Raw genomic sequence first — 134,979 nt, 5'->3', positions numbered from 1 at the left:
TGGCCTCAATACCAGGAAATATTCTGGAAAAGATAATCAAGCAACGAATTAGTGAACACGTTAGAAGTAAACAAAGTAATAGCCAAAAGCCAACATGGGTTTGTCAAAAACAGATCATGCCAGATTAATCTTATTGCATTCTTTGACAAAGTGACAAATTAGTGGACCAGAGGAATGCCGTATATAGTTTACTTGGACTTCAGTAAAGCATTTGATAAGGTAGACCATAACCTACTACTAGATAAAGTAGAAGAATGTGGGTTAGACAGCATCACCACCAGATGGATTTGTAACTGGCTGACCAACAGCACTCAACATGTAATCCTCAATGGAACTGCATCTATATGAAGGGAAGTATGCAGCGGAGTATCCCAAGCCTCTGTTTTAGGCCCAGTACTCTTCAACATCTTCATCAATGATTTGAATGAGAGAATAAATGGGGAACTTATCCAATTTGCAGATGACATCAAGCTGGCAGGAATAATCAACACTTCAGAAGATAGGCTTAAGATACAGAAGGATCTTGACAAACTTGAACATAGGGCACTATCTAATAAAATAAAATTCAATGGTGAGAAGAGTAAGGTTCTACATTTAGACAAGAAAAACGAAATACACAGGTATGGTATAGGTGGTACCTTGCTCAATAGTAGTAACTGTGAGAGGGATCTTGGAGTCCTAGTGGACAACCATTTAAATATGAGCCAGCAGTGTGCAGCAGCTGCCAACAAAGCCAACACAGTTCTAGGCTACATAAACAGAGCGATAGAATCAAGATCACGTGGAGTGTTAGTACCACTTTATAAGGCCACGCTTGGAATACTGCATTCAGTTTTGATCGCCACGATGTAGAAAAGATGTGGAGACTCTAGAAAGAGTGCAGAGAAGAACAACAAAGATGATTAAAAGACTGACTAAAACATATGAAGAACTGTTGCAGGAACTGGGTATGTCTAGTTTAATGAAAAGAAGGACTAGGGGAGACATGATAGCAGGGGTTGCCACAAAGAAGAGAGAGTCAGCTATTCTCCAAGGCACCTGAGGGTAGAACACAAAGCAATGGGTGGAATTAAAGAGAGAAGCAATTTAGAACTGAGGAGAAATTTCCTAACAGTTAGAACAATTAATCAGTGGAACAGCTTGCCTCCAGAAATTGTGAATGCCCCAACACTGGAAGTCTTTAAGAAGATGTTGGATAGCCATTTATCTGAAACGGTATAGGGTTTCCTGCCTAGGCAGGGGATTGGCTAGAAGACCTCCAAGGTCCCTTCCAATTCTGCTATTGTATTGTATTAATGCTGTCTCCACCTTTTCTTGCAACTGTTCTGTTACTTCTTTTGCTTGTTCTGTTAATGTTACATTTGTCATGCCTTGCTGTTAACTCTACAGTCTTATGGTCGGTGAAGCCTAGTCCATTTGGGATTGATTTTGCATCAAGTATTCTGAATCTTCTTTTTATTCTTATTAGTATGAAATTAATTTCAATTTTAATGGTGATGTTTACATTATGCATAGCATTGTGTGTTCAAAAATGTGTTAGTAATAAAAAGATAGTGCTGGCTATATAAATCCAGTATCCTCTGCCCATTCTAGTATCCTTTCACCATTCTTAGTGGCATGTAGAGCAATAAACTTCCCTCTTCTGTTACTACCCAATCTACTATTGTAATCTCCCATTATGTACAGCATACTATTAACTTCAACTTCTCTATCTGTTGTATAGTTTGTCGAAGAGCTCATCTTTTTGCTCTTCTGTGTAGCTATGATTGCATGGGCATATATTGTACATACCATTTGCTCTCGTCTCTTTATTTTTAGTGTTAGAATTTTGTCAGAATAATTGTTGATACCTAATGTACTTTCTGCTATGTCTGGATGTATGAAGAAGTCAATTCCATTCTTTGTTGTGTCCCCTCCTCAGTAAATAAACAAGTATCCTTTGTGAACTTTAATATCCTTTACTTCTTAAATTAATTAGTCCCATTATCTTGATCTCTCATCTTTTCATTATTACTAAAAATTTAGTATTTATTTATTTCCTTAATTGATTATGTACTTCGTTGCTCTGTCCCTTTGTCCCTTAGCATTGCCATAGGTCCTTTCCCCTTGGCTCAATCCATTTGTATCTCTTTGTATTTTCTATAGCAATATATTATGCATTGCAAGCTTGCAACTTCACCCAAGTCCCTTTAGCCAGGCTGTTTCAGGGTGACCCAGGATGGCCTTCATGGCTGCCGTAACAGTCCAGTGGCACAAGGCCATGCCATAGTTCACCCACTCCTAGAAATCTCTCATTTTCTCCTGTTACCACCTTTCATGCATGGACATCTAGTTAGACTTTGAGAGCCTCTTTGGGCAGAGATATCAAGACAATATCTATTGAAACGTTTTATTTTTAGAATTGTTAATGGTTGTTTCCTCAACTGGTTACATGTGGAAGAAAGGTGAAGAAAAGGAAGGACAGTTCACTGAATTAGGAAGATTTTAACTTTCCAGCTTTATTTGAAAGAAAGTCTACTAGGAGCCTTTCTTTGATGCACTATTCTTAGCAGAATCTTATTGGATGAGAAAATAACTCCTAGACAATTTATTGTCATACTTTGTCCTTTGTTTACTTGTTTTATGTAGATGTTTTCAGAATATAAAATATACAGTAAAGCATGGCCCATGAATGAGGGAGACAGGATAGGATTCAGGTTTCTTTTCTTCAGCAAATTTTGGCCATGAAAATAACCTAGCACATTATATACACTATGTGATTGATGCTACAGTTACTGGGATCTGACTAATTCCTACCAGTATTTTAAAGCTGCTGCAAGCATGACCTTAGTGAGTGCCCATGGCCATTTTGGCTTTGATGCAGAATAAATTGGACAGACTTGGCTTCCCCATTGGCATCCGTGGCACAGAATATATAGGTCTAAACTTTCCTTTTTAAGGAACACTACACCTGTGTTTTAAAGAACAGAACTATCATCAGTCTTGTACTGCACAGAAGGGCCACAGTCTCAATCACAGTGTGAAAATGAGGACTATACAGAGACAACTATTGAGGTTTCTTACCAGTGGTGGGTTGCAGGCGGTACGCCCCAGTACAGGCGTACCGGTGCCTTCCAGGAGCACCGGGTACCGTTCTGGTACGGTGCTGCGGAGAACCCACCAGCCCGCCCGTCCTCCTTACCTTGAGCTCTTCGGTGCTTCCACACACGCACGCGGAGCATACGGCAGCTGTGCAATGCTCCACTGAGCAGCTGGAGCATCGCAGAGGCATCGCAGAGTGTTGCAGAAGGTAGGGATGCATGCGCATGCTGCACACATTCATGTGGTGGACGCCAGGTGCCATTGCACTGTACTGGTTGCAATGGGATCCGGAACCCACCACTGTTTCTTACTATCCCAAATCTTGGTATTTTCTCTGATTTCTCCACTCCATCTGTTCTGAAAGGGGGACAAAATCTGGAGTTGGGGAAATGGAATGTGGCTTGTGAAGAGAAGGCATCATGGATAGTCACTTTGTGTGGTGACAGTTACTTGTAAGCATTTATTCATTCATTCATTTCTTTACTTTTTGCAGTGCAATTTGGGACTGAGGCAACAACAGAGCAACATCCTAACTTGAGAGGAGAGGGGGGGGGAGGGAGAGAGAGAGAGAGACATTTGAAATTTGATGAAAAATGAAAATTGGTTTTCTTCAGTCCTCCTGTGAGTGGAAGAGGTGTGTGATCATAAAGGAGAGAACAGCTGATGAGGTACAATGCAGAAAGGAAGTCCATAATGGATTTCATTGGAACTGGTATTAGTATTAGTATTTATTAAACTTGTATGCTGCCCTATTCCCAGGGGGACTCAGGGCAGCGAACAAACATATGGGGAAGGGGCAATACAAAAATGAACAAGACAAACAGAATATAAAGACAGATTAAAAATACAACAAACGCAGCAATTCAAGTGGGGCCGGGAACTCAACAGCCCCAGGCCTGCTGGAACAGCCAGATCTTGACGGCTGTGCGGAAAGCCTGAAGGGTGGTGAGGGTCCGAATCTCCATGGGGAGATCGTTCCAGAGGGCCGGAGCAGCCACAGAAAAGGCCCTCCCCGGGTGGTCGACAGTCGACACTGGCTAGCTGATGGTATACGGAGGAGGCCTAATCCGTGGGATCTAATTGGTCGTAGGGAGGTAATTGGCAGGAGGCGGTCTCTCAAGTACCCAGGTCCGATACCATGTAGGGCTTTAAAAGTAATGACTAGCACCTTGAAACGCATCCGGAGTCCAATAGGCAGCCAGTGCAGCTCGCAGAGGATAGGTGTAACGTGGGTGTACCGAGGTACACCCACAATCGCTCGCGTGGCTGCATTCTGGACAAGCTGAAGTCTCCGAATGCTCTTCAAGGGCTGCCCCATGTAGAGCGCATTACAGTAGTCCAGTCTTGAGGTCACAAGCGCGTGAGTGACTGTCCTGAGAGCTTCCCGGTTCAGGTAGGGCCGCAATTGGTGCACCAGGCGAACCTGGGCAAATGTCCCCCTGGTCACAGCCGACAAATGGTGTTCTAGAGTCAGCTGTGGGTCCAGGAGGACTCCCAAATTGTGAACCCTGTCTGAGGGGCGTATAATTTCAACCCCCAGCCTAAGAGGTGGAAAACAAGGCCAATCTTTGGGAGGGAAAAACACAAGCCACTCGGTCTTGTTGGGATTGAGTGCAAGCTTGTTCACACCCATCCAGACCCTAACAGCCTCCAGACACTGACACATCACGTCAACTGCTTCACTGAGTTGGCACAGGGCGGACAGATACAACTGTGTATCGTCCGCATATTGATGGTATTTTATCCCATGGCGCCGAATGATCTCGCCCAGTGGCTTCATGTAGATGTTAAACAGGAAGGGGGACAGGACCAAACCCTGCGGCACCCCATACTTAAGGGGCCTAGGGGTTGACCTCTGCCCTCCAACCAACACCGACTGCGACCTGTCCGAGAGGTAGGAGGAGAACCACCAAAGAACGGTGCCTCCCACTCCCACCTCCCACAACCGCTGCAGAAGGATACCATGGTCGATGGTATCGAAGGCTGCTAAGAGGTCAAGGAGCACTAGGACGGAGGCATGACCCCCATCCCTGGCTCTCCAGAGATCATCAATCAGTGTGACCAAAGCAGTTTGCGTGCTGTAGCCAGGCCTGAATCCAGACTGAAAGGAATCCAGATAATCGGTTTCATCCAAGGACCGCCAGAGCTGAGAGGCCATCACTTTCTCAACAACCTTCCCAACGAAAGGGAGGTTGGAGACTGGACAATAGTTACTCAAAATGGCTGGATCCAAGGACGACTTCTTCAGGAGGGGGTCTCACCACCACCACCTTTAGGAGGGGCTGGAAGGATCCCTCCTGAAGAGAGGTGGCAACTATCGTCTGGATCCAGCTACGTGTCACCTCCCTGCTGTTCGCAACCAGCCAGGAGGGGCACGGGTCCAGCACACAAGTGGAGGCACTCACCACTCCGATGGCCTTGTCCACTTCCCCAACTACTCCATTGACTGTTGAGGAATTGCAAGTGACTGACCTCAAGGCTAGAAATCCACATTTCAGGTAAACTCCGCCCAAGATCCTAGAAATATGCAATTGAATTTTGTCTCTCCATTCCCTTCCAGCCAAGCTGTTTGCCTCCAGTACAGCTGAGACAATAATAACTTCTTTCCATATTATATTTCCCATTATTATTGCAGGCTATGAGATAGTGGGAACTATAGTCCAGCAGTTCTCAAGGACATAATATTGATGAAGTATTGAGCCGAACCTTTTTAATATGCCTAGAGGAGTGACTGAATCCAGGAGAGATCCAAACTTGGAAACTAAAATAGTTCTGAGTCATTATTGTCATTTATGAAACATTAGAAACTCTGGTGGAGTTGTGATTAAAGCTGTAAATGGTTAGTCAACCAATACCCACACCCACATATTGTGTGTTGTTTGTGGGTCCTTCCACAGCTCCTTCCCATCTTTCTGCAGGCGCAAATAACCAAAAGAAAGAGGCTTATATTTCCCTGATTTTCTTTTTAAAAGGGTCCTTCAATTTGAAATGCAATCTGTCTGCAGGCTTGCCTGCTTTGAAAAGTGAGAGCAGAGAGGGTGGGACAGTAGAGATTTTTATAATTTCCCCAGGGTATCCTAAATGGACAAATCAGAAGCACATGTTCAATTATTTGTTTATGGAAAACATCAAGTGAACTGGTAGCTCAAAAGAAATGGTAACAAAAATTCCACACGTTAATATTCCCAGCACTAAAACACTCTATCAGAAGCATGGATGGGTTGTTTTTTTTTACACCTTTAAAGGCAAATTGTTTAGTTTTGTTGTTGTTGTCTCACAATAATTATCTTGGAAGGCAGCTGACTAATCATGATGCCTTTTACTTTATATGTGGGGATAGGGTTAAAATATGTTCTAAGCCAGGGGTGTCAAACTGTCGGCCATAGGCCAGATGCATCATGTGCCGGCCACCCCCCAACTCCGTTTTAGCAAAGAGGAAAAAGTTGTGATATGTCACATGATGATGTGACGCCACAAGTTTGACACCCCTGCTCTAATCCCTGCCATCAAGGGACAGATGGAAAATGTCACTTAAGAGTGACACAAGTCTACCTAACTCACAAGAAAAATACCCACTCAAGCATTTGTGGTTTAGGGTGTGATGAGAACCAACTAAATTGTGGAACAACTAGTAAGGGAGAAGTTCTTGTTTTTCTTCAAGCTTCTTTTGCTGCAGGATGTGTTTCTTAGAAGAATTGTACATTCAGCAATAATTACAGCTGAGCTAAATGGGACTGACTTTCAGGTATGAATACAGAGGATGTGTCTGCTCCAGGAGTGGGTTCCTGCCAGTTGTAACCTCTTCTATAGAAGAGGTTCCACAAATCTACAGTGCCGTTTAGAACCAGTTCCACTCCCTCCCCCCACCCATCCGCACATCATCAAGATGAAGAGCAAGAGGAGAAATTCTGAGAGTTGAAATCCACAAGTCTTAAAGCTGTCAAGTCTGAACACCCCTGGTTTTTTTTTCTAAAGGGTTAGGGGTGCAAGGGTCTTGTAACTTGACAGCTTTAACACTTGCACACTTCAATACCAGAGTTCCTGAGCCAACATGACTGGAGGAGGAATTCTGGGAGTTGACGTCCACAAGTCTTAAAGCTGTCAAGTCTGAACACCCCTGGGTTTTTTTTTCTAAAGGGTTAGGGGTGCAAGGGTCTTGTAACTTGACAGCTTTAACACTTGCACACTTCAATGCCAGAGTTCCTGAGCCAACATGACTGGAGGAGGAATTCTGGGAGTTGAAGTCCACAAGTCTTAAAGCTGCCAAGTCTGAACACCCCTGGGTTTTTTTCTAAAGGGTTAGGGGTGCAAGGGTCTTGTAATTTGACAGCTTTAAGACTTGCTTGCTTCAAATGCCAGAGTTTCTGAGCCAACGTTTTGGTTGCTAAGCAAGAGCGTTGTTAAGTGAGTTTCATCACATTTTACAAGTTGGTCATACCCACCCAGTCACATGGCTGGTAAGCCACTCCCACCCAGTCACATGGCTGGCAAGCCACTCCCACAAAGCAGGCCACACCTACAGAAGAGGTTCTAAAAAAAAATTGAAACCCACCACTGGTCTGCTCCCTCTTTTGCCTTACTGTTAAATGAGGCCAGTCAATTACATAGGTCCAAGTGCACATATTTTGTCCTTTATGGCATTGAAAGCTTTTTTCCTGTCAGACCTTACAGAGGCCATCCCAATTTATCAAAACTGCATATTCATGTTTATTGACTGCAATACAAAAGTGGACTTGTGTTGTTTTCTCACCTTTTCAGTCTTCTGTTCTGGGTTTTCATGGAGGTCTACTAGCCAGGTTCAAACTTGCTTCAATTTTTCAAGCTGAGCCAAGATCAATTAAGTCATCTGTTATAATTCCTACTGAAATATTATCTCCCATTGGGAAGAAGTTTACACAGTCGGCTGTGATTTTTCTGAATTGTGAATAATTGTGGGGATGAACAGGCTTGGTAGATGGTTTGGTATATTAAAGAAATACCAACTGATTGTAAATGGTTTAATTTGATCTAGGTTATTCATCATACCCAGTTGTCCATCCTGAAGAGTTCCCCCTCTCCAAAAAAAATTGAAATGGTACACTGCACTGCTATTTTATTACCTTAGGGCAGCCTTCTTCAGTCTGAAGACCTCCATTTATGTTCAGATTACAAATCTGATCATTCCTACAGCCTGAGGGCAGAAGTTCCCAGTGCACTACCTAACTTATTTGATACATACAACTCTCTGAATTCAGGAGAGTTTGCTTTTCAGACTGCAGCAATTTCTCATCTTGGAAAACATATTAAGATTTAACAAACTACTTTGATCAGCAGAAATCCTGAGCTTATCTTTTAATTACAAATGCAAATGCAGTTGCAAACACAGCTGCAGCCATTTCATTATTAGCCTGACCTAGACACCGTAAAGTAGTAGTCAATCTTAGCTTGATTCTACTCCAACTTTAGCTCTAGCTTTCTGTATACAGTAATAGTGTTTCTCAAACTTGGCAACTGTAAGTTGGGTGGACTTCAAGTTCCAGAATTCCGCATCCAGCTTCTTGGGCATTGTGGGAGTCTTCATCATAAAGTTGCCAATTTTGGGAAATACTGTTGTATCTTTTATGATAATAAAAGGACTCCAAAAAGACAAAATGACTGCATGATGAAAGCTCCACCCCTGATTCAACCAAGATATGTGAAAAGGGGGACAGGTCACAATTGAGACTTTGGAGCCAACATCTTGACTTTCCCCCCACTTGTTTACATACACCCTCTATTACTATTGTCTCAGTTACAGTGGCCTCTGGGGAAGCATTGCCATTATTTCTGGTGGAGGTGGGGGAGGGTGGTGGTGACAGGGAGAAAATGCCCCCCACCCACCCATGTAATAATTAGCTCTTCAAAGAAATCCCAGGAGCTCCATCTTCAGGTCCAATCTCTCAAGCAACAGCCCTTGCCTAGCAGAATGGAAAGCCCTTTTGTGCCTGTCTTTTCAGCTAGCTGAAAAATAAACAAATCGGAAATATCAAAGAGGGAGCCATCCGGAAAGGGATGCATGAAGAGGCCGGCATTTGGAAAATAATACGTTGAGGAAATGCCAGCTATTAAATACAGAAGGAAATGTGCTTTCCAAGCCTCTTACACATCGTTGTAAAGCTCCAATGTGACTAGGAAGAAATTGAAGTCTGAAAGTGTAAGATATTTATAATGTAGGGACAGAGTTCTTTTTTTTCTGAGGATGTCTGTTGTTTTCTTTATCCCTTTGTGGAAAAAAGCAAACTGTTTAATTGGCGAAAGGATTGCTCACTTCTTATGCTCTATCATTGTCCTGACCAAATCTTTCTGCCTGTCAATGGCAGCACAACCATCTCCTTTTTTCCAACCAATCCTACCTTTATTTACTGCTTGCGCCTGTTTCCAGGGTCCAAGGAATCAACAGAGATTTGTAGTACCTGGTTGCTTCCTATTGGTTTTCAGATAGTTCCTACTATTTCCATTGTTCTTATTCATTTTAGAATCTCCCACTGCATCACCACATTATTCTTCCAAGTGCTCTCCTGGAATTCTTGCAGGCTTGCAGCAGTTATGGAGCATGGATATCTACTAGGGAGGGGCAAAAGATGCTATGTGCATCACAACCTTATTGTAAATGTTACAAATTAAAGTTTATGTCATTTTCATACTGATGTCATGATGCATGTCAGTGTGGTTCATGCTAAGCATTTAGAAGGGGGAGTGAACTTCAGAGGTGGTATTCAGCAGGTTCTGACCCGTTCTGGAAGTAGCAGAAATTTTGAATAGTTCAGAGAACTGGTAAATACCACCTCTGATTGGCCCTGCCCCCATCTATTCTCTTCCTCTCGAGTCCCAGCTGATTGGGAGGGAATGTGGATTTGGCAGTAATCTTCCCCTGGAGTGGGGAGGGAATGGAGATTTTACAGTATCCTTCTCCTGCCACCAAGTCTTCTCCACTGAACAATATCAGTTATACTTAAATAAATTTTGTTGACTAAGCAATGATTTGCAAGATAAGAGAATATTTTTTATTCTTTTGGGACTATATCATCTGTGTGCATTTGTGCAATCAGAAATAAATTTTGTAAAGAATGAATGCTGTTATTTTGAAGGAAAGCATTTAAAAAATGCTTAACAAGCCATTTATCCTGTTTACTTAATAAGATTTTTTCTACAAATAATCTGTGAATTGGATGTGCATAATGGGGTGGGGGGAGGCAGTGAACAGACAACATTGATGAGTATAATGTAGAAAATGAATGGAAATCTCAGCACCTAAAAATGAAAAGCTTTGATGATCAGCTACTTTTTGGAGGGGTTTCTGCCTGCTAAAGAAGCTACCCCTTTCATTCCTCTTATTTTCTTTTGTTCTGATGTACTTGACAATAATGTAAGGAGTTCGTATTTGTTGTGTTCTTAGAGAAAAAGCTACTGAAGTTCACCTTGCCATCAGGGTTGGTGACTGATTGCTTTCCAAGTGTCACTCAATTTCATTTCCCAACAACCCTGCCAGGGTGTCCAATAGTGAAAGATTCGAGGCATCATAATTCAAGAGCTGGAGGATTGGAAGTACCCCATTGTTAACATGCAACTTAAACTGCTTATGATCCAAAAACAACGGTGGGTATTTAAATAGTTTTACAAGAAATTCATTTTTGATCCTTCATTTTATTCAACTGAATATTATTTATATACACAGGTGTGTGGTGTTTGGTCTGTATGTGTGTTTCAAAGCCAAACTCACTGGCTAGGCAATATAACACAGTGTTTTGTATGTGTGTATGTGTAAATATAGTGATAGAGATAGAAATATGTGTTTTTAAGTCAATCTTGGCAACTGCCTGGACAAATCCCTGGCATTTTCTTGGCAAGATTTCAGAAGGGTTTGCTGTCCTAGATTTGAGGTATGTAATTGATCCAAGATCACCCAGTTGCCTTTATGCCTAGGGATTAACTGGAACTCATCTCCCAGGCATACACACACACACACACACACACACACACACACACACGTGCAATATTTGATTTTGAAAAACCTGTGAGCTAATTTGATGCATGCAATGTTGCTTTTATTGTTAAGTCAAAGCCCCCTCAATATTATTTAAGGGCCTAATTCACATGGTAGTTATTTCTCTCCAGAAGACTTTGACTTCATCCACTTGAGGTCATTCAACTTATATATCTAATCTCCCATATTCTTCATTATTTCATAACTAGTCTGAAATCAATTCTATACTTTAGTATGGTAGGCTGTTCTCTTACATATTTCTAAATCGTTTTTTAAAACTATAAGCAGATATGTGCATTTGTGTGCACAGGGACATTTGACAAAATAAGTAATAATGTCAAATTTTGCTGGACACTTGTAAAGTGTCACCATAGAAAGCTCTATACCAAAAAACTTGAAGTATCCCCTTTAGCAGCCTCTAGGTGAAATGGGACGTGTCGTCGTGTAAAAATTTAATAGATTATCTGGTGGTTTTCATATAAGAGAACAGGCTGATATCTTATTCATTTCTGAAAACTGCTTGCTTCTGTTTTGTGTGTGCATATGGGCCAAGTAAGAGCAATCAAAATTGGCAATAAGCATCTCTGACTTAATTACATTTGGTATGCTCATTTATATTTTAAAAATGAATGCCACAAAATGCCTTCTGTTTGTTACATATCGTAGTTTTGAAAAGTCTTTTTGGCAATTATTCAAGTTCTTAACAAGTATGGGTGCTCTGAAATTGATTGCCTAATTTGAAGAGTGACAGTGATGAAAAAAGAGAAGTGCATTTCTGTATACTGAGATGTTTACTTCAGTGAACCAAATCATTGGAAATCGCCATGTGCACTTAACAATGCAAAATCAGTGCATGATTACTCAATAAGTTTTAAGAATGAATAGAGCCAGCATGTGCTTTAAATATATTAACTGTAATACAGTTGGCCCATACTGTGTTAAGAATTCTAGCATATTTGTCTGTAAAGGACCAATGAGTTATAGCACAATTTAGGAAGAACACTAAATTACAAGTTTCAACAAACTGAGAATGTTACGTCCATTAGTGACTTCTTCACAACCAGGAATTGAGTCTCTTTCCATAAAGCTACTACTGTAGATAATCACCTTATGAGAGGAACAAACTTAACTTCTTCCTACAGGCTTCTGGTTAGCCATTCTGTTACATAGAATCTTAAGCTACTATAGAAAAGTCTATGATTTGATGCAGCTGAACTCTTTGATGCAGAAGAAAAATGTGAATCTCTTCTTCAAACAGACTAACATTGTTTTATGACTAACATTGTGTTACTAAATGCTGTTCTAGGAGATAAAAAGGTAAAAATGTTCACTATATAATCATTTTACTATATTCTGCATTTCATTAACCTCATTTTGTAAACCAATAGTTGGAGAGCAGAATTATGTAAATTATAGCATGTTTATGCTATATATATATTTAGACTAGTGTATTGAGCAAAGTAACTTAGCTAGCAAAAGATGCCAGGTCAGACTATGTTTAGACCAGGATATCACTAGTTAAGGGGAATAATCACAGAAAATTGGGCGCATTCATTTCTCTCAAGGATATGTTTTACTCCTTTCATGAATCCCCTAATTTGTTTCTTTCCTAAGCATACACAAATGTTGCACAATACTAATAGCCTAATTGGCATTCACAGTAACCCAAATTATAGGGCTGAATGAAGCACATAGCATGTGTTTCATTTTGCCAAGACCAATATTATTTCTGTATTATTTAAAAGAAATATATGAAACCATTATTATATATAATACAGTGAATTTTGGCAATATGGCTAAGATTCATGGTTAAGCTTCCTTGATTTATAAAAATAAAACAAAGAATGCAAGCTTACTAAAAAAATTGCACAAGAAAATAACATTTAATCCAGTAAAATAAAAAAATTAATGCTACATAGATCCGGTAGTAATATGGTGATGATGCTGAATTGCACCAGCCTAACATTTTGGGTTCATGTTTTTTTCAGGATCTGATGACTTTCAGGATTTGATGGCTTTAAAGGTAAGGTGATATAGAACAAGTACATTTAATACTTACTTTGTAAAAAAAAACAATAGCAAAAATATACTGAGAGAAAGGAAGTGAAATTTCTCTGGAGGGTGAGGCTATACCTATCTCATGGCCTACAGTTATCTGCAGAGTCCATAGCACAATTCTTAGAGGTTTTGGTGACATTTCTGTAAAGGAGAGGTGCACACAGTCTATGCACTGATTATGTTTTCTTTTTCAGTATGTTGAAGAACTACTGGTAAAATATATTGATGTGAAATAGCCACACACCTCAAAAGCAATTAAGCCATAGAACAATGTAATCAAATCTTGGAGCAGTTTCATAATGCTCATTAGTAGTCACTACAACTCATTCATCAAGGTAGCTTTTTGCAAAAGTCAAAGTATAAGATGGTGTCCTGTGGAGGGAGATAAGGAGTCAATTGATAGTAAGGCCAGAAAATTTATTTTTATATTTTTCTGATGGGAGTTTAGTTTTTTGGTTCCTAGAATAATACTGAATATTTCCTTCCTCTTCCTCCTTTTCCCTTGTAATCTTTCCAACTATCAGGCATTTATTAACATACTAAGTTTTTATAAGATGGAATGTAATTGTCAGAAGGAAACAGAAGAGCTGAGATTATGATTGAGAGTGGAAAATTTAATTCTCCATCCACACAGGATTCTTAAAATATGAGGTCAGTGATAAATCCCTTAAACAGGATTCTTCTGATGTGATCCAACTCACATGGCTTTCTGTCATTAGAATCTCCCTGAGGCACTGTATTTTCTCAGAAGTAACAGAATATGTTGCTATTTGGGATGCTCTTCATTGCTTGAGTTTGTGTGTGTGTGTGTGTGTGTGTGTATGTGTGTGTATGTGTGTGTACACAGTGTATATATGTGTGTATATATATTAATATTATTTATATGCAGCCCCTGAAGAGCTAAGTTCTATTTCTTAAATACTGAACCTTCTTTAAACTTCTCAAATACTGAGCCTTTTAACCTTTATATATCATGAAAACTTAGGCCTGAGAAAAGACAAACGGAAAATAATGTTGCCTTCACAAAACAAGTCTTACTTGCATTTGACAATGAAAATTGAGTTCTATTTTTCTGATGCTATGTTGTTTAATGGAGAGGTTGTCAAAGTGTGTTGAAAGGGAGGGACGACTATCCTGCCTTATAAATGCTGAGAAAAGGTGTGTATTAATACATTTTAAAGCAATATTTGGTACTGTGCTTATCTTTTTTCCACTTCTACTTCACAACAGTTTTCCAACCTTTACAAATAGTTTGTTTCCTAAATACCAGTTCTCTTAAAAGCCACTCCTAGAAGTGATAAATGAAACAGTACAACAAAAGCTTGGTTCTTAAAAGGTCAAACATTCATTAGTTTACTGCAAGTACCAGGAGACAGACAATAGTGGTGAGATAATCAAGAAAGTGGAAGTACAAGAATAATAGGTAATTTCTGCTTAGACTGAACCACAAGCCTTAGCAAAAAGAGTAACAATCGTACAACTCTGGTGCTTACTGGATAATGTTGTAATTCTCCTTCAAAGAAGAATTTGATGGTACAAGCTGTTTAGCAAATTTCAGGTGCATTCAGAAAGAGACCTGGCCTCCCTGTACTTGGGACTTAAAAAGGTAGTGAGAAACACAGTTCTCTTAAAATAGGCATATGACAGTCTTTGTTCTTAGCATGAGTTCCAGAAGTCAACTGTAGATCAAAGGTGGAAAGGGTATGTCTTCCTGTTGTCATAATTGATTGCTAACATAACAGAAGGTTAAATATTTCCCACACCAGTCTTGGCCAAACTATATTTGCTTGCCACTCAAAACAAAGATAAGAAAAAGAGGGTTTGCTTCCTCTCTTTCTTATAGAGATGAAAAATTTATAGAACTGGGTGATAATTTTCTACCCTTTCCAAAAGTGCTTCAGAATATCCAGGGGAGTAATATCTGAAAGAGAAATAAAGGTTATTTTATTAAAAATTTATAATGTTAAATACTAAAGCTGCAATTCAGCGAAAAAGTAAGCATACTTAAAATCAGTAGAATTGTGTGTAATTCAGATTGCATTTAGGAAATAAAAATTAGGCTAGAAAGCTAGAATGCTTGTTCCATAAAAGGTGATTTCCCTCCAAATCCACAGTAGAAAAATGTGCATGCTCCATGTGTATTTGGTATCAGATTAGATTAGAAGTAAACCAAATATCAAAATATTTGTTCAACCTCTGCCCATTTTGTATAGTAGGCTTGGTGGTTGCAATTTAACAATTTAACAGCAGTACTTTGGAATAGGAATCACAGGAAAGGAGCTTTGCACTCTTAACATCTAACTGTATTTTAAACTGGACAGCACCAAAATCCTATTTCTATCCAAATTCTGTTTTTCCTGTTGTAATTTAACAAGAAAAAATGATTCAATTTAGGAAACCCAAATGGGAATATCTTATAACCTATAGTCTATGATTCTTAACAACCTCACTCATTTTTAAGATGTACTTTGTCATTTAATTAGAAATAAACATCCAGAAAGAAATCTTTGACCTTTGTTGTAAAACTCAGGTTTCTACATATTTGGTGGGGAGATTTTCCTTACTTTATTATAAGATTGCAAAATAAAACACTATTTTATTTTGCAAAGAATATTTCTTTAGCACTGACTGAACTCTTTCAAAATTTTATTGGAATGATTAACTGCTGTCTGTCTATAATGTCTTAGATAGGCAATCAAAAATAAAGGTCCCATCTTTCCTCAGATCTCAGTACAAAGGCCAGATTTAAAAGCAGCCTCCAGCTTTTAGGACCAAAAAAAAGAAAATGTCGGCAGACAGTAAAAAGTAAGGGAGTAACTAGTTCTTTTATCTTTCAAATCAGAGATGGTGCTTAAATCAAATAAATAAAATGTGCAAACTAGGCAGTAAATCCTTTTGGTGGGGAACGGAGTAGTTAAACCCAATACTAATGTGTAGATAAATAAAGTCTCCATTACTAAATGAAACTAAAATCAATTGGAAATATTAAACTAATAAAATAATCAGATCTACATCTGCTGATGTGGAATATGTACAGTTTACTATGACAGTGAGTGCTACAATGTTCTTTGGCACTATGAAAATTAGAGGACTTGAATAATTCTATTATATTAGAAACCTGACAATATCTGTTGCTTAAATAATTAGGATTACTTCTGATTAAAATCCATGAATTCAAATTGTAGATTTTTTTGAAAAAAGAAAAGCACCTGATGTATGTCAAGATAAATTCAATAATATGAAGCATACTGATACTCAGTCTAATATAGTCTTTCCCATCTTAGTCCTTCCAAATACATTAAAATTACCACACTTATGTTGATTGGAAATTTCTGGGGTTGTAATATTAATGAATCTACACTTCTTGCTCTCAAGTTTAGGTAACAAAATCTCTAACCATTGTATGTGTTTTCAAGGAGTAGCAACCAAGGAGCTTTTATGAGACATGCATTAAAAAAAATATTACAATTGAAATTAGAATGAATGATAGCATCACTTTATGGAAAATGAAGCTGACCAGTAGAGGGAGTACATATGTATGGCATAGAATTAGCAGTGTCTAACACACAACTATATTTTTTTAACTCAGTTACTATACAGAGCCCATTTACAAGCAATTCATTTCACTCTACCTGAAAGCAGAACTCAGAGGGCAGGGAGAAAGGATAGGGCTTAGATTTTGACAAACTAAGGTAAGCTATAGGACAATGCCACATACCTCCCTTAGACCAATAAAATCACACAGGATGGGCCTTCTCTGGGTACCTTCAGCAGGACAATGCCGGCTGCCGGCGCCTAGGAGTAGGGCCTTCTCTGTTGTCGCTCTGGCCATATGGAATGAGCTGCCCCCCAGAGATCCAGGCCATCCCCACTCTCATGGCGTTTCACAAAGCCATTAAAACCTGGCTTTTCCGGCAGGCCTTCTGATTGGTGTTTGTTGCGTTCTTTTTTAACTTTGTGTGTCCTATTGTTTTTAAGTTCTTTTAATTTCTTTTTTATTCTGTAAGCCGCCCGGAGTCCTTCGGTATTGAGCGGCATAGAAACCTAATAAATTCAATTCAATTCAATTCAATACAAAGACAAGATTTATCCTCTTAATGGATTTATCCAAAATCATTTTGATAGTCGGAGGCCACATTGAGATCACTAGCTGGCCAGCTACCGTCTAGAACAGGGATGTCAAACTCATGTTGTCACATTGTCATCATGTGATACATCAGGACTTTTCCCTCCTTTACTAAACTGTGAGGGGGTGGTGCCAACATATGACATATCTAGCCTGCAGGCTGCGAGTTTGGTACCCCTGGTCTAGAAGTTCTAAACCATTTCCTATATTATTTGTACGTTTCAAATAGATATATCAACAAATTTAGTATATTTATTGGGGCCAACCTCATGCTGTCTTCTAGTATGGAATTCTTGAATTTTTCTATTTTAATGGACACCAAACTAAAAATAGCATTTCAGCATTTCTTGTTAAGGATTGCTTTAGATTATATAACTATATGCTTATAGTGATACCATGTGACATACATACGGTACATAAAGTGCATTACCTAGATTGAACTGAATAGGTGGATGGTAATAAAGAAATGTTATATTGAATAGGTCAGTAATAAATGTGGTTAGTCCCCAAAGTTGCTGTTATGCAAATATCATATACTAATAACAGGTCTCATCTTCTCCCCTCATGTTTTAGCATATTTATTGTACTTTGTATTTTTGAAGAATTTTATTTATTTAATTTTATGTTTTTAATATTGTAAGCCATTCAGAGTTACTCTGTGGTAAGATGAGCAATCAATATGTTAAAAAAAGAAATACAAATGAATTAAAATTATTTTAAAAATTATTCTTTATATAAGACATTTTCTACTTCTTACTGAAGAACTACTTCTAAATATCCCCAGGGACAGAAGTGAAATCTGCCCATTGAAATTAATATATCCCTAATTTTGTAGATTCCAGAGTAAATAACAGTTCATAATCCCAGAACCACTGAATGTTTGTACTGTATTAACTATGCAACTGTTATGGTGATGCTTAATAAAATGTCATTATTCGAAAGTTAGCTAAATAAACTAAACTATAATTGTTTAAATATAGAATACGTGAAATTAATTATTTTCCAACCTCACCTGACTATTTCTTCTGGATAACAATTATTAATTGTATTGATATACTCTTGAAGTAGTGAGCCAGCTTCTGCTTTTATCTCCTGAACTTTTTTAAGACCACCACTTGTTACAAAAAGACGCCTGGCTTTGGAATCATGTGGCAAAACCTATTTAAAGAAAACAAAATCAAGAATTCAATTTTCTTACTCAAAAGTTCTTATTTCCTTTGAAGCTTAATATTAATGTGAAGCTAAGATGCAAAAGAGTGAGCATAATTTAGCAAATGTTATTCATTCAAGTCTCAATTAACAAATGAGGGTATGAGCATTATTGTCAAAAAAAGAATATACAAAGGAGAAAAATAAGTTGCTGATCTGCAATTGTGAGTTTTTTGACTAATCATCACTTCCTGAAAATGACATATGTCAAGAGGCAGTGCTCTATCTTTCAATTTCTTGAGCTCACACAACTGTCACTCACAAACACCAATAATGCTCATCAGATCTTGACTTGTTTAAGTCAGGTAATAAAAGTGCATAGATGACATTTCACAGAACTAGAGTTATAGGAAAACAACTTGTCCATCTTTTCTGTGCTCCACACAAAATGAGCAACCTAAGAACATCAAAAGTGGATCAGATGACCATGGAAAGCAACAGGTAAGATCATAATGGCTAAGGGACACATCTATTTGGGTATGAATATCTAATTCATAAACAAAGTTAAAAACTGAGACTATATTGCCGGTTCCACCACAAAACCGCGTTTGACTAAAGCGCGCTCGACAAAACCACGTAGCTGATGTCATCACAGCGCGACAACAGCGCGGAGAAAAAAGCACGCTGTAAACGCTAAAGCTAAAATTAACCCCTAAACCTAAACCTAACCCCCCTAAACCTAATCCTAAACCTAACCCTTAACCTAACCCTAAACCTAACCCTAACCCTTAACCTAACCCTAAACCTAACCCTAAACCTAACCCTTACCTTAACTTGAATCGGCTTGCTTTCAAAGCGCTATTTAAAGCGCCCTTTTTTCTCCGTGGTCGCTGTTGTCGCCCTGCTGATGGCGTCAGCGACGTGGTTTAATCGGGCGCGCTTTAGTCGAGCGCAGTTTTGTCGTGCCACGATATTGCCAACTCACCCACCTCTACAAAATAAATATCTCAAGAAGAGTCAAGGATGCAACCACAATTCATGTTGAGTGGAAGTACTGTGTCTGTCCCATCTGGCAATAAGAGCATGTTGCACTTTGCTGCAGGTCCCATCCATGAAGAAATGTCACTTAATAGCACCTATTTTATGCTGGGGCATCTTCCCTTTGGAACTTCATTCCCCTAGAGGTCAGACTGGCTCCTATCTTGCTGGCCTTTCAGAAGAGTTTGAAAACATTTTTGCTATCTGGCCTGAAGATCCTCTAATGTGGGTATTGCTAGGGAAGTTGAGTGTGCTCCTACTCACATTTTTAATAGATTGTATTTATTTATTTTTGTTATGTGTTCATTATCTTGTATTATAGCGTAGTGGTTAAACAGCAATATTGCCAACAAAACTCTGCCCTTAGCCTGGAATTCAGTCCTGATGGTGCTTTAGTCTGTCCTTTTGAGATTGGTAAAATGGGGACCCAGAGTGTTGGAGTCAACATGCAAATAATGCTTTTTCATTGTAAACCATCCAAAGAGTGTTCTAAAGCACCTGGGGGTGTATATAAGACTCAATGCTATTGTTATTGCTATTCTATGTTTTAAATTTTGTGTGTTACTCAGTCGTTATGTAAAATGGGCAGCCATATAAGTTTACCAGAAATGCAAGACACAACAGATAGAGTTACTGGGTGATACATATCTGAATGCATTGACCTGAAACAGATTGTCCTTCATATAATAATTCATAACAGTATAGGGGCTGTTCTGCAGAGCAACATTATAATGTTTTCTCTAAACAGAAGTCAGTTAAGATATGCTGACTTACAAGAATATTGACTATTCACCTTGGCAATTAAAGAGAACAGAGATTCACTTCACATAAGAGGCAGGATAGGAAGCAACCCTGAGCAACTGTGTTTGGGCTCCTAGGATGGAGAGGTTAGCCACTTTCACATTGTCCAAGCAGATCACAAGATTGGACGTGCTCCCCACTGATAACATGTCACTTTGCTATTTCTGAACAGGTCTGCTTATCTTTTGAAAGTTTATGTGAGAGAAATAACAGTAACTCTGCCTAAATTTTCTATAAGACCATTGTGAAACAGACATATTTGGGGTGAAGCTCCTACCAACTAAGTTACATTTGGACAGCATTTTATCAGTGTTGGAGAAGACTGATAGTATAGTAAAGAGGATTGACATTTTTATGTTTCTTGGGTTATGTGGGAAACTAGCATAACTCTTCCCACCAACTTCCACAAAAATGTTATAAGGAAATATTACCAGCAAGCAGTTGTAGAACCTGAAAGTATCCACATACTATGCAGAGTGGTATTAGAGTAGGCAAAATAGTCAATCTCACTGCAGCTTGTGGAAAAAAAAATTCTACGCCACAACAAGCATCTGAAAGCAACTATTACATTCGTGTTCATAACAACAGTAATTACTTAATTATTCAGTGTGTCTCTCACACACAAAATCCATGTGGAGCTTCAATCACAACATTTCAGCTGTACCTAACTTTTTTAAACTCTTTGAACATCCCTGAGTATAATAGTGCCGTCCTATCTAGAAACTGATCTACAAAGGTACCCAAACATGGGCGTTTGCAGAAAATTAAGGAGCCAATATTAAGCCTGAGATGTCCCTGACAAAGGAAAGTGCAATCTTGCTTTAAAGTAGCGACTACAGCTTTACAGAGGTAACATGGGACTGGTAACAGATAGTTCTAGAATCTGAGAAACAGGAACAAAGAATATGTGGGGAAAACTGAACTTGCTCAAAAGATCTGGCCTTATTATGAAATGTTTCACCATCTATAAGTATTTATACTTCAAATTCAGGGACAAGTTACAATTATCAGAAGACTGGGGAAGCCAAAAACATTGATACAATATAGCGGGAACCATTTTGGAGATAGTAGCTATGTCCAACTTCTAATCTTCAGTATAGATTTTGTGTCCAAATAGGAACCATAGTTGAAAATAAATGGGATGCAAGAGGAAGCTGGGAGCTTTGTCTGGAGGTCTTTAAAATCTGCTCTGACACAATAAATGGCTACAAATGGCAATAATGCCATTTGCCATGCTTGCTTAGAACAGGTGTGGAAACAAGTTCAATGTGCTGTTATCTGGTGTAAAGATTTCCAAAGACTATCTACTTGGTTTATCACTGCAGATGATGCAATAAGGAAAAGGCAACCTTGGTATCATAAAAATGAAGGTCAAATATAATAATGATAGATGGAAATGTAGGAAACATCCTTCCTAGAGAAATTTAAGGATACTACTTTCTATAATCCTCAAAAGGAACTGAGATGATGAGCAGCACCTTCCTGCATATATGGCCTATTTGATAGATGTTCTGCACTGATGCAGTACCCACTTGTTAAAGCACAACAGTCACAAATATCTATTTTGTATTCAGAAAGTATAAAGAAGAAGAAAATACATTACTGTACTCAAAAACCACTGTGGAGGAACTTATGGAACTTTAATCCAATTTGCAATATGAATATAAAACTTAAAGTGAATACTATAATAATAAGATGACCAATAACTCTTATCCGACAAATATTATGCTATATTCACATTTCTAGCAGTAAAGAAAGAGGGCTATTTCAGTTTTATACATTAAAATAGATTTTACCCAATTCAAAAGATTTTATTTTTGAACTTGGTATCATTTAAACTGAATCTAACAGCTTTGAAATACCAGGGATTAGGATTCCCTATTCATAAGTATTTATGTTTACTTAACATATATTATACATTAGTTTATTCACGATCTAATCATACCATAATTTTCTTGATAAAATCTTAAAAACATATGGGATATTTTTTAAAATAGGTTTTGCTCTCTATGATTATTTCTAACATTTGACATTCATTAAGCAGTGAACCTATAATGTTTAGCAGACAGGACCAATTCAGCTGAGAACCTTCCATCAAACTGTAACACAGACTGGTGAGTAGAATGAATTTTCTGCTGAATTAGAAACACACAAACTCAAATAAACCAATTAAATCCACCCATTTTAAGATATTCTGTAGTCAGAGTCAACACAGCTGGGAGATGCAATAGGATGACCTCTCCTTATAAAAACAGGTATGCATTATTCACAGACCAAAGTCAGGTTACTTTTCATATATTTTATTCTAAGCCATTGAGATACTATAGTGGAATATGGCTAATAAATAAATAAATGGAAACACTTCTCTTTAAAAGCATTGGCAATTCTTTATGATAAAAAGCAAAAAAGTAGCTTAGTTTCATGCTTTCTATTTTTTAAAAATGCTCTATTAAACACACTGAGAAGGTCAGAGTGGGATGGATTACAAGGCAAACAATCACGGAGCGATCAGAGTGGTCCTGTGTGATGAGATTTGCAATCTATCAGAAAGAGTGAGTCTGCTGGCATTCTATTCCTTCTTGGGTATAAAGGCATAGAGTCTAATTAACAAACTTGCTGATAAAACAAAGAGCTTTTTAGCAGGGATTCTGGCATCCATTAAAACCTTAACCCAAAACCTGGTCCTTGACAGCTATGTCTATTCAAGACAAATAGTTCTTTTGTGGCCCTTGAACTGTTGTTTTTGAGATTGTTAGGCCAATATAAATAGTATGGCTACTCTTGCTTAATCTACAAAACAGGATGCTTTAACTCTGCACTCTCTGATCTAGGGCAGACAGAGCCACTGAACTTAGGAAAAGCTAGTTAAACAGTTACTGAAACCTTCCCCCTTCCCCAAAACATCCCAAATAAAAAAGGGAAATGGAAAAAATTGAACCTTACAAACCAAATAGTCAAGGAAGTTTTCTTCTGACCGCTGCCACCATTCTTAAGAAGGAATATTGATCTTGGACTGATTCTTACCTTGCTGAACTGGCCAACTATATGTTTCAGGATATTGGGAGGAGCATCATGTAGCAAGGGCTCAAGAGCTGACAGATGAGTACACTTCTGTAAAATGTTCTTCAAGGCTTTCTTAGCCTATCAAAATACAAAATGTCCTCAGTAAGACATCAACAGACAATAGCTACTTACAGTGTAAAATTAAATTTGCATTATTTCTACAAGGCAAAAAGCTGATAACTATTTTCCAAGCACAATACCTGAAACATACTTCCTGCAAATGTTTAAAAATTATTTTGGAAAGTAGCATTATAATAAACCTATAAATGTACATTAATGGAATTTTTTAAAATGCCAATAATAATAACCCTATTTTTATTTTGGATTATGTGGGTTTCATTTTGTAGATCCAGTGAATTTAGAAGTTCAAATACTCATTCTATTGGTAAGCTAGGAACCATTTTTTTGATTCCTAGCATACCAATAGCAAAGAAAGACAGACTTACTCATGTTCTAACCCTAACTCTAATCCTTTTATGTAGTTTAAAAATATTTACCACTTGATTAAACTTGAAGGTTATATTTACTGAATTATTAAATCACATGGACATAAAGGACATAGACTGGCCAACATTTGAAATGATTTGACAAGTGCTATAATTTATGAGTACAGCATTCACTTAAACAAAAAAAAAGTTCCCAGTTGAGTCCTAGGTACGTAACTGCACAGCAGACCAATCTTAAAGATCTGATTGAACATTTGAGCTTTATAGATTCCTTTAGCAGTTGGTGCAAAACAACCTCTGGGCCATAATATAAGCAGCAGTCTGTGTGGTAAATGGAACAGGTTGATATCATTCTATTCCATATGCCTGCTACAAAAATTTAGAATGCCATGATGTACCCCTCCCTCCCTCCCTCTCTCTCTCTCTCTCCCCACCCCCTTCTTTTTTGGTGGAACACTGAAAGATGCACACATGGAATGTCTTAGGACCATCACTACAGTTTCCCGTTTAAAGACAGTTGTTCTTTGGAGATCAGAAATACTTTGTCACATTTAATGGCTAAACTTACACATTTGTTTAACTACATTCATCAAATAAACCATATTAGGCTAGTTTAAATAAGCCACAAATATGAATTGTAAAACATAACAGCTGGGTTCATATACCAAACTAAACCAAACTCCCCAAACTACATGAAGTTTATTGGTCCTAAAAAATTAAGGCAATATATGATAAACCATTTCCACCTTCTGCAAATATCTTGAATTACTGACATATTGCAGGACATTTACAGTTACTTCTCTATCAAATACTTTTCTCATATATAATGAAGCTACAAAAAAAAAACAAAAAACAAATACAGGGTCCAAGGAAGCAGCTTCATAAAGATACCAGCAATGAGCAACATATGGTAATAGGATTTGAATGGAGTATGACAAACACATTTCTATTTTCAGCTATGATATTTTGGCGGATATATATTCTCCCAGTGATAATCCATTAGTTCTAAGGGTTGACACCAGTTTACCAAAGCAAAGAGGGTTTAACCCATCATTGAAAAGTTTCTCTTTCCATTGTCTACTTCATGTGCTGCATTGAAGAGAAGCAGGGCAATGGTTTGTAAGGCAAATTATGCCAGTGGTACTAAGAGATCATTGGGAGAGGATCTCAGCATTTCTATGAGATTTCCATATGTTTCTGCAAATCACGTATTTAATCCTGAACTGATCTGGTCCCAAAGGCTCTAGCCCTCTCTGCCTTGAAATATACATTCTGAAGAGGGTTCTGAAGAGCATCTGGAGAAAAGTAGAATATCTGAACTGTACAACTTTAGCAGGTCGTATAACGCTATGCTATCTGTACCATGAGGACTGGGAAAACTTCCTCTATACTTCAGCTAACAAAGTTTGCTCACAGTCTACACCAAATGTCATCAGCTTGAGACTGCTCTCTACAGATACATCTCAAGGCACCACCTCTCAGCACGTCACAGACCATGAGAATAAAACATTGAAATAAATATTTTATGATTGGTTTCATTGATAACTTTAGCTGGATAACTGTGAGAAAAAGTATGTTCTGTAGCCTAGAAAATTAATAAATTCAACTCAGACAGAAACACCTTCATACATAGAGGGAGAGGAAATCAAACATATGGATTCTTAAAGTTTATGTAGCTTTGAATGTTTCTAAGGTGAGGGATATAATTTACATTTTTTTATTATTTTTCAAGTGTCAGTCTCTGACTTGCACACTTCTATATACATTGATTTGCATATTATATACTAGCTACTCTCGACAAAAGGAAGCAAAAGTCTGGAGAGGCCTCAAAACTTTCCATGACTCACTCAGTATGATGTCATATCCCTTGCAACAGAAATGGTAAATACCAACACTGATCTTAACTGTGTTTTTCTTGGAAAGAAGGCCCAATTGACAGGTCACTGAGCACTGGGGGGAGCTATTTCCATGTAGCTTCTTCCCTGGCTGTTTTGATTATGACTGATCCACACAAAAATCAGAATGAGATGATAGGATCCTTCATTTCAAATAAGATGAGGTGAGTATATTTGTGAAGTTTTTAACAAATTTAAAAAGAAATACCTGCAAGCAGAAAATTACTACAACTCAACTTACTGTTCACTCTAGTTTTTACTGAAAATAATTTATTCTTTCACACAAAAGCACTTGATTTCAACTAGAAGTCATCTCTACTAACTCAAGGTTCATCTCATTCTAAATTACATATCAACTCAACCAAAGTTTAGAATAAACCTCATAAATTGGAGGAAGATAGTTCATGTTTAAAAACCACATGTAGTTTTAAACCCATATTTTGTGCTCTACAAATATATGTCCTCAGTCTAAATGTAGAAATAACTTGTAGTAACATAGAAATTGGCCCCGAACCACAGATTTTTCAATAGGAGATACTGTTGCATAGTATTCCATAGGTGGTAAATTATACAAGATCCTGAAAAAAAGCTGCCAGTCAGAAAAGATAATGCTTGGTTAGATAACATATAAAAAGAATTCCAAGTCCAATGGGTCTTGCTTCTCTGTAACTCTAAAATAGAATATTATCATACTCCCCCAAAAAATTAAAATTAAGCACTGTGTGAAATGTACTTATAAAGTGCAGTTTGGTATCTATTTTATTTGCAAAAATGGCAAATAGCTTGTACTAATTATTTAACCTATGCAATTAACAGTAACATTCATTGTAGTTTTTAACTAACATCTTTTCTCCCATACTACAGGTAATTGTCTTAATTATCTTACCAATATTAAATGCAGGAAAATATAGAAGGGACATTTCCAATGAGTCAGGGACTACGGCTCATTCTCCTAATCTCCAGGAAGGTCATGGGACAGCAATGCAATGAGATCACCAGAACAATCATGATTAAAATATTATATCCCCTAGTTGGTATTTTAAAAAAATCTAAGAAAATGGGAACAGGAGAACCCTGGCAATGAGTCGTTACTATTCCATTATTAACTCTTCCTACATAATCATGAAGAAATGCCCCCAGATTGTGACATTCAGCCATTTAACTGTCAAAATTTTAGTGACATTTCCAAAGACTGGTACTACAAAAGAGTTGCATGGGGAGCTTGAAAACAACTATGGGGTATTCACATATTATTATTCAACCTATCTTTCCTCAAAGCTTAAAGAGAAGCAACAGCATTTCAGGTTTATAAAACTATGATTTTTTTAAAAGTGTAACATGTTCTGACATACATAATCAGATTAGCAAGATGCCTTAATAATTAAAAATATTAAACTTTCATAAAACTTACCATATATAAAATGTAACAAAATAGTGTTAAAACTTACTAAAATTGAATATTACATTTAAAAACTGAAATAAACAACAGCAACAATGTAATTCATACATAGGTCCTGCATAGAAATTCCCATAAAGCTCTGAGGCCTTTCAGAGGCACTTCTTCTCTTCCCAGGATTTAAAAGCCATGTCAGGAGGCAGGAAAAGAACTTGGTAAGGACTATGATTTAGCATTAGAGCACAAAGTTTTGGATACATTAGGTCCTAGAGGCCTGAAAAACTGTTGGCTTGCAATTCTGGAGACCAGTTGTCAGTAGCATCAGCAATACCACATTAAACAATCCAGTGAGTTCACTCAGTTTAAAGCAGAACTTATGGAATTAGATAGCAACATTGGGGTTTCTGAGCCTCCCATTGTTTAATGTGAATACAGGTATTGTGGCATAATTAGAACATAGGTTCTCCTCTAATACTCTCTCCAATTCTATATGAAGTATGCATGCATAATTTATCATTAATTCCATAGTCATTAATATCCTCATTCATACACACATATTTATATCTAGCTAAATAAAGCCAACTCAGTGTCAAGGTTCCAAGTAACACCCCTAATGAAAGAAGACTCTGAGGCTTGAAGTTCCTCAAAGTTCCATTTTATTAGAGATGTCTTATTGACACATCTGAGAAAACCCGAATCTGAGAGTTCCAGATTTTTTCTACCCAAAAGAAACTCAAAGATCCATCCCCTGCACCTACAAGTCCATCACATGGTCCAATCAATTCACTGTCCCAACTGGAAACCCCACCCCATCACTCCCTTCCAGGTGCAGGCTGAATGCCCTTGACTCTCAGCGAAAGGAATGCTGTAATAGCTAATTCTCCACCAATCCTTGTTATTCCCTCTCCCGTTTTCCCAGGCGCTAAATGTGGCAATTCTGAAGCTCTAAGGAAAAAGATGGCTTCTAGGGCTGACACTTAGTTCATCAGTTAGGTTTTCATATATATGGCTCTAGTTTAAAGCTTCAAACAAGTATAGTGATAAAGCCAGATATTTTTTTTAAGATATAAAGTTAGATTTTCAAGTTGCATTCTTCCTGCTAGTCAAGAAGCATTATTCTCCAAATAATAAACCGGGTTTCTTGAAAGTGATTCCTCTAATACTCCCTAAAAAACATATTCAAACACTTACATATTCCAAAAGTTGTTCCACATTTCACTACACAGTAACCTCTAGGAAAATCTAGTTAGCCCACGCCTTCCAGTACAGGTATTATCATACTCAAAAATACTTCTGTATAACAACCTGGCATTAATATATTCAAAATATTTTACACTGATATATTGTTTATTTTAAATAATAATTGGTTTTAATTCTTGTAAGGATTGTTTTTCTTTATTTTATCTAATTATTAGCTAAATTATATCTGAAGGAACTGAAGAGCAAGTTATAATGTACAGAAATCAACACATCTAAAAATTATTCTACATTTCTAAATGAATCAATATATACATGCACCTTGGCAGCTACACCTTAATTGAATGGATCAGAGCCTCACTGCTTGATTAAATTTAACAACAGTAAAAATGATGGAGCTCATTTACTTTGACCTGAAGATCTTCTGAACTTTCAGATGCCATATACAGGGAAAGCAATACAGGTAAGACGCTGGCTACAGCAACAGCACGGGCATGTTCTGGAGTATGTCTTCCAATCTGTCCCAATGACCAAGCAGCTGCAGCCTTAATATGATCTTCTGGCTCTTCTGACAAGCAGATAGCTAGCTGTGGGACTCCCTGTGATATTAAACAAAAGTATAAAGCACTGTGAAACAAAAAAAAAGATATGGAGGAGTATTGTGTACAAATTGCAGGGTGCTGGGATAAGGCAGTGCTAATACAAAATATCCCATCTTGTTTGTTCATAACCATTCCCTCTATATACACATTACTCAGCCCAAAATATTAGAATAGTCTGCAATGCATATACTCTGCAGGTAAAAGTTCAAAACATTATGGTTCATCACATAGTCACCAAGATCTTTAGATTGAATTTGGCATTTTTATCCACCAATTGAATCCCAAAAACATAGGAGAAGCAGATGTTGTTTAAAGTGTTAAAGGTATCATCATCATCACAAGATGCAAACTATTCCTAGTGGAACTGCCTTTTGCAATTATATCATTTTAAATCAATGTGACATCACAGTTGTCACTTCTTTAACTTCTCTTGGTCTTCATACACATCAAATTCATCCCAAGAAACTAGCATATCATAATGTATTGCTCTGGTATATGTGTGTATCCAAGCAACATGGCCTTTTGCAATTGACATATGGAAATTTTTGTCAATGCACAGATTTTGTAAGTGTTAAGGGTTTTTGATATAGTATCCCATATGCTGATAACCATAGGGATCACCACAACCTATTTATTTGTTTGTTTGTTTTATATTGCCGCCTATTCGCCCATGGTGACTCAAGGCATCTTACAGAATATAAAACCACATTTATGCCATAATATTTCAATTTCAGCTTTCAGATCTTTATACTTTTCCAATTCTTTGTCTTATCTTTTACTATCCCCTGGTATTGCCACATTACTGTAATTATCCACTCTTTCTTCTTTACAACCACAGTTGTATCTGGAGTGTTATGAACTGAGACAGTCTGTCTTTGGAAATCCCATAATATTTTAACCTTTTGATTGTTTCAACTCTGTGTTCCATCAATTTTTCATTACTTACTAGTATGATAATTTTACAGATGCTCCAATAAATCATTTTTTGACTGTGTTAGGTCATTGTTTAGGATCAATTAGTGCAATCTTATCATTACTGAACACTACAAATGTAAGCTTCACTACAATACTAAATCTGCTAGCTTAATGAGACATGAATATTAAGAGCTGACACTTTTATTGTTTTCAAAAATGTTTCAGGGAGCAGATGCCACAAATGACACTCAAAGGAAAAATAATGCCAGCCTTTTTATCAGGGCTGAAAATCCTAAGTTTCCGATTTCCTTCCCAGGTTTTCTGGAGGGCAGCTAAGCTTCATCTTCTATTCATTTCAGTATGGCACTGTCTTGAGTCTCACTGAAAGGCATGTAAGGGTGTATACTTAATATATGAGATAGCTGCAAATTTCCTCTCATTTGCTTTTTCCTCCATCATGTAGGAATATATTATATATTTGATTCTTTATTTTTCCTTTTGTTCACTGCACACAATACATTTAAGTATCACTTAATAAGTTATTATTCACGTGCACGCTGACCCTTACGGAATAGATTGAAACTTTCATCATGTCAGATTGCCTTATAGTCCTGCCAATTTTATAATTACGATACTTTGTGCCTACACACATACTCATAAATTAACGCATTTTATGTCCACTAATAATCATTTTATGGATTAAGAGAGAGAAACAGTATTATCTATATCTGTAATGCACACAAAATATTTAAATTTTGTATTAGAACCTCTTGGAAGCTGAAAAAGCTCACATAAAAAACCTTCATTTAAATGTCTGCCCAAATAAACAAGCCTAAAAAAATCAAATGATATTTAAATTTTTTGGAGCCTATTTTATGGCTTATACATTCAAGAAGGTTTCAGAAGAGCATGTTCTTTTTTTCAGATGGACTAGGTTTGGGTTTCTTTTCTACTGAACCTAATTTTATATCTAAAAATATAATAGAAACAAAACCCACTCTCTGATGCAACAGAAGATAACTAATTTATATATTCTCATTTTAAAGGCAATTAAAGCTAGACATCAAATATTTATTTTAATAAAATATTGGTACTCTTCTTTTTCCTATTTAAAAAATGCAAGTCAATTAGCATCTCATGAAAATGCAGAAACTCTTGATAGCTAGCAAACTAATCCATATTTTTTAAAATGAACCAGGCCCAAAATTCTGCTATTTTCCTGCATTTCAAGAACAAGAAATAAGGCATCTAACTGAGGTGATTGTACCATTTTATAAAATAATTGGTATTTTTGTTTTGTTAATATAAAAAGCTACCTTGAATAAGACACGTATAAGCAATTTACATAGTTTCCTTATTTCCAATAATCTGTGTTCACTAAACATCTCTAGGTTTATACCGTATGTGGGATGTTTTAAAGAAAAATAACAGACTATTGATAAACAAACTAAACATAATATATTGTTGCTTTAATATCCCTTTGATTTCAGAGTCAGTATGAGAAATACATGTATGATTCATAGTACTGTTAATGGGATACAGATACATATGTTTAAATGTACCTGGGTTGTACTATTATGTCAATATTGTGGTGACTCAAATAATGGGATCAAAACTCTGTGTGCATGTGTGTTTATGTGTGTGTGTGTGTGTGTGTTTTATATACAGATAACTTTTTTCATACCAAAATATTTTAAACACTTTTAAACAGCTTACAAGCAAACAATACATGAAAAATCCAACATTTCAAAGTTCACTAAACTAAACAGCACACACTTTTGTCAGTATTTGTACAGCAAGTTATATGTATTTCCATATTTATTAAGTTATAAAAGCAAGTGGGTACACAAAAATATATTTAATGTTTATACTATTTATGGCCTACCTTCCCTTAAAAGGAAAATAACTTCCTTTGCCTTTTCAATTTATTCTCAAGGCAACCTTTAAGACAAGAAAGACTGAGCAATTGGCCCAAGGATGGCTGTTACATCACAAAAATCCTTCTTATAAACATATTTATTCTTTGCCTTTGGCTAATGTTTTGTCCCTGACCTGTAAAAATAATCATATGTACTCAAGCCAACTTCTATAAACAGCATTCTGATTGTAACATTGGAAGGCCCAGAAACTAACCTTAGAGATAATCACTGCCATGGCCAGGTTTTCCGAGTGAGCAGCTACATAGCCCAACATCATAATACCTGGGAGTCTAACATTTCCTTTGCAGCTACCAATGCAGTCAATGATGGCAGCTACTCCTCCAGCATTTACAATAAGTTGTGAAAGCTGAAAACAAATACAGTCAGGAGATTCTATCATTTCACATGACTACCAAACTATATCATTACATGTTTTTGTTTCTAAATTATTATATATTGAATAAATATTTAATGAGACACACAAATTAGAAAAAAGAATGTAATGCATACAGTTATCTACTTCATATGCCTTCAAGAGTTTAATATTTAATTTATTTTAATTATGTCCTCTTTATTTTTTTATCATTTGGAATGTTACTAACCATCTTGTTTGTTCTGGTGAGATGGAATGAGAGGTATAATTTAAATAAATTAAAATAAATAAGCACTACTAAGAAGTGGTACATATCAATTCTGTGCAAATAAATGACTGTTTTTAACTAAGAATTAACTGTCTTCTGCTATTTTAAAGTCTAAGAAAATTATTATGGCCTGCACTTTCTAAGTTGTCATGCTGAAGTTACAATGGATAATATCAAAAACCAATTAAACCCAGAATTTTGATCCACAGAGATTAAGCAAACTAGTGCAGTTGAATGGAGAAATTTTCTAATTTTCTGAAACTATTTGGGCCAAGAATTAATAGATCAGGACTTAGTTGAAGTATATCTGAAAAAAGCTGGAAACAATCAAAGGTTTTAGACAACTAACATGCTTCCATCATTCCCTAAAGCCAAGAAATAAAACTCATTAAAACATAGCTGTCATACTGCATTTTTTATAAAATGCTTAATATGATATTGTACATGTTCTATTGTGAGTATATATTATAGCATGGAGGAAAGTATCTGCTCTGTTTTTGGAAATATATGTAGCATTCAACATTGCATGTTAATGCTCTGATAATATATTTATATAGGCATCATTTTCTAGTGCTAGTATTGGTATGCATCTCTAAACAGGCCAATCTGTAAATTAAAGAGCTCATCAGAGGCCTGCCTCTGGATTACAAGATGTCATAGAAAAAGGCCTTCTTAAGGATAAGGTTGTAATTTAGACTTTTCACTCTAGGGAAGCCCTTTCTCTTGTCCCCTTGCCTTGGGGTAATTAGTATATAATATGCAGAATAACCACAAAAAAAGAAGCAGAAGTGGGCAGTGATGCATAGCCCAACACTCTTAAGTGGAATTTCAGTCAAGGAGTGGGATTCAAGGCATTTGATGAAAATAAAAAAGGCAGCTGTATCCAAATATCAAGCAATTATCTTCAGAGTGTGGCAGTTTGTTTAAACAATATGGAACATCATCAGCAATGAGGAATGTTCTAGAATACATCCTGCTGTGCCAGATGCTGGTCTCAAGACTCATTGCCTGTGGTCTGTCAAGGTGGTTTTGGCATCAAATTTTGTTTTTAAAAAATCCTCAAGCCTTGTACTAAAAGCCTTTTAGTACAATTTGATCAGTGTCACTTTGGCTGTTCTTATTTTTTTATAGCTATCCTAGTGAATTTATATTTCTGGAATGATTTATTGGGCACTTAAAAATAGGCTATTTTCTAGGCTAAACATCAACCAGACAAACAAATATTTTGGCTACATTTTGACCATATTATGGTCTGGCTACTTCATAATTCCTACCAATTAGCTGTCTTTGTAGAGACCTCTCTACTTTCCAATAACATCTGGCAAGTCAGTCACTGCAGAGCTGGGCAATTTATGCTGCACGTGACAGAAGTTTCGGCAGTTAACTGGCTTTAGGATGCCTGCCAAGTGCGTGCTGCGATCCTTTGACAAGCAAGTTATCAACAGGATTCCCTCAAGATCAAAATAGCGCCTCCCAGCAGAGGGCCGGTGAGAGCGAAAAAGTCTGGCATCGAAGCCCACGGCCAGAACCAGCGAGACTGACATTCGGCAGGCCCCTTCCCCCACCATTGCAGTTTCAAATGCCAGGGCTTTTAGACCCACAGCGAGGACTCCTGCAGAGACCGGGCTCTGCGGCACAAAGGAAGTTTAGACCGCAGCGGCGAGTCCCCAAATCTTTCTACCTCCTTCGCCTTTCATTCCCATTCGACTCGCAATATCTCCTCCAGAGATCGGGGGCGGCAAGGGATAGGGGACCTTTCACTCAAGCCCTGAAGCACCTGAGATAATGAGGATATTGAATTTCGGTGAGAGATTTTGAGGCTTAAATTAATAAAAAGCTCTTTATAAAGAGATCCTGGTGAGCTGTTAAGTGTCCCTGAGCCACGCGAAGGGGGAGGGGAGAATTTATACTCCCCAATACACTTCATTCTTTTAACCCAATATAAGCCCTTGGACTGACTTGGTTATTTCTGTGGTGCCTAACTCCTAGGAAGCTCTGTAGGGCTACTAAAGGTTTGTAGAGTATCTTCTCCTGATTTACTGGTACCAGGAAACCAGTTATTTCAGAGTTGGCAAGAAATAGTTATGGGATGCATAATTAACAAAATACATTTTGTGAAAATGGATGAGCCTCCTCTAATGATTTTTTTCTTTGTCAATCTTCTTTCTATTACTTCCTACTCAGCCAATCCTCACAGGTCCATAGGTTATGCCCTATTTGGATCTGCTCAGCAGCTGTATGGCCATTATTTAAATATTTCCAGTTCAGAACACAGGAGGCATTTTCTAGACCACCCAACAATCATCATCTTACTAAGGCAATTCCTTTTTTAAAAAAAAACTACCCAACACCTAGCATAACCACCCAACCACCCATCCTGCTAAATATACAGGAATTTTTTTTTTCATTTTGTTCACTGTACTCTGAATTACAGACTAGGGATGTTTTATACTTTATTATTACTTTGTACAGATCATCCCATATAACTGAATTTTTAAATATATCTGACATGTTAATATCCACCAATAAAAAGCTGAACTTGCCAATTTTGATTTTTTTTTTACATATTTGTATTCTATGCATGCCCCAAAACAGCAACAAACATTTCTTTTTTATTTATATCAAAAATAATAGATAATTTGCATAGTTATAGAACAATAATGAAGATCTTGTGCATATCTATATCTGTCATTTGTAGATGCATGATTGTATACTCATGGGCATGCACACATACACACTTAAACATATTCACTTATATACAAACATCATGACCTTGTGTTTATATTCACATGGTTTACCTCAGGAGTATGTCTTGCTATCTCTCTAATTAGAGTTGCAGCATTTTTCTTGACATATTCATCAGAATCCTTCAGGCACGTGAGTACAACAGGAAAAATTTCTGCTTCAACCACCATTTCTGCCAGATCCACAGAGTGCTTTGCTATCTGACTAAGAGCTGACAGCACCTGACGCTGGTAAACAGGAATGAGTATTTTATAAATGGTTATTGAGTATACAGACAAAGCAATCAAAAGGAGGCAGAAAACTCTCTTTCAAACTGTGAAGGCATGACCCCATCAAAATATATAATTTCAAAACAAAAAAAATGATAAAAATAAAAACATAATTTTCAATAGCGAATATATATATTCACCTGGAAGAAAACTTTTCTTAATTAAGTGAACCTATTTTAACTAGTTTTTGGGGTTTTTTTTTGTTTTATAGAATATAAATGGACAGCCACATAATTCTTTTAAAGAAATAAACTACCATAACTATAATTAGGAAATGGAATTTCCAGCAATTCAAAACGGAAGCCAACACATGCTATTTATTGCTTTCTTTTAAAATCCATACATATTAAACATTGTTTTTTATTAGGATAGACCATACAGCTCTTCATCAACTATTGGCAGTTAGCTTACAATGTTTGAAATAAATATGTTATAAACCTGTTGCGTTTGGTGGGGGGGGGGGAAATCACTCTATGTTAACAGTCCTCCCCCAAAAGAAAACTACCAGTATACATGGGACAAAGAGAATTTATTTAATTTTAGATACTAACCATTGTTATTGTGCATAATTTTCTATTAAGCCAAAGGTCCCCCCAGAGCATGTTAATAAAAATCTAGAGGCTTGTACCTACTGTATGACATTTACCTGACTTATTCAAAGATGCATGTCACTGAAGTAATTTAGTTTCCAAAACAAAATATTGTAGAGTATAGCATTATCATTTTAAAAGCACAAAAAATGGTAAACATATTTAATACTTTATAAATTACACATACTGAATTCATTAGAACCAGCAAGTTTTGTAGAATTCAGAAAAGCTCTTGAAGATAACTGCTACAAATCTATCTCTCATTGCTAAGAATCCAAATAATCACCATATTAAATGCCCTGTTTCTTATCCACCATAAATACTATAACAATCACATCAAGCAATCATATCCCCCCTTTGTTACCATGCCAATTTAGCATTGCATATTTTTGGAAAAAGTTCATTGAGGATTAACACAGCTTCTCCAATATAGAATCACACTCTCAGTTGGAAAAGAGCAAAATTAGTTTGGGAAGTACCTTTAATTTGGCATCAGGATTGAGGATCATCTGTGCCAAGTGAGCAATGGCCCCAGCATCAACGACCGTCTGCGCTAACTCTGGAGAATGCTTTGAAACATCACTCAATGCTGAAGCAGCAATCCTTCTCAAAGCAATCTCTGGCTCTTGGATACATAGGACTAAGAGTGGAATAGCTCCAGCATCCACCACAGCCTGTGACAGTTCTGTTGGTCCAATGAAAGTAATTAAGCGAATATGGGTGACTGACCCTTGTACAAGCCATTTTTCACCTTGACAGATACAGCAGGAGAGAGAGAGAGAAGGGAGGGTGGACTCTAGTCTTTGGACATCTGCATTTCAAATCAGCCCTTCAAGTTTCATAAACCATGTGGACCAGTCCTGAGCCGAAAAGAATACAGGTCAATAGATGGACCTCCACTTACGTGTACACATTTAAGGTACATTAGACTGAAATGGCTTGCTACCCTGTGTATGTGCACACGTGTGCATTTGTAAAAAGTAAGCAGATGTCAGCTGTTTAAGGTCCGACTGTTGTGCACTGATCAATAAGCAAGCAGTTTTCGCACTGCTAACAATAAAGAAAAGCCAAAATACCTAAATGTGTCCCCTTCTCTCACAAATCTGATTTAGACTGGAGATTCTTTGCCCTATTCATACAAGAAATAGAAAATAACAGGTCTATATTACATTTGATTTTTAATTTCATTAAAAGTGATATCACCATTCATTCAAAGATCTAACTTGCTAATTCTGAACACCAACATACATTTTAATGATATCTTTTTATCAGTAAACTAGATCTTTTCCTACATTAAATCACTGCAACAGACATTAAGCCACCATGGCCAATTAATTGTATCTTAACATAAAAATCCACAATAATTGATACAGACTCTATTATACCAAATATTCATTACCCTTCTTCCAACATATTTATCATTAAACTTCAGTAGTGAGGTAAAAAAATTACTGGATAGCAAACACAAGGATTAGAGCATGGGACATTTTTGCAGATGATGAAAAATGAGGACAAATCTCATTAATTTCAAATGGGCTATTATAAGTTCTTAAATAAGGTTTTGTTAGGTCTTCCCCTTGTTATGCACATAGTCTCTTATCTTTAACATTTAACCTGCCTTGCATTGCCATGGCAACAAATAGCTCTCGTAATTCAAGGGTCCAACTTTGATTTTGCATTTACAGTTCATCAATCAAAGCTTTCTGCAGAATTTTCTTAAGGGGGGGAATGCCCACAAACTGATTATCCACTTACCTACTTACTCATGTACTATATTGTATATATTTATTAATTTTCCTACAGTGCGCTAAGGTAAAAAAACTTTTTACTCGTGATAAAATTTGTTCAACTTATATAATTGAAATACAAATGTTGTTTTATTATATTTATAAATATTGTTATATTGTAATACATTTTTGTCATGATCTAAATCTCTGCTGCATTTACAACTTCACCCTACTTTATTCCCAATATGAAACTCTGTCACATATCTAAATAATATGCTATTTGTCATAAAAGCTGTTTGTGTACTGCAGGTACGTGTTTATAAAGTATTTCCCCTTGGTAAATGTGTATTACAGTAGCAATAGGCACATAATTTATTTAAAGTAGAAGCCTCATAAAAAGGAAATATATCTAAAATTCCTTTTATAATCCGTCTCAAAAATTAATACTGAAATACTATCCAAATGGGCTGAAAGAAATTTCAGCAAAATACTAAAACCATTTTAATAAAAGCTCCCCCCCAACAAGCTCTTAGCAACTAATCTCAAATTTTAAACAGTAGAAGATAAAATTATAACTGTAAAGTAACTATACTACTATAAAGAGGTTGAATAATCTTTTTTAAAAATCTAAAATAGGGGTGTCAAACACAAGGCCTGAGGGCGCGATCCAGCCTGTGGGGTGCTTAGATCTGCCCCATGGGGCTGCCCTGGAAACTGAGAAGGACTAGCCTGCAGTGCCCCTGCCAGTGAAAACAGAGCTTACGAGGGCCATGGGAGGCCCTTCTGAGCTCTGTTTTCACTGGAAGAGGGTTGCAGGAGGCTGTCACAGCTGAAAACTGACCTTGGGAACCCTTTTTCACTGGCAGAGTGCTCAGGCCACCACAGATACTCCTGACACGAGTGACGTTAAATGCTTAAATCAGGGAATCACATCCTCCTTCGCCTCAAAATTAAGTCTTCTGGTATTAGAACACATGACTGGACAAGACTGCATAGTAAAGTCTATCTCTGGTTTCTTAAACTGATTTTGTTTTTTCAGTCCCCAGATTCCTAAGTCTCTCGGGAATAGGGCAGCATACAAACTGAATAAATCTAAATTCTGCAGTAGCAAAACACCAAAACACAATTAATTTCCAAAATGATAGCAAATAAAAAAGCACAAATATTAGAATAAATCTAACACACCTTAACATATTTTATAACTCTTATTCCTCAAAAATCTTAGTTTCACCCATTCATTATCATTTTAATATATCATAGGTCATTAGACATTAAAATTTATATAAAAGAATATTAAAAGCTTCATAGTGGTGGGAATAAGAAATCTGTATTTTCTTTCTTCCTCAACATTAATTTGACCATGTTCAATCTCTGAATCACCTATTGTGACTTTTGTTCCAGGATGATTTATAGCCTTGATTAGAGACTGGAATACATGTTACATTTTGCTAATGTATCCTGCCTTGTTTTATTATATGGCCATCTTGAATTCAGTTTCCATATTGCCTGCTAAATCAAGATCAGATAGGTCAAGGAGTTAGGAATTACTCAGTTGGCCTAGAATCCAGATGTATATGGAAACTATTTAACCCCCATGGTGGCTGTTTTCCTTTGAACTTCAAGATGTGCCTTATTCCCTAAGAAGTTAACAATGATGGTAGATGTGCTAATTAGCTTTCAGTTATCTTTTTTATTAGTTACCTGTGTCATCTGCACACTAACTATCCATTGTTAATTGAGACACTTCAAGGAAATGTTTAGTGATTTGCTATGCCTCTTTTGATATAATTCAAAATCAAGGACTATTGTGATAGGGAGAGGAACTATTCCCCTGATCTGCTGTGTGGTCAATTTTGTGCACTTTGTATTACTGTTTCCATGGTCACAGGTTCTCTGCGTGTCTGAATCTACAATTGCTTCATGATGGGAGAAGAAACATTGCTCTCTAGAAGCATGTTCTGGTAATTTACAAATTCATTGTAACAAGTATTTTACTCTGTCTTCCACTCTTCGCCATTTATAAACTAGAATGATGTACAAGATAGAAATCTATTCCATATCTCTTTGGGGGGTTTTGTAAACAATATTTTCTTTGTCCTAAATAAATCCTCCCCCCCTTTTTTTTTACAAAAAGAAATTCATTATTTTGTTGCTAGTTTGTTTAAATATTTTTTACAAAGAAAAGCTTGTCATTAATAATATAGATGAGCTTAAAAGTATTATTTAAAATGTATCTTTTTTCCAAATTACATTATCATTCCTGATTTCTAAGTGTGTAAGTACACTTAACAAGAAAAACAGTAGTATTAAATAATTTAATCTAAGTCTCCTCGCAATGCTTTCCTTAAGAATATTTGATAACTGTTAGGAGTTGTGCTGTAGAGAATCTGTAATTTAAAATGCAGAATAAAAAATACATAATTACTCCTCCCTTAAAAATTAACCAGTTATTTTAATATCTGCATTACAGCAGTACTGGTCAAGAAATTATAATCCTAATTAGCATTTATATTGATGCTAGAATTACAAAGAAGAGAGGCAGTTCCAATTCTCATTCTTATGTCTTTGTTTACAGAAAGTAAAATGTATGAACATAACAAACAAAAGGATTAGAAGAAAGGGTGGAATTTCAACTGCATATTTTTTTTAATTGTGCCAGTAATCCAACATTATTTCATGCCACTTTTTATATATATATATATATATATATATATATATATATATATATATATATATATATGTGTGTGTGTGTGTGTGTGTGTGTGTGTGTGTGTGTGTGTGTGTGTGTGTGTGTGTGTGTGTGTGTGTGTGTGTGTGTGTGTGTGTGTGTGTGTGTGTGTGTTTATTTTGTGCTGATAAATATATATATATAGATATATATGTATTCTAGCAGTTTTTACAATATTGTTAAGCTTGCAGCATTATTCTCCTTTTTAGAAATAGGCTAAATTTGAACCAAGCACATCTTCCTACACAGTCATTGTGTTCCATTTACTTTTCTTAAATCTGATATATGCTATCCATGTCTACTTGCTCATATAGACGGCAAGACCCATTATCTGTTTTCTGTGTTGTTTTCATAATGTAAATACTTGATGCAACCTAAATATCTAAGAAATATCTTACCTGAATTATGTCTTGCTATATAACCAAGGGCCCAGGATGCAGCTTCCTTCACCCCAGGATCAAAATCTTCTAAGCAAATTACCAGTGTATCTAGAGCTCCACAATCCACTATTGCCTGGGCAAGCTGAGGAGAATGCTTTCCAACTGCACGTAATACAAATGCGGCCGCTTTCTTATAAAAACGCTACAAAAGTACAAAAAAGATTGGAATATTTAACCAGGGAGTCTCATCACTGAAAAGAAATGAATCAACTAAATCTATGTAAAAAGGGCAGTATCCAAATTTGAAAAATAAATACATAGATTTATTTAACCTACTTATATGCCATCTGTTATGCAATGCTTCCCCATGCTGTATAAAATTAAAAACACATTTGATATGAAAACAATCTAAGCTCAAAATATAAAAATCCAATTCAAATATTTAAAAAATCACCCTTTGATTTTTCACTATCAAACTAAGCAAAAATGATTTGTATAATGTGCCTAAATAGCAACAAAGTCAGCAGAGGGTTTTTTGTTGAAGGGGAGGGTGTCCCAGTGAATGAATCACAACAATAACAAAAGGCTTTCTATATAAAAAGAGTCTATAGAACAGATGTAATCAGGAAGGCCTCTGATATTTGCAATGATCAAGCAGATGTCCATGAAATAATGTCACTCTGTCAGGAATCCTGATCCAAAGTTATTTTTATAGAACAATAACAAAGCCTTAAACCTTTGGCAGAAAACTGCCAGTGCAATTATTTCAAAACTGGTATTATACATTTGTGCTACATAATAATTTTGCAACTACACTTTGCATAAACTGTAGCTTCTGTACAAAAGGACAGATCCTCATTGAATGATATAACCCAGCAATACAATATTCAACACATGAAGTTACTAATACATAAATCACTGTCTATCTGGTATACACACGCTAAAATAGAGAAGTATTTTGTCTCATTTACATTAAGTATTAAGGTTATAGGATCTTTTTTCCTCAATATGTGTTCTTAAAAGAGCAAGTATGTTTTGTGATAATACAGAAGGAAATTATCAAGACTAGGAATGAAATCTTACTCCTGCAGCATTTATATTTGAGTTCAGAGAATGGAACCACCACAATCAAGGTAAAGGAGGCTGTCTTCCACAGAAAAATCGTGGGAATTGGTCTTGTAGGAAAATAAATCTGGAGGGGTAACAGCCAAAAGACCAATTTCTGTTTGCTAACATCCAATAATGCATGATTTTGAATAATGCACTTCAATCAGAGGAAACAAAGTAGTCTGTTAAATGTTAGGAAAAACTTCCTAATACTAAGAAGAGTTGAAAAGTAGAAACAATCACCCAGAGAGGGCTCTCATTCACTGCATCAATAAAAAGTAATTTGTTGTGCTTGTTTTAATTTGGAATTCTGCATAGAGCAGGGGCTGGTTCAATGGTCTTAATGAATCTTTTCAACTTTTGTGTTCAAAAGTGATGGATGGACATCATCTAGTTTCCCATAACAGCCAAGTAAAACTTTTCTCATCCTTCACTCTTTGCTTTTATGTGCTGATAGTTTAAATACTGCAATTAATTTATCCAAGGAGAATCTTCTTTGATCATATCATACTTTCCTTAGTAGTTTCTGATGGATTTATAGAATGTGAAGTAAAGCGTAGATTATCAGAGGTCTGCCTTTCATGTGATGAAGGATTTCTAGCTAGAAAAATGCTGCAAAGAAACATAACAAAGCAAAAATAGAAAAATTCCCAGCTGATTATAAGGAAAAAATTAGTTACTTTCTTTTTGCAAACATAGTAGTAGCAGTGGAGTAGTAGCAGTGGAGTAAGTGAAAGTGTATTCAAATTTCTACATCTGCCATTGTATATGCACTTTTTCTTATACTGATGCTCATATAGTTTATATTCATTCAAAATTTCAGAAAGATGATGTGTTTAACTTTGTACCAACTTCTGTTCATTTAAAGTTCCACTAAAATATATAATTTGAATAGGGCTGCTTAACTTTTGCAAGCAACTGTATATGCATGGGGAGGGCATCAGCTTCACCATGCAAAAGGATAGGCCAGTGGACAAATAAGTGAATCAAAAAAATAGCTATCTCTGAATTAGATTGTAAATGTACGTGATAGATTTAAAATGTTGTGTCACCAAGATGCTGTATACCAAAAAGGTAAAGATAACAAAGGATTTACTTCACTAGTCTTTCCAGATCTAGTTGCTCTCAAATGTAATAATCCTCAAGTCTTCTAACTTTCAGTCAGCAAATCCCAAAATTATTCTGACTGAGAATTATGCAGGTGAAATTCAATACTGTACAATTGAGAGGTATTACGGTAGTCTTGGAAAAATTATAATCGTTATAACAGTTAAGATGAAACTAGGAAATGGCATTTGTTCATGACATAAATTTGATCTACTACACTTGATCTTAGCCAAAAGGCCGAGAAGTGATAAATAAATCTAAACAAACATCTAAATTTCAAACAATAATAGAAAAATCTTCAAAGAATGGTTTAAGAACTGGGGCTTAAAAGCAAAAAAATACAATAGTTGTATTTTTATTGTATTTGATTTCTGCTGAAAGAACAAATTACAAAGCAATAATAATGTGCTTTTATGTGTGCAAAAAGCATGTGAATTCTTACTTCCAGATAATTATGTTTTAAACAGGAGGTCATTTTTAAAAAAAAATATCGATGGGCGAAATCTGAAATGTTAGCCTATGTGGTCTTCATTCATTTAACTGGACACGAGAAGCTAAATTCCTAATAGATCATATTTATTATTCAAAATATTTAAAGTTTAAAATAAAATACACAAATAGTGACTTATACTTAAGTTGCTTCAGAACCAATGGCATGAATACAAACCAGTCCTGATTCTTTCAAAATTTCCACTACTTTGCTAGACTTTGCACTACTTTTCATACAAATACTGTTTCATACAAAATACTGTTTCCACCAGAACAGAAGCAGTTGGCTTAACATGAATTCTTAAATTTATGTTTTTGGTCTTAGTTATTATCATTCAACAGAATCTAAATAGCAAACTGAAGGCAGCAATTCAGAATTTTATAATAACCCAGGATAAGGATGAAAATTCTTAAACAAAGGAAAATGCAGAGATGGAAAACCCAAAATCAAACACCTGAATTATTATAAAAAACAGTACTAAAAATAGTAGTAGGAACAGGATTCATAGCATTCAAAAAAGGCATAGTTCTTTGTATTCTTAATTCCAAAAAGACAAAAGACATTATTTTTCCATTTTGAGCAATGCTACTCTACGCAAAGCATTTGCAATCAAGATTTGGAGCTGCTCCCATGATCTCATCATGGCTCTTTTTAGCAGTTCTGATATATGGAACTAGATTTTGCAGAATTAACTCTGAAGCTGGAAGGCAGGCAGTTTCCCATTGTTAGGTATTCTTACTTCATTCCATCTGCTTAATTCTTTCTGCTGAAATCACATACCACCACTTTATTTTAAATGATCCTTTTTTCCCTGAACATAAAAATAAAATCAACAAAGTAATAACAAATCCAGAAGATGGGTGTTTTCTGGACTCCAATGTTTGCATTTCTCCATTTGTCAGTTGGAAGTAATATTGGCTGGCTGGCTGGCTGAGGGGGAATACTGACTGTTGCAAGTGTGGTACAAAAAGGTTTCTGAGGAATGAACTGATGGCTACGTGGAAGTTATCTTAGAAAAAAAATGCCATAACTTTTGTCCCCCTGCACATCTCCTGCGAAAGAAAGAAAGGAAGGAAGGAAGGAAGGAAGGAAAGAAAGAAGGAAGGAAGGAAGGAAGGAAGGAAGGAAGGAAGGAAGGAAGAAAGAAAGAAAGAAAGAAAGAAAGAAAGAAAGAAAGAAAGAAAGAAAGAAAGAAAGAAAGAAAGAAAGAAAGAAAGAAAGGTAGCTTTCCACCTTTGTTGTATTTCAAGAAAGGCAGGATAGTCGATATGGGAAGAGAGTAGATGAATTGTTCATGAACTACATAGTAGAAAAATCCATGGCTCTTTCATATCCTTCTTTGAGGTAAAGCCCCTGGAGAAACAACTATTCACCAGAGGCCCTTAATGCCTTCCTTCTGCCAACTTACCCTTTACAAAGAAGACTTCCCAAATATGGCAATAGTAGGCAAAAGTAGGCCTAGGTAGATGAGTACCATGCAGGGTTTTATGGTATAAAGGAGCAGAAATTATTATATGTTACTTTACATAATAAGAATGTATTACATAAATATAACATATTCACTTGTTCAATCCCTTGTAGACTCATAATTTATAAGATGTTACTTATGTACGTAACATACTTATGTATGTTACAATGCAAGCTTTATACATGGTTTATAACTTATTGTAGCCAATTAATTACACAATATTTCTAATTTCATTAATACAGCAAAAATTTTCATATGTTACATATAATACGTAATAATGCAATAAATAAAATTTCCAATAACATGCTTTTATAATTAAGTAGACTTCTAAAATGATTTAACTCAATCATAATAATAACTACTTTCTATCAAGAAGCTACCTGTGGTGTGCAATAAGAACACATATATCTAAAGAATGATTAAAAAGCTAATCAGGACAGAAGATTTAACTCTGACAGAGAAAAAAATACTTAAGACTATGTTTATGCCTTACATTTTGTTCAGCCAGTGAATACACAAGCTGTGGAAGAATATCGCCTTTAACTACAGCTTCTGCTAGATCATCGTTGTAATTAGCAAGTCTCCCAAGGGCCAAAGCAGCTGTCTGTTGAATATTTGGAACCACATCCAATAGGAGTGGTCTCAACAAAGCCATTACACCTGAATAATAATTAAAAAAACATAATAATTAGTGGAAGAAGAAAAAAATGTTATTTTTGAAATACAAAACATACTCTTAAAATTAAGAGAACCTGAAAGTTGTATATTACCCATAACATAATTTATGGTCAATTGATGTTTTTTATCTCCAGGATAGTATTGGGACACTAATGCCAAAAATAAAATAAAAAGAACAAAGTGGTTCAATGGGACAAAGCAGATTTGAATTCAAAGCTTCAGAAAAACAGAAGTCTTTTTTTAAAATTGCCCTGTTCCAAATTCCAGAAGATACTCCTTGGAACAGGGACTCTCAGTGATGGACAAGCATGGGTTTCTAGCCCTCATGATTCTAAAAGACATTTGGAGCATCAATTCTATTTCTTAGAAGTCGGCCCACCTTCCTTAGATGATGGGTTTATTGCATTGTAAAATCATTTTACTCTCTTCGGGGTTATTAAAGATGTGGGAAAGAAAACAGTAATAACATAGCAGACATAATTTTTATACTTTTAAAAATATTAAACACACTTGCATTGATTTTATGTTAATCTTGTTCTCTAATCTTACAGTTAAACTGCATCTTCTTGTTATCCTATAAATAAAACTTCGCATTTTATGTTTATTTGCAGAAAGAGCATAGGACTGAAGGGAATTCCTGCTTCTATAGAATTTTACTCCAATAGAAACAAGTCAATCCTATTCCAATATAGTTTTTCTTAATGCTTTTCAATCTAAATATTTTGCTACTGAATTATAAACATCATTTTCTTTGGCGACAGCAGTTTATTAGTCCCACAAAGATTATACCTAATTATAATTTATATCTGTAAACTATACCAATGTATAGTTTATTGCTGTTTCTGTTCATTAAAACACTCTTAAGAAATATGAGGAAAACATACAAAAACATATACGCAACTGTATAAAGATCATAATTTTCTACATTTTCTTGCACAAATCTAAAGTACTTTGATATATTTTTTATTTTTTTAGCACTGAATACACACAGCCCAGAACAAACAATTAAAAATAAACATAGCCTATGTCAAGTTCTTCCAAGTTGATTAAACATTTACTCATTTTTAAACCAATAAAATACTTTTTCAATGAAAACATACTGCTTGCAATCTTTTAGTGGTCAGTGATTCATTTCTAAAAAGAAATGAGTTAAATCTAATCACTTCCTATGAATCACATTCTGAGCAACAATAACTAACTAGTCATTCTCCAGTAACTTGTAACAGGGTTGGAATTACTTGTGAAAAAGGAGGATGATTAGACTTGCTAATATATGCAATCTGTTACATGCAGAATCTCACTTTAATTGGATTTGTGGCATCCAGCACAGCACAGTCAGAAGCAGAATGTTTATTTCACTCACACCCAGCTTCTTCCAAGTTGTCTTTTGAGATTGCCCACTTTTAAGTACAGTTTTTGATTTTCAGCTTTTACATGTCATGGAATTAAAAAGCCAATGAGCAACAAATAAAAATGTATAGATCAACATTTCCAATGCAATGCAAAAGTAATAAAATTAAAAAACAATAGCAAAAAAATTAGTAAAATGAGGAAATGGTTAATCCTTAGAATTAGTTCATTTTTGTATTTTGAAAACAAAAATAACTGAAATCTGCAAAAAGAGTAAAGGTTTTTTTAAAAAAGTAACTGATAAAAACATCACATTTTTTATTATTCCCCCCCAAAAAATTATGACAGACGTCAATCTAGTTAGTTAATGAGAAATATATGCAAAAATGGTAACAAGGAATTTCAATTGGATTTAAAATATTACATATATGATATCTCTGAGGTATCATGAAATAGCTTTTGCAATCTAAATTTTGGGTAGCAACTATAGGAATTTTTTTGTTTATATTTATGAAGTGAAGTGATAGCTCTCTAAGGATAGTATATTTTACTCTATTTATGCTGAGTCAAAACTAGACAATGATAGACACTCTGCTTAAGAGTCAGAAATGTTTAGGCAACATGATCAGAAGCTAAGTGAAACTATTTAAATTACTCAGTGCAGTTTTCAGCTACTTTTGCTTACGTTTATAAAAAAAATCCTCTCAAACTGAGAAAATGATTTATATGTAGAGAAAGAACAAGTGTACAGGCTGAATGCTAGCTGTATAATGAAGCAATGTAACATTTATGAATAATACAAAATTGGCTGTAAATATTATTTTTCCACAGCAAAGCCAGGGCATTCTACAGGATGGATTTTTCTTCCATTCATTCAAGAAGAGGAGCTAGTTCCTACTTCTAGCCTTGCCTTATTCCAGACAGCAAAACCCCTGGGGCTGCCAACTGCCTTCAAAAGCAACACTCCCTTAAATGTTACCTTTATTTTTATTTACTTTATATTCTTCCTCCTTTCCCTTTGCTTTTACTCGGCTTTTAGACAATTTTTTTCTTCTGCCATAATATGAAAACTTGGGGAGGCAAAAAATAATGCTTAAATTTTTTAAAGATATTTTTATTTCACCTTTATTATTTTTATAAAAAACTTAATGCAGCAAACATACCCAATATTCCTTCCTCCTATTTTCTCCACAACAACCCTATAAGTTGAGTTAGGCTGAGAGTGTGCGACTGGCCCAAAGTTACCCAGCCAGCTTTCATGCCTAAGGTAGTACTAAAACTCATACACTCCTGATTTCTAGATTGGTCCCTTAGTCATTAGCTCAAACTGGCCCTTTAATGTTATTACTTATTATATATTATCAGAGTAATATTACTCTACCACCTGTCATATACACACACTTTAGCAATATATAATAATACAATAAAAATAAACTTGATAGATTCATCCATGCAACCTATTCAATCACCATAATTAAAATGCATCATAAATCACTATCAAGGAAAAAAAAATCCTTTCCAATATGCAGCTCTATTGTAAAAGTCACACATATGTTTTATTTGGAAATGTCTTTCAGAAAGAAAATGCCTTCTTTGGTGTTAATGTCAGAAGAAAACAACTATGTTCATTTGCAGGAGATTCAAGAAAAAGCACATACTTTCATAAAATATGTGAAATTCACTATTTTGCTATTTCTTAAAGTATCAAACACTTGGAGGTGAGATCTATCAAACTCAATAGCCATAAAAGCTAAATAAGGCTGTTTTATTTACCAAAGCAGATTCTTTTCTTTAATACTAGAAGCTGAAAACCATGACTCTTTTATCCAGAGTTTGTAAATACCTGGTGTCTTACTACCGGTATCAGAAACAAAACAGTGATATGTTTCACTTTTCAATCCTACGCATCAAGTAACATGGGATTTTTATATTGCAACTACAGCCTTAGATCACTGAAATCCCCATTGTCTAATTAACACTACTTATTTTGTGGTCATGAATGCATTTTAAAACTATGGTTATAATCCTCTGATTAGCCATTTCACATCCCTCCCGCTGATGACTTCTGAAAACCCTCTTGTAATATCCCAGTAATAATGCCCATTACTGTGTTTCAGATGTATTATGAAAGTTGTCAGATTTCCACAGGAAGGACATATCTGTCATTGAGGCTTGCCAACTCCACATCCTTTGAAATGATTGCACATATGTTAGATTTGACTATTGTATTATAAAGTGTAGCCACAAATTTGATTCATGTCATTTTGTGACCTACACATAGAGGGCCACATGATGTTCAAGCATCGGAGATGGGATATGCACACACAATTCTACTATTTTTTTAGTTCCTTTTATTAAGAATAGGTGCCAGTTTGGTGTAATGGTTAAAATTCTGTCTTAGAAACTAGAAGACTGTGAGTTCAAGTTCAACTTTAGGTATAAAAGTCAGCTGGATGATTTTGGGTCAGTCTCTCTCTCATAACCCAACCCATCTCACAGGGTTGTTGTGGGAAAAATAGGGGGAAGGAGTATTATGTTTGTTTGTCAATCTGAAATAATAAAGGTGAACTAAACATCTAATAAATAAATATGTAGCCTTCCTCCTTATTTCATGTTAGCAGAGCTTATTTCTGAAAATAATCCTAGGACACATCCCAGTTCATTTTTTGGTACTTACAATTTAACCAAAAATAAAATATTTTTAAAATGATAGCTAAAAAAGACTATGTTGATACGATACACCCACCCCTAATCTAAAGGGTTTTATTCAATTAACTATTACTTTTCTTTTTTAATATTTATTTTAATTGTTTTTATGATTGTTTGCCACTGAGAATCACTCGTTTGAGATGAGCAGCTATACAAATTGATTGATTGATTGAATGAATGAATGAATCAATCAATCAATCAATTCTATTTTTTGTCATTCCATGATATTCTGAATTATACAATACAGTACAAGTCACAAACAAAATGAGCATTGCCAAAAGGTTAACACATTATGCAAACACATTCTTAACTTCTAGTTGTAGATATTCTATACATTAAAAATTAAAACATCAAATCATAAAACTTCAATATAACAGTTATTTAGTAACAGAAGTGGTATATAAACTGATCGTTTCATATTTATATTCATTATTTTTAAGAAGTAGTGCAAAGTATAAAAGTCTACACACAAAGGACATTTTGGGGTTCTTATGTATTTATGGTCACTGAAATCATTATCACATAATATATAACACTCAAAAACCTGAGACGTATGAAAATGTATTTCAATTTTTTTATTGATCTTATCTGCATATGCTTGATAACTTGAAAAACCTTCCTTAAGTGTATGTTTTAAAGCATGGGTCCTCAAACTACGTCCTGTGGACTGCATGCAGCCCGCCGAAGCCATTAATCTGGCCCACACAGGGCCATGAGGCTGCCCTGCCCACCATTCAGCTGAATGCAGAACTTACCTTCGTGAGCCCTGTGGGCTGGAACTGAAAGGTGAGGTCGACAATTTTGGCCTGCAGAGACATTCTTGAAGCAGGGGAGGTGAAACACAGAGAGCACAGATGCCCTAGGAAGCCAAAAAATGGGTCAAAATGGGCCATTTTTGGCCAAAAATGAGCCATGTTTGCCTGTTCTTGGTCTTCAGAATGCTTCTGAAGGTGGGGAGGTGAAAAACGGGGAGCACAGATGCCCTAGGAGGCCAAAAATGGGTAGAAATGGCCTGTTTTTGACCAAAAAATGAACCATTTTTGCCTGGTTCTGGCCATACTTCTGGAGGTGGGTGGGGAACGGGGTGCACAGAAGTCCCAGGAGGCCAAAAAAGGCAAAAACAGCCTGTTTTTGTTCTGCAGAATGCTTCTGGAAGTGGGGTTGAAAAATGGGGTGCACAGATACCCCAGGAGGCCAAAAAACTGGCACAAATGGCCTGTTTTTCACCTCCCCCACCTCCAGAAGATAGATAAAAAGAGAGAGGGAGAGGGAGAGAGACAAAGACAGACAGAGATTTCTCAAGCTCCTTAAGGCTGAGAAGAATTGCTGCAAAACTGAGTTTCCTGAAGTGGACCACTAGACTCCTAAACAACTGAAAAAATGATCTAGTAAAAAAAAAAAGGCAACCAAAAGAGCAACTTGCAAACACAAGCAAATAAAACACCCCCAGGACCAAGCAAAGTTTAATTTGTGTGCATTGTTCAATGGACTGTTAAATTGGCCATGCCCGCATAGTCACCTGACCTAGCCAAGCCCATCCAGTCACATGACCACCTAGCCATGCCCACCCAGCCGGTTTGGCCCCCCAATAGTCTGAGGGACTGTAAATTGGCCCCGTTTAAAAAGTTTGAGGACCCCTGTTTTGAAGAAATTTAAGAGGTAAAACTTCCTTGTTACTGAGATGATAAAACTCTATTTTATTCCTAAAGATTAGAGCTGCTACCTATAGTGCTTTAGTTATTCCTTTTAATTGCAATTATAGAAACTCTGAAGTTAGTGATTTTGATCCTTAAGTTTTTATCTGAATCTTACAGAATAAAAAAAGATGAAAAATTGCTTCAGATCCTGAACTTCTCCGTTCCCAATGATAGATACCCTTGGTGGTTTAATTTTATTTTCTACCAAGTAAATATAAGTCTGCCATTTCTTCCTATGGCAGACAATACATTGCTGCATTTGAAAACAATGTAATAGCAAGGGCAAAACTTACCAAATTACCCTACCATTTGATAGCTCAAAATCTAGATTTAGGGTCATCTAGAGTTTTTAAAAAACCAACCTTGATCACAGATCAGTATAACTTACATAACCATAGTATAAGAATATGCTACAACTGCCTGGGCTCACATTCAAGATATGCCATGAGAGTCACACAACTATCAAAAATAAATAAAATGACTAATAGCTTAATGTGAAAACCCAATATATATCTTTTGAGGGGGGGGGGTTATCACAGCTTTGCTCCAAGTTTGGGGGAAAAAACTAATATTGGGCCTACAGATCACAATTAGTTTGAGTTGAAATGAAGAAGCAGAAAAGAGCAAAAATAATAAATATCTGGAGTGAGCTGAATTAAAAAGAGAGTAAGCCTCTCCATCCCAGCTATAGCCATCAAGCTCAATCTCCAGTGACCTTATGCCATCACGGTTTAATGTACAGTATCCCTCTGATACTGGGATTTCTACAGTTGGAGACTATCTTTCAGCACTGAAAGGCTATAAAAAGCCTGTGTTAATTGTATTGGGTCCTGAGACAAATTAATTATTGTTTTAATTAACAATTAATTAACAAATGCAAGCAAGAATATACCAACTGAACTGAATCATACTAGCAAAACAATGTTGAGCAGTTCACAAGGAATTCTTAACCTGTTCCCAAAAGCATTTTATCCAAAGTCTGGCCACCAGCTGTCCATAATCATACATACAGAGAGCAAACCACCAGGGTTGAACTATCACACAAAATACAGACATTCTTATGAGTCAAAGGTTAAAAAACAATAAATGCAACAACAGACTTAGTACATAAATCATAGCCAGGCAGAAATAAAAATGTGATGGAAAAAATCCCTGCTAAAATCTCGGAAATGCTTTCATCTATGAAAAAGCTTCCCCTGCCCCAACCTTTCCCCCACCCTTATATGGAGCTTAGATATGAATTCAGAGCCCTGCAGCTTTATTATTAAGATGGAAGGAAATAATATGGGATGGGGGTAATATTGTTTTTTATTGTTTGTATATTGGGTTTTTTTAAAAAAATTTGTAAGCTGCCCAGAGTCACTGACAGCGACAGAGGGGCCATATAAATTTTATTAAATAAATATGACTATGAAGAACAGCTTTCTTTCTTTCTGCCTACCTTTGAGATGGCAGGTAAGCATATTTATTGAAAAAGCAAACCCGCAAGCCTAAATTCACCCTAGCAAGGAGACTGGTGACATGGCTGCCACATAGAATGCAACCTGTGGTAATGTCAAGGTGGGAATTGGTGGCATAACGTATCCTCTTTCCTAAATGGAAAATCAAACACTAGTTTGTGCCATGAGCATGTGAGTGGGGCTGGGTAATTCCATGCATTTTCTACCTCTGCATCCACAAGACCACATATGCTCCAGCTAGTCAGCTGGAACATTCCTGTGTTTGTTTTATGACAGTTCAGGAGCAATATTTATTTACTGCCACAAAGATATCAATCAATCAGCCTCCTGAAAGACTGATAAGTTAATATTCCCTTTACATAAATAGCCTCTATTTGAAAAAGCTGCTATACTGAAAGCTCACACAAAGATGGCTTCAGTTCTTTCTTTTCTTTGCTTTGGTGCTGAATTATTTTAACAGCTTTATGGTTAACTTGGCCTGGCTCATCCCTATACAAATAGTTCTCATTTAGCAGCTGACTTATTTAATGACCATTTGGTAGTGAAAAATGTTACAACCAATCTATATATTTATGATCTTCACAGGCCTGTAAAGCAAAGGAAAACTGAAGTGAGATCATAAACATAGTCACAATTTCACTAAGTGACCACTTTCTTCAATGACCAAATTGCTAGTCCCAATTGTGGTAATTAAATAAGAACTACAGTACCTATACTTTAGCCATCCACCCTGATGTCCCTGAATTCCTGCACCATAAGCCTTATGGCCTCTCTAGAAGACCCTCTATAACCTGATGCCAATCCACCCAAGCCTTTTGCACTATCTAGTCTGACCTTAATGGCACCGCAACAGAGGGCCACTCACGATCAATTTTTATTTCTATTACCTCAAATTTATGGTCTGTTCTGTTCTAGTCAGTCTTGGTGTGGTGCTAGGTACTGTCAGGCAGAAAGAGACAGGACCATACATTAAGTTTCAATTAAGAAGATTTATTGCACAAGCCTAAACTGGGAATTTAGTTAATTAACAGTAACCACTAAATTGGCGCTAGATAAGAGTCGACAGAATTCAAAGAGGGTTGGATTTGGAGCATTTTCAGACACCTAATGATTCTGGTCAGAAGCCTCTTCAGACTCCTACTCCAGGATCTTTTTCTCCTATAGGTAGTCAACTATCCAAAACTGCAATTCTTCAATATTGAATCAGGGGCTGAAAATCATTATTACAATGATTTGTAGATTTTGATTATTACTTTCCAGTCATAAGGATGAGAAGTTAAAAAAAATATGCAATTTCCGGCCCCAGAAGAAAATAATTGCCACAATGGAAGTTATCACTTACACATAATGACGGAGGGCCATCATCTCTCAAGATCAACAGTGATAAAGTTTGCAATTTATTGAAATTTGTTTCCTGACAAAAAAAAATCCTATAGCATTGAACGGATTTATTGAATTCTTCACATACTTTCAACATACAGAACCTATGTGGCTTCATCCAATACAATTAAGAATGTATGCACGTGCACATGCATGCACGCACGCATACACACACACACACACGTGTGTGTGTGTGTGTGTGTGTGTAATGGATCATTGGAATTCTTTATTCCAGTTCAGTATACATTTCAAAAAAAAATCGTATAAAATTACTGATCAGTTACTATGGTTTATGAAGCGATGGAAGCAGTCTGGATAATAGATTTGTAGTGATTCAACTCAGATATATATAAGGCAATGAAAATTGATACTTTTTAATAGAAGCAGTAAAAGGATTAATATTCCTAATTCAATGTCTAAACCGATACTACTGTACCACAAGATCATAAGAATACACAGTACTAAATATTATAAATAAGGTTTATTGTGCTCTGGGATCCTTCGCCACTTACCTAAGAGTTTACCACATTGAAATCAGAAGGTTTTGCATCTGAGTAGACATGAACAGGCTTAGAACTAGATCAAACAGAAGTCAACATGAAAGTTTATCTATAAAGATTGAATTGCTTCTAATGCAACTCATATGCAATTTAGTCTGGTTCTAAACTTGCAATTTTATGGCAAATTCTGTTAATATGAACAAATACCTCCCCACCCCCCTGCTCATGAGCACTTTCTGATAGGAGAGAAATGTTGCTGCTTTAAGTATTTTATATCTTTCTTATATTGTTTAAAAAATTAAATTACCCATGTCTTGTTTCTGTAACTATAAGATTTTCGCTGTTACATCTTGCTGATAAGGTCTATATTTTTCTGGCTAAAAAATTAAATGCACAGGAGCTGCTTCAGGATAAGCTTGAAATGAAATTCCATATTAAAAGCTTTGTAATTAGGGTAAGTGATTTCTTTCTAGGAATAAATTAAAAAGTAATAATATACAACACTACTAAAAATACTGAAGAACTGATCATTAGGCCAATCTTGTATGCAATATTATTAAAATTAACTCAATTTTTTTCAAAGAACACCCTGCTATATTATTTCCATATTCAGACTCTCATTAAGTTTATTCTCTTAAGGAATAGGGCTTGATAAAATGAAATTATTATTCAATAGTTTTTTTAACAGAGCTGAATATGGTACAACACAACTTCACTTGCTAAGACTTATCTATCAGAAGGGATACAAAAATAATAATAAGGAAAAAAAATCAAAGTCCAAATTCATTTTCCAACTATCAGAAAATGTACTTTTGAAAATACAATATATGTATCTATTTGTTAATTATTATAAAATGTATTGTTTCCGAATTCAATGAAAATTATTTTTTCATATGTAAATATTTACAGGATTACCACCTAATCCTGCATATCCTTACCAAACTTATTCTTTAATATCTTCATGATTGAAATTGAGAATAGCAATATTACAATAAATCATCAATAGATTTTTCATACATTTTAAAAACAAAGGATAGGACTTACATCTAATACATATAATTAAAAACAATAACTTAATCATTTTTTAAAAAAATTACAACTTTGAAGAAAGTTCAATTTTTAATAATTATATTGTGTACTTGAGAGAATCCCTAAACAAATATGGTGTTAGGTGTTTCAAGATGATGCATGATTTCTGGGGCTAATAATTTCCCAGTTTGAATTTTTTTTACATTTAAATATAATGATAAAATGATTAAATATACCTAGAAATTATGTAAGGTACAATCAAAAATATAACATTGCTAATCTAATAAAAAAATATACAAAATAGCAATTGAGTAATTGACATTTAAAGAAACTACCGATAGAGATATATCAAAATGCTAATATAAAATTAGCTCAACCTTTAACATATTATTAAATCCAACCTGATTATATTTCTGCGCTTTCCAATGTCAGTTACTTCTGTCAGAAAGTCTGAGCACTAGACAGGGAATTGCTTCTCACTTCTATTCTGTCTTTCATTATCTAAAATTGATCCATATTATCTTTAATAATTTATTTGAGGAGTTTTAGAAAGTAAATATACAAGAGAATTTTAATGTATAAATATCTTATCTTTAGCCTTTTTGCCTAGATAGATAGATGATTGATAGACAGACAGACAGACAGACAGACAGAGGATTCAAAGTACTAAGCTGCTTCTAATGAAGATTTAAAAAAACATTTTGATAGTCTTGTTTCTATTTGTTTACCTGCATTCTGGAGAGTCTCTATATTTTGGGGCCTAGTAGCTAGTTCTGCAACTGTCTGGACAAATTGTGTTCGGGCTCTTTGATATTGCTCAAAGACTGCAAACAAAAAAGAAAGTAGAGTAAGTACATTTCAGCAAGACTGCTCTATACAAACAACTTTGGAAGCACATCCACAAAAAAAAGACATGTTATGTATCTTCCTTTGTTATGATCTTTGCATGAAAAACAATGATAAATTTTCAGAAATGTTACATGAAAAGGGAAGTGACACCTTAAAACTTAAAAATAAATGATGGCATGGAGATGGGCCAGAAGAAAAAAGATGCAGTATTTGCTTTATATAATTAAGTATTTGTTCTCTAAAATAATAAGATCCAGTAATGGAAGTCAAGGAGCACAGTAAAAACTGAGATTAAATATAATGAAGATCAAATCAGAGGCAAGAAGAATAACAGCTACTCAGAACTGACAATGAATTACTGAATAGCTTCTATCTTTTAGGATTTGTCAACAGTAAAGAAATCAGCAAACAAGAAATAACACTGTAGACTTGGTATGATTGCATTGGAGCTTTTAAAAAAGATATTCAGATGTCAGAGTATGTCAAAACCTACAAAGAGCAGAACCATGCAGGCAATAGTTTCCCTGTGACAATCAACTGAAGAAGTATCAGGGCAGAATATTAATATTTTGAACTTTTTTTGGAGAAACAAATCATCACATGACAAACAAAAGAACAAACAAATCATGACAACCAAAAGAACAAACAAATCAATCAATGAAAATTATGTCTCAATTTGTTCCATAAGTTTTCATTTATATCCATATGACTATGTTCCAATCATATCCTGGACTCATTATGCAGTATTTATTTCTCCTGAGAAGCCCATAATACTAAGAAAGATGGAAGGAAAGATAATAACCAGCAGCAAAGTAGACAGATTCAATTACAGCAGCAATGCGTTTACACTGTTGGAAGATCTATAGTACCAGGTTTGAATACAGAATAATAGAGTTGGAAGGGACCTAATCCTTTACCATTTCAGACAAGAGATTGTCCAGTGTCTTCTTAAAAGCCTCCAGTGATGAAGAGCCTACAACTTCTAAAGGCAAGCTGTTCCACTGGTTAATCGTTCTCAGTGATAGGAAGTTTCTCCTTGGTTTTAGGTTGTTCTCTCCTTGGTTAATTTCCATCCATTGTTTCTTGTCTTGCCTTCTGGTGCTTGGGAAAATAGGTTTTCTTTTGTGGCAGATCCTCAAATATTGGAATACTGCTATCAATGGACACAGATAATCCTAGAGCAGGCCTAACTATACAGTGGCTAGGAGTCAATGATGACACATAATAAATATATGTAAACATGTATTCACACATACATATATGAATATTATGAGATCATATATCATATCATATAACATATTCTATTTAAAACCTTTGGTGAGGACCATAAAATCTAGAAAAATGCCTCTTAGAGACCTCTATAATTTGCGCCCAAATTAGAATTTTTAATGTGCTAGAAGTGGAAGAGTGGCCCAAAAAAATCAATTCTTCACAAGTGAAAGATCATTGGAGAGTTATAATACTGAGTATAATTTGATAAATTCAAATTTAGCTTTTGTCTTCGTGATCTCTTTGAGAACCACCATACAGGACACAACCTGGCCTGGAAACAAATGGCATACCTCTGAAATATCTTACACTTATACACACCACACACAACACACGTACACATACACTTTTCAGGGTATTGTAACTCACTCGCTTAAAAAAAACCCAAAACCTAGTGAAATCAGGGAGTGCAGTCCACAAACGCTCCGTATTTAAATACCTTGCAAGACCTGTCTCTGACTCATCCTTCTGGCTGAGTCCCCTCAAGTATGGTTTGGTGTGCCGGCTTTCGCGGTGCTTTCAGGATCTTTCGCCGCGCTCTTTCCTTACGCCTCTTCCCTCTTGAGATGTGGGCAGCGCCCCCCCGGACCAAACTTCTACAAGGCTCCTGCAGTTTGCAGCGCTCTCCTTGTCCTCGGAGCCTTTTCAGTTTGGGCTGCGGTGTGTATCCTTCTCCTTGGTAACCAAACGGAAGCAGGCGCCATCAAAGGGGCGGGAGAGAGAGAGAGAGAGGCTGCGGCCTGCGCCTCATTGTGACATCGCGACACCGCGCACCGGTTCTGTTCGGCGGCTGCGCCGGGCCCCGTTCGAGAGGTGCACGCGGGGCGATGGAAATTGGATGCAACGGCAGCGGCTGCCCCGAATCTTCCGAGGCTGGTTGGAGGCGCCGCGTGCACGCCTTGCTTGCCGCGCTCCTTTCTTAAGACGAGGCTCAAGATAGGGGTGAGGGCAGCAGTAATTCTGCTCCTTGAACGTTCACCCATCTTCTTTCGGGGCAAGTCCCGGAGAATGCAAGCTTTATGCTGCTGAAACAATCAGCCCAAAAGGCTCCATTCCACTCAAAAGTGCGTCCAGCATTCCTCTGGTTGTGGTCTCGACTATTAAGTAGCTCTGTCTTCCAACTGATTCCAGTTCTCGCAAAGCAGACGTTTTAAAGGATAATATCTTGGGAAGTGTTTGGGCAAATAATTATTCTACGTGACAATTTGATTTAAAAAAATAGCGGTTTGCATCATCTGGTCGATGTTCTGTCTTCGCTTATATTAAAATGTTCCCTAAGACGGCCACGGTTCCCAAGACCAAGAGTGCTTGACCTGCGTTACTTCTAATAGACCGGGTTTGCACTCTATAATCGCTTTCAGCTCCGCTGAGATTTAACTACTCTTAAAATTTTAATTGTCAAGTTACATACAGTACAAACGTGCTTTTGTTCGTTAGATTTATACCTTCCCTTTCTTCCAGTAGCTGAAAAGAGCTGAAGTTACTCTCTTTCTCAGTGAAGTTCTCACAACAACCCAAAAGGTCACTGAGAATGACTGGACCAAATCACCCACTCCTATTCTGCCACTGTACCATGCTAGCTTAGCATGAGCCACCCAGCTTTAAGCTATTATTCTACAAAATAGCAGGATTTTTAAAAAGTGATTCTCTATGCCCCTCCTTCCTGCTAGTAATAAGAAATCCTTAATTCTCAGCATCCCTTCTAGTGCTTAGTGAATAATATTGTAATCAAGTTGAGTAGCATCTTTTGGTCAGATTTTGGTTACCACAAGCACATCTCTTTTGCTACACTCTTCCTAGTGAAGGAAAGTCAAATATCTTTCCCTATTTGTAGCATATATGGAGATAATTACAAATATATTTTGAATAGAGATAAATAGGCACTTGGACTTTTTCCAATGTTAGGTAGACTGTAGAAGAGGAGATTTCTCAAACTCTCACTTTCTCACCACATTGCCTTTGAAGCCAATAAACCCTAATAATAAATGAAGAAATTTTCCTTTTGCTTTAGTTAATAGCTGAAATCCTATAGCTTAGGTTTTTTTTCTGGTTTAGACTAAACAAAAACAAGTTTCCTTTTACATTGTGCACCAACACGTGTATATCTTGCAAATTATCTTGGTTCCTTACCATACACAAATCAGGAATCAGCCAAGAACCTCACCGCAGGTTTCAGAATTGCTGGTGTTTAGATAAAATGCTCAATGACCATAACTGTCCCACTGTAATGTGAACTTATTTCCCAGGTTAAAATTTCTGCTTATCAAGCAAGCTGTTCTCTAACAGGACAGGATCTGTTAGGTTCTTAACTCAAGACTCACAGGGCTGGGGAAATTGGTTGAGCAGGATTAAGATAGGACTCCTCAAGAAAGAATAGAAGAGGGTAATCCAAATTCCCTTCATCCTTAATTCCTCATCCTGAAGCTACTAAATGTCTTCAGGCTTCATCTGCAGGTCTGTGGGTTTTAATTCCCATTGCTAGCAAATGCCAGTTATACTGGTATAGGAAAGCAAGGCACTAGGTCAGAACACTCAGATAAATTAACATTTTTAAAACATGTGTTCAAAAACTGCTTCATTATTTCCCCAATTCTTCTATTATCTCCCAATTACTAATAGTATTAGTAAGGGTATTTTTCTTAGGGAAAGATCTAAAATTGTGGCTGAATTTAATTGGCCAACAACAACCCACAGGAAAGAGAGCCCCACAGGGTGATTTTTCATGCTTTGGGCTTAATTCCTGTAACATGTTACCATATGTCATGCCATGCATTTTTTTATCACAAGCAGAGGTCACATTATGTGCATGATGCAACTTCCAAAAGGACCTTCATAGATTCTTTGTGGCAACAACTGGATTTGGCAAAGCAGCTGAAAGAAAAGATCTCAAAGGCAGGTTAAATAGGCATGGCAGAAAGCAATTCATGCCTGAAACAAGCCTATCTAAACTAAGACTCAATCATGAAGCATTTATTAATGCTTGTTATCTGCTTCATAGACATCATTCCAGTCAAACTAATGGTCAAATGATGCTGCAGTTGAAGATGGACTAAGTATGGAGTTATGCACTTCCTCCACTTTGTCATTTGCTTATTCAAATTATTCATTATTGTGTGTTATACTTGCATCTTGGATGTAATGCACATAAAGATTCTACCCCTTTTTAAATCCTTTATACCAGTCTCTGAACGCATTGGTGAGATCCATTGGTAGAAGGCGGACTTGATCCTCAGTCTCTGGAAAAAGTTAAAGATTTTAACCACTTCATTACGCCAGTTCTTCCTTCTAATTATAAAAACAGTATAAGGATGAATTGAATAAGGCTCTTATCTATTTCATCTGGACTGTGGATTTATAATCCAATATATATGAAAGTGTTGAGGGTATTCTAATCTGACATCAGATACTACATAGGACTTCAGAGCTGGGAACTTTTATCAGTCTCAACTAAAAGAAAAATTAAATTGAGAGCTGCCTCTTGACAAGTAAACCACCAGCATATTTCACTCTTACTTAGTCCATGGGTTAGTAGGTTTTCACGAAGTTAAAATCCAGCAGTGGGAGATCCTGTGGTTGGAAGTAAGATCCATGTTGCCCATCAGAAAAGGAAAAAAAACTGGTCTCCTCTTTTTCCTTATGATACACACACAAATATCTAGTTAGCATTTCACATGTACATTAAGACTTCTTAAATATATTTAAAATGATGGGTCAACCTTTATTTCCATGCCCCCTGAATGTACAAAAATGAAAGGAATACTGATTGGGCTCACATGGCCTAGGCCTAGACCTAGAGCATCTTGGTTTCCTTAATGTTACATAAACCACACGGGCTGAATGCATAAGCCAAGTCAAATCAACTACCTTATGGCTCACTGCAATGTGCAAACCCAGCCCAGAGGAACTAGTGCAGATTGGAGGTATTTTCCATTCTTCTTTATAGAATACCTAGGAGTCTCTTTCCTTCTCGATCTCTTGGTACCGGTACTGATATTTTTTCCTCCTTAAAAAGAAGCATTGCGTCTTTGGAATTGTCACATGTCAGGGCCAAACTAAGGGTGAAATATTCCAAGGAAAAGGAGGACAAAGTGGAAAGTTTTTTTCTCAGTAATGATGCTGCTTTAAAGTACCCATCTTATACAGAGTTAACCAGATATAAGGCCCGTAACCCACCGGCACTCAGAGGGTCAGGCAAGGTTTTGCATGTGAGTAAAACTCAAGTATGCGCAGTAGCGCAACTTGCAGCTCTAAATCAACGCCCTTGACTTTTCCCAGCGCTGAACCTGTGTCCGAGGAACTGCCTATTCCAACTGAACTATAAAGCTCTCGGCCACCAGACTTTCCAAGCCACAGTCTCCGAACCACCTGTAATTTCCTGCCAAGCGGGCCGACATAAATCAAAACCGTCCTCTTAATATCGGGGCGGCCTACAGCACGGCGAGCGAAGTTTTCAGGAGGCTGGGACTTTCTGGGGAAGCGGCGAAAAGAGGCAGTGGGCGGCGTGGTGTCGCGTGGAAGATCTGCTTTCAGGCGATCGCTGAGGCTCAGGGCCTGAGAAAGAAGGAAAGAACCCCCCCTCCTCCAAAAAAGATCAAAGCATCACCCGGCCACTGTGTAGTTCGTGCGCACATCTAAATTCCAGTTCGGGGCTCCCTGGGAAATCTGCCTAGGATTTCGGAGGTAGCAATAAAAGTGCGCAATTTTTGTGCACGGTGCAGAGTTCCAGCTGTGCGCCGCGGACTCTCTCTGCTTCCTTAGAGACCAGAGAAAAGCGCCGTTCCCCGCCGTCCTCGACTCGAAATAGCCACAGAAAGGAGAACTTGAAGCAAGAAGCAGAACCAAATAACCTCCGCAACTGTCTCCTTCAAAGCCTTTTCTGTTCTGGGCTAATGACGCAGCGTAGTTACAATTTAAAGGCCCGCAGCCGCAAGGCTAGTGTATAACGTCACGCCTCAGTCTCTGTGACGGGGAGTGCGCGTGCGCAGCTTTGTGGTTAACTTCGCTTCCCTCAGAATACGGCTCTACAATGCTAAGTCCCGAGCTCCCGCCAATTTAGAGTGCTTTTAGTTATTTGTTGTTGTTATTGTTGTTAGTTGCGAAGTCGTGTCCGACCCATCGCGACCAACTTTACCATCCTCTGGAGTCTATTTAAGCTCACGCCTACTACTTCAGTGACACCATCCAGCCACCTCATTCTCTGTCGTCCCCTTCTTCTTTTGCCCTCAGTCTTTCCCAGCATTAGGCTCCTCTCCAGTGAGTCCCTCCTTCTCATTAGGTGACCAAAGTATTTGAGTTTCATCTTCAGGATCTGGCTTTCTAAAGAGCAGTCAGGGTTGATCTCCTCTAGGACTGACCAGTTTAATCACCTTGCAGTCCAAGGGATTCACGGGAGCCCTCCATCAGCACCATAGTTCAAAGGCCTCAATTCTTTGGTGCTCAGCCTTCCTTATGATCCAACTTTCACAGCCATACATTGCAACTGGGAAAACCATAGCTCTGACTATACACCCTTTTGTTGGCAGGGTGATGTCTCTGCTTTTTAGTATGCTGTCTAGTTTGCCAGTTTTCCTCCCCAGGAACAAGCATCTTTTAATTTCTAGGCTGCAATCCCCATCTGCAGTGATCTTGGAGCCCAGAAAAATAAAATCTGTCACTGCCTTCTTCCCCATCTATTTGCCAGAAAGTGAGAGGGCCAGATGCCATGATTTTAGTTTTCTTAAGGCTGAGTTTCAGACCAACTTGTATTTATTTTTACACTATGCCAAAGGACAAAGCCTCTCTGATTTCTTTTTTATGCATATTGCTTCCCCCCACCTTGCAGTTGAAAAGGCCATTTGCACCCACATTCTAACAGACTGGGTTAATATATTAAACTGTGTTGTATGTAGTTTACTTAATAAAGTACCAGTAACTGATTTCACTTTTCGCAAGCATGCACCCACATCTCCATCAGGCTACTTTGTACGTTACTGTGTTTTCTTTCTGGGAGAACAGTTATGCAGAACACTAAAACAATAAAAAATCATAAGCTGAAGAAATTAAAGGCATGGAAAGAAAATTAAATATCTCATTATTGCAATACATTGTAAAATACAATTTGTAAAAAATATTCATACAATAGACTGAACCAAAACAGAATAAGCAGCTTAGGGGAATGTTTGAACTCTATAGAAGTTCAATACTATAGAAGAACTTTTCTTCTGTACAGAAAGGCATTTCACAACATAACAGGCAGAATAGTATTAGTAGCAAACTGCTTTTCAGACAATCTGGTTGGAAATATTCTTACTTCTGTGTAATATCTCTAATTCTAAGTAATAACTCCAGCTGAGCATCAGTTACAAATACAAAGATCCCATAAAGATATACCTACAGCATGCTCCCCAAGGATAAATTATTTCAATAAGGTCACATGCCATTGTTTGAGAAATACTGTATAATTAAAAAGGAGGTTTCTTGCCTGCCTGGCTCCAATGGATCTAGCCAAGTTAGTCTCCAAATTAATGTGATCTGAGCTATGAGAAGTTCATTAATTTAAAATCCAAGAACAAGTGATCTAGCTGGTGCAATCTAATTTGTTGGCCATGCCCTATTTCTCCTGGAGGACTAGTTAAAACTGCACTTCATTCTGCGCTAAGATTGCTCATTGGGGACAATTACCAGTAAGTGAAGAACTCAAGGTCTTAGTAATTACCAAGAGGCCTCTTCCTAACATTCACTTTGCATCACCACCCAGACTCCCTCAAAACTCTGGTGTTCCCCTGCAATCATAGAATTGGTCCTGAAGCCAGAATTTCAATAATCTAATGCAGATCATCTTCTGGTTTGGCAAACAGCTCATTTTTTCCTGCTTAAGCCACTTGTTTCCAAGTGTATCACTAGATGCATGGGGTGGATGGATGCATGGCAAGGCTTTGGGCCCTTAGACATTCTTGCCCTCTTGTGAGAGGAATGAAAATATTTCCAGGCCTTGGTATTCTTAAAGAGAAGTTGCTTGGGTAGCTGTGTTAGATGAAAATAATTCTTATCTTCATTATTTCCATAAATTGAAGGTAAGCTGCTTTACATATATAGAAAAAGATTGCTACTGAATGAACCACTGGCAACAAAGAGCTGTTAATTCTGATGTATTTGGAAATAAATACTATTTATTGATAGAATGAAACATTTTCCTAGCATAGATCTGTTTGAAAGTAAGGTATCTATGCAACTGTCTTGAGAGACTTTGAAAATATTATCCCTAAAATAAGTTGCAGATTTTCAGATCATGGCCACACTAAATTCACAACTGCAGACACATATATAAGCATCCTTATGCCCATTACAATTCTTCATATCACAAATGGAAGTAAAATAATTGTAATCAATTGGAGAGCCCTTGAAGCAATGAAAAATTGACTGAATTTAATAATTCACTTCTCAGTTTTATCTGAAAGAGTTACAGCTTTGTCCTTGTTTGTTATGGAACAAATCTACCAGTAGAATTCCCGTAGTTTCACAATAGATTAGATTCTACAATTATTTTGAAAATCAGCAAAATAACTCTTCCCCCACTTCCCCAAATAAATGTTAAAATTGGGTATTATTGGATCAGAAGACTCTTAATGGCTATCTGAACACTTGTCTGTTCTGATTCTCGGGATACATCTTGTGACTCCAGAATTCCTTCATGTACAGTGCATGTTTTTTGTCTATCTGGCTTCTGGTGAGAAAAATTAAGGTTTTTATGAAATGCATAATAGATCTTCCCCAGGCTCAAACGTAAACCATTAATTTAAATGCAGTGAAATGAAAGGATTTATTAAGTTGCAACACTAAACTCAGTTTGCCTGTTTGAAAATAATGACACTCATCTATTAAATTAAAATGTTTTGTGTTTAGTAAAATGTTTGGTTGTTTTCCTATTGGAACACTGTATGCTGAGCCATTGACTAATCAGCCACATTTTAGTCTAACATAATTTTTGGCACAAATGTCTACAGTTATATTTACATTTGTTGTTGTCAATGAGACTTAATGTTTGGTAGACCTGACTATCCTCTGAGCATTACAGAAACAAGTTAAAAAGCATTTACATTCACACACATTTCCTAACATCAAAACTATAAGCTCTGATTTTTATAAATAAAAAGTTCATACAAGCTTGAGTATAAATTATGGAAGAAGGGAAGCGGTATATAAGTCTAACTGCTATTGCTATTGCTATTGCTAAACATTTCTAACAGCAGTATAAAAGAGATATCATTTCTGCATCCAGGCCATGATCTGTTAGTTGCAAATAAAACGTTCTGTGTTTTCAATTATACTTGTAAAGAGTGTTTAGGAAGAGAGTTGTGCAGTAGGATGCTTGGTCACTCTGATAAGATTCTTGGGTAGCCAAAGAGGGCAGTGATCCCTGGCAAATGCTTCTCTTTCTAGCAGTGAGGCACCCCTCTCTTTCCAAGATAAAAGTAAAACTGAAAAATATTTTTCCAACTTAAGGACATCAATTCCAGATATTCTCTTTGTGGAAAACATCAGGATTAAAAAGTGTGGCCAGCACAACCATGACTAATAGTCCTATCTGGAATCTATAGTTTAAAATGTCAGAAGGAAATCAGGTATTTAAGCGAGCTTACTTTTCAAATGTAAAAAAAAAAAAATCCAACAGGAATCATCTAGTGGGGGGAAATTCCAGAATCTATATTAAGACAAAATGTATTGGGCCTACAAAAGTTTATAAAGTTAGTGCAAGTTTCCAATTCTTAGAATTCTTCATGAGGCAAGAATGTAAAATCTGGGAGTCAGAAGCGGAGACAAAAAGAAAACTGTGGTTCTTGTTGAACATATTTTATGTGGTATTTTAACCTAATGGCAAGTGATTAAAGCAAATATTTCCAGGATTAACACTCCCAGAATAAAAGCATAAAGAGATGTGAATCAGGGAGGCCTTTCTTAGGCTTTGAGCTTATTCAATCCTCCTGAACTCCGGACGGACTGGTTTACATCCAAATCCGTCATCTTAACTGGGTTTTCGGTTTGCTGTTTAAGACCTTCGCCGACTGGCAATTCGTTTCCGGACCTGGCGGCGAGCCATCACTTTGGAAGGACTATTAGCAGTCTCAGAGGCTCCTCCTAAGAGCTCCGTTTAGGTCAGTGGCTGAATCTGGTTTTAATCTGGGATACCGCTTCAGTTCAGCAGCTCTTGAGATGCAGGGGAAGGACCAAGTACCATAAGCTTGGCCGGGCAGCAGCCTTTTCCGCCCAGCTTTACTTTCGGTTTCTGCCGCGATCAACCGCTTCTCCTCAGTTTTGACGAAAGCAGCGCGATCCCTGCCAGATACACGAATTCAATCGCTACCACTAATTAAAGATCAAAACACTGAATCAAAACCACATTTAAATATGAAACTCTGTTTCCTGGCGCAGATGATGAGCGGAGAGAAGCCGTCTGAGAGCGAATGGTTTGGTGCTTTTCCTTCTCTCCCGCGGCGTTTACAGAGTCTGCGCAGCAGTTTTGTAGCTTACCTTGTATGAACCCAGTTGTTTCGGTTTGTAATCAGCGGTTCGTAATTTATTCTCTTGAGCGGGCTGAGTTCATGACGGCTAATTAATAAAGCAAGATTAGGTAAGAATACCTTAATGTGTTATATGCCCCGAGACGCTTACTTGCACTAAACTTATCTGTGGATGTCAGGCTTCCTGAATTTAGCCATACATGTTAAATTTATAGATCCAGAGAGACTCATGCTCCGTATTGGTATGGTATCTGCATTCTAGCTAAGACTCCGCACAAGCCTTTTGGGAAACGCAGGAATTATCTTGGTGGTGAACCAAAGTATCTCAGAGTCTTCCAGGGGTTAGTTAGACAGTTGTCTTTGTCACGCGCTACTGAGATACGGCTCAGCTATGATGTCCCTACATCGTATCGAAATGCAATAGGTAAAATAGGGTCCCGGGAGTTCAACGTCTACTTGGCGCCCTGCTGGGCCAGCCTTAAGCCTGTTTTTCTCCTAAAAAAGTCCCTCTGACGTCGGGGCGTTTTGCTCGGCAGCGCAGGGAGAAGATCCCCCAACCAATTGCCAAGGGTTGGCCCGAGACTTCTCCGACAAATTTAGAAACAGGAAGGGCTTTTTTACTCTTTGCTTCAGCTGCAGCTTTGAGACAGCCAAGGAACCTTCACGTTTGGAAGTTCGCATAACTTTTCCCCACGCAAATTCAGTCAGGAGCAGCTGTCCGGTGAGGCGAGACAGAAATACGTTTTTTCCTCCCCGCCCCTTTTCCTTTTCATTAGAACTTGTATCTCTGCTGCCAATCCTTCCTTCCTTCCTTACACAAACCGCTGAAGGGCTGCACTCCCAGAGCTGTCCCATGTTCTAAAATGAAGTGGGAGGGAAAGTGAATTAGCTAGAGTCAAGAGTAAACCATTTGAAGCAGATCTGTCTCGTCTGAAATGTTTGAAAAACGCAGGTCTCTCTGGTGGAACCGACATCTTTACCTTTCAGTACATTGGCATCCAAATATCATTTCCAACACTGGGAAAATGCTCATGTCTGTCTATCTCATATCAAGTCCAATTCAAAGCAAACACCTGTTTGCCAAATAAAATTTAAATGTCAGTCAGGGATGGGATATTTAGGGACGTAGTCATAACCCCAGATCCTGGCAATAGAAGGAGATGAAAATCACTTAATTGGAGGAAATGAACATTGGCTTCAAGCCTATTTTAATGTAATTTTAGCACTTAAAAGAATGGGCTCCCATTTTATTTTCAGCTTATCCGTTTCCACAAGAGGCTTAGAAGCCTTGGAAGGAAGGAAGTGGGGTAAGGATGAACATATAAGAACATTGAGCTTTACCTCCAAGCCAACTAGGTTTGAAGAAGATCTGGCTGCTGCTCCACTATGGAGACCTGACCTTATCAGAATGCTAAAACTATTGGAAGTGGGTAATAATCTTGCAAGACTGATTGGGCTGTTTATCCCTTTTTATAGCTTTTTTAAATTATCTAAATTAATACACAGAAATACACAAAATTATTCCTCTTGCTTTAAAAAAAGTTCTATTTATTTTGACTAGGGAAACTCCTTACATATTTCCATCAGGCTCATCTTTCCTTACTCTGACCAGTGGCTGAAGTATTTCCATTTATTTGTGTTTGAAATCTAAAAAAGTATTGGCTGGACCTGGAAATGGTAGCTGATCTTGCTGGACATTTCTGCATCATCCTGTCTTTGATATACCACTCATTTTAAACACCCTTGGAGTTTATTTTGACTGCAGAATTTATTCATCCAGTTTATATTTCTTTAAATCCATCAAACAAATAATGTATTAATGTTTCCCACTAAGACCATGAGGCAGCTTATTGCACTCCCCATCCTATTTTCCCTATCACCACCACAATTCTGTGGACTAGATAGGGCTGAGAAGAGAGCAATTGTCTCAAAACCACCAAGGCCGCTTCCATGGCTAAGAATGAATTGCATTTGCATGTCCCTGGCTAGTACAATACCTTAATTGCTAAAACACACCGGTTTCAATATAATTTGAGAATGACTTCCCACCAGTGTTTTTTCCCATTTGCACTTTATTGTGTGAACCCAGCTATCTGGGTTTGTGATTGCACAAGCACATCCTGGCAACCTTTAGTTTAATGTCACTATCCCCATGATGTTCCTTTCCTTTCTTCTCCAACCTATGAGGGAGATAGCCTTAAGATGCTTAGCCATTCTAGTTTTTCCCCTCTTTATTCCAACACTATCCAAAGATAGAATATTAAATCTGTTAAGTTTAGCTACTATTGGAGATAAGGCTGTGAAATGCAATGGCTAGGAAGAGGAAGAGGGAAAGTGTTCTCAGAGGAGAGCACCAATTTCCTGCTAATGTAACCTGGAAATATCTCAGAACAACTTTGCTTGTTGGGTGGCAAACAGTCTACCTGGGAGAAAAGGGCCATCAACTTTTTTACAAACAAGAGCACTGATGTGCTCAGAGTATGAGTTGGTGAAAACAGCACTGTATGGATAAACTATGGCTTGAATCTTCCTGCAACCTCTTAAAACCATGCATTACAAGTTGTCAGGCAAAGCAAGGTTTAACAGGTATTCTCAACCCTGTTATATTCATCCAGTCCTAGAGTTAGGTGATTATAGTAAGGGCCCAAGATGGGACTCCTGAAAATAATTAAGTATTTATTTCATATGGACTTCAACTTCAAAATTGCCAGGCTCCTGGATGCAAATCTAGTTGAACTAGTTAAGCTGCAGTGTGGATTCTTATGGGATATGACCACAATTGATTTAAAGCCTGTTCAAGGCAAAACAAGGCTGTCCATTTCCTCTGGATTGAAATTTCCTCCCAGGCATATAATTTATCTGATCAGAGGAGGACAGTTTGAGAAGAATTGTTGGATGCTAAAATCTTGTATTAGAATCCAGCCCAGATTAACACACACACACACACACCAATCAACTCTGCCAAATAAATCCAAGGGAATCAAAGCTGCAAAAGTGGATGGGGCCAGGCTATGAACTCTGCTGCTTGATGCCTCTTGAATTCACCCACACACACACACCTGCTTGTCCACCTGCTATCAACTTGCTTGGGTAGCCAGATGTTGGCACACCCAGACTTTCAACCTGCCTTTCAGCGAAGTAGGCAACATTTTCCTGGGACCTTCCAAAGTTTGATCAATTCAAGAAGCAGAGAATCTAGGACTCTAGCAATAAAATTCCACATAAATCAATTATTACACATCGGGTAAAACTTTTTGGTCAAAGGGTCCCTCGGGTCTATGCTGAGGGTGGTAAGAGAGATACTGCAGCAACAATTACAGACGGCCCTCAATTCTTGGTCTGTATGGGCATAATAGGGCTAATGGAACCTCATCAGTGCTCCAACCGGCCTCCTTTTCACTTTTTTCTGGAAATGGGGGGGGGGCATGGTAGATGTAACTGGGCTGAATTAGTTCTCAGTTATGGATTGTGCTGATTATTCTGTTTATTTTTTTTTTAACTCTGAGTAATATTAATGCTCTCGTTCTCCAACAGGGTATAAATTTCCTGGTTGCACCTCAGGTTATCAATCGCAACAGAAACGTTAATATTAAATAATGTGAAGATATTTTTTAAAACATGGAAAGATGTTGGGGTGGAGAGGCGCCTTTATAAATGTTATCTAGATACCATCTTTAATTTCCTTTTCAATGAGGCCATTGATTGATTGATTATGTGTGCTTTCAAGTAGGTGTGGACTCTTCCGGCCCACATAGATAACAGCCCTTCTTGAATTTATTCCTGAGCCGAAATAGATGTCGAAAAGTTGCGAGTTTCGAATACTGTAAACACCGGAAAAGGCAAGTCTCCTCGGTCCCCCCTCGAAACCCGCTTTCTTGTGGGGCTCTTGTTGGCCAGCCTCGATTTTGTGCTCCCCCTAAAGAAAGGGGTCTCCTGAGCTGCGGATTTTGTCCCGGGTTTAAGGCTTTCCTCATCAATCTGATTTAATTTTGCAATTTGCAACGCAGTTGGGAGAGATTCCCCCCAAACGGGATTTTCTGCAAATCCCACGCTTCCATGTGGCAGGGAAGCAGGAAAATATTCCCCTCCCACACAGACACAAGTGTTTCCCTCCCCCTCAGACACCCTGCTCTCCTTGAAGTAAGTGGCGGATTAAGGCTCACTGGTGCCCTAAGCACTGACATCTTGGTGCCCCTCTTTTGTACCTTCTGTACAAATCTTCATTGGGTTTTTTTCTTTCTTTCTCAACTTTGTGGTGCCCACTTTGGGGCTGGTGCCACAAGCACGTGTTTAGTCTGCTTAATGGTCTATACACCACTGCTTGAAGTGAATGTGAACTTTCTCATTTCCTTTTTAAAAAATCTAGCAAGAGATTTAAAGTTGGCATCCCGAAGCGCACTTAAACCTCTCGAGATCTACTTCTTCCACCGGCGCTGAAGGAGAAGCTGCCAATAGAAGCTGTTGGCTGGCCTCTTGGCATGGCAGGGGAGGGGAAATCCCGGGGGGAGGTCATACGCTGACTGGAGAAATGGCAAATTGTCCCCCGAGTAGGTAGACGATCCTCACCGTAGAGAGCAACTTCTGGAGGTATCCTGCTCCTGATACTTGGAGAGCTGGCGGTGGACCTCAATCCACAAATCCTGCCAGAAGCGAGCCCGCATGTGGTCAAGCATCCCCTCGTTCACCCCCACCCCTCATTTAATGGTTTGTCGATTAAACAACATCAAGTTCTGTCGCCCTGCCTTAGCTGGCGGGAGAGGGGGAGAGAAGGAGGAGGAGGAGGAGGAGGAGGAGGAGGAGGAGGAGGAGGTGGTGGTGGTGGTGGTGGTGGTGGTGGTGGTGGTGGTGGTGTATGTCCATTGCTTTACCTCACACATACCTAGGGCCGTACCTGTTCCCCCCTCCTCCAAGAATTCGCTCCCTGGCTTGCGGTAGATGGGTGAGGGGTAGGAGAGGGAGGGAGGGAGAGAGGCCTTGGTACTGGAGGTAAGGAGTCCGGGACCCGCATATCGCCGCTCAGCTACTGTTGCTCCTGGAAACCGAATAGCAGCACCCACGCCGGCGAGAGCCCGAAGGGGCGGAGTTCTCAGCATAGTCTGGTATCCCTCTCGGGCCTGGCGGGGCACCGAGCGGTGGCTCTCCGGCATCAGAGGCGCTTGGCGGAGAGACAATGGCAGCCAAGATGGCAGAAAGTCAATGAAGGAAGCGCCGGCCGCCGTTGCTTCTGTACCCTTTGCAGCCTGGCTCTGGGAGCAAACTGCCCGCCGCTAAAGTGTTGTTACTGGTTGGCGGCAATGGGGAATTCGGATTCGTATCTGCTTTTCTCTCCACCCCCCACATTTTATCCTCAAAGCAGTTCTATGAGGTAATGGAAGAAAGACTATGCTAAGGCATTGGTTGAATCCCAATTTATTAATAAACCATAATTTGGTTCCTGCAATGGCTAAATTATAAATAATTATGAACAAATCATGATACCTCAGTTCAAAATCCACAGAATAATAAAACTAGTTTATAGATGGCAATATCTTGAGTTCATGAGACTGGAAAGGCCAAATTCAACAAGCCCAGATTATATTTTAATCATGTTTGAACCAACATCCTGTGAATAGACCTTCTCATCATACTCTATCTGTGAATAACCTGAACTGAAATTGTTTATTCATCACTCTTATCAGGATCATCCCCACTACTGTTTATGAGATAGTTTAAGCCTCTGGGTCTGCGTGGCTCCTTTAAATTCCTCCTCAGCAGGATTTGAGTCAACATATCTGTCTTCTATTCACTAGCCAGTCCAGAATACCCGAAAGATGTATTTAGCTGTGCATTCATGGGATTTGGGAACACTGTGACACACTCCTCAACTCTTTTTTTTAATCCCTTGCAAGGTAATGCAAGGCTTCCTCTGTAATTCTTCTTGCTCTTGCCTTGGATTCCTGTGCCCTCAAGTACAGCAGAAATGCAGAAGAAATGCAATGTGGTTTCCCATCCGCCTGAAGAATTATCCACATAAATCTCTGTCTGTCATTCTATCCAAGCTTCTTCAGTCCCAAACCAACACCATCACTTTGCAGCCAACACCATCACTTTGAAGGCACCCTCACTTTGAAGGCTTGGTGTGAAGGAAATAAGGATGGCTTATATACAAATATGTGGAGAAGAGATTTTTCTAGCATTTGGCTGGATTGTAAACTTCTAAGGTGTCAGTCCATAAAGCCACAGAAATGGTCACTCATGCTTCTCCCCTTCCAAGGAGGGAGCAATATTGCGAGGTTCCTCTCCCAGACTTCTAAACATCAGTAGTTGGAAAAAGAAATCATATTTCACATACTAATCGGGATTCCAGAAATCCATCTTGAAAATAAGACTCTAAGGGATTTAGAATATGGTTAGTTGCTGGATAAAAAAATATTTGTAGCCTGTTGAAATGAGAGGTCAAAGACAACCAAGGATCCCCCACTTATCTTCTCTTTCCTTTGATAATATATAAACGTCATGTTTAGTTTCCAAGCTGCAGAATTACATCGTTGCGTTTTATTCTCTAGATAAAGAGTGCAAATGAAAAGTGCCTCGCTTCTGAAGAATATGTCCTATGGTGTAGTAGAATTTATTATTTCAATCCCATTGGACTTAAACATCATTAACTTAATGACGTAATTAATGAGTGGGAATTATAATTGAAAGTAGTGATCCATCGAACACACTCAGAACAACAACCTCCCAATTTCCTTTAAATTTGTTGCAACCGAAATGTAATCGAAGGATTGCACATACAAATTTTCAGCCAGCTCTAAAATTTAGCTATGAAAGAGGTTTCTCATTTTCAAATCTACCAGTCAATGAGGGATAAAAAAGCATTAAAGTTACATGGCCCTGCAATCATCATCCTTTGGAAAGGTGACGCTGAGCAACAATAATCAAAGCAGTGCAAAAGGGCGCTTCTACTTGCTGGATTAAAGATATAAAGGACAAAAGTCAATTTCGAGGGTAAGAAAAATCACAGTTCTCTTAGTTTCAAATGGCGCCTCCTTTGGTCCCCAAAATAATAGCCTTCTCCAACCTGAGGAGCTTCAGCGAAGGAGGGAGAGACCCAGCTTCCAAAAGGTTCAGCTCCCAGGATCACAAGGGCCCGCAGCTTTGTGAATGAAGTGCGGCGAGATTTGCCCCGTTCCACAGCAAATTGGCTGGACTTATGGCCGGAAGGACAAGCAGCACCGCCCGCCGAAATAGTCTCCATAGGAGATTTGGGGCATTCTGCTATCCCGTATTCAGATCGAGAAGGGACTAATTTCGTCGACGGTCAACTTTGATCTTTTGAGGTTCCTTCCTAGGAATTGCCAACCTATAACTAATGGAACTTTTATTTCTCTTTGTGGGTTTTGATATCTTTGGCGATGCTTTTTGTCGGAGCTGTAGAATGTGGGTTCACTTATGGTTTAAAATTCCTCCATCTGGATTAAAGAGGGGGGAAAAGAGGCATAATTCCGGGAAGGCAAAAAAAAAAATCGGTCAAAGAGCAAACAAGAAACAAGAAATAACACGACAGCTACTGCTATCTGGTCGCCTCCACCCCCTCCATCCCTCACCCGGCATCGGCCACTTTTCTGTTTTACCGACCCCAGTCCTTCCTACAAGGACTCCCAATACTTCCTACCACTTTCTAATTTGACGGCTGGAGGGTAGGAGCCAAAGGCAGGCGGCGGCGGTGCATTGCGCAGGCGCAAGATGGCTCCTCGGACTTTCTGTGCGGGACCAGGCGAAGTGAGTCGAGGGGGCGGCTGCTGGGAGTCCCGCCGACGAGGAAGCGCTGCCTTTTCTGCCGAAATGAGGAAAGGCCGGCCGGGGCGCGGCCGATCAGCACCAACTTGAAACTCCTCCGCAGCCCCAGGAGTTGCTTGTCCAATCCTTGCCTCTCAGCTCAATCGAGACCTAACACAGCAGGGCGGCTTTCCAGGACAGGGAAAGTTTGGCGGGAGATCTGAGTCCGACCAGTTCCTATCCCAGCTGATTGAAGCACGATTGCTGCTTTTACCTAAGGATTCACAAATCAACCGCGCGGTGGTTGAGGGAGGTAGCTTGTCCAACGACCCCTCCAAGCCAATTCCCAGAACATGTCAAAACAATGAGGTCCCACAGCTCAGCTAATTGTGCAAATTCGAATAAACATCTATACGTTTACTGTATGGGCTGAGTTTGGATACAGGCTAAGAGACTGTCGTAGGTCGCTGCATGTGTTCTCTTTGTTCAGGAGGGGGTGTATGCCCCCGATGGTTTCTGGCTGCAAAAAAGGGCGAGGGGAGGAGGACCCCAGACTTCTGGGGCTCACGGGGCAGAGATTGTCTTCTCTGCAGGCCCCCAGGATGCTTGCTGTACGTTCATAAAACAATTCCTATCCAATTCAGAGATTGCCTTTTAACTGAAACGTTGTTTAGCCAATTAACCCAGTTTCGGTTTGGCTGGGCTCTCAAAACATAAAATAGTCTGAGGTTTATTATGTGTTTGTGAGGGATGTTCTATGAGTCTGCCAGTCAAGCTTTTTTCTTTTTTCCACTCCCATTGTTCTCCCTTGTTTTTTTAGGTTTTCCTTTGTCTTCTTGCTTCATTGTTTCTATTTCCTTTCCTTTCCTTTACTTTCTTTTCCTTGTCTTTCCTTTCCTTTCCCGTCTTATCTATTCTTTTCTCCACTCCTTTTTTTCTTTCACAACTTTCTCTCTGTCCCCCTCGCATTTTTTTCAACCGAATGTGACCGCGCACAGATCTTTGTTGAATAGCGTTGGGGAGTAGAGATCAAATACAGGAGGTCTCCCTTGATGCTTGAGAGTACCTGAGTTAATTAGGTTTCAACTCTGAACCAAAAATAATTCCCTTCCAACTGAAAAACCAGATTAAAAAATCAAGTGACAGAAAGGGGAGGAAAGAATTAAACTGTGGAATAAAAGCAGAGTTCAGGGGGAAATTATTTTGATTTAGTAGGCAAAAGCCTTTGCCGGAAGAAAACGGCTCCAACCTTCCGCATATGTGACAACGCCAAGATTATAACAAAATTTTCCCAGACGGCTGAACAGACTCAGGTAGAGGCTGGAGAGAATCAGCATCGCGTGCCTATCTAAACAGACAATTGTTTTCCTTTCTGGAGAAGAGAGTTAAGACCATCAGGAATGGAGCGTTTATTTAGATAATTATCCAGGTCGATGAGAAGGATTTATGCCCCCGATGATTTCTGGCTGCAAAAAAAGAGCGAGGGGAGGAGAACCCCGGACTTCTGGGGCTCACGGGGTACTAAATTTAGGGCACTAAAGCAGAGGGAGTGGGAATGTCTAGAGGACACCTATTCCCTACACTCTGTTTCAAAATGACCTGGAGGACAAAAGGGCACCCCATCACCATCACTATGTAGTCTGAGTATCTTCCCCTCCTCGAGTCTATTTGATCTTAGAAATGCAAGAGGATTCCAACCCACATAGATGGGATTTAATTAAAAAGTAATGGATTTTCTAGCCAAGGAGTCCTAGTCCTAAAAAAATTTAAATGTTTCATTTACCACTGAAATTTGAAATATATCAATTTTCTCTCTCTGTTGGCCTCTGTCTCTCTATGTGTGTGTCTCTGTCTCCCCCCCTCTTTTATTTTATCTGAAAGTTTGGCAGTGGTTTTGGCTATAAGGGAAAAGCATTTTACATCTATACAAAAGCACCTATTTTCTTCTCTGGAACACTGGTTGATGCTTTTACCTGAAAACCTATGCTTATTTTGACAACTAGGTATTGTGAGAATATTTTGACTTTAAGTGACACATAACTAGTGCAAAGATTTCTACAACTAAGAACTTAAATGGCTTGAACTACAGCGCTGAGCAAGCCAGGTTCCAATGGGAGAGGATGGAAAATGCAACTGCATTTAATTTCCCCCTCATCCAGTATCCAGTTCAATACATTGAATTTGTGAGATCTTGCTGTAACAGCTTGCTGAGACTAAACATCCCTAAACTTACTTTTTGCCAAGTATACATACATGGGATTAGTTTTCTAAGGTTGGTTTCCTGAGGATAAATCTGCATTGGAAGTTTTACTGGAAATATAGTTGTGTGTGAATGTGTTTGGAGGCATACATCTTCAAATTCTTGAAAAACCTTGGTAAAACTGAGTTTAGAATTAACATTGATTCTGTTTCAGAAAAAAAAATGGACTTCAAGAATAACAATTATATTCTTGAGATCTAACTTACATGAACCGGAATTATTAGGATAATTGGTCATTGCAGATATCAGTTAATTTGGCAGTAGGAATTTGCATGTCTGAAAGCTTGAAATGGCTGATCTTCCCTTGTTTCCAAGTCTGGGCTCTTACATCATCTCTTAAGGCATAATGTGGTTTGCCTGATTCTACCTTCGTGTAATCTGTAGCCAGACGTGGTTTGTAAATCAAGGTTTATGGCTTGACTTTTTGATCAAATCCTGCCAATTGTAAGTTATTCTGCAGACCATGATTAAACAACCATGGTGTCTTGTAATTTACATTTGAATTAGTGTAAATTACATCAACATGATTAGCAGCTTTAATTTGTTACAGACTATACATTCAAGCTGTGATATTAAATGCATGTGACAGAAACACATTTAGCTTAAATAGATGGGATCAGATTTCAGAAATATTTGTAATATGGATGCAATTTGCAGTAGTTATATCTTACAAAGAAATTGTAAATTTTACTACCACTGGTTTTTTTATGGCAAGGTTTGACTGTTAACTGGATCCATTTTTTGTCCTAAGATTTTGAGATTCAGCATTTGAGATTGTGTGCTAATCTTAAAAGCAAGAAGACTGTAAAGACCAATAATTTAGTCTCATTTATGTATTTATAAAATATTTATATTATTTTCCCCTTAAAATAACTGAGAATTTTCCAACAGTAATATATAACTAGGGGAAAAGACTTACTTGCAGTGACAAACCAAAATCCTTTTCATTAATAACAGAACAGAAAGGAATATGATCAAAACTACAAAGATACATATTTAAATGGATTGTTTCAGTAATTTACTATATGACTGTATGTTGATATCATTTGGGTTATATGAGAAAGACTTATAAGCATTTTATTTTTCTTGTTCAATTCATGTATGTATGTATGTATGTATGTATGTATGTATGTATATGTATGTACACACACACATACACACACACACCAATCATCAAGGATTATTTAGTTGCATGGAAGAGAATACGGTACATGTATCACTTCTCATGGGCTACTTCCATTTGGCCTTCTGTGAAAATAAATATGGTCTTTAATGAAGAATAAAATGAGTTTAATAAAGCAGAGCTATCCTATGAAATTCTAAGTCATATGTACTATATCTACATAGTTCTTGATTTCTTTTAGCAGATGAAGAGAGGGGAATCTGAAACTTTATATCACAAGAAATCAACAGGTATATGTAAAAGTAATGATTTAATGAGTGTAAGCAAGACAAAGCATAGAATTGTGCTTTTTTCTTTTTCTTTTTGCAGACTGGAGACAACAAAATACTTAGCTACAATATCCCTGTACAAACATGAGACAATAGGCATATAGGATAAACACCCTCACAAATGTGTAACTGATGAGTGAAGAAGGTGCACATGAACGCACATACCACACATACATTTTAACCAAAGCAAAGCACAAACTGAAAGATATTGGAGATTCAAGAGACTTACAATTTCAAGCCTTCCTTTCCCACCCCCCTCAAAAAAACCTGATACCTTCAGAAAACTATTTTGCAGAAAGGCTTCCAGGCAACTCATTTGTACCTGTTAATCCTTAACCAAGTTAGTACTGTACCATACACATACATATATATATTAAAACAAATTTAGTTAAAAAGCCTTCATCTGAATTAACTGATTTCTTTAGAAATAATGAATGAAAAAGATTCCTGCATACTTTATGGCTTCTTATATGCATTCCTGTGCTTTTTGTTTCTGGGGTGGGGTGGGGGGAATCACACATTCCAATACTTTCTCCTATAAAAGGAATAAAATCAAGAATAAAATCGTTTCCATGTTCCTCCATTTTATCCTATGCTTCACTTGCCCTCTCTTCCTTGGTGTTAGAGACAATTAATTACATTGGGCAAATGTAAAAATCCTGGGAAGCAGACAAGGCCCAAGAAGTCCTTTTGGTATTGTCAATTGCTTCCAAGTTAGCTGAGAAGGAAACTCGTTCTCCTGCTTTTATGGCAAAGAGCTGGTGGCTGTTTCAGCAGGGCTCCCCCTACACCTGTCCCACAAAGCATGTGAGGGGTGAGCCAATGGGGACTTAGCCACCTTCATTGATACTGCATGAAACACAATATTCTCTTTATAAATATATCATACAATACTGCTTCCTATTTTGTCATACACTAATATGGCGTTCTTCCACAAATTCATAATGCCATCAAAACCTTACAAAAAGAGCTTATCTTGTTTTCTTTCACAATTTCTTTTTTCTTAAGCCAGCCAGTAAAATAAAAGGCAAAACCCGCTTTTAGGTATACAAGTATAAATCTGAACATAGAATGTCCTTCTTCTCTTCTATACCAATTTTTTTTCTTCTGTTGTTTTCTGATCTTTCAATGGCTTTGGTGTTGCGCAGAAGTTGTGGATGCAAACTATACATCGAAATGGCTAATAAAGCAAATACATTGTTATTCACAGTGGTGTGGCTACATATATGCATCTTTTTATGCACATTCAGTCTGGCATTTATGCATTCCGAAGTAGAGAATGGGGAAAAAATAATTTGCTTTCAATGAGATCCCCCAAAACAGCAGAACCATAGTTCATAATCCAAAAGGTGTATTATGAAATTAATCTGGATTTACAAAACTTTCATTTGTGGTAGGCATCAATTTTCAGATTCCAAATTAAGAAACAGAACAATAATGGGAAGTTCAGAAAAAAAACCCTCTTCAACTATTTGGATTGTTATCCTTTGTTTTTCCATGTTGCTAGTCCTTAAGAAACAGTTTGTTGTGGCGGTTGTTTAATATAAAAAAGGTTCATCTCTTGTCCTCCTATTTAATTTCCAATCTCTTATTAACCACCAGGCATAGACACGTGTGGAATTTGCAACTATAAAGCTTAATGGTGTGATATGATAGAGACATAGAGACTGGAGCAGAAGATAAGCCATAACCTTGGCATCCAGTCTTCAGAGTCACAAAGGAGAGTTTATGCCAGTCAGCCAGAAGAAGTTGTAGAACAACCATTGATGGATGCTTTCCGGGTTCTGTTGGTAAAGGAGGCATGGTGGTTACCACTTGGGCTGCCCCTGGTTCCATTCATAGTGCTAGAGATGTGGGGGAACTGGGGGTGGGGAGATTGCACCGGAGTGCTGGGGCTGAGCACGCAGGATGATGTGGAAGGAGCGCCTCCCATGGGGCTGCCAGCTTTTTCACTGCCAGAGTCACTTTCCAGGTCCCCACTGTTATGCAAGCCATCTCGCTGCTGACCCCCTATTTTCATTCTCTTGCAGGTTTGTCGCACACGGTACTTTAAAGGGAGGGGACCGTTCTGCCAAAGAGCCAAAGAAAGTCAGAAAGGAAACCCTTGTTAGAGTGTTTATTTTTGTCTCCCACCCCTCTGGCCCAACATGACCAAGACTTGGAAGGACTCTCAATATATTTACCCTTCTCCAAGTGTAAATGTAGGCTATATCCATTAGTGTGTAGTAGTCCTTCAAAGGCTCTTCTTCATACATGACATCAATCTAATAAAAGAAATGAAATCATACTTCATTTAACATGACATGGAAATGTGAAAGACTATACAACTGCAATGTGGCATCTGTTGTACACCCTTAATCAAATATCACACATTTTATCTGAAATTCAGAAATACATTGACTCAGTTGAGAAGATATCTGCCTTTATATCAAAGGCTTAGAATATAATGATTCAGAGAGACCCTCTGAAATCCATTCCTGTAGGTCTTTTATCTAAAAATACTGCTGTTTAATTCCAAAAGTATATGTACCAATTCTTTTCAACAGACTTAAAGTTTAAATAATTAAAACTGTTTTATGACAGTTCTTCCCCATCAATGTCCCTAGATCAAAAGTACCTGAAAAGCATTGGGTATGTCCATTTTGCTCCGGAGAAACTTCCTTAAGTGCATTACAGTCATTGCTGCAGGACAGCGTAAATATCTTTTGCTGTTTGCCTGGGAGGGGCATTTGGTTGAGACAACATTCAAAATCTGATACTAATGTTTATTCCAATATAGTAGATAGAAAGAGATGGAAACATGGTTAAAACTAGCAGCATGAAAACTAAATATTCACTGGTGATCCAAAATCTATGAAGTAAAAAGCAAAACACATGCCCATCTGATTTTTCTTTTAGAATTTAATTCATACAATTTTTATTCTTTAAAATGCATACACTAAGGGAGGAAAATAGGAGGATGTTTTCTAATATAAAACTTATTTTTATCAGCCTTTTAAATGCCCTTGAATTGTAATTACTAAGAAGGTAGCTCATTCTCTATAGAATAACTGACTCTAGTACTTACGGAAATAAAAATGAATATGGTTTTATTTTCTGAAAAAGAAATAAAAGTGTCAAGAAACCAACTAGCTACTCACCTCCTCTTTGGCTTTCTCCTTCTCGTTGCTTCCTTTCCGTTCAACTCTAGAAAAAGGACATATACTATTGTAGTAAAGAAAAAATATATATGAATGTACTAACAAAGATAAGATTCTGCTTTTATAACTTACTTATTTTGGTCAAAGAACTCAATGGATAAGCTTATTATTTCATCATCTGTTATTATCCTTTTGTCTTCGTCTGCAACTTCTCCTCTATCTTCATTAGAGCCATTGGCAACTGCACAGAAATGTTTACAGTAACTAACATTTTAAAATTCAAATCAGAAAGAGTAAAGAAAACATCAATCATAAAATGAATGTGTTACTACTAAAATTATTTCTGTAAATAAATTTAAACAATTTTGAATGTATAAAAACATTTATTTGCTATGCAAAAGCACTGAAATGGTACATAAATTTTACAACCTCAGCTTCTGCTTAAAAGGTAATTCTTTATAAAATCATAAACTCAGAATCCTTTTTTTACCATCAGCAGATGGATGAGCAGCATAAAAATCTCTTCTTCTTTTCATTTCATCTGGGGAAAAACATATTTTTGTTACTAATCTCTTCCAATTTACATTCTATTACTACATTGGCTGTTCAATCTAAATGCTTACTTACTTTTGAAAAGCCCTGGTACTAACTTGTACACAATGTCCTGGAGAGTTTTATCAGATCTGGAATATAAAATCTAATGTTAATCTTTACAACTTTCCATAACCAAAAACAGCTTGGTTGAGAATTTTTAAACTTTAACCAGATTTGAATTGTTTTATATAAGTTTTTAGATCTATGCTATTAATCTACCTATATTTTTTGCATGGGTAAAAATATATCAAATTAAACTGTCACCATTGTAAAAATGTAACCATAAACAGAGCCAATGAAATGCAACTAAATAAAGATTTCTGAAAAGAGCTTAACTTTTGCATTTCTTTATTAATATTTTACATTTATAAAGATCAATGCTGGGGAAAAACAGGAAATTAATATGCACACTGTCAAGGAGAACAAATTGTAATTGTAAGTAGGAAAAGAAAGATAAAGGGGAATAAAGAAGGGCTTCTAATGTAGAAAAAGAAGCAAAATGACTAATTGAAATGCAAGACAGATACTTATGGAAATAGTATCCTGAACTAACATTTTTTAAAGATTTGCATTGGCAAGGAAGTTGCACCCAAAGAAATATAATATATGAAAAGACATAATCATGACATAAAGTATTTGTCTTTTTTCCTACCTTATGTTCAAAAGAGGCTTAGTTTTGTGAACTTGGACATCGCAAATGGGACAATACTTGCTGGTCTCCAAGTAATGTACAATACAAGTCTTACAGACTGCAAGAGAAAAAAATACAGAATTGTGCAGAAATAAGGTTACAAAGCAGAATCAAGGCATGGTTTTCAGCTGTTATTTCTAACCCAGACCCTAAATAAAGTTAGCTGTTGCTCAGCAAGAAAGAGCCATATGGCCAATGAAGGAATTCAGTCTTGGGGAGCAAACCTTGCTCCACCAGGGCCAAGGGAGGCGGGGGAGCTGGCAGCGGGCCTCTTTCCCTGATGAGAAGCAACCAAGCAGGACTTACAGGAGTGCAGGCACTCGATGATCGTGGTAGCATCAATGAAGTATCCTCCGCAAATCACACACATGAGGTGGGGGTTGAGCTCCGTAATTTTGATGCGGGTGGTGCGATGCATTTTGGTTCAATGCGAGGAGGCTCTGAAAGATGTACAAACAAAGAGAGCGCTTTAAACACCGTGGGGGAACTTCGGAGGCGCGGCCCAACACGATTCCCTCACTTCCCCGCGGCTAAAAGTTGGCCTTCTCTCGGGGAAGACAAACAATCAGGTCCAGGCGAGAAAAAGGAGGTGCGAAGCCGCCGAACCAAGAGCCTGGAAGCATATGGAAGCGGCAATAGTAGGAGTGGGGGTTCCTTCCAGAGGGCTGTGTCCAGGGACCACCTGCCCCTATCCCTGCGCGGCGATATTCAGAAGGGGAGTTGCCTGGGACGGGCGGAGGAGGCTCCTCGGGGTATGACCCACAGGCCTTCACCCCCCCCACCCCCACCCTCAGCGCTACCGGAAAACCGCAGATCGGGATTGCGGAGCGGAGAACCGGACAAGCGGGAGGCGTGGAAGTGATCCTACTGCAGGCGCGGACGTTGCTCTGGGCATTTCCGGCGAGAAGAGGGGGGTGGTGGCCGCGGTTGAGGCGGCGGCGAAGGAAGAAGCAAGCAAAGGAGGGGTGGCTGGGTGGGTGGCTGCTGGCGCGGTTGGGGCCCGCACCTCGGAACAACGGCTAGCAGGCGAGTAGCAGCGGACAGGATAAGACCCCAGGAACTGCTACGGCTGTTAGCCGCGTCGCCGACGCCAACCCAAGAGGCTCGGGACCGAGCCGTCTTCGGAACCATTCTAGCGAAGGGGTTGCTATAGCAACTTACACTTACACTTGGCATCCTGCCACCACCCGGAGCGCACCAGGGGAGAGGAGGCGGGGAGGGGCCAGGCTGGGAAGAGGTGGTTTCGAGAGGAAACGGGAGGGGGGTGCGCAGGGAACAGGAGGGCAACTTTGGAGTCTCGCCGCGGAAGAATGTCCAGTTTCTTGACAGGGATCAAGCAGGGGATGGCGGGGGAGAAGGACGGGCCGGGGGTACCGCTGTGGAAAGGAACCCGGTTCGTGTCCAGGGATGAAATCCGGGGGAAGGATCCTGGTCGGGTGTTACTGGCGGGGCCAAAATTCCCCTCGGAGCAGTCCAGTTGGGCGGGAGGACGCGTCGCAGGGAGAGAAAAGGAGAACGCCAAAAGCGGGCTGGCAGTAGGAGGCCTTGAGGGCGGCCCGAGTCAGCTCTGGAGTCGATGCCAGACCGAAAGCAAGAGGCTCCTCCAGGGGCTTTCGGTTTCTCTCGGGGCCTTCATCCACGTCGGCCACAGGCAAGAAAGTGGCCACTGTTTCTTCCCCTTCTCCGCCACGCGGCTCCTGTCCGCAGCGCCATACAACCTTATCGCCTTTTGGATCGCCAAGGCACGGAGTTAAAAGTTGGCCCCTTTCAGAGTGGTAGAGACTTTAAAGGAGCGCCAGCCTTTGCCGGATTCAAGAGAGTCGTAGCACCCGTCGACATTTCGCTCCGGCAGTCCAAGCTTGCCAAGTCGCAGATCCACAGAAATGCTGCAAATGTATCGCGACTCTCGGGCTGTAGCCGGGAAGTGAAGAGAGCAAAGCAAAACTGTCTGAGGAAATCCTCACGCGGAGCATAACGCTCCACCGCCCGGCAAGGAAAAATTTACAGTGGGCGGGAAGGAAGTGGGGAGGTTGTGCTCAGCCGAAAGTTCGAACAGGTTTCATTCCCGCACCGCGCATCTTCCTTGTTCTGCTCTGAACGCACGGCAATCAAGGCAAAATATTCCGACGCTTCCCAAAGAGTCTCGAATTTCTGTCCGATGTTCCAAAAGGCGCGAGGATAGGTGGAAGAGGGATGGAGAGGGGACAACTTGGATCGTTCGCTACAAAACCAACTACCAAAACTTCACTTGTTCTACGTACCCCTTCCCCAAAATGGGGGAAAAAAGGAAAGGGAAGAAGAAACAGAGACGGAACGATGCCGTTGTTGCATGGAGTAAATTGCTATTTTTATCTTTTGGGGGGGGGGAAGATATACAAGTTTGGAGTAGAAGGGGAAGGAGAGGTTCGATAACCTTAGCCGAGAACTGGGTGTTGGCAAGGAAAACCGGAGCCTCCACGCCTGGCCTCTCCTTCTGGTTCCAGAGCATTCTTCAGGACATAAATAAAGGATATACTTCTTCACCCCAACCCTTTAGAAGGTAATTGAAGTCCTCATCAGTACCATCATCACTATTGTGATAAAACACGTCTATCTGTTCAAATTAAGATGCAGTAAATCCAGGGTACTTCAACCAAAAGGTAGACTAGAAAGGGTCGAGCAATTGAGTGGACTTAAATTATTTCCCAAGCAGTGAGGCACAGAAGGAGGCAACTCAATTCATCAGAAGATACAAACACATGTTTCATTTCAGGGAAACAGAGCCTCTGCCTAAGTAGAAGAAAACTCAAATCAAGCGTGAAGCTTTGTTACTTAAAGCTTATTATTTATTACCTAAGTTAGCTCCCTCCCCCAGAATCCCCTTGGAGGTATCAATTGAATTCTTAAACCAACAATCCTGAATCAAAGCTACAGATGAGTGAAAGATGCCATCAACTCCCATGCACTCGTTTATATACACTCATAAACAAAACAGGTATCTCAAGTACCCAAAGTACTAACTTGGGATGGAGTAGGGGCTGTTATTCCCTCCTGTTATCTCCTGAAGTCTCCCACCTCCTTACAATAATGGTATACCTTTCTGTAGCCAAGACCCAATGACCTTTAACATCAGATGTTATATTTTATTTTCACACACAGCCTTCCTAGGCATGTATCCAACCAGGAAAACAGGGACAGATAAAACCTATCATTCCCAGGTGAAGCTTGGCAGCTTTGCATGGTCAACTTAGAAAATTATGGATAGTTGAGTGGATGGAATTAATAGGCTCTAGATACCTAAGGAGGCAATTCACCAAGACTACCTAAAATAACTAGGCTTGCAGAGGCAGATCTGTAATCTGGTCCACTATGCCTTGAATTGTCATTAGGTGCCCAGTTTTAAAGGTGAGCCCTGAATCATGAGGGACTCACTCAAAAGTGTGGATCCATGGAGTCCCAGCCAAGAAAGAAATAGATATGTTTAGTATAATCCATATTTTCTCCAGATAAACTCCTTCATCCAGGGAATAGACCTCTCCAGTTAGTCTCCCCAAAGGCAGTTCCTTTCTGGATGGGTAAATGCTGAATTCATTGGGTGGGGAAGCACAGCACCAACTAACTGTAGTATTAAAAGATTAGTTCTAATTTACAGCGACCAGAGCAGAGAAATACACAGCTACACCAATCATTCTTTCCCTACACTTCAAAGTTATATTTTTGGAATGCCAAGAAAGACGATTGGAAACAAACAAGCATTGAATAGTGGGAGGCTAACAAAAACTCAAGGGGACGATGAGGAAGGCTTGTGAACCACATGGTTAACTTTCCATTTGGGGAGAAAGGTTACAGGGACAGAGATTGGATTAAGTGCCCCCGAGTTATTTCCCACCAGGCATTAAAACAACAAAACCAGCTGAGCTGGAGCAGGATCTACTTTATCAAGGCGGCGAGATTTTACACAAATCAAGTTTCCCACCCAGGCACTCTTAGAGCCAGGACCAAAGCCATCACATCTGGGACAACAAGACGTTTCAGTTAACTTAGCCTTATTCAACTTGGAAGGATGAGATATGTGAGGGAGAGGCGAAATCTTGGCTAAATAATAGAAAGCTGCAGTCGGAGTGCTTGCAAGTTCTATTAATTCAGCTCCCTCAATTATCCGCATGTTCAATCTGGATATAAGAACTCCGAGAAATAAACACGCGGTAACTTCTCTCATCGAAGCTAGATTTCCAGCGTCAACTTCTCTCCTCTCTTCCAAAGCCCGGGAGAAACTTCAGCATTTTAAGCACAAATGCGAAAGGGCACGCTAAGAGAGAACCGCCATCTTACCAAGCCATCTCACGCCACACAAGTGTTGGCCGAACTTAAGTTAATAACATTTCTCCGGAAACCTCCAACAGCTCAGCGAACCCTCCAGCGGGATCGCAACCTCCCCTGGAACCCATCCCTATAAAATGGGAGCGCTAGGTGGCTCCTGAACCCCCCGCCGACCCGTTTGTTTCGCAGGCGATCGCCATCCCGTGACCCAGGCAGCTCAAGATTGCACGAACGTCGCTCTTCAATCGAAATCTGCCTATAAACAAAGAGGGCTGGACTTGAATGGCCGGTCGCAACCGAAAATACAGACGTCCTCCTTCAGGGCTGTGCACCCAGGAGGGCTCTATGAACTAGCTCCGGTGGGAAGGGAACGAAAATTCGCAAAGGGTTGGTTGCGGAATGAAACCAAGCGCTTGGGTTGCTACTGCCGCCCGCACCAGGCGCGCGCGCGAGGGACGAATCGCGTGTGCGTGTGGCTGGAGCCGAGACTGTCAGCGGTTTTCCCATACGGAGAGCATGGGGACACCGAAGCTCCCCCTCGCAGCCTTTCAAAAGCCCCCCCCTCCCCAAAACACGCCGCGAAGTCCCCATCACCCTCCGACCTCGGATGGAAAGAGCGCCCCTGCACACCTACCCGCGGAAAGACGCTGCCGGGGGGCGACCAAAGCTGCCGGGAAAAGACAATGAAAGTTAAAAGTCGTTCAGCAGAAAATGAATGTGAGCCAAGCGGCCATCTTGAAACGAACTGCAGGCGCTGTCAGTTGCAATCAGCGTTTTGCTGCCGCCGTCGCTGTTGCCGTCCCCGCCGCGCCGATCTCCTTTTAGTTCCCGAAACAGCCGGGCGGTTCTCTTTCGGGTTCCCTGCGAGCCTGCTTGCCTTTCCCCTCCTCTTCCTTTCTGCGTCTTCTTTTCTCTCTCTCTCTTCTCTCCCCCCCCCCCACCTCGCTCGCTCACCCGCCTCCCCACTCCTGGCTGGCTGCTCTCTCTCTCCTTCTTTAAAATACGCAGCTCCAGTGCTGGGCTCTTAAATTATTTCCGGCTCGTCTGGACTGCCACTCTTCCTCCTCCTCCACCACCACCAGCCCATTGTCTCTCCGACTTCCAAGCCCTCCTCCCGGCTCCGTCTATCGGTGCCCCCCTCCCCGCCCCGGTCTTGTGTTTTCCCTCTCCTGTCTTCCGGGGAGCTCTCTCTCCCTCCCTCCCTCCCTCCCTCTCTCTCTTCTCTCTCTCTCCACTTTCCTCTTTGTAAAAATAATGATAATATGGAGATATTTGAATTGTATCAGAGTTGCTGCTGTGGAAGGAGCAGGCGGGGAGGTGGAGGTAGTGGAGAAGCGGGTGGTGGTGGTGGAGGGAACGCAGCAATGAAGGCGCACAGTGGAAACTGACACCGTAGCCAAAATGGCTCAGAGTTCGCCCGCCCCGCCAGCGTCACGTGAGACTCCTCATTCCTTAAGGGTGGCCTGGGAATTAGTGTCGGTGTAGTCGGAGCCGTCAGCCTCCCTGTGACCCAATCCCGCGACTCGGACGCCTCCTCCCCCCTCCTGCGCCGCCCTCCCTTCCCCCTCCCCCTGCCCTCCGCCTGCTCTTCCGCCTCCCCCTCCTCCAGACACGCGCGCGCGCACATACTTCGCTAGTCCTCCTTTTTTCCGCGGCACTCACGCGGCTGCCTGTTCCACCTCCTCCCGCTCTTCCTCCCCCCACCACACGCCTCGCGCACTCACTCACGCGCGCACAATGCCTTATTCCTTTCCTCTGCCCCCCTCGCCCGCTTCTAGCTTGCACACCTACCCCGCGCCACACGCACGCACACACACACGCACACACAGACACGGCGCCCATTCCTCTCTCCAGATTTTACACGCCCTGTCACCTCGCGTGAGCAATCCCTTTCTCGCTGAACAAGGGCACGCAGAGATCTCCGTTTGCCCCCTTTCTCCCCTCTCTTGTTCTTTCCCAAATCAGCCCCTTTCATACAAAAACGTACCTCCACCCCCTTCTTTTAAAGGCGTAATAAAGTGACGGCAACCACAGACAGACCTTTGGCTTCGGTCTCTCCACCTCGAGCCTCTGCTACTGAAGCTGCTCTGATCCTTTCTCCTACAGCCTGCCTCTCCTTCGCGGCGCGCGCGCGCACTCACACACACGCACACACACACACTCACACTGGCTCGCGCGCCACACGCACACACACTCACTCACACACACACACTGACTGAAAAAGGTTGCCCACCATTTTAATAGTATTGTGTGGCATTCCAGTTTCCCCCGAGCCTCTCCTTTGCCCCCAGACCGACGGTTTGCTCTCGCCCTCACCTAGACTGTCCCATAACACTGACCTCGGTCGAGCGTTCTTCCTCCACCTTCCACGTCTTCCTGGGCACCTCAGTGCTAAGGCACCTCAGAAATGTTAGAGAGGCAGTCCAAATGGTGACTATAGAAGTTGGGCTGGTAACCGGCAGCTGAAACCGTCAATCCCGAGCGTCATCTCGGCCCTTCCACCTTCGCTCCTTTTTCCGTTAGAGCGGATTTTCCCGCTTTGGCATCCGGCCGCGGATTCCCAGGTGCGCGCGACTTCTCCAGCCCCGGCGCAGATCCCCCCACTCTTCTGGCTCAGCTCAGCACTACGCCTCCCTTTCCCCTAGTCCTTTACCTGGTCCAAGATCTCCGAGTCCTTTCTGTTCCTTCTGAACCACACAACCTTTTCACGCTGGAGGGATTCGAGCTACTTTGACAGAACCAAACTCTCCCTTCTACATACATCTATCTTCTCCTGGGAGCGGTTTTTCTCCCCCTCCCCAAGTCCAAGCCCAGTCTCGTTTTTCCTCAGGTGCCTGTTTTCTTTTCCCTTCTCTTGCATACTACCTCATCCCTCTTCCCTCCTCCGTTTTTTGCCCCTTCTCAAAGTGCAGCGAACGAGTACTCTGGATTTTTTTCAGCCAATAAGGTCTAGCGTTTTATTTCACCGCCTCAAAAAAACTTCGCTCTTTTTATTTCCCCACTTTTTTTGTTGTGTTGAAATCCCTCGCAGAGATAACCTACTGCCATATCTACTCCCACATACCCCCCACCCCCTCGTAAGCCCCATCCAGCCTCTAAAGGTGTCCTGGCACACATTTTCTCGGTAAAAAAATTCCTGCCTTTGGACACGCCTTCTCACTTCGCGCTTTCCTTCAGTGTATAGATTTAGTTCATCACAGAACTCTTGCACCTCGCGTCTCGTACAGCTGATTCTAGAAGACATGTAGGTGAAGGCAGTCTTCCAAATTTCTCAGACATCTCTATACACCTTCGCAATTTCATCTCACACAGTTGCCACACTTCACAAAGCCCGCTCCGTGGTCTTTGGCTGTCTGACCCGCATTCTTGGTTACAAAATTTTCGTGCTCTTACATTTCCTTTGCTCTTTTAGCACATAGTAGAATCTAAGTAGAGGCACCAATTTTGAGACTAATTAGCGGTAGCATAGTCTAGCTAGTCTAATTGTCCTTTTGTGTCTATAAGAACCAACTAGAAGCTTTCCGAACCCCTCAAGATCTTTCAGTTTCTTCTGCCCAAGATTGAAGGACTAAGTTGTTAACACTATTGACCACCTTTTGAGAAGCAAGCAACCCTATAGGCATCCCCTTTTCTAGAAAGTTGGTTCATTTTGGACAACTCTTAGTCTCCACAATTCTAAGGTGCCACCATTGGAAATTGTGGGGCTCCTGACTGACACCATTTTCTTCCATCTTGGCAGATCTTCATGGGATGTATATTTAGGTTCCTGGGTGGATGAAGAGTGGAATGTTATTATAGGAAGGAAGCCGGCATCAGAAAATGACCAAATGACAAAGAACTGTATTGGAGAACACTGGGATTAATCCACTTTTCTGAAAGATTTGCTGTCAAACTCACTTTGAAGTTAATAACCTGCCTTGTTCCTCCATGCCTGGCAAGCATCCTGACAAACACTATCATCCTGTTGTCAACTATTTACTTATATTAAAAGTATCATCTGCAACCAGCCATCCAAAAGAGACTCTAATGAAAGAGGGCTTTTTTGATCTATATGAATGTGTTAATTTGGACACAATATTGCCACTCTGAGATCCTGCAGAGATCGGGAAACTGAAGACAATGGTTAAAAAATATCCTTATATTCATCTCCAGGAAAATGATGGAAAAGGAAAGGAAATATTCCTGGAAAGCATTATTTCACATGTGTCAAACCTCCACCAGAGAAGGAAATCCAGGTCAGGATCATGCTGTAGATTTCATTGTACAATTTTGTTCAATCCAAGATTTGATTAACTTTCAACTTCAGAACAACATATGCAGCAGTCAAACGGAAAAGTAGGTCCTACCACTTTTATAGACTTTCCCTGCCTTGTGTTTAGGTTGGGGGGGGGGGGGAAGTATATAGGAACGGCTTAGCACTCTGAATAGAATGTAACTGGGACCACTATAAGGACTAGTTGTCGCTTGGTCACGATAGACCAGAAAATGTATTTCCTTAATAGTCTTTTCTGACCTGTCACTCTCCCTCAAATGTGTTGGAATTTCAGTCTCCACCATTCCCTGCAAACATATAGGCGGCTTGATATAAAATACAGCTGGAAGGCAACAATTTATGGAAAGCTGCCTAGCAAAATAGGAAATAGAAAAGAGAGTGGTGGTACTGAGCAAAATATTTAGTGAAAGAAAATCCATTATCCCCAGACTATCTCATGGTTTCAAATGACCCAAGGTTAAAAAGATTTTTCCACTTTGTTCTTCCCATCCATTAAAAACATCCTGTTAAGGAGTAAAAAATATATGAAGACTTTCTTGCTACTGTGCTATAGGTGTGGTTCCCTCCAGATGCCCGGACTTTAAACTTTCAAGGGTGGCTATTGCCCAGAGATTGAAGTTTAGGTTAAGGCATTCCGTTGTTTGCACACCCTCATGGCTATGAAGATGAGGACAATAATACTTTTCTCACTATGGTTAATTAGTGGGACAATTGCAGTAGATGGTAGGTTATTAAGCAAGCAACCTTTATGTGGCAGAATTATTGTTGTTAAAAAGTAACAGAATCAGAGCTAGGGTGCTGAGTTTCCTTCTACCTCCTTGCAAGCCACATTTTGTGCCTCAGAATATATTTTGTACTACACCACAGAGTTAAGACCAATGTATATATAGAGATTTTTCTAACTTGGTGGCACCATCGGACAAGTTTTAATTCCTTTGCCTCTGCATCCTTATTGGGATAATTCTCACAGCTGTCTCCTCCTTTAGATTTCCCATCCTTTCCACATAGCAAAAAGCACATAGAAGATGGAAGGAAAATGAGAACTTTGTGCATCCCACCCTCCAAATACACCAGATTGACACTGCTGCCTCTCTTCTTGGCTAGGTGTGTAATTAATAAGTTCAACCGACACTGTGACTTGGGGATAAGATTTTTTGTTTTGGGAAGAACAGAGCCATGGAGACAAGACTGGTCATATTCTATTTATAGCCACTCAACTGCTGCAATTCAGAACACTCCAACAATTTTCTATTTACAGAAATGATTGAATATTTAATAAGTCAAGCCAAGTTAAAGGACATGAATGAATAGACCTTCTCAAATTTTCATGTAAATAATTCCAACATAAAAAGGGGGAGGAACAGCAGGAACTGGCCTTCACCAAATGAGGTGCAAGCAAAGTGATAACTTTATTACAATAGAATGACTTTAAACCCAGAACTCTATATACCTCTTTAACATGGGTGTTGTTGAGCAGGTCTTCTGGGAATAATGTAACTCCTGGGAATCCAATCCCTCCCAACTCATTATTATAATCAGATAAGACACACAAATCAGATTTATATTCTCATTTATTAGATGATAAAGTAAAAAAATGGTAAAATTAAAGATATATTTTTTAAAAAGGGCAAAACTGAAACACAAGCAGATATTTTAAGTTTACAGTTAACTAAAAAGATATGCTACAGTTAAACAAGCTCAACAGTTTTTATTGCACACAAACTTGTAATGTTATTTAGAAAATAAAAAATCAATTTCTATTTTGTCAAACATGTATCACAGTTCCATTAAATAAAACCAATAAAAAAGTTCATCATATAGTCAAAGAAGCAAGCATTTTCTTTTCTTCTTCAATCCAGTTGATTGTCAAGTCTGTAATTATAGTTGAGTTGTTCTTTCTAGACTTTTAGCTGCATCTTTTAACTTTCCCACTAAATCCTAAAACATAGAATAAGAGCCTAAGAAAAAATATTTTGCTATAAATAACTAATTCTATGCAATATTAGAAGTTTTCTTTATACCAAAATTTCCAATGATTTAAGAATGCATTTTTGCCATTGATATTTTAAAGAAATACTGAAACATCTTTCTGATAGAGTATATCATGAATGTGCTTTATCACATACAAAATAAAGGAGTTTAAACCGGGGCAAATAGTAACTAATAAGTAACTAATACAAACTTTTTCTTATTTGTCAAATAACAGAAAACAACAAATTCTTACACACACACACACAAATTTTGAAAAAATATGAAATTGTACACAGTTGCTTATTTCTTAATTTCTCTGATTTTGACTAATTTATTCCTTTTTTGTTATCAGTGTTTATTAGCTTACTAATAAACTTACTTCTAATGCATGAGATTGCAACTTCATATTATTAATTATTCTCAGATTAGTTGCTTTGATTTTAGAATAAATTAGCTGTGGATAATGGAGATTCAGATATCAATGTAATTTAAATAAAGCCAAATAAGTCAAATTCCATTCTCATATTAAATTACACATTCAAGTATATAATATAGGAAATGAAGTTCATCTAATTTAACACATTTGAAAGAGGTTCCACGCATTCTGCTAAAAATAATATTTTTGTGTGGTGCAGATATTTAATATTGAAATATCATTGAAAAAGTAGAAAAGCTAGTATTTCTGTAGCAATTTATAGTTTGAAAGATTAGACTTTGGGTTTTTTGGGGGGGGGACTTTTATAAGGTTTGGTACTACTCAGTATCAGTACACAAAAAGTGGAGGATAAATACCTGCAATTGCTCCATAGAACAACTAAAATTAATGTCCTGATGAGATCTTGAATCATTATTCTAAAATAACAAAAATCCCAAACATTAGTTCCTAATAAGTAACAAAAATTAAAACAATCATGATCTACTAATATTTGAATTTCTGGATTTATGTAATACCTCCACTTTTAAGGTCATCAAATAGGCAGGGCGATAATTTTTATGAAGTTGATTAGTCTAAAGTGATAAGACATAAAGAAAAAGTAAGTTTTGCAAATTAAAAAGAAAGAAAATTAATACACATTTTATTTAAATTACCTTTATTTGATATTCCAAACGCCAACAAACATCAGTTATATGTAGTGGACATCTGCCTATACTGAAAACATAATGAATATCTATTAGGCTAAGATATGTTGAACCACAAAACTGTTGTGAGATTTTACAGATAACAAACACCAGTAAGAGCAATGTATTAATTGGGGTTTCATGGACTAAGTTACCCCAATTAGATAACTTGTGAATACATTTATTACTTTAAGATGCATTTAAAAGTTGGACGATCACTATAACTTCCTTGGACATACCTTCCCAATATGATTTCCAAGGTATCCTTATGTTTCTACAAAAAGGAAAAGGATAAAAATAGAGCATATCAACAGTACAGATTACACAAAATTTAATGGATGGTATTAAAAAGATAAAATGTGTTTGAAAACCTGATATTCAGTGCAAAATTTTTCAATTCTTTCTCTGCCAAGTTTACAGTCTTCGAGATAGGTACTAAAAGGAAAAGTAAGATGTGTTAACCAATAAATCTAATATAAGTCAAACACATTTTTTTTAAGTTGAAGAGTTTTAGGATACCTTATAATAGATTGGTCAGCTTTTTGCTTTCCAGCTTCTATTATACAAGTGGTAGTTGCTGCGTGGCAGTATTTTAATATTGCTGGGTCAATATTTTCCAAATCTGGGTAATCTAAAAATAAATGAATGGTTGATGACATATGTCAGGAGGAGATAGATAGATAGATAGATAGATAGATAGATAGATAGATAGATAGATAGATAGATAGATAGATAGAATATCCCATACACACACACACACACACTCTTCCGTGCAATTATAGCAGCTGAGCAAACAGAAAGCTATTACATTGAAACAATTTAGTTACCATTCTAAACACAATATTGGTGGAAGGATTTCTTTTCATAGATCTCTCTTTATAAGAAATTAAATATTGGAATTTGAGGTTCATTTCATTTCAAATGTGAAAAATTTCCCCAAGATCTGAAACATGATATTAGTTATTTCTAGCAACAACTAGATCTCGGTTTTTCCCCAACAGCCAGAAAGTACAGAAGAAAGGAATGGAACTCATTCATTACCCCAGGAGTGTCTCCTGTATTTTCCCACTCACTGCCATCCATTCCTTGAATTCTGGCAAACAGAATTTGGGAAGATTGATGAATGTCAGTAGACATTTATATTTTCAGAAAATTGCGATCTTGTCGCTCTGGAGGAGAGGAAGAAAAGTAAAAAGCATTTTGCCAACTAAGGAGGAGACTTTCTCCAAGTCTAGATAACCCTGTAAAAAAAAAATTCTGAGTGCTAGAGGGAGTTAAGTGTGTAATTTCGCTTTTTAAACAATAGTGCTCAAAACACCGTGTCTCTAATCCTCCCCCTTCACAGCTCAACTTTTCTGATTTTTCTTTTCCTTTTTTTTTCGCCGCGTCCCATTTAAGAAATCCGAACTGCTTTTCCAAAGTTGCAATTCAAACGAGCACCTATCGGAGGCCGCGCGCGTATTCAGCCCCAGCTCCCGCAGAGCTCTTCTCCAGGCAAACTCGAGCCGTTTTTCTCTTGCGAAAGACGGCCGGCCTACCCACAACAAGCCCCGCAGTTTGGCAAGCAGCTGACGAAGCCCAATCGCCGGAGAATTTCGATTTGAAGAAGCAAACAAACAAAAAATCGAGAAACAAAAGCATCAAAACAAATGAGCGGCGCTTTTCAGCGGCGAGATTAAGAACGATTCATTTATTACTGCCAGTGAACAATTCGAAAGAATAATATCACACTATCACATGATCAACAAAACAAAGCCTGCGGGATCCAGGTCCCAAACCCAGCTCGGTGCTTTCCTCAAGTATATCCACCCGCTTGCTGCTTTGATTTTTTGCAAGAATTACTTCCGACTGTCAATGTACCTCGCCGGATCAGAAAACAAAACAGTAAAAACCAACCGACCACGACCGCCAAGAAAGTCGAAGGAAACGCTCTCCAAATGGCACCTTCTCTTCTTTCGGTCTGCTTTCGGGAGAGCGGGAGGCTTTACCTTCGCTTTTAGGCCATAAAAAAACGAGAGGCACCCTTGCATTTTGCAAGGAAGTGACAACCGCAGGGAAATGGAGAAAACCAGCAATGAGAGCAAAACCCCGAAAGAAACAAAAGGAGGGCGAGGGCGCAGTGCACCATCTGAGCCCGGCGCAGCACGGGGGAGACTTCCTGCATTTGACGGGAAACGGCTGTGGCCGCCGCAGAGAAGCAGCCCAGGCGTCAGGATCAGAGCAGCGCCGAAGCAAGAGCGACCAGCCGTGCAGGAACAGCCTCCTCCGCCACGCTTCCCTCGACAAGAGCCCAAGTCCCCTTTCAGAGAGCGAGCAGCTCTCTTCCTCGCCGGCGGCCGGAAGATCGAGCCCGGATCTTAGCACTCACCGAAAACGGCCTCCTCGGCCTGTCCATTGAGCAAGCTCTGGAAGGCAGCCTGGAGCAGAGCCTGGAAAGCTCGGAGCGAGAAGCTACCCGGATCAGCCAGGATCTGTAAGCCGCTTTGCACAGGCTCCGAAAGCTCCATTGTGAGCCGAGCTGTGACCTTCGACACGCCGCCCACGTGATAGCCGCGCTCAGCTGATCCTGCAGCCGAAGGAAAGCGGTAGCGGCGGCGGCCGATTGTTGCAGATCCGGATGGTTGACTCCGGCTCTGCTTCCTTGTTGTGGGCTGCCTGTACTAAAACCCTAAACCCTTTCCCTGCGATCCCATCCGCCCGTTTCCATTAAGCTCTCCGGTAGTGTTGTATTTCCTATCTCAAATACAAGGTCAGCCATCTTCCTTTTCTTCTCGGTGAAAAAAGACTTGTCTGGCTACATATCTTACATTTTAACCTTTTAAAGGATCGCGGTCGCGATGCAATAGATGAGGAGGATCGAAATCTTACTTTCGATTCTTATATGGAATCGGCCCGGAAAATGATTCAAACAGCGTGGCTCTGAACGCTCAATAGGTTCCTCCAATCACGCAACAGGCCTTTTGTTTTTCGTTCTGCAACTTTGGAACTGAATTTATGAGCAAAAAATTTTATACGTTCAGAATGGTAAAATATATCCTACACCTCAAAAGCCATTGCAAATTAAAAATGATAACTGTCGTTAAATATCTCCTTTGATTTTCTTGCGTCTGGCTGTTATTATTTACATAATATTTCTTAGTCTATTTTATATGCTGGCAGAACGTCATAACCTACAAATCTCTTATAAATGGCCATATTTTCTTATTTTCTTTTCTCTGAAAAATACAAATATTTTTGCTATCATTTATCATTGTCTAAAACATTACAGCTATTCATTTATCATTGTCTAATAGGTTAGATTTATGTAGAACATTAAAAGGCAAGGCAAATTTTCATACAGTACAATTTTCTTGAGTTCACTCATACTCTGCAAATATTAAACTTTACTGATTTTTTAATAAAGGTACCATTCTATGATTGTATCCTGCTTCATTTGCATTTAGGTTTGCAGATAAAGTTAATTCATATAATAAGCGAACTTAACAAGAAAGAAGTATGCTTGAGAATCGGGAGAGTAAGACATGTTCAAATTCTATCTATCTATCTATCTATCTATCTATCTATCTATCTATCTATCTATCTATCTATCTATCTATCTAATCTAACTCTACTTACCTATCTTTTGAAACTGTATTCCTAATTAAACTATTATGACTACATTAGTTGAATTGAACATATAATTATGAAAACATTAAGGCAAGTTGACAGTTTGATTATTTTTTATGAACCATCTTGGTTGCAAAGGTGGTTAGAAAAATATTGTAATTAGAAAAATGTTATAAAACATTAAAAATCAAATTATGAGGCACATTCAAGAGAGATATTACCTGTTTCTTGCTAGAATTTGAGTGAGTGGATGTGGACTGCTAACGCAATTCCCCTTAAGTCACTTTTGTAAATTTCTAAGTGGATTTTATAAGGGATTTAGATTTTTTTATTTATATGACTACTCAGTTTGTTGACTTTTCAACACTTAGCCAATCATGAAAAGCAGAGTGTCCTGACTGATATTTGGAGGGGTGGCCAAAGAAATTCCTTTATTGTAGGCTTTACTAGAAAGGTGAAATGAAGAAGGCAGTGGCAAAATACCTCCAAGAAAACTGCACCAATATGTCCATGAGAGAACTTGAGTTAAAGAAAACATTTTTTGTGGTTGCCCTAAATAACTAAACTAACTTGGTAGAAGCCTACTGGTGAATAACTAAATTGATTTACAAACAGCAATATCTGCTATTTTCTTGTGGATGTGTGAATTCATCATTAATTATTTTATACAAACCTCAGGTATCATTTGATCGTTGTTGTTTATTTGTTTATTTCATATTTTTAGTAGTCCTATTATAAATAGATGGCAAGGACACTGAATAAATGTTGCTTTACAAAATAATTCAGGCTGCTTTGGGGAGTCAACCCTGTTCAATTTAGTGGAACTTCTACCCAGTTCATTTAGTGATAAGTGTTTCATTAGTTTTGAAGGGATCATGGATTCCACCATGATTAGGATGTTCCCATGGCAATAGGTAACATATTTTGCATTCCATATTCTAATGCAGGTGTGGTTAATGTACCATTCAAATTTATAGGGATGCACAAATATATCTATTTCTATGTCTGTCTGCCTGTCTGCCTGTCTGTGTGTGTATGTATGTATGTATGTATGTATGTATGTATGTATGTATGTATGTTTAAAATTTCATAGGTATACCTGCCAATTCCCATCATAAATAAATCACAAATCCCCATGTTTTGCTCAAGCAAAATTTCCTTTAGATGTGTTGGTTTAACTTTTTGGGATTCAAAGGCCTCTTGTTGTATTTGCATTATCCTATTTTACCAATTTTGTGACTAGTTTCTTCAGTGCATACTGTCTCTTTTGTTTCAAGGTATTGCTCTGCATACAAAAAGAAAATCACAAGCCTTACTTACATTATGACTACCACATGGAAATCCCCCATAACAAAACATTTAATGCTATTTTGAAAACTTAATAAGACTGGTACACATCTTAAGGTTCTTTCAGACAAGTCTAAGGGAATAAAAATAGATAATGGCTGCATTTATTATTATTTAAAATTAACTATCAGCTTACAGCCTGTTTTTCTCAGGGTAATTATAAAACAGAATCCATGCGTTTCTATTGAAAATACTGCATAGCATGAGCTGATTAAACTGTGGCATAGCACATAACTGGAGTTTTTAAAATGATTGTTTTGATTCTTTGGTTGTTAATAGGAAATTAACATTTCAGTAAATATGGCATGACTTTCTAAACATAAATAATGGCAGAGATTTTTTTGTATTCAATTTTGGATTATTTCAATTTTTTTTCATATCCAGGGAGATTTGTATTTAAGTTTTTGTACCGTTATTGATGCTGTTTAAATGGGACTAATGGTTTAAAAGAGAAGTTGTCAGTTAGCAACAATTCTTGATACTCATTTTACATATGATACTGATTTGGACTTTTGGTTCTTATTCATTTAGAGGAAAAGAGAATCTATATAACTTGATTCTAAAAAAATGATCAGTCAGTGATGAGTCAGTGATTCCATAAACTATTAGCCCACTGACTTAGTGATTTTATTTATATGTGCATGACATTGCTTTAATATTTAAAACTATTTAAAAACAAGCAACTTTTTAAGTGTTCTCTATCTCTACAATTGAGTGTTGAAATTATAAAGAAAAGAAAATCCTCCTTATAAATACTTTTATACTCCTTTTTATGGGAAGAACACTGCAAATTTTAACATACACACGTTCATAATTATAATTGCAGGATTTATAATTATAATTCTTTGATATTATGCAAACAGTGTGAATTCTCTCGCTATTATAGTTATCCATAATGATATTTTCCCCAAATTAACATTACAAAAATATTAAAAATTATTCTTAACTTTGGAGATGATATTTGCCTTTCAAACTGAGGTGCAATTTAAATTCTGAAATGCTTACATTAAACTATTATAATTGCAACACAGGCAATTACTAATTTATTTTCCCAGAATTTTAATTTTTAATCTGAATTCATTATTTTTAATTTGCCAATTAATGTTTTCTTTATGTTAAATTTGGTTTTTTTTGTAAGTGGCCTAGAAATACATAGACCATAATAAAAATATTTGTAAACATAACAGTTTTAACTTCATTTTTAATTTTTGGAAGGGTAGCTTTGATTCTTAAAGAATAAAAGTATTGTTAATTAAGTAAAAGAGATCAGGTGAGAAAAAGGAATTTCAAGAGCAGGAAAAAGTGAATACTAGGGTACATAGGCTCAGATCTTAAGTATGGATTCAGTAGAATAAATTCATGCTAATCTTTACTCTTTTGAGATTATAGACCATAAACAAAATAGTCTCATTTTCTATCTCTCCATATATAGAATGAAGCTGTTTAAAGAAACAAGGAGGGGCAATTTGAAAGAAATATTGACTGAAATACAGCATCATTTATAATACCACTTCCTTATCTTTTCTCACATTTAACGCTTAATTATAAGAATGTCTAAGGTTACATAGGATGATATTTTTACTCACAATCTGGAATGGATTTGGTTAGAGAATCCTAGAGCTGGTGCAACACTTGAGCCTCTTTACTATAGTGAATTCTAAAAACCCATTTTGTAAAGGTATTGTGAGGGAAGTAGTGGCATGAGCAGGACCAATTCATAGAACATTCTTAACTTGCTCCAGATCAGGAAGACCATGAAACAATGAAGAAATGTTGCATCATTTCTAACAAAACATATTAAAATACTTAGAACTCTTGGAAGGAAGTCAATAATAAAATAAGTATAATTCAATGGATTTTTTCACATTATCAGAGACAGTGTCTGTTCAACAATTCTGTTTAGATTGATACTGTTTGATATAAAGCATATTCCTGTTTGATATAAAGTATATTCCTTATGATGTAATTTATTCTACATACAAATCAATCAAGCCCTAGTACACACAGATTACATATTAGATTGCTAGCATATGTACATTTATCTTGAAATCAAGTTTATAAACCATGTAAGGGTGCTTTGTAATTTATCTTGGAGACAATGCAAAGTATTTGTAAAAGATAAAATGGTTTGAATAAAAGGTACAATTATACATTCATCATTTTAAAAATCATTTTTTAGAATTATTTTTATCTCACAAAGAAGCATTGGCAAGCAGGCAAGCAAGCTGACATATATGAATTGTGGGTTAATAAAATAACATTTTTATTATATTACCTTAGATTTAATATGATTAAAGCTATTGGGAGAAAAATGTTCCGATGTGATTAAAAATATTGGAGAAAAAATGTTAAGGATTTTTTAAAGTTAAAAAATATTTATTGTTTGTTTAGCTAAGCTCTGATGCTCATTTATCCTGCCCAAGATGTTTATTTCTAAATACATATGTATTAGTCACATTATATTTATGTGTCTCAAAAATGGATGCATAATGGGATTTTTTGTTAACCTTAATTTTTTCCTACTTGAGGTTCTTTGACCTATAGGACATTCTATGAAGGACTCTAATCTTGCAAACGTATGAGCACCCTTATTTTTATAATTACAATAGGTATACACTTCTGGGGGAAAAATGCAACTGACTTGGCACAGTTGGAAGTCTGACTGTTCAAAAGTAGAAGTGACCAAGGACTGTCAGAAAAATTGCATGTACAAAGAATGTTCACAACTAAGAAATGCATCAAAGTTTCATATTCCACGTAGGACACAATTATTAAAATCAATAATTAGCAAATCAGTAGCAGCTACTATTTTGCTAGTAAGTTGACCTGTTTTTATAGTATTTGCTGCCATTATTTTTTCACTTGCCAGTGACCGTTGACAGGTTGTTAGGGTTTTCTTTCAACAGATTGGTCTGCTTGCTGTGCAGCCTCTGAAATGTATCATTTTTATACAGATTCTTAAAGGAACTAGTCATAAATATCAGGGAGACCATAACTGCTCAATTAGTAAATGGAAATTGTATTTTTTACATGTTTAATGGGTTAGGTGTGGGAGCTACTTCTTGCAAAAGTCTAAGAATTGCAGTGTATCTAATCTTTTGAGCAAAACCACAATATTGTGGCCTACTTAAATACAACATTAATTGTAATTGGAAAGTATTGCTTTGTTCAGCACAGGCACTAATCTGAAGGAGTTTAAGATAAATACTAAACACTGTTAGATTTGTTTAGAGAAGTGAGACCACACAGTTGTCACAATATTTTCTAGCAAAGACTATGCACTATGAAGACAGTCTGATAGTTATACATCAGCATAGAAAGTCACATACACAAAAATATTTTTCAATAACTATCAAGAATTGGCAGATTTCAGAGGTCATAATTTTTTAGAAAAATTATGGACCCTTTATAGAACATGTATTTGCTTTTCTCTGCATCTTTTAATGGCTTGCAAGAAAGCTTACATTCCCATCTGTTTTTCCTAATGGTCTCTGCACCAAGTAGACGATAATAATCATGGAGAATGTCCTATACTTAATAGTTTATCCAAAGAGGAGTAGCTCTCAACTCCAACATCTGGGACTTTATCTCCTGTGAATTAAACTTGGTGCATACAACATAATGCTTTGTTAATTATAATTTCATGAAGCAAAAAATTATCACTAATATACATTGAGGTAATATTTTTATTTTGATACTTTGTTGTCATCAAAATGAATGTTGAGGAGGGAAGGACTTTGAAATCACAAATCTATTGATGATGCTGAGTTTTAATTTTTTTATATATAAGAAAGAAATAGAAGAAAAGAGTAGTCCAAATATTGTCTTCTGTACAAATATACCCATGTACGGGGAAAAAAAAGATAGGAAACTTGCAACTGTAAATCAGAGATGTATAAAGTGAAACAGGTATTATACGGAATTAATATAGTATATTGTTCTCAAATTTTGTGAGGCCTAACATCTCAGTTTATGTTTGTTGTTCAATAAAATGTAATATTGGAGAGCATGTTTGCGTGTTTGTTCTTGCCTAGTGGGGGGGGGGGCTCTTGCAGAATAAAACAAATGAAATACTGTATGATTTGTGAACAAATTAGCCAATTAAGCAGAGCACTTTTCACACTCTGAGAAAATAATGTAGTTAAAACTGAATATAGATATTAATGGGACCTATCTAAACATTGAAATAAAATTACCCCAAAGTAATAGCAATAAAGCTTATAAATTAAAATAAAACGTCTCTGAAAGGCATTTTATGAAATGCCTTTCAGAAAGAAATACATATTTCTTATGTATAATTCTAATCTATGGGAAAGAATTGGAGGAGCTAATTTTGGCAAAATAATTATAATATTAGAAAGACTTTTAAACTGAATATGATTTCTCTCTGATGAGACTTAATGAAAGATTCCACTATTAGTGATGTTTTAAAAGCTTGATTTGACTGATGGAATGCTCTGAAGTCTGTTTTTTTGGTTAGAAAATTCTTTCTCTCACTCTGTATTGTAAAAAGAAAAGGATGCCACTCTCCTAATCACTTGAAGCACAGCTAAACAAAGACAGAAACACAATCCACAGCCTATGAACAAATAAAATGAGTCAGATTGCATTCTTTTTTCTTTAGAACACATGCATAAAATAGAAAATTTCTTCCTCTACCAAAGTAATTTGGTAGGAAATAAATAGCAATTCTCCCCCACCAAAATATAAAATATTAAGACATGAGCCAAAAATCTTGGTTCTGTTTTTTTTTAACTTTGTATAAATGGACAATGAATCACTACAAGTAGACATTTAGAAACATATTATGTTTCTAATTATTTTTTATTGAGTTTAATTCTTTATGTACTTTTATGAGTTAGATATTTCATAATATTTTCAAAATAATTAATTCATCTATTCCACTCCATCTACTTTCTTGCAATATAATAATTACTTTATGGCCCACCAATAGAGAAAAGACATACAAGAGGTTTTCCTTATTTACAAGGAATGATCCCACTCTTTATTTTCTCTTAGTTAAGAAAATTACATATAGATCTTTTTACTTTCTTGAATAGTAATCAAAATATATTGGAGGAGGAGGTATGTATTCTTGAATTAGTTCTTTTTCTAAAAACGTCTTTCTAGTTATTTTAGGTGTATTCTTTTTAATAAATTCTATTAACAAAACTCATCGAACCATTGTGTCTCAGAAATCTCAAAAGTTATTTTCAGAGCTTAACAATATAATTACATTGCAAATAATGCATATTTTTGCTTAAAGAATGTCAAATAGCAGAATAAGTAAAGAATTGACAAAAATAAAATAGCTGAATTTTTTTATTCAATTATAACTAAAATTCAACACAACTAAACTGTTAAAATTTATTATACCACTAAATATTTAGGCCTCATTTTGCAGTGGAGATATCAAAACAGATAAAATAATTTTTGCAATAGAAAGTTGCTATGAATACAGATGTACCTTCAAGTCTAAAAGAAAATTTGAATTGTCAAGAGATTTTCCACATAGGAACAATAAAAGAGCTGAAACCGTATTTGAAAAAAAAATCTGTTTTGTCTTATCCTCATGGTAACAATTGGAAGATCCACAGAAGTCAAAACATATAAATATACAGAATCATATTTGTTGATAATGCTCTAAAATTTATGGGAGAACTAATTTTGGTGAACTTAAATGAAATATCTGCTTATAAAGTCACTGAGAGTTGAAACTCCTTAATGGGACATAATTAATCAATACTTTTAAAAAACATTGTTTATTAAGTTGAATATTGATTGTTTCTTCTCTGCCCCTTTGTAATTCATAGGTAGCATTTCTTAAAAGCAAAAATTCATAGAATATCTGAATTTACAGAAAGTCCGAGGGAGGCCTATAAGGTCCTCTAAACTTTGATAGGGATGAGAGAGAAAATAAAGATGTAAAGACTTGTTTTACATAAATGTTAAATTTCAAGTAAACACACACATCTACCAAATATATGCTCGTAAATTTTTCTATTATATATTTAGCAGTATAACCTGAGCATGTTTCAATATATTTAGAATAGTGAGCATAGTGGTTGTCCATTCTTATTTGCAAATAAGTGTGACTCTGAATTAGCTCTAATCACAGTTCTTAAATCTCACTATAATTAAGAATTCCCTCCATGTGCAATTATTCTGAATATGTTGAGTTACTGAGGGAAGTGGACATTTATAAAATTGTTTCAAGACAGTATCATAAATTTATATATCTTTATAACTTAGATTGATAGGTATAAAGTTATTCTGCCTTCTGCTGGTTAGAGTAAAAAGCTTCCAAATCTCTTAAGTTCCTTGGAGATAAAAGGACAACAACTAAAAAGAAGGGGTAAAGGCAGAGGAACCTCAAAGTGAGGAAAGCATCATGTTTAAAATCTAGGTTTGTCATGGTGCTACAATGTGATTTAGCAAAAGGCCAAGCTGGTAAAATAGTTTGTGTTTATATAACAAACAGAAACATTGTTTTCTTAACTCTGCTTCTAGTTAACTTTTGATGAAGTCACAGAATGGAGGATCTGCAATGCAGTAAATGAAGCTACCGGTATGTTTTCATTAGTACTTTTATTGCAGCCAGTAAGTGAAAGTGTATAATTAGTAAAAATCCTTCTAAAAGATCTTTGCTGAACTTCCTAATAATTTTATTTTACTGAACTTAATAGCTGTATTTATTTATTTTGCAGCTTGCCTTTCTATGGATGTCAATTTTTGATACCATCACATATTAAAATTTAAAAATGAACATATTTGAGTGTGCATAATGGCAAACTGTTTATATCAATAGCAAATCAATACTTCTGATCAAATATTTATGCCTGTGCCAGTGACCTGTAACCTAAATTGTAAATATAAAGAATAGGAATTCTCAAGAATTCTGATCCCAACTTATCTGGGAGAGTACCAGATTGAGAAAGGCTGTAGCAAAGGACTTTAATATAAAAATCACACATAGAATAACAAAACAAACAGTTTTAGGTATATTTCATTTATCAGTAAACTGCCTGAATTTTGATGGAAGAGGCTAAACTGAATTGTCCTTGAAATAACATACAAATCTCTGCAAAATATGCATTTTACAAAAGTGCTTGTGTTTTACAAAAGTGTATTTGTGTGTTTTACCTTTGTCTCATTTTTGTTTGACACAATTAGAAAAATGAAAAGATGCAAATCTGTGCACTAACTACTGGTAGTGTATATTACAGTACTGGAGGACCAATACCGTATCTTGCACAATAATCATAGTGGGTTTTTTTTTTTTAGAATACTGTAGTTTTCATATAAAAGTAAACTGCTGATTTGGAATCTAGTTTCCACATTTTTGAAATGATTCACTTTAACAATTTCTTACCAATCACAATACATAACATTGTATAAGTGGTTATTATTAAACAAAACAATTCACAAGGAATATGAAGTAAAAACATTAGCTATCCTGTTATATGTTATGGTCTATATTTTATTTTATACCAGGCTTGCTTCACAGTACATAGGTGTCTGCTATACATAATCCCTAAAATACAAATAATTAATGGTGATGGAAATATCAAGATATGAATTTGTTTGAGATTATTTGCACGCATGCTTATATTTTCTGCAAGAAAGACGGACATTTATAAAGCAGTATAGAATATAAAGCAGTATTGGTTACTTGTCAAAATTATGCTAATGAATACACTGCAATTATCATAATATACTACAGTTTTCAAGTTGATTAACATCAATAGTATAAAAAGTAACATAGCAAATTCATGTTCATTTTTTATTTTTTTGTAATTAGGTTGGGCATTATTTAAAAAAATACTACATATAATAGGAAGAAAGTACTATGGAAATTTCCACTTTTTAAAAATTGGTGTTGAGCGATGATTTTTAATTGGTGTAGTATAGTATTTTCCAGAATCTGCTTATTTTTTTAAAAAAACTATCCTGACTTAACTGAATAGTTCTCTGTGCTGTGAAACAAGAATTTTCCTGAAGTAAAATCTTCAGGATTTTTAAAATGCATCTGTTTCTCTATTTCCATATGGAACTATGAAAATCTGACAAACTAGCAGCTTCCCTAATGTTCTTGAATGGTTCAAATAATTATTTAAATATAAATTCATTCCTTGCCTGATTTTGAAAAAAAGAAAGATGACCATTTAAATATATTTCTTTCTAATAATTTTTCCAATACATTACAGTACATTGTAAACTATAAGTGTGTGTGTGTCTGTGTGTGTATAGAGGGAGGAAGGGAGAGAGATGACTTTATTTTTTAATATTTCCATTTTCAAAATAACCTTTTAAAAGAAATGTAACTTTTAAGACATTTCTGCCACAATATATATTTGCAATTGTTCAAATGTCGGAAAAATCAGCCGAATCTATATTATTACATTAGAAACGTTTATGCAGAGCATAGAATTATTTGAGTTTGTTTGCTTTTTAAACAATCCTGGCTTAATTAGTGGGGAAATCTCTCCAGGTGAGTTTTTCTTTTGGTAAAATTTTCCCATCTTTTGGTTCCTCTGGAAATCTGCAATAGAGAGGGAAAAATGGAAAAAGTTGCTGGATGAAGGAAATGGCAGAAAAAGGAAAAAGAATGGATTGCATTTTTCTGTTCTGTCCTTCTGCTAGTAGGCTCCAGTACTAGATATCAAGTTTTCTGAGAATAAAAGTAACTCTTTCATTTGCAACTTGAAGTTGAATTCAAGTTACTGAATTCAAATTGTAAAATACCTTGGGTTTGAATTCAGGTTAAGAAAGGTTATGTACAAATTAGTAAATATATAAAACATTTGATAAATAATAACAATTGCTAAAAGTAGTCCTAGACAAAATATTAGCAAAACATTAGGTGGTTCAATGAAAAGTAGTAAAATAATTTATGACATCTTAATTCTATCAACGTCAGTTTGGCTGTGGACTCTTAATTTCAGTACTACTGTGTCCCCTTAAAAGCCTTAATCAGACCAGATGTAGCCTGATTAGAGCCAATTTTTATAAAGAGAACACCTATGCATGAAAAAATGAACCCAATACACACATACACAAATGATATGTCCTGAAAAATCAACATTTAATGAATTGAAAATCCTTGATTGATTTATTATTATTTACTATAACTATTGTTCTGGAAACAATGCTAACATAATACATCCAGAAAGAATAGAGAAAGGCCCACAGTATTAGGCCTATTTAAAAGCCTTGATGTCCCCAGAGATATGTTTAAATTTTCTTCGACTGTCAAGCTTCCCTCCCCTTTTTACTATGTTAGATATTGTTAAAACTGTTTGTGTAGCTGTAGGTGCATGGTTCTTTGAATATCTAATGAGGCTGCAGTCCAATAGACAATAATTTGAGAGTTTATTTTTGTTCCACTGATGTTACTGAAAGGTGTATTATAAATTGCATTTAAAAATTAAAATGTGACATATAGCTCTGTTTGATCATTTAAGATTTTAATTCCTTTTAGACTGATTGCTTTTTTTCCAAATTGGCTTCAAAGCTTTAATTATTGTTCTCAAGATCTATTCTTGGATTGCTGTTATGAGCCACCATTGGAAACAGCATGTTGATCTGATGAAAAAGAGGTCTTCTTAGGTTTCATTTTATATGATATTTCTTTTGTACAATAGTTAATTTTAAATATAGTTTGGTAGATAGGGTTACCTTGCACCTTCCTTTATTGTTATACAAATACAGCCTGGCAAAAAAATTAGTAAAATGAACAATTAGCTTTGGAAAAAAGGATATGTGGAAACCACTGCAGGCTTAGATGGCACAAAGAGTGATTAGGTATAAATGAAAGACAATAAGAAAGTAATCCATGGCGCAGGACTCAATAGTATGTGGCATGTGACCTAGATTTTGCTTTCTGAGTTCTGGATCCTCAATGTGTTCCCACAACTACGGCCACCACCATTACCAGATTTTTTAAAATCTCAAAATCATTTTTATTTTGAATTTTATTAATTTTTAAAAGGAAGTTAGCATGCTTCAGACCAACATTTCAGCCTCAGATATAATTTATATTTCCCAAAATATGAAAATGTCCATTCCCACAGATCTGTGAGGCATTCCTAAAACTCAAAGGTGGGTATAATTACAATCCAGAAAAGGTTAAAGTAAGCCAGATGGCAGTATTCTGGGAAACTTGAAAAAAAAATGATGGGATAAGACTTCAGTAGTTTGCTTTCTGGCATGGGCACACACAGCAAAGGTGATATAACCCTGCCTCTTCTTATATGCATAGAAAACAAGTGAAGGATACTAAAATAGGGAGGGGCTTTCAACATCTAAGTCACACTGACATTTTGAAGCCAGTAACCTTTGTTGTGAATGCCAATTTGAAGTATTTATATGTGGTTACATACCATGACAGCTATTTTATGCAAATACCCATAACGTTCAGATGTGAGAACCAGCAGAAAGATTTGGGGATTTGCTCCTTTTTACGCACAGGGGTAGAAATTGTCTCTCATGAACTCATGAAACAAGTGTCTACTGTCAGCTGAGGTGGCTTCTATCTAGATTTTGTGAGATTGGCAAAATCTTTGATAAGTATCTCCAAGAAATCCAATACTGAGGCACAGCATGTCAACTCTATTGATTTCCTGATATTTGTATCGTTAGGAAATATTAGAATTTGGATGTAGAGAGGAGATGTTCTCATATGCACGTTTGATTTTTTTTCCATGGCCAAAACAAATTAGGGGAAAATGAGTTCTGAAATTGCTCTGCTTAGCAGCTGTTCCTTAAGCTTAGGTTAGTTTTGCTCTAAAGCAGTGTTCTTCAATCTTGGCAAATTTAAGATGTGTGGATTTCAATTCCCAGAATTCCCAGTCATCGTAAGAGCTAAAATCCACACATTTTAAAGTTGCCAAGCTTGAAAAACATTAAAGGCATCCTATTTAGGCCCTGTTTTTGACCTGACTACATTTGGAAAGAGGGTTAGGAGTTAATTTTCCTAGGAAGTCCATGTTTTATTCAAATTTCTGCACATTCTACTGTATACTTTCTATAGTCTAATTAGTGTCATGGTCCCCAATTGTTTTATTTCTCCTTCCATAGTATGAGAAAGTATCCTTCTTGATAAAGGATACGTTTTTTTAAAAAAGTCAAATTAAGCTACTCTGGAGCTGGCGGCATTGAAATGATGCTACTCCAATGTATGAAATAGAGGTATGGATCTTTCCCAGCATATGGTACCCAGATTGTTAATTGGAACAACTGCACATAATGGACTGACTCATGGGGGTGAAATCCAGTATACAGACTGACTTTGATCCAAATAACATCTGCATGTGGTACTATTATTTTGTTCCTCAAATGTCTTGTGCATATAACATTTTTATTTATAGAGTTTGAAACAACTTTTAGTATCTTTGCTGCTTGCAGTCATGAAAGAAAGTGTAAAACAATTTTATTGTGTAGCATGAACAAAATAAATTCTGTATCTCATATGCATTTTCCAAATTTGTGTTACGTTTAGATAGAGCTGACTTTATTACGTCACACATTTTCAGTTGTTATATACTGGTTACTCAGGAATGAAGTAACCTATCCGAAAAATGATTATTTGGCGCTAAAACAAAGCAAAAGTTATCTGCAATTTTCTGAAAACTAAAGTAACAACCAGTGTTCACTGCCATAAAGGACAGGGCCTGGGGTTGTAACAAGGCTGAATTCCACTTATTTCTCTCTTCTAAAAATCCACCTGCTCATTATTGCTTGTAGGAACTAGCTTACAAAATGCCTACTTTAGCAGCTTCCAAAATAAGGCACTGTATTGCATTTGGCTACCAACCAGTCGGTGGTGAATTGCCCTTGATCTAATACATGAGGTAGACTTTTATGTGCTTAAATTCGGCCATATGGAAGCAGAACTGCCATAGGAGTTCTCGTTTTCACACGTGTTTGGAAACCAGTGCATCCAAGGAATAAATGTCTCGGAGCTGTAGCTGAAATGGCTCCAAAGGAAAAGAAATAATGCACTAGATAGCAGAGATGATGCGGCTAGGGCCATTTCGGAGGTCTGCTAAGCGAAATCGCGGCTTTTCCAAAAAGCCAACATCGGTAGCAATTCTGTTGTGAATGGACGGAGAGAAACCTCAAGCCGAACAAACCTACAAAGGCGTCGAGTTCCCAAAAGATGGAAAAAGACGGGGCGCTGGAAGCTCGGGCGAAAAAGCTCGGGTTTCCTTTAACTGAGCGCAAAGAGCAGGAGAAAAAAACCAAGCCAAAGAACTACGTAGGCAGGCGAGTGTGTGCAAAGAACAAAGGCAAGAGAGACAAAGGGGACCCGGGAAATGCATCAGCACGGGGTGCAGGAGGCGGAGGCTGAGCTGGGGCGAGTAGAAAGGTGGGCAAAGCCAAGGCGCGCTGAATACTAACGGGACGGGCGGAATAAAGCTGTCTCTGCCCAATTTGCATGAGAAAAGAAAGGTAGTATTGTTGCGCCTAGATTAATTCACTCCTAAGCCTTGAATTTGTTAAACTGATCTTTTGCCTTCTAAGATTGGAAAGGTACGATTTAGGATAAAAGACGGGTGCAGCTCTTAGTTCCCCTTTGTTCTTGCAGCAATCGATGGCTCTTGCTTTTGCTGCCGGAATCCTTGCCGCTCTCTAACTAACCCTAGTTGTTCACTTGCAGATGTTTATCCGGCTGGGGCCCTCCCGCGCCTCATTCAGAACCAGCTTTGCTGACTACAGGTAATTGGTTTCCTTCCTAGATCAGCCGATCCTACACGTGTTGGCGAAAGGTCCTTGGTCTTTCGTTTTAGATCTGCTTCTGATCAGGCCTGGCTGAGAAAGCCCGAGGGGTCATAAAAGAAGCAAGAGAAGGAAGTGAAACTTTTGCTCGGTGCTTCCGAGCCACGTGGTGGTCAATCCTTTGTTTCGAGCAGCAAACAAAAATTGCTGCAAACAGGATAGGAAATGCATTCCCTACGTTAGATACATCGGTCATTGGGAACTGAACTGTGAACCCCTGGCATTATCCCAGAATGTGCTTACCTTTAAAAGGTGGAATAATGTTCAGTTTTGGTTGCTCACTTTATTTTTTTGAAACATGCCACTTTCAACTAAACTATCCAAAGCGCTTCTGTTTCACACCACTTTTCTTCTGCCAAGGAAAACGGGGGAGGGAGGAGTTTAGGATCTGATCAGCCTGAGGACACGTGGCAGGAGGGGCGAGGCCAGAGCCAAAAATGGGCAAGGCCAGCGTTTTTCTTTATGCTTCTCTCCGCTCTGCTTGCAGCTTTGCAACTTCCATCTTTTTCTCTCCCCCCCGCCCCCCCCCCGTTGCCATTCAGAGGTGAACTTTGAAAACATGGATCGGTTTAGTATATTCAGCTGGAGCAGAAAAGGATGGAGTGCCGGTATTTCATCCCTGGCCTCCAGATCAGCACCACCTCTCCAGCCTTTTAAATAGTTACACCTGTGGGTATAATGTCGAATACAACATTTTGAAAGGCAAAACATCAGTGATCAACTTAGCTATCTTGTTATGACTTCATGTTAAAGTTTTCTATGAAATAATGCACCATTTAATCCAGCTTTAAGCACCACACATGACTTGGGGAACCAATTTCTTACTATTTTTTTGTTCATTTAAATCTGGAAATAAACAATGGGTTTTGACACCCTACTTGGAGGGAAGATTTGTATGTTAGCTCTCCACTGCTGCAGGAGTTCAAGACTCTTCCCACATTCCTTCCTGCTAATTAAACCTAAAAGATGGGCTGAGACTGATTGACCAAAGGTCTTCTTTCCTGAGAGTGAAACTGAGCTTGGCCCTCCCCAGTCCTATTTCAACACATGAACTGCTTCAGTCCAACCCAATTCTACAGATTTTGTAGAACAAAAGAATCATATCAAATCAGTGTGTGAGATTGTTAAGACTACACAGAAAGAGTCTGGCCTATACATTTTCAGAAGCATTTTTCTGGCTCTTGCCCAATCCCAGCCCTTGATTATCTGTTATCAGGTTTATATTGCCTATTACTGATGGCATAAATAGACTGTCTCCAGGGTAATCTTCCATCAATCCTTATCTTCCATTTTTTTCTGACAATGTTCCCATCTGTAAATACAGTCTAACATTTTGCTCCTGGCTGCTTTTTTCTTTATTCCATGTTTCCTGGCATTACTGACTTCCCCCCAAAAAAGCCAAAATAGGATCATTTCAGTCTGGTCATTTGTGTATCGAGTGAGAATTCTGCATTGATTTTTCTATGATTTAGATTTTCATGGCTATATATAGAAGTCTTTTCTAACTTCAAAGTTCAAAGCCATCATCTTGGTGCTTTTGAAGGGCTCATGGGGATTATAATCTCATCTGTACTATTTCCAAAAGATTTAGATCCTATAGATCAAACATAGCTACTGTGTTAAAATACATTTGAGGTAGCATCAAAGAAAAGTCACACTGAACACTGTTAAGTAATTTAGTCTAAAAAAATATACAAAGGATCGCTAAATTTCAAGTAAGAAGGATGCACTTTAAATATCAAATTTTGCAAAAAAAAAGCATTGAACTAATGACAATAAAAAAGAATAAAATCTTAAAAATTTATCTGGACTTCTTAATTCTTTAGGAATGCCCTGTTGGATTGTAGGGAAATACAACCTCTGACAAATGAACAACTATCTAATAACTGTGATGTTTTATCAACTGCGTTCTTCTCTCTTGAGTTTCTGGGATTTCTACTACATTCATATTTCCTGGCTTCTAATTTCATTGAACACTGATTTATGACCAAATTATATTAATCTGTAGAACATTATTAATACAGCATGAATACCAATAACCATATGATCTCCATAGGAGCTTCCTGCAGGTGTAAAGCAAGTTTCTTTCTGAAGTAAAGAAAAGCAATTCGGTTAAAGCAAACTTCTCTGAAGCACCAAAAATAGCTATTCGGGTGTATGTTGTAGGAAATAGTCAACAGGAAAGGTTACTTGGCTTTGCTTTTAAGGCATAATTATAAGCGCATAATATGGAAGAAAGGCTGGTGAAGACTCTAAATAAATGCATGCTTGCACTGTAACTTTATTAAAAACAAGTCTCAATGTGTACTTCATTATGTGGTTAACATTAATTTGGGGGAGTGCTCTTAGAATTACTGTAATAGTTGCAGTGATAAAGGTCACTTTCATCCTAATTACTAATTATCAGCCCCCCCTTTTGCTCTTTATATTTTAATTTGGGTCCACTTTGGATTCTTTTAAAGAAAATTGGCTCTGATACTGATAATAATAGAAATCTTCATTGTTTCAGGTCTCCAAAAGTCAGCTTTCTAAAAAAAAAATGAATTGGCAGGAATGAGATTATTTTAAAATTATTACCATAAATTGTGCCAAAGATAAGCCAATGGAATACCAGATTGATTCATATCAAAACTATTTATAAAAGATCTCATAAACTGATTAGAATTTCATTAGCACCAAAGATGCACTTCAGTTACCAGAATTCTCTAGCCACCTCCATCCAATTTAAAGTTACCAACATTGAGAAAAACTGGTATATGTTGTTCAGACTTAGAATCTTATTTATTATATACGATGAAAGAAACTTTCAGTCACAAAAAGGGTAAAAAATAGGAAAAATGGATACAGTGCCTATAAATCATATTGTATACCTGTCAAAATATATTGACTCCTGTACAGTCCTTACAACAAGTTTATTTATTTTTATTTATTCCTGTCTCTATTATTTTACAAATAACCCAAAGCAGCAAACATATTCAACACATTTTCCTTCTCCTAATTTCACCATAATAACCCTGTGAGGTGAGTTGGGCTGAGAGAGCGTGACTAGCTCAAAGTCACCCAGTTGGCTTTCACAGCTAAAGCAGGATTAGAATTCATGGTCTCCCAGTTTATAGCCTTGTGCCTTAATCCGTAGACTAGACCAAACTGTCTCTCCAAGTTGAAAAATAAAATTTAATTTTGAGGTTTTATAAAGCTTGATGAGGCTAGAACAACTCTAAGGTCAGTTGGCTGATTATAAATCAGATTGTCTTATCAACCCTTTGATGAATATATCTTGAATCATGAAGACTTCTGGATGATCTCACCCAAAGTAATGAAATCATCACTTTCCTACCAAATTGTAAGTAATTACTGATACTAGACAAAACCCAACTATTATTTCTTATTCATATTTTTCAGGAAAAGGTCTAAGAGTTTTATGTATGTATGTATGTATGTATGTATGTATGTATGTATGTATGTATGTATGTATATGTGTATATATGTGTATGTATATACACACATGTATGTACACATACACACATATGTACACATAGACAGAAATTTTAATTCATGTAGCATCAAATATTTGCATTGACTTTACTTTAGATAAATTATGCAATGTACAGTTTTCCTTTGCTACAATTTGCTTTTATTATGCTTTGTTTTTGATATTCTTTTAAGAGCACTTCAAGATATAAATTATACCATTAGCCATTAATTATTAATATTTTTAAAGTTTGCTACTAAAATATAAAAAGATTTCATAGTTATGATGTTGTTAGAAAATGATGTGTCAGTAATTAAGATAAGCTGTAAAAATTAGTCCTGTAACCACATTGCTACATTCTAGATCAGATTTTGTTAACCTGATGCCCCCTCTTTATATATTGGAACTGAAACGTCTGGAATGTACTTGTATTCTACTTGTATTCTAGGAATTGTGGGAGTTGTAATTCCATAACTCCCAATTGTGGAAAATTCAGATCAAAAGAATTGTCTGTAAATCAGTTTTTAATACTTGAATTTAATTGATCGTTTAATTTGCATTTTAACTACAAAGGCTGCCCTGGGTCATCAATCAAATAATATTTATACAAATATGGCTTCAGTTTCTCTTCCTTGAATGGTAGTGATAGGTTCTGAATATGATGTTAACTGCTTTTCAATTGATCAAGTTCCATCTGATCTGCAGATTACTCAGTTTATTTGCTCTATCATCTGTATTTTGTTTAACCCCTTCACTGGAGATGCTGTAAAGCAAATCTCTTTCTGCTTGCTGCCACTAACTATCAATTGTCACATAATGGCTATCAATCATACCTGTTTAGATTCTCCAGTCAGACCATGGGGGCTTCAGTGTACATAGCCTGTGGGACATTCCTTGGTTGAAGAACAATAAGAATATAGGTATAGGGACCATCCCACTTTTATTTCAGTAGCATTTACCTTAAATTGTGGTGGTCAGTCCAGGCAAAGCAAAAGCTTATAAGCAGCCACCAGTAGATGGAGGAGCCAAGGCAGATAACCAATTTTTACATGATTGAGCCAAGCTTTTTATTTTTCAAGTTTTTTAAGGCCCTTTGAAATAGAGCAGAATTTAAGAAGATCATTCTGATGATTTCAATTCTACGATGCTCCAGGCCCTAGTCTGGTAAGAGTCTGTAATGCTTATGAGAACTACTATAGGTAGTAGAACTTACCGCTATTTGTTTAGCAACATTCAAAATTACAATGACATTGCAAAAATTGACTTATGATTAGTATTGTACTTATGACCATTGTAGCCACCCTACAATCACAATTTGGATGCTTGGCAGCTGGCATGTGTTTACTATGGTTGCAGTGTCCCAGGAACATGTGATCATCATTTGTGATTTTTCCAGCTGGCTTTTCACAAGCAAAGTCAGATTTGTTTAATGACCGCATGATTCAATTAACACCTGCATTAATTTGCTTACCAACCATGACAAAATGGATGTAAAATTGGGTCTGATTCATGTAATAATTGCCTAGCTTAGCAATGGAAATCCTGATTCCAATTTTGGTTGTAAATTGAGGACTACTTGTAATCATTTCCTCCACAGTACATACTTTACCCAACTCTTGGAAGCACTAAATGTTTCAACTGTATCTCCTCAATTTTGCCCTAAAATAAAAATCTCCCTGTAAAAGGGGGCAAAAAAACCAAACCTGTGAGTTTCTCATATGCTCATTGTGGTGGCAAGTCTCCTAGTGTATTGTTTCTGCATTTTGTTCTCTTGCTATGTTCTGACAACCTGTCAGTTCATTAGAAATGCAGGAACTGGAAACTAGCTATGCCCTCCTGTGTGGCTGTGCTGACAGAGCAGTTAAACATAATACTGTGGACTGCTACAGCAGCAACAATCCTGTTTACAAATAAAAACTTCCAGCTGGGACAAAACTTTGCAACTGCAGTGGAAAGGAGCTGGGATTGAATGTAATGTCAAATAATTCAAGTTGTGTACAGAGCTCAGTCTGCTTGAAGAATGGAATGGTAGCAACCTCTTGGACTGACAAAAGATGATGTTTAGCTATTTCTTTATTTGTTTGTTGTTTAAATTTTCTCATATTAAGCTTTGCCTTTTGCAGAGATCTCACTGTTGTTTTCCTTACCTGCTGTCTGAAGAAGAGGTTTTATTGTTCTTGTACACCACAAATAATTTTTTGGCCTTTGAAACTAAAAGTGCTGCAAAGCTCTGATGATATTTAAACATACCAGCATAGGTGCCTCCTGAAAAGGAAGGAGAACATTCCAGAGGCCAAAATCCAGCTTAACAAGGATCTTCCTGCAAGTCAACAATGAAGGCAGCATTATGAAAAGGAGAGGATACTTTACAATAGAAACTAATTGTTTAGGCTCTGAAATATCCACAAAAGAGGAATTGCTGAAGACAACAATATTAGCAGAGCTGGAAAAAAATGACTTTTTGAGTAGAGAAAGGACAATAACTACATTTATTAGTAACTGGAAATGCCTAATGGACTTTTTGCTGAAAAAAATGAACTTGAGATTTATTAATTTGATATCAGAAAAGGTAGACTATCAAAAGAAAGAAAATATGTTGTAATGTTAAGAGACAAAGGGTAACGTATAAAATGTATAATTGTACCTGTAACTTCTGTTAAGAACTTTGGAAGCTGCTTTTCTTTTTTTTAACAATATCTCTTTTTCTCTCTTTTCCATTTCTATTTTGCGCGCACATACACATACACACACTAACACTGATGATAGCAACATCAGAAAGACATAGTGCGAGAAGCTGTAGAAGTAATAGGAGTTGAAGGAGGAACTATAGAGCAGTGTTTTTCAACCTTGGCAACTTGAAGATGTCTGGACTTCAACTCCCAGAATTCCCCAGCCAGCATTCGCTGGCTGGGGAATTCTGGGAGTTGAAGTCCAGACATCTTCAAGTTGCCAAGGTTGAAAAACACTGCTATAGAGGATATGCAAAGGTAAGATTGCTCAGAACCTTCAACTCAGTGGTGCAATTCAGCTGGTTCTATCCGGTTCAGGTGAACCTGTAGTGGTGGTGGTGGGAGGCTCCGCCCACCCGCCCAGATGTCATCACATCTCATTTGTGGGACCTGAGGTGGCGCAGTGGGTAGAGTGCAGTACTGCAGGCTACTTCAGCTGACTGTTATATGCAGTTCGAACTTCAAATCTCACCGGCTCAGGGTTGACTCAGCCTTCCATCCTTCCGAGGTGGGTAAAATGAGCACCCAGACTGTTGGGGGCAATATGCTGACTCTGTATACTGCTTAGAGAGGGCTGAAAGCCTTATGAAGCGGTATATAAGTCTAACTGCTATTGCTATTGCTATTTTTGACATTCCGCGAATGCGCGCACACATTTGCAAACTGGTAGCAAAGATAAGTTGATCTCACCCCTGCCTCAGCTCCTAAGCTTTTTATTGGGGATCTGATATTGAGGAAGATTCATATCTGAGAAGAAAATTTTATACACTAATTTTAGGGTTTGTTGACTAATCTTTAAATCAATCTGTATTGCGCTCCAGATGGAATTTTCTAGATCAGCAATGTTTCCTATTTGTTATTGTTCCTACATTCTGCATCAGTTTCTATAGCAAGACTGGCTTGAGGAGGAAGGTACAATTCCAGCAATTATAATATTTCCTAAGATGCAGCCAACATAATTATCAACATACGTTGCTCATTCTCTTTTTCATAGTTTTTTTTAAAAAAAACCTGAGGATCTTTCAGATAATGAAGGTGCTTCAACATGTTGTTTATAATAATGTCTTCTAAATCCTTGATAATCTGGTAACATACATTTACATATCTCTAGCATTGCTCTAAATCAGCATTTTTCAACATTAGCTATTTTAAGAATCTTGGACATCAACTCCCAAAATTTTCCAGGTAGCATGCTGGCTAGGGAATTCTGGGAGCTGAAGTGCATGCATCTTAAAAATTGCTAAGTTTGAAAAACATGGCCACTAACTAAAGCTCAGCCCAATGTTTCTATTCTATTCTTACCTAGCTCTTCAACATGTTTTGGCAAGTCATTCTTAGCATCGAGATTTCTGATTTAAAAACAAAAAGTGAATTACTTTGCTTTCATTCAATCTTTTTAAAAAACTGATTTTTAAAATGTAATCTTTGTTTGATTCTTTAAGCAGAATATTTAACTGGAAAAGGGAAGTGATTTAACTTTTTTCGTTTAGCTGAGATTGATCTGCTTGGCATGTGTATTACATAGAAATTTACATAGAGATAAAAGAGAATATTGGAAAGGAGGCTATTATTATTTTTTGGAAAAAGTTAGGATTATTACAGATTCAGGAAAAAAAAAATTAGGAGCAGAGTCTCCAATCCCCTTCTTCCTCTTGTAGAATTGCGGTGATGATGCCTGTGTGTGTGTGTGTGTGTTTGTGTGTGTGTGTGTGTGGTGGCAGCAGCTCAGTGGCTAAGACAGAGTTTGTTGATCAGAAAGGTTGGCAGTTCAGTGGTTCAAATCCCTACGCCGCTTAATTGAGTGAGCTCCCGTTACTTGTCCCAGCTTCTGTCAACCTAGCAGTTCAAAAGCATGTAAAAATGCAAGTAAAAAAATAGGAGCCACCTTTGGTGGGAAGGTAACAGCGTTCGATGCACCTTTGGCTTTTAGTCACGCGTCTCCGGACAGTGCTGGCTTTTCGGCTTTGAAATGGAGATGAGCACTGCCCCCTAGAGTCGGGAACAACTAGCATATATGTGTGAGGGGAACCTTTACCTGTGTGTGTGTGTGTGTGTGTGTGTGTGTGTGTGTGTGTGTGTGTATAAACCAGGAGAGAGAAATCTCCAGTATTACTCTCAGTCAAACATGAAAGTTTAATTTTTCTTGCATCATATGCATTTTACTGCCAAATTTATCTTTTTTCATTCTGCAGGCATGTTAATGTAACTTATTATGGTACTCTACTTTTGAAGACTATTAATTTCCTGATTCTATAAAACAACGTTGTACAGCTGGTTCAAATAACACTGTTACATAATTTTTACATTTAATAGAAAGGCAATGTTAAGATGTTTTGTTTTAATGCAGAAGGAAAAGTTTTCAAATGATAATTATATTTTAAGCATTAGTTTCTCCTCATCTTCTTAATTATAAGTGGATTATATTTTCCCAGCATACAAAACAAAGAGAGGGAGAAAAAGAGAGGGAAAAGAGTTCATAATTTTCATGTGTTATTTCGCAGATCAGTTTCATTTAAACACCATCTTTATTTTTTCATATTTCAGATAAAATGTCCCATGTTTTTTAGTAGTTGTATCTATTTATGGATGTCTGGTTGCCTCTAATAATATCTTAATAATAGAGAGTTGATGAAGCTAACTAAATAAACAATTCCTTTTGTGCATTCATGGAAACATTCTGCTCTAGCATCAGAATTTTGGCTGATCGCTAATGTGCTTTTTAATATACCATCTCATGAAAGAAACAGTCCTGTTGAAAATGTTCTCTAAAGACAAACATGTTAGAAGTGTAAGAACTGGACTATCATCAGAAAACACTTTGAATCATTAATGTTTTCATTAAACAATGACATGGACCTGAATAAATTCTGGGAAATGTTCAGGGATTATAACTTAAAGCTGCCAAGAATTGATATGCAACAATAGATGTCATACAAAGCTGCAAATATGAGTAATTTCTTGCCTGGATAATTCATTTTTCATAATTTAGCCATGTCAAAGCAGCTTTCCTCAATCTGATATCCTTCAGATGATTTGTGACTATAGCTCTTCCAACATCATCTAGGAAGATTAGGCAATAGTAGCTCAGGACTGTCAACTAGGTGCCTTTCGGATGTTTTGCATTACAGGTGCCATAACACTTGCTCTTTGGCTGGCTGGTCTTTAGGTGATGAACCAAACTTGGCTAATTTTGGCCTTCTGGCTTTCATATTATTTTCCTGTATTCTCAGAAGAGCTTTGTTGTCTAAGCCTGCAATGGATGAACAAAAGATTCCCTTAACCCTTTTTAGGTTACTCTGAAGCAAAAACCAAAAACCCTCTCTGTGTTTGAAGATCACACACACACACACACACACACACACACACACACACACACACACACACACACAAACACTGTGTCTCCCACTCTTCTTTGGCGTTTTATTCGCCTCTAGGTTAAACTCACAGGAGTACTGTATGCCCTGCATCCAATATTTTGCCTTCAACACAGTACACTAGCCTTATCTAATTCTCAATACAGAATTTAGCTAGTACTCTATGCTTCTGAATTGAAAGTAGGTTTAGCTGTTGAGAGGCTTCAGCCTTAAAGGTAAAGGTTCCCCTCGCACATATGTGCTAGTCATTCCCAACTTTAGAGGGTGCTGCTCATCTCTGTTTCAAAACCAAAGAGCCAGAGCTGTCCAAAGACTTCTCCGTGGTGCTGTGGCCAGTATGACTAAATGCTAAAGGCACACAGAACACTGTGACCTTCCCACCAAGGTGTTATTATTTTTCTACTTGCATTTTTACATGCTTTTGAACTGCTAGTTTGGCAGAAGCTGGGACAAGTAACGTTCTGTGGCACTCGGGATTCGAACTGCTGAACAGCCAACCTTTCTGATCGACAAGCTCAGAGTCTTAGCCACTAAGCCACTGCATCCCTTCAGCCTTAATAACATGCTTTATAAAGTGTGTGCTGGGTTTTGGGCTAACTAAATTGTGACTTCTCAATGTTGCCATACTTGTAGAGATACACAGAAGTGTAGTCATTCCACTTTTCTCTAATATTTTATTAACAATTAGTGTTATATATCTGTTGAAAGCAAGTTTACTGTAGTAGTTAAGACATTACACTAGAAACTAAGAAGATTGTGAGTTCTAATTGCTTAGGGACAAAACCAGCTGGGTGATCTTGGGCTAGTCACTTTCTCTTAGCCCTAAGGAGGAGGTAATAGTAAACTACTTCTGAAAAAACCTTGCCAAGAAAACTATAGTTATCGCAGTCCCTAAGAATCGGATATGATTGAATGGAAGAAAATAAAATATGCTTCATATTTTTTATATTTGAAGCTATCCTATGAATGGGAACCCATTACTTCTCTGGTTAATTGGTCCCACTGTCAAACGTCTTACTGTTAAAAATATTCAACAATCCTTAAGTTCTAATTTGTAACTCCTATTTCCCTTTGGATCCCTTCAATCCCTCTTCAAGAGCGGAAAAGATTCATATACAATATATTGTTTGGTGGTAGTGGTTATGATTTACACATATTTTCACATGAAATGCAATCTTCCCTCCAAATGATCTCAGTGCAGCTGACACTTTTAAAGATGTTTTAAAGTTCAGTGAGTGTCTCTTCCTGATTTTCAAATGTTGCAATTATTGCTGACTTTCTGGAAGACCCTATTCTGCAAGATGGAACATTCCTTTCCTCTATCTTCTCTCTCTTTTTCCTTTCCTGTTGTTCTTTACAATTGAACATTAGCCTTTAGTAGGCCACCTGGTAAGCTGGTAAGCACCTGGCATCCATCTTTGCCATTAAAATGGCAACGCATTTAGAAAGGAAAATCAAACATTGAAGGCTCTTTGAAGCATGTACATGCTGCCTCTTTTAAGCACAGAATTCTAAAGCACTGGAACATGATGGTACATTCTGCAGTTTCTTATGCTAATCCAAACTTGGAGTAGGGAAATAGCTGAAAACTACCAGTGTTAATGTTCCCTGTATCTTTATACAAAGAGATTAGGTTGCCAGCAAAATCAAACATGTTTTTACTTATGAGATATTTTTTTTCTTTTCTGTTTACTTCCTTTGTTTAATATATGTTTTTTCAAGCTCCACCCCAAGTGAAAGAGAAATATATTACTATTCAGTAATTCAATATTTAAGTCTGGATAAAGGCTACTTGGTTCCCATCTTGTGGGACCTCAGATAAAATGTTAGAGGGGCTACAGATCTCTTCTTCAAAAGATGAAGATGCAAATGAGATTTTCCCATGTCTTTGTTTTCCCATGTTTGGCACAACAGCATTTCCTATGTAGAAAAGTTAATATCAAGTTTTTAATCTAATTTTATAATGTTATAGGACAATGTGTATTTGAATATATTTAAATGCTATTGTACATATTGATTTCTAATACGTTTTTGAATTTTATAGTATCTGCCAATTCTCATTAAAAATAAAATATTTAGAACAATCTCTATGGCTGCAGCATAAACATCTATTATATTTTGTCATTTCAAAACACACAAACACTACAATGATAGAGGTATGCCTAGATCAGTGGTTCCCAAACTTGGCAACTTTAAGACTTATGGACTTCAACTCCCAGAATTCTCCAGCCAGCAGAGCTCTGCTGGCTGGAGAATTCTGGGAGTTGAAGTCCACAAGTCTTAAAGTTGCCAAGTTTGGGAACCACTGGCCTAGATGAAGATGGGGAATATTCTATGACTGAACTAGGTAAGAATGCCTGTTTCTAAATTAGAAGCATTTTTTCCCACTCTTTAGTCTTCAAGACTCTCAGGTTGGCTTCTATGCATCTTGCTAGTAAAAACAAGACAGTGCCTGCCTTGTAGACTCAAACTTAACTGTTTAAAACAGCAGGCTCACATATACATAAAAAAGAAATGAAAAAGCAAACTCAGACCCCAACTCTCAGATCCCAATTCCCCAAAAGTTATCCATTCTTATAATGATTGACTCTGAAATGGATTCTATCTTACCCTTTTTATTCTGTCCCTGCTTAGAACTTGAAATAAAATAATAATACAACCTGATCCCTTTGTAGAACTAAATTATGATGTAAATGTTTTCATCCAAACTAAGCAAGAAGACTTTACCCAAACTGAACATAAGAAAGAAGAAACCACTTCTAAAAAGCAACCCTGTATACGAACTTTTAGAGAAAGAGTGATGGAAACATGTCACTCATAAAGGAAAACAATAACCAAAAGTAATGCCCTTACTGTCTAACTTAGCCCACTCCAGTGCAGCCCCAATGGAATTTAGCAATCAATTTCATAACCTTCCCCTGGAAGAAAGCATGCAGACATCTAGAAAAGAGGCAAAAGGAAATGGAAAAGAAGGAAAGGAAATGGGAAAGAAGGAAAGGAAATGGGAAAGAAGAAAGGAAAGGATGAAGAAGGGATGGAAAGGGAAGGGAAAAGAAAAAAGGGAAAAGGAAATAAGGAAAGGAAAAGAGAAAGGAAAGGAAATGGGAAAGAAGAAAGGAAATGGGAAAGAAGAAAGGAAAGGAAAAGAGAAAGGAAAGGAGAAAAGAAAGGAAAGGAAATGGGAAAAAAGGAAAGGAAAAGAAAGGAAAGGAAAAGAGAAAGGAAAGGAAATGGAAATGGGAAAGAAGGAAAGGAAATGGGAAAGAAGAAAGGAAAGGATGAAGAAGGGATGGAAAGGGAAGGGAAAAGAAAAAAGGGAAAAGGAAATAAGGAAAGGAAAAGAGAAAGGAAAGGAAATGGGAAAGAAGAAAGGAAAGGAAATGGGAAAAAAGGAAAGGAAAAGAAAGGAAAGGAAAAGAGAAAGGAAAGGAAATGGAAAAGAAGGAAAGGAAAAAGGAAAGGAAAGGAAATGGAAAAGAAGGAAAGGAAAAGGAAAAGGAAAGGAAGATAGAAGAAGGACAGAAAGGGAAAGAAAGAGTGGAAACTCAAATTTTAATTGGGTTTCCATTTATAGAGAGCAAATATTTGGATGGTCACAAGATGACCAGGAATAGAGACAAATCTAATAATTTGGTACCATATAATTTTGCAGCCAAGGAATGATAGCTAGCTTGTTCCTCTAAATTTCTTCTACCCTTAAAACTTAAGAATGCATTTATAGTTCTTACTCTGATGTATCACAAAGATAAATGATGTTGGAACCATTATTTATTTGCAGCCCATATGTTTTCTTTTGAGTTTCAACTTTTTTCTACTAGTATTGCTTGGCTTTATACTATATCTACTTTCAATGACCTCTTAGTGATAAACTGAATTAAGACTACCTTCAATATATTTCATCGGCAGTTGTGGATTAAACTGAAAGGAAACAGAAAAAAAATATAAATGCTGCATTGTTTCCATGATATTCATTCTTCTCAGTAAAAAAAAAATGCATTGTTTAAAAAGGCATGTAATATGTTCATAAAATCCTGTACCATCACTATATGATCTAAGAAAAAGATCACAAATAATGATGCCATGTTGTCTGTTAGATCTGGCTATCAAGGAAGAGAAATAAATCTCTTCCTTTATGCCAAAGGATGAGATTTCCAGGTGAATTCTCATCCTATTTTCTGCCTATTCAGAAATATGTTTCACTGATTTAATTGAACCACAGGTATGATACAAAATTGTAATCCAGGTAGACTGAGATGAGAGCACCTTGTTTTGAATGATTTAGCAAGAAGAATGCATTCTATTTTTTCCTTATAATCACTTGCTTACCAAAAGTTTGGTCCCTGCTGCAAACATGGGTTACTTAAAAGAAGGATGCAATTGATCAGGTAGAAATACTTGTGCAAGTCCTCTCATACTCATCTAATCTGAATTATCACTAATTTGATATTAATATATTAAATACTTTCCTAATTTCAAATTTACAATCTACATTCATTCATAATTCAGTTTTAAGCACAAGGCTTAAAAAGGGGTTTTAGACCCACGCATAATTTTAAACCAAAGATTTATTAGATCCTTCCTCTTTTTCTTTGTTTCATAGACTCCAGACATGTCTATTTGTTTCTTTCATTTATTCATTTTCTCTTCATTGAACATTTAAAGAAAGTTATAAACAAATATAAGATATATATGAAAAAGAATAGAGGAATGTAATTAAAATAAATAATCTTATTTAAAATGGAGACACTAATTTTCTAAAATATAATTAATTTGTTATGAATAATTAGACAAATTAAAAATGAAAATAAAAACATAGTTAACTCAAATGAAATTTTCCACTTAGTAATGAGAGTAAATTCAATCAATATTACCAAAATATATATTCTGATGTAAATAACCATGAAATTGAAATATGGATTCAATACACAAATAAGATCACATTTTGAATGCTGCATTAGTTTTTGCTTTAAATTATAATCTAAAACTGACTCCAAATTTAAGAAGAAATCTCTGTCAGTTTTGTTTTTAAGATAGGAAGTTATTGTAGAAGCAAATTCCCCCCATTCTTCCATTGAAAAGTTCAGACAATCTGAATATAATATCCTTGGTATCGCTTGTCATATATAAGCCTAATAAGTATATTTTGATGGGGTAGGTGGTTTAGGGAAGTTCAAAAGAAGAAGGCTACTAGCATGTGCACTGTGCACATGTTTCTGTTTATAAGAATCCCTCAGATAATAACTTGAGCATTTTTTTTAAAATTAGTCCCTAAATTGCATAAAGGAGAAGGACTCTTAAAACTAGGATTTCACAAACATTTTTACTTTGCTAATTAAAAAAATATAAAAGCCAACTTTATTGCCAATGAAGCTGACACCGTCAATTTATAGTTCACATGTAACATTGCATTGTATTGCATATATCACATTTCTCAGTTTATGTGTGGGTGTTTTATCCTAGAGGTAGACAAGTTCCTACCTTAGTGTATTGTTGGGTTTAAAGTGTGTTTGTATGTTTTGTTGGTTGAAAATCCTCCTGAGCTTTTCAGATATTCCTGCTATGGATGGAATGACAATGTTGCTTCATTTGTTTTTCTTGTCTTTGACTGTTATGGAGGAACTCCTGCTGGGTGGGTTTTTTTTAAAGTATTCAATGAAGGCCCAGTTGGGATAGTCACAGGTTTCTGAGGATTCCTTGATGTGCTTTGATTCTTACATTGAGCAGTGACAATCAAAATGTAAATACTGAGCTATGCAGGTGGGTTTTCTGTAAACATTAATGTTAAAGCTTCTTCCTTCCTTAATGCATATGGCACATTTCAGAAAGGCAGGACTATTTTCCTTAACATGTTCTCAAGTGAACTTAATGTATCTTTCCACAGAGCTGATGTGCTTGTTGTGTTAAACCACTCTTTTTAAATACAATGATGGTTTCTACAGTCAAAAACAAAGTTTTGCCATGGATTCACCTGTGTCCCTATTGAGGTCAATCTCTACATGGAAGAGGTAGAAACCAAAGCCCTAAACTCCTTCACAAAAATTCCACCCACTCATTGGTATAGGCTTGTGGACAATACCTGGGTCAAGATTAAAACACAGGAAAGGAAGTCTTCAATAAAACATCAAATCTGCAGACTGATACATTAATTTCACTTGAAAAATGTTAAGGAAAATTGTCTGTCCTTCCTGAATTGTACAGTACACATTACGGAAGACAGAAGCCTTAAAACTCACACATAGAAATCATTATTAATATTCTGATTTTTTCCACCCACTGCAGCACAAAATTGAAGTGATCAGAACCCCACACCTTTGGGCTGAAGATTTGCTTATCAGCAAAGATAGAAAATAAAAAAGATTCCACATCCCATTTACACTACTCAGGTGACCCAGAAGGCATAGATAAACATTCAAGTGGCCTGAACAGCTCTTAGAGAGAGTGCTAATGACCAGATGACTACAAGAAATAGAAATCCGTCCATTTCCCACCATTCAGTCAGAACTAAAGAAGCTTCTTGGATGAGAAGCAAAATATCTTCAAAGAGAAATGAACTGCAGCTGTATTTTGAAAAAGCATCTTTTGAAGCCCTCTGTATGTTGTTGAATGCCCAGGATCTCCACCTGATATGTAAATTGTATCCAAACAACATCTGGAATCATAGGCTCCCCATTTCTGTCTTAATTCTGACATTTTTACGATAATTCAGGTAAACCGAATTTCATGTGACTACACCCAAATTTACAACCTTTTTTGTAGTGATCATTAAGCAAATAATAACATCATTATATGAGCATTACATTCATTAAGTGAACTATAATTTTTTGTGAAACATTTTTGCCAGAAACTGAAAGTAAATGCTCAATGACCATTGGGGTGTGGCCATTGGAATTTTTCCAGGTTCTTTCTCAAAGCCATTTCTCAGAATTGCAGAGGGTTCCCTCAAGATCAGTAGTGGGGAATTAATTTTTCCAAGGGGTCTCGGGAGAAACTGGGATTCTTGCAGAAGGCCAAACCAATAAGGTCGTGAAGATGCATAGGTACACATGCATAAACTAAAAAGAAAAGCAAATGCCTTCAAAATAAAAGCAATTCAATTGTATTGTGTGCATGGCATATGCTTACATACATTCTAATTTCCAACTGATCTCACATAGGCTGGACAGAGATAGCAAAAGAGCCAGGTGTAGTCCTGGGGGGTGTAAAATGCCCAGTTCTGTTAAAGATCCAGATGGACCCAACTCTGCTGCTGTTCAAAAGGGCGATGAAGGCCTTTCAAAAGAGAGAGTGAGATCCCTCTCTTTAGTCCAACTGACTATCACATTTTCCATCCTTTATTAATTTGATTATAATTTGTTTGATTGTTGTGAGCTTCTTAAAATCATTGAATGTCTGGTAACATACAACTTTAGACATTTTAGACATTTTTTAGACATTTTATTAAGATTTATAGGCCGCCCTTCTCCCTGAGGGGACTCAGGGCGGCTTACAATCATGAGGGAAGGGGGTGCAATAACAAGAGGCAAACAATAAGTGAACAAAATAAAATGGTAAACCACAGCATGCATTCAACAGTCAACACTCGGGCGGGTAAATTGGAAACCTATCCCCAGGCCTGCTGGGAGAGCCAGGTCTTGAGGGCTGTGCGGAAGGTCTGGATGGTGGTGAGGGTACGAATCTCAACGGGGAGATCGTTCCACAGGGTCGGAGCTGCAACAGAAAAGGCTCTCCTCCGTGTAGTCGCCAGTCGACATTGACTGGCGGATGGAATCCGGAGGAGGCCCAGCCTGTGCAATCTAATCGGTTGGAGGGAGGTAATCGGCAGAAGGCGGTCTCTCAAGTATCCAGATCCACTACCATGGAGTGCTTTAAAGGTGGTCATCAGTACCCTGAAGCGCACCCGGAGACCGACAGGTAGCCAGTGCAGCTCGCGGAGGATGGGTGTAATGTGGGCGAACCGCAGTGCGCCCACTATCACTCGCGCGGCTGCATTCTGGACTAACTGCAGTCGCCGGATGCTCTTCAAGGGTAACCCCATGTAGAGCCCATTGCAGTATTCCAGCCTAGAGATCACAAGGGCTCGAGTGACTGTTGCGAGAGCCTCCCGGTTCAGGTAGGGCCGTAACTGACGGACCAGGCAAACCTGGGCAAATGCCCCCCTGGTCACAGCCGACAACTGATGGTCGAAAGTCAGCTGTGGATCCAGGAGGACTCCTAAGTTACGGACCCTGTCTGAGGGGTATAAAATTTGACCCCCCAGCCTGAGTGTTGGAATATCGGCCAAATTATTGGGAGGGAAGCACAACAGCCACTCGGTCTTGTCCGGGTTGAGTACCAGTTTGTTAGCGCTCATCCAGCTCTTAACGGCCTCAAGGCCCTGGCTCATCACGTCCATCGCTTCATTGAGTTGGCACGGGGCGGACAGATACAATTGTGTATCGTCCGCGTATTGGTGGTATTTTATCCCGTGCCTCCGAATGACCTCGCCCAGTGGTTTCATGTATATGTTAAATAGTAGGGGGGATAAGACCGAACCCTGCGGCACCCCATATGTTAGGGGCCTCAGGGACGATCTCTGCCCCCCGACCAACACCGACTGCGACCTGTCCGAGAGGTAAGAGGAGAACCACTGCAAAACAGTGCCTCCCACCCCCACCTCCCGCAGTCGTCGCAGAAGGATACCATGGTCGATGGTATCGAAAGCCGCTGAGAGGTCAAGGAGAACCAGGATGGATGCATGGCCTCCATCTCTGGCCCTCCAGAGATCATCGGTCAATGCGACCAAAGCGGTTTCTGTGCTGTAACCAGGTCTGAAGCCGGACTGGAAGGGGTCAAGATAACTAGCTTCCTCCAAGGCCCGTTGAAGCTGGAAGGCCACCACCTTCTCAACAACCTTCCCAATAAAGGGGAGGTTGTAGACAGGACGATAGTTGTTTAAAATGGCTGGATCCAAGGATGGTTTCTTCAGGAGGGGTCTCACCACCGCCGTTTTAAGTGCGGCGGGGAAGTGCCCCTCCCGAAGGGAGGCGGTCACGACCGCCTGGATCCAGCCATGTGTCACCTCCCTGCTGTTGGCAACCAGCCAGGAGGGACATGGGTCCAGAATACAGGTGGAGGCACTTACAGCTCGAATGGCCTTATCCACATCCCCGGAGGCAACATCCTGGAACTCAACCCAGAGATGGTTTGCCAAGTAGTCCCCCTGTGTCTCGGCTGGATCTACTGCGGTGGAGTCCAAGTCCAACCGAAACCGAGCAACTTTGTCCGCCAAGAACTGGGCATAGTCCTCAGCCCTACCCTGCAAAGGATCTCCCACATCCCTCCTATTAAGGAGGGAGCGGGTGATCTTAAACAGGGCGGCTGGGCGTGACTCGGCGGACGCTACCAAGGCGGAGATATGCGTTCTTTAGATCATCATCATCATCAACATGATTCATTGCCTGGGTTTACACAACACACTTAAAATATACTTAAATGTTTAAAATTTAAGTATTTTAATAACTTTAAAAAGAAAGCAGCAGAAGTGATTACTATATCTCCAAACTTTCAAGCTTGTTAAAGATCACTTGCCATTTGATTGCAGTATATCTTATTCCCAGCCCCAGCTCATGGAGTAGCAGCAAACAGCCAATGAAATCTCTCCTGTTCTGTGCAATTACAGACTAATGGACATCTCTATTCCATTATGTCAGTGGTAGAAACTTCAGGTGGTAGCGCAATACAGCAGCAACAGTGATAATTTAACTGGACCCTTCCCAAAAGAACAAAGCAGCATGAGGTGATAAGTACTTGACACATCCACATTTGATTAAACAATAAAATGTCTCAATTCACGCATGCATAAACATTTCAAGAAAAGGCCTGATTCGTTTTTTAGAGCTGTGAATTGATTTATAGTTAAGTTTTTCTTTACCATTTTAATTTAAAACGTTTTGTTTTAAATAAAAAATGGCTTTATTTTATAAAAATAATAGTTCACCAGATAGTTTTAAAGCTAAAATCAATCAGCATATTGATGTTCATTGAGATAACAGGTATTATCTGTTATAAAAGATATTGCACAAGGTTTGTGTTGAGAAAACTGCTTTGATTTAAGCCATTTTAAAGACTGATTCATATGGAACAGTGTAGATTATCAACCAAACAAGTCAGCTAATTTACTAGACACTGCACATCAGGATATTCATTTTCTAGGGCTTATTTTTAGAGAGATAATAAGATGTAGCTTGAGTTCACAGCTGTAAAGTGTGTTTTTATTTTAGGGATGCTAGACAATAATTGGGACTGATTTTAAAAGTATATATTTGTGCAAACTGTCATTCAATTAAGATGCAAAATTGGGCTTAATTATGTGGGCTTGGTGTTTTATTTCAAGCAGCATCAGGTATTTCAAGAAAAAATGGAATTCAAGATCATCAGTTGGACATACAAAGTAAGTTACTTTACTATTTGTTTTCTTCATGCTTGGTTTTAAATTTTAGTCCAGGGCCATCACCAGACACTCTTATTCTAGCCTGCCTCATATAATCCCATTTAATCAGATGACAGGATCAAACATAGTTGTTGCAAATCGGCTATGTTATTTGCTATCATTTTAAGGCAGGAAACAGGACAATTACAGAGTTTAACGTAAAGAAGTCTAACTCAGTTTTTTAAACAACCTCCTCAAAAGAGAAAAAATGAAATGAGTGAAATTACTCACTCTACTTTGCAATCATATCCTATGGTCCCATTCACCAACTTTAACTTTAACTTTTAACTTTAATAAGATTTGTATGCCGGCCACTCCCTTGGGACTCTGAACTATTATGTAACTCAAATTCCTCCCTATTAGACACCATATGCAAATTATCCATAATATCGTTGCTTTAAATTATAGTGGTGCGTGTGTGTGTGTGTGTGTGTGTGTGTGTGTTTTTTTTTAAATCAATATTTACTCCTGGAGATTGCCTCAATCAATCCCTGCAGTTTTCTTGGCAAGATTTCAGAAGTGGTTTACTATTGTTTGCTTCTTAGGGCTGAGAGAGTGTGCCTATTCTAAGATCATCCAGCTGGCTTCATCCCTAAGTGGGACCAGAACTTGTAGACTCCCGGTTTTTAGCCTGGTATCTTAATCACTATACCAAACTGGCTCAAATTAGTAGAACTATCTGCTTTAATAAAACTAATGATATACGTATTATTTTGTTCAAAGTAAATACCATGTTTCCCCGGAAATAAGACAGGGTCTTATTTTCTTTTGACACCCCCCAAAAATAAGCGCTTGGCCTTATTTTTGGGGAGGTCTTATTATTTTTGGGGTGAAGGAGGCGGCAAGTGTGGTCACCTCATGGCTGCTGCTATCTTGCAATATTTTCGGAGAGGGCTTATTTGGGGGGGAGGGCTTATTTTAGCACATGCACTCAAAAGCCTGATTGGGCTTATTAGCCGTGGAGGGAAACAGGGTATTAAACTGATGCCAATATACTTCTAATGGACACATATCTTTTGTAATGAAGTGGGGCTGATAGAGGTGCTTCTGATCTGGTATCGGGGGTGGTATTCACTTACAGGTGAAACTCGAAAAATTAGAATATTGTGCAAAAGTTCATTTATTTCAGTAATGCAACTTAAAAGGTGAAACTAATATATGAGATAGTCTCAATACATGCAAAGCAAGATAGTTCAAGCCGTGATTTGTCATAATTGTGATGATTATGGCGTACAGCTCATGAAAACCCCAAATCCACCATCTCAGAAAATTAGAATATTACATGCAATCAATAAAACAAGGATTGTACATAGAACAATATCGGACCTCTGAAAAGTATAAGCATGCATATGTACTCAGTACTTGGTTTAAGCCCCTTTTGCAGCAATTACTGCCTCAATGCGGCATGGCATGGAAGCTATCAGCCTACGGCACTGCTGAGGTGTTATGGAAGACCAGGATGCTTCAATAACGGCCTTCAGCTCTTCTGCATTGTTCAGTCTCATGTCTCTCATCTTTCTCTTGGCAATGCCTCATAGATTCTCTATGGGGTTCAGGTCAGACGAGTTTGCTGGCCAATCAAGCACAATAATTCCACAGACATTGAACCAGGTTTTGGTGCTTTTGGCAGTGTGGGCAGCTGGAAAATGAAGTCAGCATCCCCATAAAGCTCGTCTGCAGAAAGAAGCATGAAGTGCTCCAACATCTCCTGGTAGACGGTTGCGTTGACCCTGGTCTTAATGAAGCCCAGTGGTCCAAAATCCTATTGCTGCTTGGTCCAAAGTCCTCTTCTGAAAAGAGCAACTTTTGCCAAAAGGACCAAAAACTGGTTCAATGACAGTGGGATTACTGTCCTTGATTGGCCTCTCCATTCTTCCTCCATTCTCTGGGTCCTTGGTTTCCAAATGAGATGCAAAGTTGCTCTCAGCAGAAAAGAGGACTTTGGACCACTTGATAGCTTTAAGACTTTAAGGTTTAGATAGGACTCTTAGAGGCGAGTGGGTTGATTGGTGAGCCAGTCAATCAGTGAGCAGTGGGTGGGGCAAGCATGGTGCGTACAGGCGGGGGGGGGAGGGAGCTTGAACTGGTTCTAAATGGCACGGTAGATTTGTGGAATCTTTTCTATAGAAGAGGTTAGAACTGGGAGGAACCAAACCCTGGCTAGAGGGGACAAAAATGAGCAAAAAATGGGCCATTTTTGCTTGTTTTTGCCCCCCACAGTCCCCAGGAGCACTCTAGAAGCTTGCCAAAGGTATGCATGTTCTTTTTTTTAAAACAAGGCATGCAGA

General features: G+C 37.7%; 3 protein-coding genes, 1 long non-coding RNA gene and 1 pseudogene across 9 annotated transcripts; 1 reads left to right on the top strand and 4 right to left on the bottom strand.

Annotated features, from left to right (window-relative positions):
* Positions 1-14,463: 14,463 nt before the first annotated feature.
* Positions 14,464-58,519, bottom strand: SPAG6 (sperm associated antigen 6). Its single transcript, XM_014072475.2, has 11 exons — positions 58,301-58,519; positions 56,472-56,567; positions 45,434-45,600; positions 40,787-40,970; positions 36,413-36,618; positions 35,128-35,301; positions 31,903-32,055; positions 28,660-28,851; positions 23,280-23,396; positions 18,280-18,425; positions 14,464-15,062 (listed from the first exon to the last, which is right to left on the bottom strand). Exons 1-11 carry the CDS (start codon positions 58,323-58,325, stop codon positions 14,996-14,998), a joined length of 1,527 nt encoding a protein of 508 aa, XP_013927950.1. The 5' UTR covers positions 58,326-58,519; the 3' UTR covers positions 14,464-14,995.
* Positions 43,100-43,231, bottom strand: LOC148045792 (U2 spliceosomal RNA; annotated as a pseudogene).
* A 20,273-nt stretch (positions 58,520-78,792) lies between the features above and the next one.
* Positions 78,793-90,459, bottom strand: BMI1 (BMI1 proto-oncogene, polycomb ring finger). Of its 6 annotated transcripts, none has more exons than XM_087712686.1 (10): positions 89,892-90,459; positions 83,560-83,693; positions 83,215-83,311; positions 82,596-82,651; positions 82,459-82,509; positions 82,101-82,209; positions 81,969-82,014; positions 81,446-81,586; positions 81,012-81,092; positions 78,793-80,896 (listed from the first exon to the last, which is right to left on the bottom strand). In XM_087712686.1, exons 2-10 carry the CDS (start codon positions 83,669-83,671, stop codon positions 80,564-80,566), a joined length of 1,026 nt encoding a protein of 341 aa, XP_087568812.1. In that variant the 5' UTR covers positions 83,672-83,693; positions 89,892-90,459; the 3' UTR covers positions 78,793-80,563. The 6 variants fall into 6 exon arrangements, with proteins under 6 accessions (XP_087568812.1, XP_087568817.1, XP_087568818.1 ...); XM_087712691.1 differs by having other exon boundaries at positions 90,206-90,459; XM_087712692.1 differs by having other exon boundaries at positions 81,446-81,544; positions 89,892-90,457.
* Positions 90,460-93,378: 2,919 nt separating this feature from the next.
* Positions 93,379-97,554, bottom strand: COMMD3 (COMM domain containing 3). The gene is made up of 8 exons (XM_014056124.2): positions 97,284-97,554; positions 95,435-95,546; positions 95,287-95,350; positions 95,155-95,189; positions 94,886-94,946; positions 94,748-94,804; positions 94,589-94,648; positions 93,379-93,763 (listed from the first exon to the last, which is right to left on the bottom strand). The coding sequence occupies exons 1-8, from the start codon at positions 97,420-97,422 to the stop codon at positions 93,704-93,706; spliced, it is 588 nt and encodes a 195-aa protein (XP_013911599.1). The 5' UTR covers positions 97,423-97,554; the 3' UTR covers positions 93,379-93,703.
* LOC148045791 (uncharacterized) lies at positions 97,549-128,981 on the top strand. Its single transcript, XR_015696330.1, has 3 exons — positions 97,549-97,664; positions 106,379-106,436; positions 128,503-128,981. It is a non-coding gene; the product is annotated as an uncharacterized LOC148045791 (long non-coding RNA).
* The last annotated feature ends 5,998 nt before the right edge of the window (positions 128,982-134,979 follow it).

This window comes from Thamnophis sirtalis, unplaced genomic scaffold (genome assembly GCF_051295495.1).
Source record: "Thamnophis sirtalis isolate CommonGarterSnake01/CBP01778 unplaced genomic scaffold, rThaSir2_p1.2 scaffold_4, whole genome shotgun sequence".
In the NCBI taxonomy this organism is placed as follows: domain Eukaryota; kingdom Metazoa; phylum Chordata; class Lepidosauria; order Squamata; family Natricidae; genus Thamnophis; species Thamnophis sirtalis.
The sequence above is the reverse complement of the archived record's forward strand: the minus strand, read 5'-3'. Positions and strand labels throughout refer to the sequence as shown.

Excerpts from the sequence above, each read along its gene's own strand:
- BMI1 (XM_087712686.1), bottom strand. The coding sequence starts at position 83,671 with ATGCATCGCACCACCCGCATCAAAATTACGGAGCTCAACCCCCACCTC. Across the intron at positions 83,312-83,559 it reads CATCGAGTGCCTGCACTCCT|TCTGTAAGACTTGTATTGTA; the intron begins GTAAGTCCTGCT and ends TTTCTCTTGCAG. Across the intron at positions 80,897-81,011 it reads ACATTTACACTTGGAGAAGG|AACGGTCCCCTCCCTTTAAA; the intron begins GTAAATATATTG and ends GCTCTTTGGCAG.
- SPAG6 (XM_014072475.2), bottom strand. The coding sequence starts at position 58,325 with ATGAGTCAGAGACAGGTCTTGCAAG. Across the intron at positions 36,619-40,786 it reads TATAGCAAGACATAATTCAG|AACTGTCACAGGCTGTGGTG; the intron begins GTAAGATATTTC and ends TTGGACCAACAG. Across the intron at positions 18,426-23,279 it reads TAGTTGGCCAGTTCAGCAAG|GTTTTGCCACATGATTCCAA; the intron begins GTAAGAATCAGT and ends TTCTTTAAATAG.
- COMMD3 (XM_014056124.2), bottom strand. The coding sequence starts at position 97,422 with ATGGAGCTTTCGGAGCCTGTGCAAAGCGGCTTACAGATCCTGGCTGAT. Across the intron at positions 94,947-95,154 it reads TTGGAAATCATATTGGGAAG|TATAGGCAGATGTCCACTAC; the intron begins GTATGTCCAAGG and ends TTATGTTTTCAG. Across the intron at positions 93,764-94,588 it reads GTTCTATGGAGCAATTGCAG|GATTTAGTGGGAAAGTTAAA; the intron begins GTATTTATCCTC and ends TCTATGTTTTAG.